Below are 144,179 nucleotides of genomic sequence, written 5' to 3'. Positions count from 1 at the left end.
GAGTACTTAACAACTCATTAGTCGGCATTATGAGATCAAAATCTAAGGGAGTTCAATATAGACCGGCTTAAAAATGCCTTGACTTGCGGCTGGTCTCCCTGTTGAACGTTGCTCTGTCCAAGGAAATAGGTTTTTAAAGTGGCCATATGCCCTACCTACTACTGGGAGCACTCTTGGAAAGTGGCGATGATGTTGCTATGAGAGACTGAACTCTTAGAAGTCTATTTTGTATCTCTCTTTTCTAACATTGTGGACCCAAAAGAACTAAAGGGTACCAAAATCAATTATTTTCAGGGAAACAAGAAAAATGCTCTCCCTAGCATATGGTATCTAGACAGTGGATGTTCTAGACATATGACGGGGAACAAGGATCTTCTTCAATCAATCAAACCAAAGGAGAAGGGGACTGTCACCTTTGGAGACAACAGCAAAGGAGTAATTGAAGGCATCGGCTCAATAGGTATATCTAATTCTTGTCTAATTGATGATGTACTCCTAGTGAAAGGACTTAAACATAATCTACTAAGCATAATTCAATTGTGCGATAGAGGTTATGAAGTCAAATTCACTCCCCAACACTGCACTGTATCATTTATTAGTGACAAATCCATAAATTTCAAAGGATATAGAAGTGAGAACGTTTACAAGGTCTCTTTAAATAATTTATCTTTATCAAATATAAAAAGCCTTGTATCCGTGAATGTTGATGACAACATTCTTTGGCATAGACGATTGGGTCATGTTGGTCCTAGTACCATCGAAAAACTTTTAAAACTTGACTTAGTCGTTGGTATGCCAAAACTTGATTTGAAACTTGATTCTGTTTGTGATGCGTGTCAATTTGGCAAACATACAAGGGAATCTTTTAAAAGCAAAAATTTTGTATCCACTTCTATGCCCCTTGAACTTCTCCACCTAGATCTATGTGGTCCCTCGAGGAACGCTAGTTTAGGAGGAAAGCTTTATGCGTTTGTCATTGTAGATGATTTTTCACGTTACACGTGGACATTGTTTTTAGCTCACAAAAATGATGCCTTTGAGTATTTTAAAACTTTTGCTAAACGAGTTGAGAATGAGAAAAATCTTTCAATAAAACAGATCCGTAGTGACCACGGAACTGAATTTCAAAATGAGAATTTTTCAAACTTTTGTATAGAAAAAGGCATCGGTCACAATTTTTCTTGTCCTAGGACTCCTCAACAAAACGGGGTCGTTGAGAGGAAAAATAGGACACTAGTAGAGATTGCAAGGACCATGTTATGTGAGCATTCTCTACCAAAATATTTTTGGGCTGAAGCAATGAACACTGCCTGTTACATCATCAATCGCGTATCAATAAGGCCAATTCTCAAGAAAACTCCATACGAGTTATGGATGGAGAGAAAGCCTAACATTTCATTCTTTCGGGCTTTTGGTTCTAAGTGCTTCATTCACAACAATGGTAAGGACAACCTTGACAAATTTGATGCCAAATCCGATAAAGGTATTTTTCTTGGGTATTCTACTACAAGTAAGGCTTATAGAGTATTCAATAAGCGCACCTTACTTGTTGAAGAATCAATGCATGTTATATTTGATGAATCTTTGTTAAAAATTTCTCGCACTAACAATGATGATATAGAAATACTTGAAGAAGAGATGGTTTCCTCAAGCTTAAATGATATAGATGCTACAGTTGAGGAAACACCACTTCCTAAGGAATGGACACATCACAAAGATCATCCTAAAGATCTGATAATTGGAAGTCCATCAAAGGGAGTATCTACTCGCTCTTCTCTCAATAATATTTGTAATCATCTTGCTTTTGTTTCTCATGTTGAGCCAAAATGTGTTGATGATGCTTTACTTGATGATTCCTGGATTATTGCTATGCAAGATGAGTTAAATGAATTTAAACGCAATAATGTTTGGGATCTTGTTTCTAGGCCGCATGATAGACCTGTGATAGGTACTAAATGGGTGTTTAGAAATAAACTTGATAAGCATGGCACCATCACTAGAAACAAGGCTAGGCTCGTAGCTAAAGGATATAGTCAAGAAGAAGACATTGATTATGATGAGACTTATGCTCCTGTTGCCCGTCTTGAATCCATTCGTATGTTACTTGCTTTTGCATGCTCTAGAAATTTTAAATTATTTCAGATGGATGTTAAAAGTGCTTTCTTGAATGGTGATTTGAAAGAAGAGGTCTATATTGAACAACCTGATGGCTTTGTTGATAATTTGTTATCTGATCACGTATATAGACTCAACAAAGCTTTGTATGGATTGAAACAAGCTCCTCGAGCTTGGTATGAAAAACTCTCTACTTTCCTTATTACCAATGGCTTTACTAGAGGAATTGTTGATATTACTTTGTTTACCAAACATGACAAAGATGATTTATTAATTGTGCAAATTTATGTTGATGACATAATTTTTGGTTCTACTAATGAAACTCTTTGTCAAGAATTCTCTAAGTTGATACAGGAACACTTCGAGATGAGTATGATGGGGGAACTTAACTATTTCCTCGGATTACAAATCAAACAGTGCAAGGATGGGTTCTTTGTGAACCAAAGCAAATACATCAAGGAGATTCTAAAGAAGTTTGGAATGGAGAACACAAAATCATCATCCACACCGATGAGCACAGCAATCAGACTCGACAAGGATGAAAATGGTAAAACTGTAGATCAATCTTCCTTTCGTAGTATGATTGGCTCCTTATTATATGCTACTGCTAGTAGACCGGACATTATGTTTAGTGTTTGCTTGTGTGCACGATTTCAATCATGTCCAAAGGAATCACATTTGTTCGCCTTAAAACGCATTTTCAAATATCTTTCAAATACTCCAAATCTCGGCTTGTGGTATTCGAAAAATTCTTTTTTTGATTTAAAATCTTATTGCGATGCCAACTTTGGTGGATATAAGGTGGACCGGAAAAGCACTAGTGGAACCTGTTTCTTTTTAGGAAACTGTTTGGTTTCTTGGTTTTCCAAAAAGCAAAACTGTGTTGCGTTATCAACGACCGAAGCCGAATATATGGCTGTCGGTAGTTGTTGTGCGCAAATTCTTTGGATGAAGCATCAATTGCTCGACTATGGCGTCTCTTTTTCAAAAATCCCTATTTTCTGTGACAACACTAGCGCCATATGTCTTACAAAGAATCCGATTCAACATTCGCGCACCAAACATATTGACATTCGTCATCATTTTATTCGTGACCACATCGAACGAAATGAAGTTGAACTTCAATATGTTGACACTAAAAATCAAATTGCCGATATTTTTACAAAACCACTAGATGAAAATACTTTTATTCGTTTGCGTGGTGAACTTGGCATGATTGAGTTGTAATCACTTGTGGACATAAATAAATTTAATGTCATATTAAGGGGGAGCTTAATATAAAATTTGAGCAACTTAATTTTGGATAATACAAATTAATTGTATTTATTCAAAGTTATAAAGCTCACATTTTATGTGAAATTTATGTGTTGCTTTTTAGAAATCATATTTAATTATCATGTTTTGTATTTATTTTTCCAGTCTTTTTGATTATCACAAAAAGGGGGAGAATTAGTTTGGTTAAATACTTTAACTAAGGGGGAGAGTTAGTTTGCTTAAATGCATAGAGAATAAAAAAAATTGGTTATTTGATAAACAAACTCTTCTTAACTAATTGTTTAATTTAGGAGGAGTTTTATTCATGCATTTATATTGTGCAAATTTAAATTATTTATTTAATATTGTACATTTATTTCTCCTATTTAACCAAGTTTTGTGATCATCAAAAAGGGGGAGATTGTTACGCCTTAAACGCATACAAATCTCGTGTTATGAGATTAATGTTTTTAATGCATTAACAAATCTCATATTATTATGTTTTGATGATTACAAAACTCGGTTAATTGTTACTAACCATTTAAAGTGAGACTTTGCAGATTAGATCATATTAACAATCAAATTCTTGGAAGTTACTTTGAAGTTGTAAAAGAAATGGACAAGGACAAGCCAATATTATAAAGCAGAAACTTTCAAAATTCACCGGGCACTTTCCAGTCATCCAAATCAGATCTCCAACAGTGAAAATAAATATCATGATGTTCTCAAGCTTCTCTCCAAATTTCATAGCAATCCAACGGCTGGATATGGAGATATGATTTGTTTTAACAAAGTTGCACAGTACTTACTTCTGCAAGGAATGAACTATGAAGACTCAACTTCAGAAAATACCTGGGAATGCTTCGGTTATTAAAATCCGATCTCCACCGATCACATGGATTTCCATGATGTTTTAAAGTCTGTATCCAAATTTCAAATCAATCCAACGGCTGGATATGGAGTTATGATTTTTTCAAATATGTTGAACAATAGCTATTTCTGCAAGGAGCTAACTGCTGAAGTATCGGATTCAGAAGACTACTGGAATCGATGGAGGCATCCAAATCCAATCTCCACCAATCACTATCAATATCGGGATGTTACAAAGATTGTGTGTTAATTTCAGGCCAATCCAACGGATGGATTGTGAGATTCGAATTTTTGAAAAGTAATGCTCAGAAAAAAAGCGAGAACGTGATTTTGCGACTTCCGAGATTTACTGGAAATGTTTGACTCGTTAGAATCAAATCTCCACCGTTCAGATTGAAGATCCAGATGTTTTAAAGCTTCAGTTAAAATTTCAGATCCATCCAACGGTTAGATTGGAAGATATGATTTTTCCACAAAAGCTGCTCAGTGCTGGAAAAAGAAGGCAGCGGCGCCTACACTTTGTCTCTACTCCTTGGCTTCCCAATAAACGCTCCAAGCACACAAATTCAAATTCAAATCTTTGCCAACTATAAATAGAGGCTTGCCAAGACCATTTAGAGACATCCCAACTCATCTCTTCTCTCCTTTGCAAGCAATTTCTCACTATCAAAGTGTTTGTGTGATATATTTGAGAGTGTTTGTAAAAATAGTTTGTGAGTTGGTTGTGCTATTGTTGTAAACACTTGAGTGTGAAACCAAGTGTGTTGTGCTATCGTTGTAAACACTTGAGTGTGAAGCCAAGTGTGTTGTGCTATCGTTGTAAGCACTTGAGTGTGAAGCCAAGTGTTGTGTTGAGGCTATCCTTGGAGCCCTTAAGGCCAAGAGTGTTGAGTTGTATCGGCGCGGTGATCGTGTCAAGTTGTAAGGCTATCCTTGGAGCCATCAAGGCCAAGACGTTCGAAGTGCTAGTGGATCCTTGGTTAATCGACTTAACCAAGAAGGGGAGACGTAGACGATTTATCGTCGAACTTCCATAAACATCTCTTATCCCTTTTACTGCTTTATTTACATTACGTATTTATTTACCGCACTTATTTATTTGATTGCTTAAGTCTTCCGCTTGCGTACTTGCATAATCACTTTAAATTGCTAAAGTTGCCAATAGAACCTAAATCCCCCCCCATTAGGTTCTAACACCGTGCGTATGTAATGAAGAAGAGATAAGTCATGATTATTGATTGTAAATTTGGTGATGGTTCAAGGGTATATTTGTCTTTCTATGTATATGAGTAGATGATATCCCAAGTTTTAAAAAATGAACCAAATAGTGTTATTATTATATGGTATTATTATATATCCTCTCATATTTTTTATTTATCCATTCTCTTTAATAATCTCATCACGTGTACCAAGCGGACCCTAAAATCATAGAAAAAAATGATTTTCTCTCTCTTTTTTTTAATTAAGGTCAAGTGTAAGAGCAAATTATATGTATTATAAATAAAAAAATGTGTAAAAGACAATTTTGGGATTAGCAAAAAGACTTCACCATTATTTACCAATAAGAGTTCTAGGTCTCTTGATTTACTATATAAAAAATTCATAATAAATATATCTCATTTCCCAAAGGCCACGAATTTACCGTACACAAATATTATTCGAATGGCCATGTTTAACATTTGGTGTGAAATTTTTTAGAGTAATGAAATTAATGTTGTGCGTAAATTTATACATGGAATGCATCATTTGACGAACAATGATATGTCACGCCAGATAATTTCACTTGACGAACTATAGATAATTGATTGAGATCTCACGTACCAATCTAAAGGTCATGACTATAGCGTATGAAATCGAGTTGATGTTGCGTAAAATCCACCCATGATTTGACATCTATGCTATAAATAGAGTCATTAATTGACTAAATTGTTTGGTTTGAATTTTGCAAATTACATTGACTCGAGCTTTGAAGTACGTTTGAAGTATAAAGTATGATAATTGACTTAGTTGTTTGGTTTGAATTTTGCACATTACATTGACTCGTGCTTTGAAGTTTGAAGTATGATATGATGTTAGATTTGAGACACATGGATCTCATGGCAAGGATATATGTACATGTATTTTTTAAAAAAAACTAAAATTTTCGTTATAAATCCTTAGAAGTTACATTCATTTATCCATCAATCAAGATGGGTAAATATTTTCAACCTAATACATAGGTGAAGGATGACACCGTGTTTAAGGGGAGTGATTTTGCTCCTCCTTTGGGTTCGAGAGGGATAATCTTCATGGCCTGCTGGGATCGTAATTTCTTCGTCATCTTAAAAGATTAAATATTCAAATAACATTACTTTAAAGATTAATTTATCAACATGCAATTAATCTCATAACATAGCGATTGATAAAACATATCACTTTCAAACTAAGACAATCTTAAACTATAATTTTATATAAATATGACAAACATCACATAACAAATAATAAAGAAATAAATAGAAGATATGAATTTCCAACTATGACAATCTTAAAGATGGAGAATATTGGTACTTAACTAATGATAGAATGCAAACGTCACATAACATATATAGTAACAAACAACTTTACAACCAAAAAATTTATCTCATCTTATCTTAAAAGCTAAAATATATAAATACCCAACCAATGACAAAATAATAAAAGAGTTAACGTGTTAAGGCACCGCGTCTAAGAGGAGTGATCTTGCTCCCCTTTTGAGGTCCGAGAGGGATAATCTTCATTGTGAGATCTTGGTTTTAAACATTTAATCTTGAATTAAATAATAAATAAGCATACAAGATCCAAGATTAAAAGCAATAAAAGAATTGTTGTTTTAAAAAAAATAAACAGTGTCTCACTCGATCGGTAGAATTCAACCGATCGAGCGAGCAAGTTTTCAAAACTTTCTACCCGGCTGAAATCACCAGCACCGCTTGATCGGTAGAGTTCAACCGATCGAGCGGGAAAGCTTTTTACAAAACAGAGAACAAGGATGCAGCTTCCTCGCTCGATCGGTTAAACTCTACCGATCGAGCGGCCAACTCTGAACAAGAATTTCCAGAAAATAACATGCCAACCTCAAATACAATATCCATTCAATACATAATGAGATATAATAAACATGCAACAACAGCATACAAACCTCAATACTCGCATATTCAATACAACAAAACAACGAAGTTCGATTCTAAACACGTTCCAATATAAACTAGGTAGACATGTTGATACGACTTCTAAACCGAGTCCTACTTCTATCTCTCACTCTTGATGCTAACCAAGTCTTCGCTGACTCGATCCTGCCCACCTGTTGTCAAGCACACATACAAAGACAAGACAACAACCGGATAAATCCGGTGAGAATGATATTCCCAGTAAAAGCAACATAACATGCAATAACAAGTTATATCTCAATAACACGATATAAATAAAAGACAACATATTCAATGCTAAAACGAATGAAATGCATGTCTTTAAAATCGGGATATCAACTCTGATAATCAAGGGATTGCTGATATGCTTTTGGGATTCCGAGGATGAGATCACGTAAACAACTCACCGACTCTCCCGATAGAGGTGGTGCTACGTATCTCCATCCTCTAGACTTTGGTGCAACTATCAGGAGTATGCTGACACTAGGCGAACCTCTATGCCTAGGCCACTCGATTAAAGTCCCCAAAACATCTAAAATAAAAGGGTCATTCTGCCCGCTGAAATCAAGGATTTTGGCTCAAGATGAATGCATAAAGTAAGTGAAATGCATTAAACATAAATCAAATAATAACAAGAGTTAAATCCACAAAATACAAGTTCCACATTCTAGAACAAATATTGATGCAAGTATGTGATTTAAAGGAAACTCAAGAACCAACTGTCTTGAGTGTGCTATCCCGCTAAAACGATGACTGCTTATACCTTTCGATGCAATTAGCTCCAACTCTGGATACGCTACAAAAGAGGTTATATCAAAAACTATACAACCTAAAACAACGAAGGCTCAAGGTAAACTCTTTACCGCTCTTCGTCTAATCTCTTCGACGTTCGACTTTTGCTAACTCTGGCCTCGACAGACTTCAAACGAATTTGTACGGAGGCAAAATAAGATCAACAACGACGAACAAAATCAATGCCAAAGTTTTACGATTCAAACGGTTCAAAATTCCAAAACTCAAACCGATGGCATAACGGCTATAAACTGATCAAACCGGAAACACAGACAACAGTACAACATTGCAAACAACTCAAATCAATGCTAAAAAAACAACAACAAAACAAATCCAACACATCTCAAAATTCCCATTTTCGAAATAGGCTTCCAAAAATCGTAACAATTTCGAACGACGCTCTATTTCAAAACCGACTGAGAATAATCGGTAAGAACTATCTCAATAACGACATAACCAAAACTCAATCGATTCTAACAACATCCAAAAATAGAATTATAACTGATCGGATAAATACTTACGATAGAACAAAGCTCTCGCTGCCGTGATCGCTAATCTGCCTTCGGATTAAAATTCTAACGGACGGATCGAGCAAAAACCGGGATTAGAAAGCTTGAAAGAGGCGTTTCCCAAGCTTCCATGGAGAGAACACGATTTGGAGGGGATGGTGGAATAGGAGAAAAGACTTAGTCAAGTCAAATAATATAACAATTCCAATTTTTGCGCTTTAGTCCCGGAAATTTCCAAAAATTTCAAAATAGACCCTGATCAAAATCAAATCGGCTTTTGAATTCTGTAATCTCCGATTATCTGAAATAAACTCAATTAAGATAAATTTGGGGCGTTACATTCAATGTAAGCTGGGATTGTAATATTTTCGTCATCCTAAAAGTATATACACAAAATTAACATCCAAACTTCATATGCCGACATAAAGATAAAAATCATAAAAAAAGTTTAGCTTTTGTCATGATACTCTTATATTCCTCTTTTGCCAATTCAAACCTACTCTAAAATTATAGCCTTGATATATTCTTCAAACTCGGTCGAAGGCTCCACTTATGCTTAAGAATGTAGCCTCATTTTAGCAACACGTACATAACATAAACCCGGTACTCAATGAATATTCAAGCATTTACTTTAAAACACCACTCCGTTTCATTCCACAACATGGTGACCAGCTCGACGCATATCTATGCTTTTGTCTTCTATATTAAACCCCCTCCATTTCACATCTTACATGTATTGGCTTGGACTTGTGATTGATGAATTCACATAGCTAACATGCAATTAAAAGTTAAAAACAACTAATGAACACCCCCTACTTCGAGAACTAGTAAAATCCAAAGTCAATAATGATCATACTAGGGTTTTATCTAATTTCATTTGGCATCACCCACATATATATCATTAAACATTAATCAAATAAAACAGTCTAGTCTAGGACAAGACAGTACCTTGATCTCACAAAGCAGAACATTATACCCACCCAGCTTGTTAACAGCAGCCCGAAAGAGACGTCGCTCGTTACTTTGTGCCCAAAATGTCAAGTAGCAATTTTCAACTAATCGGTTGACCTTGACAACTTTCTCGAGATGGAAATTCTTTTGCTGTAACCAAACCCAAACGAACAAATTAAAGATCATTACGCACATTTACTAAGCAATTGAAACTATTAATCAAATAATTTGTCTAACATTTTGCTGATTGTAGACGTTTAAGGCTGCTTTGGACAAATCCCTGAACATGCTAATACCGTCAACATCAAACCGTGTTGATCATCCGCCGCATCTACATCTACGTGGGTCTATATAAACATCACATAGCTGACAACAAATTTAAATATCAAATAATAATAATAATAATAATAATAATAATAATAATAATAATGATGATGATGATGATACAGTAAAAGAATTGCTTTTAGGAACCCACAAAACTGGATCCACTTTCGGATTCAATTTCGAATTCCAAATCAAACCACGCATAGCTAATTAGCATAAATTCAAAACAAAAAAAAAAAAGGATTAAACAAATACGAGTGTGATTGCGCGCCATAACCCTAACCCTAACCCTAACCCTAAGTTCTTGCCATTAATTTTCTCGTACATGTATTTATATTGTGTCGGTTTTTTTTTTCTTTTTTGTGAGAAAATGTTACTTATATTTGTGAGATTTATCGTTCCAATTCATAAATAAATTTAAATTTACTATTTTTTTACATAAAATTAATATTTTCTTTTTTAATCGAGTAAGGTATCCGTCACAAGGAATTAATCTTTGTGACACACTCAAAAGAGTTTTTGTGTTATTTAAATTGAGAAAATGGGAAAATAATTTTAGATATTAGAATATGTTAGCACACTGAGAAAGGTTTTTTTAAAAAAAAAAAAAAAAAAAAGGTAATCGTGGTACTTTGATGTCACGGTGCTGTATTTTATTTTATTAATTTTTTAAGTACATATAGTGCTAATTTTTACAAGTACCTAAAAATACCAATACTATAACAATTATTCGCACTAATGAACTATAATCTTAATGAAATTTATAGTGAAATTGATTATCTATCATTTATTCAAAATATTTTATTAATTTTCATACCTAGAAATAAATTATTGTAATTAGTATCATTTTGAATTTTGTTTTATTGGTTACGAAATCATCCACAATGTCATATATATTATTTAATTAATTATTGAAGCTATCATTATAAATTCACAAAATATTTTGAATAAATAAAAAAATATTATATTCGACAGTTTGAATTTAAAATATTATTAATGAATTATATTATTACTTTGATAATTAAAATGACTAGACTAACTGTAGTTATTATAAAAATTTATAAAAGATATATTGCTTATGAAATATTTAGATAATCTATTTATAAAATGGAGAGTGATATTTGTACTCCAATTTTTGTTAAAATACTTTTATCTTTAATTTTTATAGTATATATATTAGAGTAACACTCATGTGAAACTGTTTCACAATGAAACGGGTCAACCCAACAAATAAAATTATCCAATTAGTTTTAATCGGATCTTCTTTGATTTGGTCATATTCTCCGTTTCTCTCTCGAACCCGGGGCTGAGCCAATTTTTGTTCACTCTCGCGAAACTCTTGGTCCGTCAAATTGAAAGCTCAAGGCCGATTATACATTGCTCTCTCGTGAATCTCTTTGCAGCGCATGTGAGTCTCTTTTATTCTCATCCGTTTCTGAATTTTTTTGTCCATTTCTAGTTGTTTTTTTCCATAATTTTGAACACATTCAGGGTTCTTATGTTTCAGGATTCAGATCGATGTAATAGTCGTATTTCTGGTATCTATTTTGTTTGTTTGATCTTTCAAACTCAGGTAGATTTCAATTCTTTCCTTCGTTACCATCCCAAGCTTCTGGTGACTCAGAAGAGCATGAAAAGAGACAGCAGATACAGTCAAATGGAGAAATTAGATCGTGAGACGAGAAAAGGGTCGTGGATAGAAGAAGAAGAAGATGTCCAGCTTGTATTGTACGTCAACTTGTTTGGTGATCGGAGATGGAATTTCATTGCTAATGTTTCAGATTTGAAGGTGGCGGGCGATCCGCTCTTCCGGTAGGCTTGTTTTGGGCATGGATCGGTATTTTTTGGAGAGCCCAAAAAGATTCACTTTGAAAATTGATTTTTGTTGTCTCAGGTTTGAAAAGAAGTTAAAAAAGTTGCAGATTGCGTTGGGGTTGATTACTTGCATCCTGGCCTCAAAAGGGGAAAGTTGTTCCCTCATGAAGAGCGCCTTGTTCTTGAACTCCACTTCAAATGGGAAAACATGTTTGTTTCGCTTTTCTTTTCTTTACAACATATATATGCGTGTGTTTATGTATAAATATATATCTGGTTGATTGTGATTTTCATGATTATAAGAGCCAATGATCATGATTGTTCTTTATGTGTGTGTCTATGATTCATCACGATCAATCCATTTAAACTTTATATATTATATCATTCTTTGATGGATTCTCCGGCTAGTTAATGCTTCGGATCTCTCAATTTTTGTAAGGCCCTGAAAATATGAATATTAATTACGGAATTAGAGATTTAAATTTTGTATTTGGAAAATATTCAATTTGGAATTTATGGAAATTAGAGATTCAATTTCCGAGCCGAAAATATTTAATTTAAGAATTTATGGGTTTTGAGAATTAAATTCCGGGATTCTTAAATTAAAAGAATAAATATTCTAATTAAAATATTTATGAGATTTAAGATTTAAATTCCATGTTCCGAGAATTAAAGGATTTAATTGGAAGAAGAAACTCGAGCAGGGACTGAACTGTAAATATCAAAGTTTCAGGGGCTAAACTGCAAAAATGGGATTTGACTTGTCAACAAGAGATTTATTTTACACTTTGCACGTGTATATCTTCCCTTCAGCAGTAGCAAGACCGAGAGAGATATGAATGAAGGTTCTAAGGACAATTTGCAAATAACCAAGCTCTCATGGACCAAAGTGCAATTTCCCTATTGCAAGTGGATGACACATGTAAGCTAAATGAATATAAACGTGTAACTCCATCAGATTTCAGAAAAGGAAGTCGAGTTTCAGCCAAGGAAGAAGAAGATAAGTCGATTCTTCCATTTCCAAAATTTGTAGAATTTAATCCGGCCGGTATAATTTCAAATTGATCGTATATTTGCGATCACGGCTTCGAGTGCTACACTTTGACGTAAGTTTGGCTAAATTCTATCGTGTTTCAATTTTGTGATATTGTTAGAATTAAGATTTGATTGTATAAATGTGTTCTAGTATATACGACGATAATATATTTAAGTTGAATCGCGAAAAGATCGTCGTTTGGGCATGTTTATCAATTTTTGAATATTTTTGATAATTCTGATTTTTGGGAGCTGCGTATTTCAAAATTTAAGGATGATTTTAAGTATGATGTTGGACTTAGATGATTGATATGATGATATTATTGTATTTGGAAATATCAGTTTCGATCTGTTACGCCGCCGAATTGAAGATTGTGAATTGATATGAAATTCTGAAAATAAGGGGCTGCCATTTTCGAGATTTAGCTGTTAATTTGATGATGATATGTGATTTAGAATGTTGTTTGAATGATGTTTAAATTGTTAGTATAGTTGGTTTCGAATTGATATACCGTCGAAGGGATTTTCGGTTATTGGAACAAGATTTGAAGTTGATGAACTTTGATGAGTAGAAAGGAATTTGAGGAATTAATATTGAGCTATGTTCTATGACATTTCAGAATAAGCTTGAAGGACATCGAAGTCGAGTCGACGAGTCCGAATTGATTGAAGTTGATTCAAAGTTGGATCAACTAACACCTTGGACTAGCAATGGTTGAGTGAGCAGATGTTGAAAAGATTGAGCAGAATTCTGGACAGCTTATGTTTGATCAAGTAGTGCAAGAGTTTCAGAGGTTTGAGTTCAGATTAAAGGTATGATTCGACATTAACCTTGACAGGTAGAATAACTCGAGAACGTGGTGGTTTTCGAGTTTATTAAATCACATACATGCATGATTAGTTGTTTTACTTAATCTTATATGATCTAAATGAATTACTTGACTTAGTTGATTTGGTTGATATTTGAGTTGTTTGATTTAAACATGATTACTTGTTGATATTGATGATTGAATATTTTTTTGAGATTGATGAGTTTAGATTATCCTGAATTGTTGAGTTATGGTAGATTGGTTATAGAATTGAGAGTAAACCTCTTGAGCCATAATTCTTTCGAAACCTTGAAAACAGAATCGAAAAAAAAATATTGGATGTGGTGAACTTGTATATGAGAGGCTAGATATCTGACTTGATTTCTTTTGCCACGATTCTCAGTATATTGTTCACAGTCCAGGAAATACGAGATTGTTACCACCTCGAGCAGGAGTGTAGGTGGGAGGCTTGATTTGTGGCCTTATTATATTCCCGGGATCCCAACTAAATGATTTTTAAAAATATCGATTCTGTGAGACTTGAATCCTTTAACCCTCGACTTGTCTTTGAGTCTTTATGTTATTGAATGAATTTTCTTTGAAATATATTCGACAGGTAAGGTTACAAGAAAATGATGATTGTGATAGTGATTTCTTATTTGAATTATATCTACTGGATTTATATAGATGTCTTTCATACTGAGATTTATTCTCACCGGAGTTATCCGGCTGTTGTTTTGCTTGTATGTGTGCATTGCATCAGGTTGAAGAGTAAGCGAGTCGGACTTGACAGGGAAGCGAGAGATTGAGAGATTAGAGTGGAGACTCGGGTGTTAGAAGAAGTTTATATTTTGTCAAACATGTTAGATTTGGATTCCAATGTCGAGTTGTTGAAACATTGGTTGAGATTTTAATATCTTTTCGTGTTTTGATGTTTGTATTAAAGCTTGAGACTAGACTTTAATCTAGATGTATATGATGTTGCTACTTTGAAATCTAGTTGAGTTACTTTTTGTAGGTTCTACATGTAAAATTGAGATTGTTTATGTGAAGAGTTGGAACTCTACTTGTTGTAGCATCTTATGATATGGTGAACTTAGATAAGATGACATCTCTTTTGTATTTATGAGTTGTGGTAAACAATTGAGATTTAGATCTATATATCAGCAATGTTTCGTGTAAGTCTTCATTATATATCATATTTGGTATTTGTAGATGGATAGACTTGAATAATTTCTTGCTCGATCTGGGCGAGGTAGTTGTGGCGCGACGACGATCGTGGTACGACGGCGATGATAGTGCAACGACAATGGCGCGGCGACGATGAATTCTTTGAGCCGTGAGAGGGATGGATAGATGCATGTATATATACACATGTTATTTGTTGTTGATAATAATTATTTTATTTGTGTTTAAATTCATGGTCTGCTTCACCAAAAAATGGTGAGAATTTTGATTGTCTCACTTTCACAACTTTTGTCTAATATTTTAAAAATATTATGACTTGGTTATTTGCATTGAGTGGTAGTGGAAAATGTGTACTAGATATATATTTTTAATATATATATATATATATATATTTGGTAGGGTGTCCGTTCCATGATAAGGTATTGTCCTTCTTGAGGGTGAAGCGAAATATCAACATGTTTGTTGATCCAGTGGAACCTTATACGTATTAGTTCGAGTCTACATCAGGACCTAGATTCCCAACCTTCGTCCATAGTTAGCCAAATTATATCCCAAAACTTCGAAACAACTCCCAACAACTAAACCAAGTCAACCCAACACTGACCGGCGGCCAACGGCGACAGGCGGCGCGGCTGGAAAATGGGTTTCTGGGAATCGCAATAAAACTTTGCAAAATCGGTATCTATAAATATCTCTTGTCGAGACGATTTCAACGGTATATTTGGTTTTGCATTTCGGCGACCGGAGGCGGCCAAACGACGACAAGAAAGTGACGGATGCCGGAGTCGGGTTCATCGAAATCGCGATTCAAATGGGCAAAATTGGTGTCCGTGGATAGCCCTCATCGCGAGGAGTTTAATGGTATATTTAGTTTTGAGTTTCGGTAACTGATGACGGAGTTGTGGCCGTTTGAAATTCCGATTGAGCAGAGAAAAAATGATACGAGAAATTGAAAGAAATATGAAAGATGATGATGATGAATAGTGATGTGACAGGGCGTGATATACATATGTATATCTCAATGTAATCGTGTACACATGTTTACATGTGTGTGCTCTTTTATTTTTTTCGGGATTAAATCTTTATCCGGTTTTAATTATTTCATTTTTCGTGTGCTATAAAAATCAAATGTGTATTTTAATATCGTTTATCACTTGATAATTAATTATTTTTAATCTTATTTAATCACTTGATTGCGTACTTAGTAACCCTTGAGCATGGTCAATATTTAATTAACTTAAGATTGGGTATGGGTTACTACAATCGCTTTTTTCCATATTTGGAGTTGGACTGCAATTGCTATTCTGGTGGTGTTTTTTTTTTTTTTTTTTTTTTTATAGTGATGGCTTTTTCACGGCCACTGACAAAATTCAGTGATGACTTGTTTAAAGCCCACGACAAAAACGAGTTCCTGTTGGTACTCACTGGAGTTGCGAAAGAAGAAGTCGTAGCCGGATGACGTTCCTGTAGTATTGTGTGTGTTGATTCGGAGGTCATGTGATATGACCAGTCGCACGATGGTTTTTTAGGGAGCAGATGATCCTAACCCATCTTGCCGGTTTAGACCACGACAATACTTCCGAACAATATTTTTTCTAACACTTGTTAGAGAGAAGATGCGTTAGGATCACTACGTATAACATTGTCGATGGTGACGTTTGCTAATGCCTTGTGGATTGTCTTTTATGCAATCTCTTGAGGGAATGCGTCGGCAATCCCTTGGAGTGGTATTTTCGATGAAAACCCTTGAGTTAGTGCATTCCATGTAACCTCTTCGGTTGGTGCATTCGATGTAACCCTTTGGGGCTATGATTATGTATAGTCTTTAGGACTTGGTGAGTTTTTTATGGTCATCATGACTTGATGAAATTGTTTTTATAGTCACTACGACTTGATAAATTTTTTATAGTCGATATGACTTCTTCTGAAAAACTTTTTATAGTTGCTATGATTTTTTCTGAAAATTTTTTTATAGTCGTTATGACTTCTTTTGAAAAAATATTTATGGTTGCTATGATTTTTCTTGAAAATTTTTTATAGTTATTATGACTTCTTCTGAAATTTTTTTTTATAGTCGCTATGACTTCTTTTAATTTTTTTTAATAGTCGCTATGACTTTTTTGATTTGTTTATAGTCGTTATGACTTTTTCCTGAATTTTTTGTAGTCGCTATGACTTTTTCAAATTGTTTATAGTCGATATGACTTTCTCTGAATTGTTTATAGTCGATACGACTTTTTCTGAATTGTTTATAGTCGCTATGACTTTTTTTAAATTGTTTATAGTCGCTATGACTTTTTATGAATTGTTTATAGTCGCTATGATTTTTTTGAATTGTTTATAGTTGATATGACTTTTTCTGAATTGTTTATAGTCGCTATGACTTTTTCTGAATATTTTATAGTCGCTATGACTTTTTTGAATTGTTTATATTCGCTATGACTTTTTCTAAATTGTTTATAGTCGCTATGACTTTTTTGAATTGTTTATAGTCGCTATGACTTTTTATGAATTGTTTATAGTCACTATGATTTTTTTTGAATTGTTTATAGTCGCTATGACTTTTTGTTGCGCTCTAGGAGAAATAATGTAGTGCTTAACATGGAGTACTTAGGAGTGGATCAAGTTCCTAAGATTTTGTCTCATGGGGAAGTCCTAAGCCCACTCTATTTGCTAGGTGGTGAGGTATCCCGAGACTGTATTTTTTTCGTCTTGACCTCTTACAACATCGTGGCTTAGGTAGTCCTACAGGGCTGGCCAAGCCACTATTGGATGGGTAGCCTGAATGATTGCATGGGTCGTGACGTATAAGTTAAGCATTTGTTGATGAAGTTGTGTTCTTTCCTATATAATTAAAAAAAAAAATAAACGTAAGTTTATTATTAAAATAAAAATAAAAGGGAATTAACTAAAAAGTTTTGATCTGTAGATCAAATAAAGTAGCGACAAGCAATTTAATTTAGCTTGCAGGTGTGTTTTCTCCATGAGTATAGAGTTTATTTAGATTGGCATGACTCTTCGTCTTGCGTTATATTTCGTTGTATTTTTCTTCTCGTTTTCTTTTTCGCGAGGAGTGCAACTCATCAGTTTCCTCGATGCGTATGTATTTTTCGGCTCTAGACAATAGCTCCTCCAAGGTATTCGGGGATTTTCCTGCTATAGATTCTTTGAACCTTCCAGGGCGCAAGTTTTGCTGCATTATTCCAGCCAGCAAATCGTGGTTCACGTGTAGGACTTCGTGAACTGCGTGAGTAAATCGTCAAACATATTCTCTCAAGCCCTCTCCTTCTTTCTGAACGATTGTGAACAGATACGCTGCTGTTTTTGGGTATTTCTTGTTAATTGAGAATTGTTGGATGAAACACTCGATAAGTTTCTCCAAGTTGGCAATAGATCCGAACGGCATATTATTGAACCATGTGAGAGCTCGCCCTGATAACGTTGTTCGGAATATCTTGCAATAAGCAGCATCTGTGATGTCATACAAATCTGCTTTTGCGTAGAATTTGTTAATATGATCTTGAGGATCACTAGTTCCATCGAACTCAGGTAGGTTGGGGATTTTGACTCCCTTAGGCAATGCTTCAGATATAATGGCGTTAGTGAACGGGCTCCGACGCATAGGAAAGATTCCTAACAAATTATCTCCAGTTACATATGTTTGAGATCCCTCCCCACGGGTTGGATTAGTGGTTTTGTTTTTGTCAGAGACTTCGTGAACTATGTGAGCACTTGTTTCACCCTCTTTATGATTAGTATTTTTTTTGTTCCCCTCGGGAAATTTGTCATTAAATTTAGACTTAGTTTTTTTGAGTCTTTTTTATCAGGATCACGAGATGATGACCCTATTTTATGAGCTCTCTTGTCGGTGCTTTGGCATTGACGGGATGCCATGAACTGAGCGACTGCTTCAGTTGTTGCACGTGCAGCTGTTCCTTCCATTAAGGCTGTCAATATTTCTTGGGTGAAACTAAATCCAGGCGATGGTTTGGAGATTGGAGGTGAGTCTCCATTGTGATTATTTCTTTGATTTGTTATTGATGGAGTATGCATTCTCAATGATGCACAATGGCGGAACCAAGATTTTTAAACCACCCGGGCTAAAATTTTAATCTTTAGAATTATTTAATATTTTGAATCGAACTACCCGGGCTTCTATCAATTTAATCCAAAATTTTTCAAAATTAATATATATAAAATTTAAAAAAATTTCGGGCCAGCCCGGGTACCACTATATGTGGTTCCGCCCTTGATGATGCAGTGAACAATTTCCCACAGACGGCGCCAAGCTGATGTAGCAAAAAATTGATATTACCCGATTAGAGAAAATCTGGATAACTTGAGGAGATCTGGATAGCCGGATTTATACTCGAACTATTTCAAAGACCGAACTTCGTGGGTTGTTACCTACATCACATAGCAAAGTGAATGGCGTCGGGGGTTACCCGGCGAAGACACTCCGACGCTCAAGCTAGTCAGTATTTGCCCAATAAAAGTTCTAGAGAACTAGAGCATGTGACTATATAGAGTGCGTACCTTTAGAATGAGAGAACTTGAGCTATTTATAGATAGTCAGAAGTTTCATGGGCTTGAGCCTCTTATTGGCTTTTAGGAATTTATGGGCTTGATAAAGTGTCCAAATAAATAATTAAATAATATGGGACCTAAATGGATCGAGTCACTGGGCTTGGGCCCGGGAGAAAGTCAAATTGGGTAATAACCCATCAAGGGTGTTTGGCTAAATTTATTAAAAACAGTTTATAAGCTCTAAGAATTTAAAGTTATAAGTTGTTTTAGAAGTTTATAGCTGTCAGGTTTTATTTTAAAAATAAGCTGTTAAAGTGTTTGTGTGAACTTATTTTAAACAACTTAAAGATATTGATGTGTTTGGTATTAGAAGATTTTTTTACTGTCAAAATTACCAAAGAGGGTATAATAATATGAAAATAATGTAAATAGTAATATATATACAAAAATAGTTTTAAAATTTTCATAAATATTAAAAATATATTAAAAAATTAAAACTATTTTTTATTTTTATTTAGAAAAAATTTGATAAATTATGTACAAAAAATTGGCAGAAGACATGGTGGGAATTTGATAAAACACATAAGGATAATATTGAGAAGTAAAATATCAAACTAATATCTTTTTTAATTAGTTATTCAACTAGTTAATTATTTTTTCAAAGAGTATCTTTCCAACGATAAAGAATAAAAATGTCTAATTATTATATATCAACCTATTTACATTTAATTAAGATCATCCTAATCTATATATTATTAGTTACTGATGAAAAATTAAGAAAAATAAATGTATACCGTTTTATAAAATATGTCGAATGCAATTTCCATATGTAGATATATACGAATTAATTTTTTTAATTTTAGAGTAAAATATATTATAATACAATTAATAATTTTGAATTACGTTAATAATTATTTTGACACAGAATTATTGAAAAAAATTAAAATTTATAAAATTGATTTGTAAACAAATTATAGTAAAAATTTAACTATTATATTAATTGTTAAATTTTTACTAATTTTAATTTCTGAACCCCAAAGAATAACTAAAATAATATGATTCTATTACTTCTTATTAATGTCATATATTTTCTGCTTATTCATATCATAGGTGGAACTTTGAAGCTCGGGTTTTCATGGGTGCACACTATATGAAGAATAATTTCTTGCACCTACTGTCATTTCGAAATCTGGTATTCGAGGTTGAAATTCTCATAAAACTTGTAGATAATTGTGTTTTCTTTGATATGCCACCAGTTATAACTCATCCGGATGTAAAATAAATTTTATATGAATTTTCTACTAAACTTGCTCCAATCTGCGGAAAACAGAATATCCGAGTTTTAGGTGTGTACTTGCAGATAGATTCAAGCCTATTAGATGATTTTATTTGGAAAGTATTTAAGAAGATGAAATGTAGCAAAATCAGTAGCTTTCATTTCCAATTTATAGAACTAGTTTTGAATGAGAAATGAATTAAATATGATTTTTACACTATCGGCTGACGAATCTGGAATTTCGTTTTGACCTTGTTGCATGTACTGTCTATATAAGTCCAATTCGGCAGAACACACAGGCTTCTTTCTCAGCTTCTGCAGAAACTTAGATCAAACATGCAAGTAATCATTTTCATCTGGAGGATTAGAAATCTTGTGATGGTTGTTGGTTATTTCCTTTTCTTTTATGTATAAATTAAGTGTTTGTTTTTTTATTCGACATTAGTATAGATTCCAGATTCTGTTGTTGTTGAGAATTATTCAAGTTTTAGATTTTGTACTGCAATGGATTATTGCCTACAAGATTTGGATAATAACTAATTTTGACTCTCGCAGTAAGATGGTTCTTTCTGTGTTTTTTGTGTTGGCATGCATGTTTTCTTGCACACTAAAAGTATTAACTTTGTGCCTGTTTTCCTCAGGTGTGGAAACATTAATTGGGCAAAGCGCCTAAAATGTTACATCTGCGACACTAACAAACCTGGACATAGCGAGGGGTGTGTGAGGTATATGTATTATGTTTTTTGCCTTTTGGTTGTCTGCTTTTTGTTCTTCTGTAATTTTATACCACTACATGGGCTTTCTGATATTGAAGCAATAGGTTTTTAACTGTAAACTCTAAAATTTCTTGTCGAATTATCTTGTTATAGAGATGAATATATAATTGATTGCTTGTATTGAAATAGAAAAGACCAAACGGCACCGACGAGTGGCCGAAGATGTAGTGAAAACTTTCTCCTAGATATGCAGGGCTATGGGATCGAGGCTATTAATCAAATTGCTTTCCATGATATCAGGATGATGGTGAGATGTACGATGAATTTGGAAATCTTAAAAAAAGTTCTGTTCTAAAACACAACAAACTGAAAATGCTCTAGGAGTTCCTGGTGTTGGTCTTGTTGGATGGGAGGTTGAAGAACTAGGTACTTTATGTTTATGTGAGTTGTGTTCCCTTCTGATTTAATTTGAATACATCTTTTTTCAGTGCGTAATGTTACGTTTTGTGAGACAAATGGACTTGACCAAATATTGTGCATGTCTATTCTGCAATTTGTTAATCGAACGACCATTTTCTTATATTTGAGAGCTTTACTCTTTTGTTCTTACCTAATTCAGTTTTTTTGAGTTCAAAACTTGTTATTTGGATTGCGATTGTTGCAATATTTTTTATTTCATTTTAGGGTAATCTAAAACAAAGTGGTTCTGTTGAATGTGGATTTTGTGTGATGAAGTATATGAAAGAGATAGTTGAATGTGAAAATATACAGTTGGAAAAGATGGTGAGTTTCATTTTCATTTTATGCTTTGGTTTATGTGAAAATCTGTTTACATCCTTATTTGTTGCTTAGTTGCTCAGAAATGAATCTGAAGTTGGCATTTTTGGTAGGCTTCTGTTCTTGCTTTCAAATAAATTATTTCATAGCCAAAATTTTTGTCTTAGCACTGTTAGGGGTGATAGGGTTTTATTTCTTCATCAACTCTTTTTCAGAGATATTGACATATTGTACTTGCTCGTTGGTTTATATCATATTTTCTCATACGAACAAGAGCATTCTTTCATGCTGATAAATGTTGGAATCAAAACTGTCTGAGATTACTTGCAACTGCTCTATGATGTTGGTGATTTAAGTTTCTAGTTTGGTTGGGGTCAATGGTATTTTGTGCGACTGCTCTATGATGTTTGGTGATTTAAGTTTCTAGTTTGGTTGGGTCAATGGTATTTTTGAAGAAAAACTTTCATGCTTGTGATCGTTGATGTCACCCATGCCAAGGAATTTAATGAATAAAATATGGTCTCTTTAGCTTTTTCCACTAATGGACGTTCTAGTGAACTAACATTTGATTTTTTTGGACAAGCTATGGTTCACTGCATTGCTAACATCAACTGAGTGTCATTGTTTTCCCTTGGATTTAGCTAGCTATTGGACTTATTTGTGGAAATTCAAATATATATGTATCCTTGATAGAACGTGTTTTCAATTTGGTAATGTTTTAATTTAATCAGCTGTTGCAACGACATGTGATCAGTACCCGCATATGTCGTTGTTACCCTTATTTGTGAACCGACAAATATGTATCCTTGACCTTGAATTTCAATTTGATCTATTTTATTTTTTACATTTCAATTTCAGGATTCATCATGAAGCAATATTACAACCAAGCTCAATTTGATGAAGTTAGAAGTAAATGGAATGAATTCGTCTACTCATATGTAGGTGCCTAAATTGGTCATGCACGTTGGGAAAAATCTACGTTTTTTCTTAGTGAATTATTGGATATACTTGTTAGAACACTTTTACTTTTGTGGAAATACTCGTGGATTCGTGGATGCATAATTGTGGATTTACGGATGTACTTGCGGATTTATGGATGTTCGTAGTTTTTGGATGGATAATTTATCAATCTAATTAGTATATTTTATGTTTCAGAAATATATATTGTGGTGTTCCTGTATCTAATTAAAATTGTTTCATTTTGATTTATTGAAACATATATTTTTACTTTATCTGTCAATGTAAAAGCTGAAGCCATATATACTTTATTACTTCGACAGTTAACGAAACTGCTGAAGTAATGGGCATGTTTTTACTTCATCAAATTGCATAACATGTGAAGTTAAATAGAACATTTACTTCGTCACATAATGAAAATGTCGAAGTTAAAGACATGATTTTACTTCCTCAGTCAATGTAAATACCGAAGTCATATATTTTCTATTACTTCGTCACTTAATGAAACGGTGGAAGTAAAAGACATGTATTTACTTCACCAGTCAACGTAAATGTCGAAGTCACAGATATTATATTACTTCATCACATAATGAAAATGCCGAAGTAAAAGTCATGCTTTTACTTCGTAACCGGTCAAATCATGAACCGTTTTTTACTCCGTGAATCGACCAAAGACTTCGGTAATTTCATGGCTAAGACTTCGGTTATTAAGCGAAGTAAAACAGTACCCTACAACTTCACGTGCATCTACTTCGCTACTTATCTACCTACAACTTCAGTTAATATGTGAAGTAAAATGCAGAAATTCTACTAGTGTTTTGTTCGTACCATGAGAATATGATTGATCGGATGATAGACGGACAAGTAATTTTTTTCAACATCTATTACTATAAAATTATTTTATAAATTGCTTTAAGATAAGAATGTTAATATTTGTACTTTTATTTCTCGACAATTTAAATGGACCGTCTATGATATGGATTTACCAGAGTTGATTGTGTATCTTGAAGAAAATAGAAATCTCCTATGTCGGTCTGCACGTTCCATGATAAATTTTGATATTGTTGAAATGCACCGACCAGAAAGATGCCTTCGACAGTTTGGAATGCGTCAAGGCATTCCCCCACCCGTCACTAACTACGACGAATTTCATGAATTGACACGACAAGGGCGACCAAATTACGATTGAGCCGTTTTCACAAACAGTTAAATGAACACAATTTAACATATTAACTATTTTATAAATTTTTATTTAGTTTTAAAATATTAATGTCTTTTATAAGATAACATGATTACTTAAAAAAATTATTTTAAAATTGAGAATAAAAATATTATTGTGGAATAAGATATTAAAATGTGAGAATGAGATATAATTTGATTGGAAAACATAAAATAATAAAATACTAAATTACAAAAAGTAACAAATCGTTTAAAAAAAAAGGTAACGATAGTTTAATGAATTATGTAACTTTCTTTCTAAATTTTTAGATATTTTATAAAAATGTTTTAACGGACTTACTTTAGTAATTAAGAGTCATTCATAAATTTACTCAAAATAGAATAATGAATGAAAGGGTATTATTGTTAATATATAGACAAACACTTGTATGAGACTGTCCCACTGGTCATGTTCATGCAACGGATCCGGGTCGGATTAACCCATTTTTAACCCGTGAGATTCAAGTCTGAGTCTTACTCTATTTTCTCCCAATTTTTCGCATTGACCTACTTGTTTTTGAGCTTCCGCATTGGCCTACTTTCAATCGATAGATCGCTGCTATTTTCCCAGCTTCTCAATCGCTTCCATCCATCTGAAATCTCTGGCTACATTGAAGAACGAAGATGGCGAAGATTGCTGCTATATTGAAGTCTAAATTTCCTGTTTTAAAAAATTATGAAATCGACAAGATCCTTGGGAAATTTAATTTCCTCGGTTGTTCTATATCTAAATATGTTGTTATGTGTCTAACTGAAATCTGATTCAAAAATTTTGGCTGTATTTTGTCCATCTTTTTAAATGTCGCGCATGTTCTTCTTGTTTTCTATAAAGTAATTTCTTGTGAGACAGGGAAAAGTAATTGCTTTTGCTTGCTATATTGTGGGTTTGCATCGACTTTCTCAGAATTCTACTGTTTTCTGATTTTTTTTTCATTCCTCTTAGTTGCTGTCAGTTTCAATTTTGGATTAATTGTTTTCCTTTTTCTTATGTTCGTATTCCAATAGTTCTTGATTTCATTGTGAGTTCTTCCAGGAATTCGAGCATCAATCAAAATTAATGTGATGGTTTTCTTAAGTTGGTTGCAACTTTGGTTGACTTGGTGAAATCAATGTTTTATTTTTTTGTGTGATTGGAGGTTTTGGATTGGTGATTGTAATATAGTTAACACTTTCTGGATTTTTTGGTTTATGGTAGCAATAGTTCACGATTTCTCTTTTCGGTTTATTCATCGATTTTCTGCACAATTATTTCTAAAATCTTGCTTTGCTGAAATTTTGATTTATCGAATCGCTGTCATTCCATAAAATTGGGTTTCGCATTTCTCTTGCTATTTTTTTTTATGTTTTGATGTTTATGTGTTCGAGGATTCTGATGTGAACAAGGTCTGTTTTGGTTTTCTAGAATTTGGGAGTAATTGGTTGTGAAGTTCAGTCAATATTTTTGTAGGCTTCTTTATGCGCTTGATTTATAGTTTGTGAAATTCTACTCTTTTTGTAATTGAATAATGCATCAGTCTTCTTTAGGCCAACTCAGGAATCTTCAACTACTGGATCTCGAGAATAATCACCTCAATTCGATCAAATATTCATCTTGGATTTGTGATATACAATAGAATAATTCCACCACTTGTGTGTGCTTGGATTCACCATTGAATTTAGATTAAAGAATACAAGGATTGTCCAGCAAGAAGGCCAAGTAGGCTTCTCAGTAGAAGCAGAATCCTCGAGAGGAAGAGAAGGCAATTCTTGCATCATGTATGTTCTTAGCTGCAATAGTTGAGTTTTGCTATATACATCATTTATGAAGTATGAACACTACTACCGATGATAACTCTCTTTCCTTGTGTCGAATTCGTGCCGGTGCCTAAGCCTGTTTTAATCGAAGTCCTACTACCAAGTGAAAAGTACTAGTACTTTTGAACATCATTGATGTGTATAATTTATGTTTTATCCATTTGATGTTTGCTTGGTGTCGTTAGAAGCCATACGCCCATACCACATGAATCATATAATTGCACACATTTTCAGTGATTTAAATCCAATGTTTTGAAGTTACCATGAGCTAATGAAATAAAGGAGCCAATCACTGGTGAAATCTCATAATTGCATAGTATTTTTTTATTGATCTAATTGGTGTTTTAGTGCTGGATTTTCTTTGATTCTTGTTGTCCTCATATTTGGATGATTCCGAAAGAATTCAAAAATAAGTTGTCTTCCTCAAATATGACAAGAAAATCATAGCTGGCTTTGAAATGGGCATTATGGATTTTCGATGAGAATAGAAGATTTTTGTGACATTATCTTTAACTTCGTATGCATGTCATCCACCTTAAAATATTGTGCATTGACATAGGAACCATTTATGTAGAAATGAAGAATCTGCAAATGGAGCTGTTGAAAAATATGAAAAAGAACACGCAGAAGGAGAAGATACTCGGATGCACTGAGCCAGCGGACTTGTTGATAGAAGAAAACAGTCGAATACGGCATACTATTTGAATCAGAGAGCTTTTTAATTATACATTTTTTTTGGTGTTCTATCGTTGGATGTAATTGCAAGACACGACATAAGATCAATTTTGGATTGAGACGAGTAGATCTTTATGTGTGTTTTATTGTTCTTTTCACAGTTTAAATTTGATCTGCTTCTGTTCCAATTGTGATCTTTATTGATTTTGGAATTTTCACCCATCATACTTGGAATTTCTCCCCTGAAATTGTTGCTGGTTTTAACATTACGAGTCATTAATACTGCATTGAATTCTTGCTGTACAAATTCTTTAAAGGAGGAAAACTATGTAGCTTCTGGATTATGATGTGTAAAATTTGCAAATGCCATCTTATATGAGTTCCATTTATTTCTTTGTATTATATATTTCATTTGTTTTGTCTTTATTTATGGTTATTTTGGTTTGAAGCTTGGGATAATCCAAAGAAGTGGTCTTGCATAAAAACTAATACATTTATCATAAAAACTATTACTTTAGATCAAAGAAATACTTTTTATTTTAAATTACACGTTATAATAATACTTTTAACATAAAACTATTACTTTTAATCAAAGAAATAATACTTTTTACAGAAAAAATAATACTTTTTATGTCAAACTTGCATATGTTAAAAATAATATTTCACATAAAACTAATATTTTTATTATAAAACTAATACGTTTAATATAAAAAGTAATACGTATCACCGAAAATTTAATATTTTTTCTTTCAAATAAAACATGTTAGAAGTAATACTTTTAACATAACAACTAATACTTTTGATCAAAAACATTATATTTTTCAAAGAAAAAATAGTATTTTCTATGTCAAACTTCCATACATTAAATGTAATATTTTTCACATAAAAACTAATATTATTATCATAAATACTAATACTTTTCAGAAAAAAATAATACTTTCAATGTAAATTTAACATACGTTAAAAGTAAAATTTTTCAAATAAAAACTATTACTTTTGACAACAAAAGTAATACTTTTCACAGAATAAATAATATTTTTTAATGTCAAATTAGCATACGTTAAAAATAATATTTTTCAATAAAATAATACTTTTATCATAAAACATAATACTTGTAACATAAAAAGTAATAATTGTTATATCAGATTAATATACATTAAATGTATTAATTTTTATGATAAAAATATTAATTTTTATGTAAAAAGTATTATTTTTATGTTAAAGAATATAATGTTTTTTTTTCATATAAAACGATATATATTTATACCGTATTGAAATTACTTTGGTACGGTTTATACCACCCATATTATTGATCACACTATTCTGTGTCGGGGGCATAGACGTCATTTTCCAGCTTAAGAAATTGACTCTAACCAGCTGCCGTCAACTACTGCTTTGAAACTGTCAACAATTCTTTATGACTTTGATCATATCAAACAACAGTGAAAATAATAACAACAAAATCTCATATATATTTATTTTCGATTACTCAAAGTTGAAAAGCTGTTGTTTTTGCCTAATTCCCACTTGATTTCCATCATTGAATCCCGCAAAAAAAAGCGAATACTTATCCAATCTTGATCTTTCACGCGGAAGTAATTTCGATTTTCGTGATAGAATTCTGCAGAGAAACAGATTTTCATTCACTTCTTAGGTTTGTTTTCTTTTTGAAGTTCTGCAGGAGAAGCTAGATATCGTTGGATACCAAGGTCTAATGGTATCGAAGTTTCGCTATTAAAGATGAAGACGCGGCTACCTTTTCCACCAAAGCTGTGACCAGCTACCACTCGAGGAGTAGTCTCATCTAAACCAAGCTAGTTGAAAGAACATATGAGGATAGTTAGACGAAAGAACAATAAGGAAACCAACTTCAATCCCTATCATCTAGATGGATAAATTAGAGATTCAAATAGTTTATTGAATAACCATACTACATGGAATACTGATGGGTTGATAGGACAAACTATTCTGCTATTGATTATAAGGTGGAGCGGGGAGCCAGATTCAAAGTAACAATAGAAATGGTTGCAATCTTAGTGTCTCTGAAGTTGCATTTAGGCAAAATTTTGCATGCTGCTACTTAATGTGGAAGGCAAAGACAGAAACTTCCTGACATGAGCAATAGTTTGAATTTACATCAGGCAAAGCGTTGCGTACCATTTGGGGAAATTGGAAGCTACCAATGAACAAACAAAAATACATGAGAAAACATTTAAGAAAAATATTTGTGCGCCTACCACAGAAACCAGATTATGTAATAAAAAAGTAAAAGAAGCATCTCTAAACTAATTTTGTTAAATGCATACTACCTTTCTAAAAACTAAACAGCATCACGTAATGTTTGAGACACCAAATGACTGCCATTAGCTATCAAAAACCAGTGAGAGTAAAGAAATTCAACAATCCCAACCAAATAATGTTTAGCATTATCTCGATCCAGAGCTATAAATTGACATTTTATACTATATAATAGCGTCAACATGTTCAGATGGAACAACAGAACTCATACCATGAAAACACTTCAATGTTCAGTCAACCTATCATAATCCATCAAAGTAACCAATAAAAAAAATCAAATTTCCAGCTATAAAGAGCATAATATAACCAAATCCTCTTGTTGTTAGCAATTTCCAATAATATGACAAATCTGATATTTTTTTCTAAAAAAAAATCCTGTAAAAGTGCTAAGCTAACGCTATTTTGGTCAATTTCCAGCTACTGCTCACTAGCAAAAGTCGAAAACAAAAGCATAAAATCTCTTTTAACAAATTAAAAAGACAATACGTAATAGGTTTGAACTTTGAAGCATAATCAAGATACCAAACAACAAGCTTACTGCTTACATGCTGGCAATCCGCTTCTTTAATGGCCATTTTTTGGGAAAAGGCATTTCCAGAAGGCACTACCATTCTTTAAATTGGGATTCGAGTTGGATGATTTCCTGAGAAATAAAATATCTTATTTAAAAATTGTGAGGACTCGGGCACTAATCTCTCAAATCATAATGGTTAATCCAATAATATACAAATTAAGAACAAGCAAGCAAAGGAATTTTTTTTTTTTATTTATTTTTTTAAACCCATGGTGGCTCGCTCGAGCGAGCCTCACCTCTCGCTCGAGCGAGAGCCACTCGGGATGTTACACCCATGGCTCGCTCGAGCAAGCCCAGGCTTCGCTCGAGCGAGCTGTGCTCTGCCCGGCCTGCTGAAAATCTTCTCTTGATAGGTGTAGTTATTAATAATATGTAGAATGCAGTTTTCAAAATGCAAGATATTTTTTTTTTTGTTTTTCACCTATTTTTACCATTTTTTCAATGTAAATATATTAAATTTTAAATAAATAGCAAGGATTAAATGATAAATATATTTTAGTGTCATCAAAACGTACCAAAACGGTTTTTAAAAGTGGCTCAAGTTTTATAAAATAGTAAGATAGTAAGATTAAAAGATTAATGTTAATATTAATATTAATAAATAATTAATAATTATAATAATAAAAATACAAATCGAAATCGAAAATCTTGAGCAAAATATCTCTCTGAAGTTGCAAACCTCACTCTTTTGTACTGTCTAGCTCCGCCTCCGCCGACGCCAAACCTTCTCTGCAGAAGCGGATCCCTCGGTTCTTCTCTGAATCTTTCGTAGCTACTCGTGATTCCGCGCGAGAAAGACAGGTGATTTATTTGGTAAATTCATTGTTTGTTGCGTCAGGAATGTGTTAGGGTTTAGGGTTTTTGTGAATCGAAGATTGTAATTCCCGTGCTATGTTCTTGCTACGATTTTGATGTTTTTAACTGTGTTCTTTGCCATTTTGGCAATGACTTTTCAATTTCTCTCGTCCTCTAATTTAGTTTTTATTTTCTGGTTTATTATTGGGCTCAAGGTTTTGTCACCGATTGCGATGTTCATGTGCTTCTAGATACAGCCATCGCCCTTCGAAAACACCCATTTTTCTTGTTTTTGCCATCAGATTTCCCTTATATTCCTATCTCTTAATTTTGGATGCTGCCAAGATTTTGCATTTTCTCTTCGGCGTTGTGGTTCATGTCAATTATTTTATTCCCGTTCAACTGTTGCTTCAATTATTCTGTTTTGGTAGCTAACAACTCTGAATTATGCATGGAGCTCTTATAATTTGTGATACTATTTAAATGTTTTCCAAGTATAGCAGTATGCAGTGATATTGACTTGCTGATATACGAGGGAAATGCCTATGAAATTTGATTCGATAACATTCATTTTGTCATAGTGTTTTGTGGAGAAACTATGAAGAAAATGGATAATCCACTAGTCTACTTGGATGTATCCATCAATGGAGGCCCTGCAGAAAGAATTGTTATTGAGGTGATTCCTTTGCCATAAGACCTTCAATACCCTTGTAGCTTTGTGTATCATCTTACCTTTTTTCTATTCATTCTTTCTACTTTTTTTGATGAAATGCAGTTGTTTGCCAATGTTGTCCCCAAGACAGCAGAAAATTTTCGGGCGCTTTGCACTGGTATATTACTGATGTGCACTGTCAACATTAAAGCTCATACCTTTTGCTTGGATGATGGCATTAACAGTACCCAGAAATGATCTAAACAATTTTGTATACTGGGGCCTTAATGAATACTAATACTTGAATATCATTCTTCACCAAGCGCATATTTCATGTGCATGTTGGAAGTTGAAAGAAAAGTAATAACTCAATCCTCCACTATCTCTGGTATTTGACACAAAAGAGTGGCACCTTTCTGAAATACACTTCAAAAGTGGATGTTTGGGGGTTAAATTTTGGATTTTATTGTTATATCTAACATCTTATCGAAATCAAATACTGAAGTGAAATGAAATGGGTATGCTATTTTAGCAAGCAATGTCCACGAGTAGCTATATTACATGCTAAATACAGGGAGAGATGAATCTCACATGAAATTTTGTTTCGTGTGCAATAAAATGAAACTTGATCACTGATAGTTATGTGAAATATAATTTCATAATCACAAGTTCTTTGTCTTGTAACATATTTGTGGCTGCAATTTTATATATGATTAGATTTTAAAACATTGCACAACATATCAATTCTCCATCAATCGGTACTCCAAAGGAGATTTTTCTCTCCCTGAAACTTCCAGGAGAATGGGGAGAAAGAATAAAAATGAGCTGTTACTTTAAAAGAAGTAAGGCGCAACAGAACTTCTTATTGTCTAAGATTTGATAGATTCTCCCAATTACGATCTCAAGTGATATAGTAAGTAGTCGATTTCCATCAATCCTTTGGGCTTAATTTTCACTGATGTTGAAATGTGTTTTTCTCTTTGTTCTCTCTCATATCTTCCCTTTCTGTGTTGAGATTTAATTGCAGTTGACATTTACTGGGTTTGGTGAAAGTGCTTTGATTGGTCAATCATACTTATGTCATGCAGGTGAGAAAGGCATTGGAGTCTCAACAGGGAAACCTCTCCACTATAAGGGTTCCACATTTCATAGGATAATTAGAGGATTCATGGCACAAGTATGGTCTCGATGTTCTAAAAAGCACACAGAGAAACATATTCAGTTTTCCATTTTTCTGCCTTCTTTTCGTTATTAATCAGGGATGCATATTATTTTTGTTATGTTTTTGCAGTAGTTAACTCCGATTAATATTAGTTAAGTGTATCTCATTGTCCGAGAGGATTGTCATGTTCTTCTATAGTCCTTATCTTGTCATGCCCGATTCTTCTATTTAAACCTGAAAGGGACCCTCAAGGCTAATTTATGCATTTATTGTCCTGTCTATTTATCACTTTGTTTGATTTTCAAATAGTGTTCATTTCTCGAATTTCTGTTGTTCACATTGGCTGCAACATATTACAATTTTGGGCAGCAATAACAAGTTTTTCACGATTCATGTGTTCCCAATATGTGGTCATAGCAGTAGTTTTTCATTCTCTTTCATACTATTCCACTGGTATTGCAACATCCCTAATTCCCTATGCTTCCTTCCACTACGTCTGCAACCATTCTTTTTCCTTCCCAACAGCCTTATATGGCCTTTATTGCCATTTCTCTGTTTGTTGCAATCTAACACACAAAGGTTACATTGCTTTGTTAACTGACTGCTATTGCTCTTGATCATGACACTCCTTACCTTTCTGGCCTCTTATAATATCATTATCACCATTCACATCCTCTTATTCCATGGATATGATATGAGCCAAAAGAAAGGGGAAAAACAGAGAGAGGGAAGGAGGGAGGGAGGGAAACAGACTGATGGTACAAAAAGGAAGTAGGAAATCCAATTTATTATAGTTTTTTTAAGCTTATTCCATGATCAATGTCACATGTTCTGTGCATCAACTTTTTCTTTTTCTCAGCATTCATGTCATGGAATTCTTGTCATGCAACGAATTTAAAGCAAGCATGTTGGTGATGTTTTGTTTCAAAATTCCTCTTTCATCGTCTCGTTAAGGGAACATGATTGGCGATAGAAGAAAATAATTTCTATTGTTTGCTGGTATCTTGAATATTTTGGAATTGTTAATCTTTTTTTTTGTTGTTTTTACTTTTGTTTAGGGTGGGGATTTTTCCCAAGGAAATGGTACGTTTTTCTTCTCATTTTAGTTTCTCGTATCTTCAATAGAGACAGATGCTTGGTAGTTAGTGTAACTTCGTTCTTCATTCCTAGACTTGTAAGGCACAACCTTTTAGTGGTTTGCAGGCACTGGTGGAGAAAGCATTTATGGAGGGAAATTCTCTGGTAAGTTTTTTTTATGCATGAACGTATTTAGTTGTCCTGTTTTCTCATGACGATTTACACGTTTAATCTTTGCTTGCAGATGAAAACTTTAGGTTGGATCATACTGAGCCTGGCTTCCTGTCCATGGCTAATAGTGGCCCAAACACAAATGGATCTCAATTCTTTATAATATTTAAACGCCAGCCTCATCTGGATGGGTATGTGATTGTGTGCTGATGTGCTTAGTCAAATATGTCAAGTGTTGATTTCCTTCATCCTTAATTTTTGGTCTCGGGGTATACTAACTCCGATGTGATTGCAAAACTGCTTTGTGATTGTTTCCTTACATGTTGCAGGAAACATGTTGTTTTTGGAAAGGTTGTGAAAGGAATGGAAATTGTTAAGAAAGTTGAGCAGATTGGAACAACTGACGGAAAACCATCTGGGTTTGTAAACATTGTGGATTGTGGTGAAACATCTGGGACTGAGAAGCGAAATTCCGCTGGGTCAAAAAAGGTTGAAGTAAAGAAAGGTACCTGTTCAATTTCGCGTTAGCTTTTATCTATTGTTAGATTCTTTGGCATGCTTGTTTTTGAAATGTTAGCTTGTGACACCATGTAGGAAGAGGTAATCAGAAAGTATCTCCCAAAGATCCTAGAAGAAAGAGAAGGCGGCAATACTCATCTGATTCTTCGGATACAGACTCAGATTCCTCTTCATCAGAGACAGATTCCTCTTCAGCATCTGATTCTGATACTGAGTCCGACACGTACTCTTCTAGTTCATCCAGTGATAGAAGACGGAGGAAGAAGAGGAGATTTACGACAAGGGAAAGACACCAACGTGGGAAAAAAAGGAAAGTAGCTGAACGCAATGGAAGATCAAAACGGAATTCCAAAAGGTTTATTTTTAGTATAGTTTTATCCTAATTTTATCAGGCAAGCATGAGGATAATGTTTGTCCCTGATCTTTTGAAATATGATGGGCTAAATTTAAATTCTGGATAATGTAAAGCAAAGGATGTGACTAAAATGCAAAAAAGTAGTTAGAAAAAAGGATGGTCTCTTACATCTCCTTGACAATTTTGAGGGACAATTGAGCCATTAAGATTGTCATTGATATTCTTTCCGTCAAATTCATTCTCAGGAATGTGGAAAGTTCTAGTGATACTGATAGTAGTAGCAGCATGAGCACCAGCAGTAGCAAAAGCGCCAGATCTGATGCAAAAAATACGAGTAGGGCCAAATCTTCAGATAAAACTAAAATGTTGAGCAAAGAAGGGGAGAAGCCAGCAGATCAAAGTCTTGGTATCTTACTTTTTACTGCTGTGACAAATGATTTCATTATTTAAAATCTCTAGATTTATGAAAGAAACAAATTTAGTTTTGGATCAATATATGTAGTATCTGTTTTCTGTTACAAAGTGACTAGATATTTGAAGGCAAAAGAGAAAAATCAGCTCTTCCTCTCTTTGGATTTGCAGTGCAGCTAAATGATGTGAAACAGAAGCACACAAAGGATACATCAACCGATGAAGAGGGACAGTTTTCTCTGAAGAATAATAATCATTTGAATAATGGACACGGGTCAGATCTCAAGAAGAGTGAAATTTCCCTGGAAGTTAATAAAACTGATGGGTCAGTCATATCCAGGTAGCTCGTCAACGCATGCTTTTGTGGCTATTCATAATTCACTGAGTTTTACTATGTTCTAACACTAAAGATAAAAATAAAATGATTAAATTATTGTTGACCTTCTGGGGTATTGATCACAACTACTTTTGATTTTTTGATGATAATGATTCTCAGTCCTGGTGGAAGGCATAGATCTAGTACTCATGGCACTTCGAGCAGAAGTCCTAGACTCCTAAATATCGATGAATTTCCTAGAGCTTCTGATCAGCAAGTTGAGAAAAATCCTTCAAGGAGTCCTGTGGAAAGTCCTTCAAACAAAGGACCTCGACCTTCTGCGTCTAATCAAGGTCGAAATTTGTCTAGAAGCCGCTCTCCGGGTGGAACTCCGAAGCGCATTAAAAAGGGGCGGGGATTTACTGAACGGTACTCCTTTGTGAGAAAATATCGCACACCATCTCCAGAATATAGATCATATGGTTATGGTGGAAGAAACGCTCGAAGGTACCATGACAGGTAATTTTCTGATGCCTAACGAAAATGTAGGTTTGCGATTCTACATTTATAGCCCCTGCTTAGCATGCTATTCAATTTGTGTAGATTTAAATGTTATCTAGATGAACTCAAGTGTTGGCCATAATTATGGATTCAAATCATTGTGAACCTGGCCTCATCATCTCTTCGTGCCTATGTACATACCTAAGTGTTATTTGGTCTCACAATTTCGATATTCTGTTCATTGGAACTGTGACGGTTCTTCAGATATTCAGAACGCTCACCACCAAGAAATTACAGGAGCCCACCAAGAAGGCGCAGGAGCCCGCCCAGGTCTGTCTATCCCTCCCTCCTCTCACCCACTTATTTCACCCACAACACCCTTTCCCCTTTTGTATGCATGGTCGCATGCGCTAGCATGCTGTGTACACTTAAACAGAAGGTAAAATCGGTGTTTTTTTGGCAAAGTTTGGTCTCTCTGAAATGTCATGATATACTGAGGTAGTTTTTGATTTTTAATGTCATTCACATTAGATATGAAAGGAGGAACCGGAGCAGGTCTGTCTCTCGAAGCCCTGTTTCCTATCGTGGTCGTGACAGGAACCATAACAGAAACCGTGTTCGCAGTCCCAGTCCTGCAGATAGGCGCCCTGTAGTCAGTGACAAATTAAAGTCCCGTCTTGGCCCAAAAACGAAGGATGAACCCACACGTGTCAGGGGGAGGTCTCCTTCCAGGAGCCGTAGTTCATCTCGATCTAGATCTTCTGGTGCAGCTGCTCCTAGAAACCGTCGAGTGAAACCATCATCCCCTTCACTTAGCCCAGGTGGACAAAGGGGTTTAGTATCATACGACGATTTGAGTCCACAGGAGGCAGTAAACTAGCAATTCGGTATATGCTCGGATAAACTGTTGTTGACGTTGATACCTTCAGGTTTTTGTTGCGATATCGATGCTTAAGTCATCTTTCATCTCTAAGATCCAATTTGAAATATTGTTGGCATTGTTCTAGATATTATTAGGTTTCTGGCCTGTTGATTTTTTGCGACTGATGTAGGAGATTTCGTGGTATCGGCTATGTTGTTTTTCCTCCCCTAAGTTGTGCGTCCCCTTACAATTATTTTTTTTTTCAGTTTTCCGAACTTATTGCTGTTTTTATGCAACAAATGCCAAATGATGACTAATGTTGAACAAAAATTACATGTAATATGTCAAATATTGAAATAAAATGTCAATGGTTAATTATCAAACGAGCTACTTTAAGAACTGGGAAATGTGTTTACCGCACGTTTCTCTTTATTTGCATTTCGCGAAAGCTTGTCAAAATATCGACAAGTTATATTTTGTATTATGAAAGGGGGGGAAATGGATATAGATATGTTTAATCGGGATTTTAGGTTATTTTATGTCATTATTACACCAATTGAATTTTTAGAAGAACACAAAATTATCTTTTATCAACTCAAAATGTGTATTCTATTCAAATTTATATTATTATAGAAAAAAATATGATAAATTTTTTTTAAAATAAATTTATAACTCATATGCAATGACCACATCCCATCTACTTTCTAATATATATTTTTTTTCAAAAAAATATATATACATTAAGTTCCGTTTGGACATGTATTTATGAAATGTTTTTGTAAAAATGTTTTATAAATTTTTTTTATAAAATGTTTTAAAAATTGTTTTAAGAATAGATGTGTTTGAATAACTGTTATATGAAAACATTTTGGTCCCGTTTGATATCAAAAATCAGACCAAAAAACACTTTTTTTTTAAAAAAAAAGTACTTTCTCAGCTAATATGGTGTTTGGATGACCAAATAAGTGCTTAAAAAAGTACTTTTTTAAGTAAAAGAAAAACGCTTTTTCAAAAGCAAAAAATTATAGCTTAAAAAAACATTTATTTTAAAAAATCTCTACAAAATCCAAACGGGCTCTTTAACATTTCAAAAGTAACGTTCATCTTTGTCTTGTATAGTTTCATTATAAAAACATCTAAAAATATATCTTATATGTACTTTAAAACTATAGTTGGAGAACATTTTTTAAAATATATTTTTCAAAAACATGTTGCAAAAATTTTATTCAAATGCATACTTTAAGTATTTTTTTAATTATAAAACACTAAAAATATTTTTAAAGTCAATATCCAAACAAAACCTAAGATGTTTAGGTTTTAAGCATGATATGTATTATCTAAATTAATAAATTTATAACTCATATGCAATGACCACATCCCATCTACTTTCTAATATATATTTTTTCAAAAAATATATATATACATTAAGTTCCGTTTGGACATGTATTTATGAAATGTTTTTTAAATTTTTTTTATAAAATGTTTTAAAAATTGTTTTAAGAATAGATGAGTTTGAATCACTGTTCTATGAAAATATTTTAACATTTCAAAAGTAACGTTCATCTTTGTTTTGTATAGTTTCATTATAAAAAATATCTAAAAACATATCTTATGTGTACTTTAAAACTATAGTTGGAGAACACTTTTTAAAATATATTTTTCAAAAACATGTTACAAAAATTTTATCCAAATACATAGTTTAAGTTTTTTTTTCAATTATAAAACACTAAAAACAATTTTAAAGTCAATATCCAAACGAAACTTAAGAGGTTTAGGTTTTAAGCATGATATGTATTATCTAAACTAGTAAGTTGCAAGTGGCGCGCACACACCCGTGTCTCTAACATAAATGTAATACACATGTATATGATTTGAACGTAATATAACTATTTTTATAAAAATGATGTCTAATGTTAAGAGTAAATGTACTAAAAATATTATATTTGTGTGAAACTTCTGGAGATAGATGATATCAATATAAAAATATAAAATAGTTATATATATAAATATATATTTTATATTAAATGAGATATAATATTTGATACTTATGATAAATAAAAATGGGACCGCTGATTTTTTTAAAAAATAATATTAATTCAGACGAGTTTTTCTCAACATTTTATTACAGGACTAGTTCTATATTCCGTAAAAAAACTGAAACAACGTTAGTCTACTTGTTGTCTTCATACATGACACCATAAATCCATAAACTTAAAACGAAAACTACCATTATCAGAACTCAAAACAGGTTGTTTTGAGGAAGGAGATAGCAGAAGACTATGATAAGCAGCACCAACACGAGGAAGAAACGCGCACCCTCTTGGGTACACGTCTATATAGGCTGGCCTTTTGGGATAATTTGATCTTTGAGCCACATGTAAATAGGCACCAGTACATGGTATGTAGCAGCGGTGGCGCCAACGAGGAACCGTACTAGAAACATGAATGGTTTTACTGCTTTTGAGATGTCTTCCTCCTTTGGGTACACGGGACCTATTAGGCACGCCTTTCCCCCAAGTTTCAGAACTCTGTAAGCTTCCTTGATCCCACGTTGCGGGTCTTGCCAGTACTCAATACTGGGAGAAGATGCACAAATGTCATTCAACTTCAATAAGATGTTCCAAGAAATGGCTCTTCGTGATGAAAATTTTTTCCAGTTGAAAAAATATTTGCTTGAAATAGTTGCAACTCTATTTCCACATTTTTTGTAGTAACCAGAGACAGAAATTATCCATAGTTGCTCAAATTCAACAAGTCCACGCCCCTCTACTCTTGCTTTGACTTGAAGGTAACTTTTCATTTACAACTTCATAAAAGGAGGGACTTGGAAAGCAGTTGAAATCCATAATCACAGAAAACATTTACAAAAATGCTTCTGCATCAAAATACACTCACCAAATCAGTTGAAATGTTAGTAAACACAATTAAACTAGCACAATAACGTCCACATGCAGTATCTCTGTAAAACAATAAAAAAGCAAGACACCGTTCAAACAAAGTTTTACACAATCAAACAAAACTTGATACATAATAACTAAACCAATCTTTAACCACAAAACATTATCGAACTACATTCCCTCACAGGCTCCTTGTCTTTAGCCTTGGCAAGCTGTTGAGGTGACTGGTCAAAAGAATTGTAACAATCTTAGTGATATGAATCTTGATAAGTAAGATTACGATTATAAATTAAATCGCACCCTCTAACCAATAATTACAAGATCCAAAGAGTTTTTCCTAATATTTGAAACAAGTAAAATTGATAGAATTTTTGGATTTCCACATTTAATCGACGGGACGATTAACAACAGTGCTTATCGCTTTACTAAAATCTATAGTTGGTGAAAATGATGCAACTCAAATCTTTTAAACTGTACAGCAGCCCAAATTCGATCACTCTACCAAGCAGGAACAATTCTCTCACCCAATAATTGCATTCCTTGCAATCAATTGGAATCGAACACATGACCTTGGCTCTGATATCAATTGTAGAACCGAGCGCTTAGTGCTTTACCAAAATCTATAGCTGATAGAAATGGTGCAAATCAAATCTTTTAAACCGCACAGCAGTCAAGCGTCATAGTTCGATCGCTCTACCAAACAGAGACAATTATTGCACCCAACACTTTCTGCTCTCTTTTTCCTAATACATTCAACTCCTGTTTTTGTACACTACCCACGTTCTCCAGCCCACGTTTTCATCCCGTTAATTTCAATTGGGCTTTCCTCTGGGTCTGTTATTCTGCTCTTCTTCCTTGGCTTGGGTTCATTACCTAGGCTTTTATTGTGGGCCAAACACAATCGTGTAAATACAATTATTTTCCTTGAATTTTGCTGATGATTGTTGTTACTATAACACATCAAATTTTTAGACACATATGATTTATAACTCTTGATATATATTATATTATGGTTATATATTTGAATACTATTTACATGTCGACTGCATGTGGGAAAAAGATCCTCTGTTGTGGAGCGAGAAACAGCATAAAGTACTGTGCACTGAAATAACCTTGATTTACAATATTTCATGTGTGTAATTAATTAAACATATTATTTTTTAATCTTGTGATATGAATTAAAGAAGCTATTTCAATGCACAACACCTTGTGCTTTTTCTCTCTCCACAGTAGAAGATACGGATCCCTTCATGTGCCAGTCATTTATGGAAATATTCGCGTATGTATGAACAAAACACAATTAACTTGAATTAAAAATTAATGATACATCCAATCAAAAATTTGAAATTTTGAATTAAAGATGGGTAAATTATTATATATAACATTTAAGAAAATGTTCACACGTACATATATATGAACAAAAATAAATTAATTGAAATTAAAAAATAGTAATAATATCTGATTAAATTTCATTCTTTAAATCAAAAATTGGTACATTACCATGTGTATAATTTATGGAAATAATCACATATATATGGACACAATAAATTAACCAAAATTAAATTAGTAAAACTCCGATCAAATTTCAAATTTTGAATTGAAAATTAGTATATTATCATATATTACATTTATGGAAATGTTCACTATGAACATAAAAAAAAAATTAACTAGAATTAAAAAATAGTGATAACATCCGATCGAATTTCAAAGTTTGAAACGAAAATTGGTACATTATCATATGTGTAATACAACGGGTACAACTAAATTTTTACAATAATTTACACCCTAAAAGTTCAATATAAAAATTTTATTTATCAAATTAATGATACATTGAATACAAAATCTCACGATATAATTGTTATGAATATCATTGTATGATATATATTGTTTGTATATTTAGCATTATTCTTATCATATATATCATTTATGAAAATTTTCACATATATATGTACAAAAAAACAATTGAAATTAGAAAATAGTGATTAACATTCGATCAAATTGCAAATGAAATTAACTGAAATTTTAAAGTAGTAATAATATCCGATCAAATTTCAAATTTTGAATCGAAAATTGGTGCATTATCATATATACTATTATGAAAATGTTCACATATATATATAACACAAAATAATTAATTAAAAAATCAGTATCAACCTTCGAACGAATTTGGAATTTTGAACTAAAAATTGTTACATTATATTATATAACATTTATGAAAATTTTCACACATATATATTTAACTGAAATTAAAAAATAGTTATAATATTCAATTTAATTTCATATTTTGAACATGAAATTGGAACATTATCATATATAACATTTATAAAAATTTGTACATATATATATGATCAATACAAAAAAATAATTGAAATTTAAAAAATAGTGATAACATCCGATAAAATTTAAATCATATATATCAATTATGGAAATATTTACATAAAGAATTAACTGATTTTAAAAAATAGTGATAATATATTACCAAATTTAATATCTTGAATCGGAAAATGGCACATTATCATACATAGAAAGTATGGAATTTTTCACATTTATATTGACACAATAAATTAAAGAGATTTTAAAAAGTGTTTACATCGATCAAATTTCAGTTTTTCACATATATATGGACACAAAAATTAATTGAAATTAAAAATTAGTAAAATATACGATTAAATTTCAAATTTTGGACCAAAAATTGATAAATTATCATATATAGCAATCATAAAAATTTTAACATATATATGAACACAAAAAATTGATTGAATTAAAAGGTAGTGATAACATCTGATCAAATTTCAAATTTGAACTGAAAATTGAGATATTATCATATCGTTAAATGTTTTCTTTTATGGTAATTATTTTTAGCGAGGATTTTTCATATATGACAAAAACTCAATGTATATATATATATATACACTAATTAATAAACCAATATTTTCAGGTATATAAAAAATATGATAAACTATTAAAATATTATTATTTTTAAGTAATACATAATTAAATAAATAAATAAATAAAAAGTAGTCAAATCAAAATTAATAAAATACTTCAATTAATATAGACATTAAAACAATTTCTATTTTAAAAGTATTGGTTTAAATTATTTAATACGGTGGATATATATATATATATATATATATATATATATATATATATTAATGCAGATTAAAATTTTCTTTTTTAGCATATCACTTTTGACCAAAAACTACTATTTTTGGTAAAAGGTCAGCTTCTTTTATTTTTCCAAACTTTAAATACGAACAAAAACCGCAAGTTAATAAATTATGTAATAAATAATTACCTCGAATGACGTGGCAGTAAATTAGGAACTAGGAAGAAGCAGCTACAAATAAAGCAAGTACAAAACCTCGACTGCCATTGCAATTAAATGTCACTTAGCTTTTAGCTTCAACACACACAAGCTTGCATGTTGCCGGAGATATGGAGGACAAACACATGGGTTGCATGACGGGTCTTCTTCAGATATTCGATCGCCACCAGATTTTGGCCGGGAAAAGCCTCCACTCCACCAAGCGCCTCCTTCCTCCGCCGGTTATTTTCTTTTTAATTTCCCCCTTTTCTTCTTCTTCTTCTTCTTCTCAGTGTGAATTAGTTCCAGTGCTTTCTTTCAAGTAATTTCCTTTTTCTTTTCTAGGTTGTTGATACCATTTCGGAGTCTCATGTATCAGCTGAAGCAATATCGCCGCTTCATGCGAGGGAGACGGGTAAGCCGAGCCCGGAGCGGCTGAAACAGTGGTTTCCGCCGCCGGAGTTTCCGACCAAGGGGAGGAGGAACTCATGCAAAGAAACTCCGAGACTTTCTCTCGACAGCAGGGCAACCACCGACGAAAAAGGTGGACTCCATCCCAAGGAAGTTCGATCAAGCGTCACGGTTCAATCGTCCGCCAACATTGATACCCAAGTGTACAGATCGCATACTCTTGTAGCCAAGCTGATGGGCTTGGAGCCATTGCCGAATTCGTACAATACCCCGAAAACCGAAAAGAAACCGGAGCTCCGGCGATCTTCCTCCGAATCAGGTGCTTCCCGCGGTTTTCTACACTCTCGATTCGTCACCGCGGAGAGCAACAACAACTTCCCATCCAACCAGCAAAATCAATCGCATAATCCCATATCCAGCCACGAAGTGATGATCATAAACAATAATAATGGCGTCAACTTATCTCCATGGAAGGCACCTCAGAGCTGCTTCTTCGATTCAGCCGACAATTTCCTGGAGCCAAAGCAGAACGTTTCGGCTCAGGCTGAGATCGACAAAAGATTGAAAATGAGAGGAATCGAAGAGCCCACTAAAGATTTGGAAACCTTGAAAAACATCCTGGAAGCTCTGCAGCTCAAGGGACTCTTGCACTCCACCAAGCCAAATCATCACGCCCACGCCCGCCACCAGAAATTCGTGTACGACGAGTCGCCTATCGTCGTGATGAAGCCTTCTAGATCATCGGGGACTTCTCCGATTCACCGGAGAACGGAAAACGAGTATCCGCCGGCAAATGGTAGAAGCCCGGAAAGGCAATTCCGGCGGAACTACTCTGTTCCGGTCGAAAACTCCCCACCCCCGATCCCGCAACGTGCGAGGCGGGCGAACTCGCTCGCCAAACCAAAGCCTCTGAGCGTGGAAACTCAGAGAAGGGCATCGGAGTTAGCAAACAACCGACGTGTCCTCCCTGCTCTCCAGCCGAAGCTCCGGATAAACGGGTCGGATCCAATGACCCATACCCGACCTCCCCGGAGCAGAAAAGCAACTGGTAAAGATTATCAGACAGCAAACAACTGGGGAGAGGATGAATCTGCCTCCATTTCCGGAAGTACATCCACTGATACTGAGGTGAATTCACCACCACATTCTTGATTTTATAATCATAAATCATGTAATTAATGCCATTGTTTTAATTCTTGATACTGAATTCCAGAGGTCAAGAACAGAGGGGAAGAATTTGCTGGAGAGATGTGATAAGCTGCTTCATAGCATAGCAGAGATGAGTGCCGCAGCAGATATGCAACCCAGCCCGGTCTCTGTTCTTGACTCGTCCCTTTACAGGGACGATTCTTTCGCCGCCTCCCCAGTCGCCACGAAGCGTAGAATTCATTTCAAAGGTAACAAATTTCGTTGAATCTCCTACACTATTTACTGAGCTATGATTAGTTTAGTTCTATGGAAAAGTTTTTAATTTAAATAAAAGCCCAAGAACTTGTCCATCCAATTCCATATTAAGACTTTGATAGAGCGGGAAATGTCGAGTTCTAGTCATCTTCTCCAATAAAAATCTTAAATCTGTGAATTTTTAAATGGACGGTGTGTGACAAGTAACATGGTGTGGACCATGGATCATCTGCAAGTCTGCCACTGTTTTCGGATTATTCTACGATCCACCGGTTGTGCTACACACGGTGGTGTGATCAGGTCCGGTCAAGCGTAGAATATCGTTCTTGGGTTATCAATCAAAGTACCACATTAATAGATCAAGAAAATGATCATGGGTTAATAAATGGAATGGTATCGTCTTTTGGGTGATTCCAAAAGCAAAGTCATGAGGCTTTATGCCTAAAACGAACAATATCATACCAATGTGAAAATATCCAAGTTCCGTCTTCTAACAATCGTGTTATTATCACTATACAATTTAGGTAAAAACGACCGTTTTCTTTGTTTTAGGGATAAAAGGAAGCCCTTTTTGCGAGTCGATTGTCGCTTTCTGCCTTGTTCTGGCTTATCCCTTCACCTAAAGAATGGCTGGCACAATAATTTGATCCCGAGTTTGAATATTTGTCTGGGTAGAGATATTTTAAATGATTGACGTTGATAGTGTTTTTGGAATGTGGAGCCAAAACTGGCTGTCAATAAATGCTCCCATTGTGCATGAATGGGACACACCAGTGACCACAAGTGTTCTTTGTGGTCCTTGCTGATGGGAATTTTTGGTTTGGACTTTATGAAGGCCGTTTTCCCGCCTTTGAAAATAAAAAAATGTTACAATTGTCTCACGTCGAATATTAAACTAACAAACAGTGGTTTATCCGATTCCAATGGATGCTTGCCCTTCGGTTACATAACTAAAATGGAATATCGAAACGTGATGTTCAAACAGTTGAAGACGATAATAGTATGATTCCAAAATCTTGAATATTTCCAGGCTTCTAAATCTGATTTTACTGTTTCATTGATTTGACAAATGTAATTAATATGTTTTGAGGATATTTCAGATCATTATGGTAATACGGAAGAAGAAACTTGGAGCACTGGGGTCTCACCAATTAGCCAAGAAACATCGGAGTCGTCGGATTTTCTCTACATCTCGGATATCATAAGTGCATCCAATCTCTTCCCCGGTGAATCGGACCTTTTTCTTTTCCTAGAAAAGCAACAGTTTCAGAAAGGACGGGGCTCATCCAAGGCCTCCACCAGGCTTGGAAGAAAGTTGGTGTTCGACACGATCACCGAAATTCTTAAATGGATAAGACGATTGCCTCCTTGGAAGAACGTTTCTTGGACAACTTACGACGACGTCTCAAGCCCTTCCCTTGATAAGGTTTGGTTAGAGTTCCAAAGAATTCGGGATCGAGGAGGTGATGCTGAAGACATGTACGACATCGTGTGTGGCATGTTGAAGAAAGACTTCGATGGGGACGAGGTCTCGGGCTGGAGAGATTTCTCGACGGAGATGTCTGAGACGATTTTGGATCTGGAGAGGTTGATTTTCAAGGATCTGATAGGCGAGGCGTTGCGGGATCTAGCAGCATTGGCTTCTGAAAACAGATTGTCAAGGATGATCAGGAAGAAGGTTTTGTGGAAATGAAGAAGTTTTTCAACTTTTCATGGTTTATTTACTCGAGTATACTTGTATGTTTGCCATGTTTTGTTTTGAGTTTCCTTGTTTTTAGCAATGTTTCTTGATGGTCAAGCTTTACCAAACTTCTTGTGTCCCAATTCTTTCGAAATCTATGGTAGATTTCAACCTAATATATGAGTAATACCCTAACGATAGATCTGGAAAATTCGACCTTACCTCATGGGTGTTACCCCATGGGATAGGTGGCATGATTTAATTGGTGCATATTATGTGAGTCTCACATGATTGAGTGGGTCCCACATGATATGCACCATAAAATCTTGCCACCTACCTCATGAGGTAAGGGTCGAATCAACTGATAGATTTAATGTCTCATGATTTGTCACGTCAACAATATATAATTAATTATGTCTATTGTAAAAATACGAACCGTTGGATGCATAGTTTTGGTATTACCCATATGCTAAGATCTCATCTACCACTATGTAATATATATTGAAGAATCTTGATGAGGGTAAGGTCGATACCACCCGCAGGGTAGTATCCTGCGGGTGACGTGGCGGATCATGATTGGGTAAAATCAGTGGATCTCATGTGGGATCCACTAATTTTATCCAATTATGATCCGCCACGTCACCCACAGAGTATCCTGCGGGTGGCATGTACTAAACCCTTGATGAGTGACTCAAAACATGCACAATATAATATAGATCTTTATATCTAATAGGGATGGAAGCAACAATTATTCAAAGAGAAATCACTTGGCTTCGTTCTATAAACTCAAATGATAAGGGAAAATTATATAATTATCTCCACTTTAGTTATATATTTTTTTTTGGACTTTGGTTATTTATGTTGTCGAATTTAGTCTTAATCTGACATTTATTTTATTTTTTTGATAATTTTGATGGTGACATGAATAGTACATATCAACATTCCTGTTGAAAAATTCGCAAAAATGTATGAGGAAGATACATGAGTAGTACCTAAAATATATATAGATAACAAAAACGCACGGATACTAACATACATAACCTAAAATATAATTTTCTCGGATAATAAGATAAAACTATATTAAATCTTGAATTTTCGAAAAATATCAAGAAGGGCCCGCCATCTTACCAATAATTAGTATGCGACCTCTGAATTTTTTCAAGAAACGGGGGCTACCATGTGATGAAGAAACAAATGTGCTTTTCAAAGTGGGGAAGCTGAAAAGCACTTTCCTTGAGCTGTTCTTGAAAGCTGCTGATGTAATAAAAGAACACAACGACCTTATTCAAAAGAGTATGTTTTATGGGGCAAAAAAGATAAAGATTTTGATTAATTAATAAAAATAATTTCCATGTAACGATGATAAAGCATCGAAAATTACTCATAATACCCACTGTTATTAGGAATATTTGGGCACGAACATTAGTTTAAATGAAACATTCAATTAATGTGTTTCAAATGTAACGAAATCGAAGATAATGATATGATTATATGACTTACATATAGATGGATAAATCACTGGCAAATGGAAATGGCACATGCCTAATGCCTTTAAGGTGTACTGATTATTATATTGGATTGACGTTTATATTTTTTACTCGATTGATTTTTGGATTGAAATTTGTGATTTTATTTATTTAAAAAAAAATCGTCCCGAAAGCTTTACCATGTTAATTTGAAGTCACGTTATCTAAAGATGATTATGAATATTTTAATTAGTTTTTTTTTTGTTAGATAGCATGCAATAGCAATATGCATAAGATACTCTTAATCTAATATGTCCCATATTTGAAGACAATACTCTATTTATAACATATGTCAGTTTTGATCATTGTGTGTACGTAGTTCTATCTATTTATTTACCAGCTTATAATTTGATCAAAGGTATCCAATTTTTTTCATGGGCTAGATTGTTTTTGGATGGAATGAATTTGATTTGAGACAGAATTTTAATGGTTTAATTCCAAATGATAAATTGAGCGGAAGTATTTTTAGCAAGACACCAATGACCCATTAAAAAGGTTTTTTTTTAACGTCAGAAGTCGTAGCCGCTATCTTTCGGTGCGTATTGGGTAAACTTCCGGACTAACGCAATAGCCTGCAAACTACGTTAGTCAAATAAATCAAACTAAGTAAGTCATGTGCGACAAGCTAGTCCAATAATAAGTTGTCTTACTAATTAAGAAAAAAAAGTTGATCCTGAAAACCAAGAGCTAGTGGAAAACCAGAAGTTTCCTTCAGCCCCTCTCCTGGAGGAAAAAAGTTTGAATGATTACGGGCTGGGTGCCCGGGTAACTGATCCGGTTGACCGGATTATTGATGAATATGATGAGTCGGCCCCAGTCCCTGGTATGCTTTACTGTTACCATGTATTTGCTTCTCTTACATGTTGTTTCTAATGTACCGATTTTTATCATTTTTGTGCATCATCCCCAGCCCCGCCTAAGAAGAAAAAATCTCGACTGATGAAGCAGGCCTTTGCTCAAAAACGGGCAGCCAAGAAGGCAGCTGCCCGAGAAAAGGAAGAAGCCAGGGCTGCAGAGGCAGCTAGAAAGACCCGAGTCCTTCAACTAGCGGAGGAACGCAGGGCTCAACAAGCCATAGGTAAGGAGGCTGCCCCTGCAGTGGTCACCCCCAAGGTCTCCGCTCCTTCACCTTCTGTTGTTCCCCTGCCAGTTCCATCTGTGGAGGCAGGGTGGACGAATGATCAGACTCCTTCTGCTGCCGGTCCCTCCTCTCCTTTGACGCGGAAGAGGAAAGCCATAGAGGAGCCAGAAATGGTCATTCTTAGTGACCCAGAAGAGGTGGCTCCTTTCTCTTCCTCTTTCCCCCCGTTGGCCCCCTTTTACCAGGCTGCCCAGGGATCTAGTCCCTTCGGTGCGAGGGAAAATATATTCCAAGCCGGGGCCTCTAGCCGGGGAGTGCGGATGCTGAAGGACCTCTTGACTTCTGCGGAGCAGCTCCACCTCTATAACCAAAACCCGAACGTGAAGTATTTCGAGGGCACCAACCGGGTTATATCCGTAAGTTTACTTCTCCTAGTCTCGAACGTGTTCTGTTTTCTATTTCTAATACCTCTGCTTTTAGGGACTGCATATGCTGGTGGACAACTATGAAGATGCGACCAAATTTGGTCGGATTGAGACTGATCGGGCACACGTAGAAGCTGAGAAGTCTCGGGCTGCCGCGGAGTTGATCAAAAAACTGGAACAGGACTTGATGATGGCACAACAAAGTCATGATCAAGTGGCGTCTAGTCTCCGTTCAGCCCTGGAGGCAGCCGAGCAAGGTCTTCACTCTGCTCAGCTAGACCGTGCCCACTCTGAAGCTGATCTAGGGCAGGCTCGAGATGCTCTAGCCACCACTACGGATGAGTTGAGGGCGGCTGAAAACCGAGCTGTAGAGGCTCAAGCTGAAGCGGCCTGTGCGAGGGATAAAGCGGAGAAAGCAGTGTCAGCTCTGGAAACTCGCCTGAAGTCAGAGGAAGAGCTCAAAGCAACTTTCCTATCTTCTACTGAGTTTCAAGAGGCAGTGGTGGATAGATCGTACACCTTTTTCCAGGTCGGATTTTACAAATGCCGAGATCAATTCGAGGAAGCTGGCCTATGGTCTTCTGACAAGAGAGATTTTCCCGACTTGGATAAGGCCATCGATTCCCTCCCCGCCACCCAAGGAGCTGAAAATGCGAAGGCTGCCCCGAGTCAGACAACTGCAGATTCCGGTCCCTCTAATAACCCCGCACTTTGAATTATTATTTGTAATTGGGCCGTAGGAGCCCCTCCTCTCATAATCTGTTGTCAATGTAACTCCTCTGTTCTTGTTATCCATTATTTAATGTCTGATATATATAAATAAAAGAGTAGGTAATGCCAAAGGCTTATATATGTCTTGGGCTTATGATAGTTGTCGGGGCCCGGAACCTCCCGGGCTTATATAATGCCAAGGGCTTATATATGTCTTGGGCTTATGATGGATGCCGGGGCCTGGAACCTCCCGGGATTATATATGCCTTGGGCTTATGATGGGTGCCGGGGCCTGGAACCTCCCGGGCTTATATAATGTCAAGGGCTTATATATGTCTTGGGCTTATGATGGGTGCCGGGGCCTGGAACCTCCCGGGCTTATATATGTCTTGGGCTTATGATGGGTGCCGGGGCCTGGAACCTCCCGCGCTTATATAATGCCAAGGGCTTATATATGCCTTGGGCTTATGATGGGTGTCGGGGCCTGGAACCTCCCGGGCTTATATAATGCCAAGGGCTTATATATGCCTTGGGCTTATGATGGGTGCCGGGGCCTAGAACCTCCCGGGCTTATATAATGCCAAGGGCTTATATATGCCTTGGGCTTATGATGGGTGCCGGGGCCTGGAACCTCCCGGGCTTATATAATGGAAATCCTTCTTTCATGATAAAACTCCTTCATTAATAAAACATTGAATACAAATCATTACACAAAATACTTCTTCAAATGTAAAGCATTCCATGGTCGCTTGAGGGGGCGTCCCTGGCCATCTTGTAGGTACCAAGTATTAGCACCGACTTTTCTGATAAGCTTATATGGTCCCTCCCATCGGGCATCTAGCTTCCCTACTTCCCCTGCTGGATTAACTCTTTTCAACACAAATTCTCCTTCTTGGAATTCCCGAGGCCTGACCTTCTGATTATAGGCTCTCATCACCCGAGCTCTGTAGGCCTCCATCCTACGAGCCGCCTTCTCTCTTCGTTCTTCAATGAGATCCAATTCTTGTGCCCGGGCTCCTTCGTCTGTGTCCTCATATGCTTTAATCCGAGCTGAAGGCTGTTCGATCTCTACTGGCAAAATAGCCTCCGACCCATATACCAGGCTAAAAGGTGATTCTTGTGTTGCAGTGTGTGGAGTGGTGCGATAGGCCCATAACACACTCGGGATCTCTTCAACCCAATCTTTTCCCATTCCATGCAATCGCGCCTGTAAAGATCGAACAATAGTACGATTGGTTACCTCTGTTTGGCCATTACTTTGAGGATAGGCGACCGAGGTGAAAACCTGCTTAATGCCCATCTCGGCACACCAGTCTGCCAATTTTTGGCCCTGAAATTGCCTGCCATTATCCGAGACCAGCTTTCTCGGTAGCCCAAATCGACATACTATGCTTTTCCATAAAAACTTCATCACCTCGGCCTCTGTTATTTTCGCCAAAGGCTCTGCCTCCACCCACTTGGAAAAATAATCAACAGCTACCAACAAGAACTTCTTCTATGCCCGGGCTAGTGGAAAAGGTCCCACTATGTCCAGACCCCATTGATCAAAGGGGCAGGATGCCCATATCGGATTCAAGTTTCTTGCCGGGCTATGTTGTATATTTCCGAACCTCTGACATCCTTCACAAGACCGGGAAATCTTGGATGCGTCTGCCTGCATAGTGGGCCACCAGTATCCTGACAGCAACACCCTTCGGACCAGACTCATAGACCCTCCATGGTTTCCACAACATCCCTCGTGCACTTCCCGCAAGACATATTCGGTTTCTCCTTCCCCCAAACATTTGAGCAAAGGGCCCTGGTAGGAACGCCTATACAGGCTTCCTCCCAAGATAGCAAACCTGGCTGCCTATCTTCGTATGATCCGGGCTCGTCCTTTGTCCTCCGGGAGGTTCCCTTGAGTTAGGTACTTGACAATCCGGGCCTTCCATGTGTTTACTTGGAGGACCGGCTCCCAGGCTTCTATGGCAGCCACCGTTTCCCTTTGCATAAGGTATTCTCTACTATCACCTTCCCCCGCGGCCGCTCTTTTAGCCAAGGCGTCTGCTTCCATATTTTCTTCCCGGGGTATCTGCTCTATACTCCAAGTGTTGAAACTGGCCCCGAGCTCTTCAATCATCTTACAATATTTTATCAATTTCTCCTCTCGAGTACAGAAGGTTTTGTTTACTTGCTGAACAACCAACTGAGAGTCAGAATAAATTATGATATGACTTACCCCAACATCCCGGGCTCGTTGCATCCCAGCTATCACAGCCTCGTATTCAGCTTCGTTGTTGGAGGCCTGGAAGTCTAGCTTCACGGCTATCTCAATCTTCTCTTGGGCAGGTGAGATCAGGATGATCCCCACACCACTGCCTCCAACACCACTTGCTGCATCTACAAAAACCCTCCATACTTCCTCTTGGTCAAAAACGGCCACCTCTGTCAAAAAATCAGATAAAGCCTGGGCTTTGATGGCCTTACGTGGCTGGTACTCAATATCATATTCTCCTAATTCCACCGACCATTTCACGAGTCTCCCCGAGGCATCTGGATGAGATGCACCCCAGGAGGCTATTAGTAAGAACAGTTACCGGGTGAGACAAGAAATAAGGTCTTAATTTCCGGGCCGTTATTACTAAAGCCAAGGCCATCTTCTCAATCTCCGTATATCTAACTTCCGCCCCCTTCAAAGCATGGCTGACGTAGTACACAGGCCTCTGATCTCCCTTTTCCTCTTTTATCAAGACAGTGCTGACCGCCTTTTCTGTAGTGGATAGATATATCCACAATCGTTTCCCTGGTTCCGGCTTAACCAAGATAGGCAAGCTAGCCAGATGCTCCTTCAACTCCTGAAAGGCCTGCTCGCATTGCTCAGTCCAGCCAAACCTCTGGGCTTTACGCAACACTTGGAAAAAATGATAGCTGCGATGAGCTGATCGAGCTATAAACCGAGCCAGGGCTGTAATCCGGCCGGTTAATCGCTGTACCTCCTTAATAGATGTTGGTGAAGGCATTTCCCGCAACAGCTTCACTTTTTCAGGGTTGACTTCTATCCCCCGTTCAGTGACCATGAACCCCAGAAACTTGCCACTTTTCACCCCAAACATACACTTGGCCGGGTTCAATTTGATCCCATATCGCCGAACTGTCGCAAAGGTTTCCTCCAAGTCGGGTAAGAAACTATCCCGGGTCCTGGACTTTACCAATATATCATCCACATATACCTTCACATTTCGACCCACCTATTCCCGGAACACTCTGTCCATCATCCGCTGATACGTAGCTCCTGCATTTTTCAAACCAAATGACATCACTACGTAGCAGAAAGTACCTCCCGAGGTGACAAAGCTGACTTTGTCTTCATCTTCCAGGGCTAAAGGAATTTGATGATAGCCCTGGTATGCATCCATGAAGCTCAGCAACTCACACTCGGATGTGGAGTCCACCAACTGGTCAATTCGGGGCAAAGGGTAGCAATCTTTGGGACAGGCTTTATTTAAATCCCGGAAATCCACACACATTCTCCACTTCCCCGTAGCCTTTGGTACTAGCACTACGTTGGACAACCAAGTAGGAAATTGTATTTCCTTGATGTGCCCGGCCCGCAGTAGCTCTTGAACCTGCTCCACTATCACCTTATCCTTCTCGGCCCCAAAATGCCTCTTCTTTTGTAAGAGAGGTTGGGAACCCGGACTGATGTTTAGTTTGTGTTCTGCCACCCGAGATGAAACTCCCACCAAATCACCCTGAGCCCAGGCGAACACATCCTTATTCTGAATGAGGCAGCCTCTCAATGCTTCAATCAACCATGCGTCTAAATCTCGAGCTATTTTAACAGACTTCCCTGTTTGCCCGGGCTCAATCTCTACCTCTTCATACTCGCTTTTAGATTCCTCCACAGAACAGACTTCTCTTCCCCCCAAGGCTCCTTCCTTTCCATTCTATTTTGCCCTCTTGTAGTCTATCTTCACTGTCTCGGCATAGCATTTTCGAGAGGAAGGCTGATCTCCTCGAACTTCTCCGACCTTATCTCCCACTGGGAATTTGATCTTTTGATGGTAAGATGAGGCTACGACTTTGAAAGAGTTCATAGCCGGCCTACCTAAGATGACATTATAGGAAGAAGGTGTTTCCACTAATGTGAATCTTGTCATGACCGTCCTCTTCTCATCTCCTGATCCCAAGGTGATAGGCAGCAACATTTCCCCTTGGGGTTGGACAGTGTGTCCGGCAAAACCATACAAGGCGGTTTTTACCGGGCTCAACTCATACCCCTGCAAATCCATCTGCTCGAATGCTTCTTGAAAAAGGACATTCACTGAGCTTCCCGAGTCAACGAACACCCTTCGAACATCATAATTGGCAATCCGAGCTTGTATAAGCAAGGCGTCATTATGGGGTAAGTTTACTCCCTCCAGGTCTTGGGGTCCAAATGTGATGATTGGCCCCGCACCCTGCCTTCCTTCCTCCACCCCTAAACTTTCCCTCCGACTCCAGGCCTTCCTAGCCCGGTTGGAATCTCCATCCGTAGATCCTCCCGATATCATGTTAATGATACCTTTGGCTGGCCGTCCCCAGATGTTTTGTCTTTTTTTGCATGATCCATTTCTTGTTTCCCTTTTTCCCGAGAGCTGGTGGCATCCCGGGGAGGAATCGACGTCTGTGACCCCCGAAACCAAGGCACGCTTCGGGGCTTTTTTGGGACCGGTCTACCATCTCTAACATAAGGCAGTTGGTGTCATTGCTGCAGAGTTCGGCACTCACTGGTGTCATGAGTGCACTCTTGATGAAGTGCACAGTACTTCCAGAGATTCTCCTTAGAAACAGGGGCCTGCGTGTCCACCCTTTCTTCACACATATGAACAGCCTTATCTCGGGTCCCTCGGTACGGAGCATACCGGGACAATCTCCCCATGGGATCATGGTTCTCTCTACTTCTTCCTTGTTCCCGGCCTCCCTCCCGCCGGGCCACCTCCTTTTTCTGCCTCTGAGCTTCCTCCATGTTAATGTATTTTTCAGCCCGAGCCAGCAAATCTTCGAAGGTCCGGGGTGCTTTTTTCACTAGTGATTTGAAAAATTTCCCTTCCCGAAGACCTTGAGTGAAAGCCGTGATCTTGGTCTCCTGGGCACAAGTCGGGACCTTCAAAGCAATTTTGTTAAACCTTTTGATATAGGTTCGTAAAGACTCCTCTCCTGACTGCTTTGCTTTAAAAAGGCTATAGGCAGTTTTTCTATACCTCTTGCTACTACCGAAGTGCTGCAAAAACACTTGCTTGAATTCTGCAAATGATTGAACACTCTGGGGCTCCAACTTCTCAAACCATCTTTGGGAAGAATCCACCAAAGTGGTTAGGAAGACTTTGCATTTGATCTTATCTCCATAGCAATGTAACATGGATACATTTTCAAACCGAGCCAGGTGCTCCTCTGGGTCTGTGTTCCCATCGTACTCCCGGATTTTAGCCGACTTGTAATTCAGTGGCAAGGGTTCCTCTATCACCTCCTGTGAAAAAGGGCAACCCGGAATTTTGATAGGGCAAGCCATTTGGGAACCCCCCTCCTCCAACTTCTGTACCTTCCTCCTGAGCTCATGCAACTCATCTGCCATGGACGGCTGTATTGAGTGCATCCAAGAGCTTTCTTCTTCTTCTCCTTCTTGAACCTGGGCAGTAGGGTTTGGATTACCCTGATTCCCTTCTTCCTCCACTGTTATGTCCTTTGATTGTGGCTGCTTTGCAGCTATCAACGACTTTCGTACCACATCTTGGACAAATGATTCTAACTGCTCCAAGGGAATGGTAATATTTCGTCCTGGCTGATGGTCTCCAGGTAATGTTTGATCATGAGAAGCCATATCTACGTCTATAGAACAAGCTTTCCCACAGACGGCGCCAATGATGATGGTTTGTAAAACCAGGGCCCGGGCTATCAGGATAGTGTTGTGGGCCTGACGTGGTGACCGGGCTAATGGAAGTAATATATGAGCTGCCCTTCCTTAATCAAGATGATCTGCACACCAAGGAAGGGAATAAAAAGCACGTTAGTGGGGCGCCGGAGGAGTTTTCGGCGGGGCCACTTCGATGCTTAAGTTAGACTTAGAAATAGAGTGGGTTTTTTTAGAGAAATGAGTATAGTGCTTTGGAAGTTTAGATGAACATACCTCTACAAATATCTGTGACCAGGTATTTAAAGGCCTTGGAGTGAGAGTGTCACTCCGCAATTCCAGGGTAGTGGCCACGATCTGGATCGTGGGTGCGGTAGTTGCCCATGTTTGCCTGTCACGTACGATGAACCCGGAAAGCTCGGGTTGATGATAATCGTGGGATCATGCCCCTAAAACACGGGCTTTATATAAGTCCTGCAGACCTGGTTTCCAGGGCTCCTGAGGCTACTGGACTGCCTTAATACGGCCCTACCACTCCGGGGCATTCGTGGCCCTGCTCCCCTGGCTTACCGGGGCATCAATTGTGTTATAACTCGTGATACACTTTGTTAAGCACGTGAAGCGGATAGCGTACATGTGTAAAGTGAATTACATTTACTATCGCCGACAGGCAGCTCGTATGATTCAGTTTCAGGTGTGATGGAAGATTCCCATTTTCCCTTTCTTGACTAATGCACGAATAAGCTTTTGTATGTCTGTACGAATGCTTTTACTTGTGTATTTTTTTTTAATAGGTAGGTTTCCGTTCTTTATATACTAAGATTTGATCAATTGATTATTTTAGTTTTATCTAATGTTGACTCAAGTATTATAAAAAAGTGTGATGCACAATTATATTATGCTTGTATGTTGATTCTTCATTCGTATATAATGAATCATGCATCATTTCATACACGAGCCGAACAGTGTCATAATGTAGATTAGTACATTAATCTTATTTTTACCAGAATTATTTTTAAATGATATAGATATTACACTTTTATTTTTTATTTTTATTTTTTTTAATTTAGACATTTCAAATTGAAGTTTAGTATCTCGATAATTTTTACAATCATGATATTACTCTTCTACTCTTCTTTGAATATATATGTTAAATTAATTTTAAAAAATATTGTATAAACACACAACGCGTGCACTGATATACTATATATAAAGTTTGATAAGTCCGACTGATCGAATTTTACTAAAAGAGTCATATCAGAAATGTAATATTTTTTTCCATAACAAAAATGTAATATATATAAAACCTGAGATTTTTAATTGGTTATATGAATTTTGTTAAATAAAATTCATTACTTTTTTTCTTAAAAAGATCGTGTTATCCATAAAGTAATTAAAAAAACAACAAAACAACCACAAATATTTTTATATAATTCTTCGTAGTTTTACATAAAAATCAGCCAAACTCAATATATATATATATATATATATATATATAATAAAGGTATATTGCACGTTACAATGACACTGGTGCTAAATAAAGATAATTTTTTTTTAAGGATATTTTGGGAAAAAAAATTATATCCATGAAGAGTGAATAATATTTTCTTCTATGATAGGATTACGAATTTTAGGAAATATGATATAATATAAAATAAAATAGAGTGATATAATTTCGGCTTAAAAATCACAAGGCCCATGTAAGATATTCACCATTGGGCCTCAGTGTCCAAAGAGATGTTTCTTTTTGTTGGTTTTTCTTTTTACAGAATTTTTTTTCCATGTCTAATCCCAACAATATTATTTTTGGGCTATATATAATATGGCCCTGGCATCCCTTCGCAGGGAGCTTCTATGGTTCTTCAGATGCGTACACTAACAGAGCCATTGATTCGGTTTATGATCCACACAACTTAGCAAGGAGCTTCTATGGTCCACCACGTGTACGTATATGGTGGAGCATAGCCGTTGATTAATTGTGTAACCGTCATATATCAAATCAATGATGGATATTACATCGGGTGAAGATAACATATACATTATTCTCTTAATAGTAATTTAATATATCGGGTGAAGATAACATAGACACTATTAGCATAACTCCTCACTCAAATCCAACCTCATCCATTTTGAGTAATTTAATAGACTATGCGGTTTTATGGATAAGCTAGAAAATATTTACACATATCACCATATATCATTTGCCCAAAATTATAATAAACATCTTACTCTTGCTACCAAACAAAGACCTCCACACGCATACAATATTCACATTCATAATAATTTTCAAAAAAAATAAAATCTTTTTTTAATGAAATAATATATTATATTATTAAAATTGTTGATGCGTAGCGTAGCTTGTCCGAACAAAATTATCGTGCTCACGTCTGTATGCCCATGTCAGCGTTGTCTTAATCAATGTCGCGTGATGCAAAATCCAACTACTAAGTCAAGTTCACTAATATTAAGTTATGGTAGAAGAAGTTGGAAGCTTCAATTCCTTATTTATTACAATTTATAACACAATTTTCCTACTTGTAAATTATCAAGTAATTTCTATAAAATAAAAAAAAATTGAAGTAAACAATCTTTACAAAAAGATCAAAACATCAAAGGGTCTTGATTTTTGAATCCCAAAACATAAGAGTTGATCCGAGAAAAATAAAATACAAGTCGTCCACAATATCCGATGAAATCGAAAACCGATTATATACTATTTCTGTAACAATTTTCATATTTAACTTCAATACCGACTTGAAATAAAATAGGAAATGTGTTTGATAAGGAATATATCAATCCCAAAGTCAAAGAAACACAATAAAAGACTTTATTTGGAACAAATCCAAATTGACCACAACTATTCAAAGTCTTTAAATAAGGATTCCCGAGTATATATCCAAATTATACCCCCCAAATTTTACAACTCCAATCACCTAAAAAATGTCCATTTCTTTCGACGACTCGATCCGATTCATAGAGGACGCCCTCTTTTGCACCAGCCCTCTTGCCTTGTCCTACTCCGACCCTGATCAGAAATGGATCATTAGGGAACATTTTATTTCCATATTTCAAGATTTCCCTTCTTTCAAGCCCTCTATAGGCACATTTACTCACAATGATGGCACCGAGGTAACTCTTCTCACTGCTAATGGTGAGTTGTGTGTCTCCAAAAATGCCCCTTTTGTGCCTTTAACCATTTGGATACATGAACTTTACCCTCAAATAGCCCCTATGGTGTATGTAGTAGATTCCGGAAATAGCATGCATCACATCTACCACGATCATCCGTTCGTCAAGTCTTCGGGTGCCACCACCTCCTCTTACCTCGAAAATTGGCTATTCCACAAGTGTAATCTCTCGGATTTGGTACGTAATTTGATCAAACTCTTCTCCTACAACCATCCGTTCTACTACTCCGGCGTCCCCAAATGCGATCATCCGTCCATGGTCTCGAAAACAGAGGCCATGGACCGGTTGACGTGCACAATTTTCTATGACATGGAGGCGATCATGGCCAAGAACGAGGAAGAGATCATGAGTTTATCCACCCTTCACTCCGAATTGGAGAGAAGGGGTGAGGCTATGGAGACGGGGATATCCGAACTCGAGCTCGAAAAGAAGTGTTTGTGTGATAGGACAAAGAAGTTGGATGATGGACGTGATAGGCTTTTGAATTGGTTACAATTTAATGACGAGAAGTATGTTGTGAATTGTGAAATCGACGATATATTTGAAGGTTTGGATAAAAAGTCGAGTCTTTTGATTGATTTGGGTGCGAATGACTTGGCCATTGAGGATTTGATGTATGTGTTGGATAAAGCGGTGGAACAAGGGGTGGTTGGTTTTGAAGTGTATATCAAGCAAGTGAGGATCTTGGCTAGGGAGCAATTTTTTTGTCGGGCAAAGGTTAATAAAATTCAGAGAGAAACAAATTAAGAATTAAGAAAATGCAAAAATTCATTTGAGATGGTATCACGGATCAATTTTGCAAGACGGATCTACTATTTGGGTAATCCATAAAAAAGTATTATTTTTATGTCAAAACGATTACTTCTTACTGTAAATATGGATATGGTTGACATGTTTCACGAATAAAAATCCGTGAGACCGTCTCACAAAAAAACTCATCCAGTAAGAAAAATACCCATTTTTTTACTTTTTGTGAATAAATTTTTTGTTTTGATGTGAGAAGAAATTTTTTTTCCATGGTTTTTTAGTTGATTTTATCGTCTTAAGAAATCATGATTTGGGTATTGCCATCATCTTTGTTCATATTCAAAACTCAAAAGTTTCACCTGTTTCATATATACAAGCCACCGTAGCACACGCGATGCATGTCCCGTAAATATATAATTTGGTAAAGATTTTAACTTGATAAAGTGTAGGTAGAAGAAATTTTAATTTGACAGTGAACAAAAAATGGAAGAGAAAGAAGGAGGTTAGAAGAAAAACCGAAGAGAAAGTGGAAGTAAATGAGATATGATAGATTTTTTTGGGGGTGTGGGGGGTATAATCGGAAAATTTAAAAAAATTGACCATGACACCAAAAGTAGTTTTTTTTAAGGTACGCACACTTAATAATATAGGAAAGATAGTAAATATATATATATATATATATATATAGAGTTTCTTTCAAGTGCCCACCTACCATGCCCATCAATGATGTGGCACTATTTTATTGGACCTACAGTTTATCACATCTTTATCACATCTAATAAAATAATGCCACATCATTGGTGGGTATGGTGGTGGGCATAGTAGGTGGGCACTTGAAAAAAACTATATATATATATATATATATATATATATATATATATATATATATATATAACTGAATCAAATAAATTGAACAAAGAAAATGTTTGAACAAAGAAAATGTTTGATAGATCTTACAAGCTCTATCGTACAAACACATCACATAAATTGTTTTTTTTTAAAACAAAATTTCAGAACTCATGGGAGAACACTATTATTTATATGTCTCTCATATGGTTGGGAAAAAATACCAAATTTTTGGTGCCACATTCACCATACCAAAATATATTGTGTGTATCAATATTAATGATATATTGAAAATTTTGGTACGATGTCGGTATGAATTTTTTAAATTTTTAATATTTTGAAGTTGCTTTTTTTTTTTGGGCTTCCTTTTAGATTTTATACTGGGCCTAAAGAACCACTCCATCGGCAAAAATAATCACCACTAGCCCAACAAGAAAGCCACCCACGATTAAACTATTCCAGTTTCATCTTCATCGTCGATTGGTCTCAACTATCGCGACAAGAAATCCCTATTGCCCAAAGCCTCACTTTTGAATCGAAGAAAATGGAGAATCGAAATCGATACTTGTGAGAGGTAAATCCCCTTTTTAATTTTCACTCTTGTTTTTTGCTCTCTCGTGTTTATTTGCAATGTTGAATACATAAATAATAACTGCTCGATTTACTTGAAATGAAGATTTTATGTTTCCACAACAAATTTTGATTCTGGTTATGGGCGCCACGATGCATATGTAATATGTGTTCTGTCATTTTTGTTTGGAGTTCCTTTCTCAATGCATTATCCTTTTTCGTCCTTTGTTAACATTTATGTTTTGAATATTGTTTTAGTACATATAAAACATCTAACCTGGGGTAGAAATGAGCTAGATATGTATCAGTGCTTGGTGATCCGTAAGTGCCTTGCAAGAGGAGGAAATTTTTTTGTTTTTTCGGTGGTACCATATCAAATTTTCGGTGTACCGAAATTTCGGTATTGGTACTATGTTTTCCGTTTTCGTTGAAAAACTCTGTATGTGGTACCGAACCAGCCGTTCTTATCCACACACTCACCAACGACGTGACGCATAGAGGAAGTGAAATTTGAAAGAATCTGGTATATTTGTGGTCTTCCCTTTCTTTCCGATCAATTTCTCCATTTTTGTTTGCGAGAGTTTCTTTTTAATACAATACTAGTAGGGTGGGTTGTGGAATCTAGTATTGTATTTGTTGTTTCTTTAAGGTGTTTGCGTAAAAGTCTACTTGTATTGGCGTAACAGTTCAAATTTTAAAAAAATGGGTTTGGATTTCTATGAGATTTCTTTTCGTTACGACTCCTGATCATTAAAATGCAAGAAATAAGAGCTTTGATTAATTATGTGGTTAGCTTAAGCATGTGTTCTTCTGATATTTACTTTCGGAAATCAAGTTTCTTACTACATTATTGTGAGTTGGAGCTCAATCACTATTACAGATCGGAACTCTTAAGGAGAAAGTTTGGTCATTTTCATTTCAGAAGAGAAATTGGAGAGCCAGTCTCTGGAAAATGCTTGGAATTTCTTATGGTGAGCTTTTTCTTATTGTGGGAGCTGCGGCTGCTCTTATTGGTAGGCTCTAACTCTTTCTTCTTAAGAGGGTGTTGTGTTCGATTATTGAGATTACTTTTAGCCTTGTTGTTTTTTTGTGGTACATTTCCATATTTTGATCGAGGCATATACGGAATCGTGGCCTTATATGCTACAATATTGTATGTGTTGGTATATATATTTTTATACTGTGTTAAAGCTAGGACAATTGTAATGGAAATTAGGGCCAAAGGATCTACCAATAATATCAAGAACAATGGGGAGATTGGCTGGGCGTGCGATTGGGTATGTTCAAGTGGCACGCGGTCAGTTTGAAAGTGTTATGCAGCAATCCCAAGCTCGCCAGGTCTGTCTTTCTCGCTCTTACACAATTTATGGGTTGTACTGGTCAACCAACATGTCTCTTCATCTATTACTTCCCAGTTCCAAATTCTAATGTTTTGTTTGGATGGATGCTACATTTGCGTACTAGCTGGTTTATGTGAGATTCATTTTTTGTTGTGCCTTTTACTTTTACAATATTGAATAGCAATGTGATTTGGGACTCTCTTAATTCTTGAGTATGATTATCTATTAAAATCTAACAGGTGCATAAAGAACTGCAAGATACGATGGCTCAATTAGAAGCTATACGGCATGAAATTCGCTCCATCTCTTTCATGAATCCTGGTCCATTGACAACGAGACTAGTCGACAATATTGCGAAGCCTAAATCTGGTAACGAGAACAGCATCTTTTTTCTGAATTTTTGTGGTTGTGTAGACCTCTTCTTTTTTGCATGATCTTGTAAAGTTATATTTCTGGAGCACAGCTGACATTGAACCTCCAAAAGCTCATGAAGAGGTTGCCGCAATAATTGAGACCACAGAAACCAGGGCCACGCCCAAGGTAATGTAGTAGTTGTGACTTGTGACGCTTGACGATTGTCGACTTCTCAATGATGTGAGAAAAAGAATAGCTATTAACTCTCCAAAGCCCTAATAATTCTTTCTAGCAGGCAGATGTTATTAGTGAACGACTTGCATGCTGCTTTAAGGATCATAGTTCAACCACTGCATCTCCAATTGACATTCATAGCCAAACAATGACTTATGAAAGGTTGGCCGACTCTTCGTCCTTGAGTGTAAAATCTATGGATGAAGTTCTTAATGAGTTAACCGATGAGTCTGGTCAGTTCACTGTTCTTCCCATTTCAGCTGAAAGTGCTGGATTGTTGCCAAAGCTGACAGGTGACTATCTCTACATTCTGATAGTCTTTGCTCTTTTTTATTAGTACTTTGCCTCCTTGATTATGTCAAAATTATTTGATTCTCTTGTTTCTTATGCTCATTCATTTATATACATGGCACAGAGCGAGACAACTTCAGGGGATCTGACCTATTATTGGAGGCTGTACTTGAAGAGGATGTAGCACGCAACGCCAAGGAATTTTTCGCACAGGCGCAAAAGCAGATGAAAAATGAATGAGATGCTAGCATTTTTCTTCTCTTTATTGAACCTTCCACAAGAAGAATGCTGACCAAATCGCTCTTTTTTCACTGGCATTGCAATGTTCAGAATTGGCATCTTTTACTAAGCTGGAGATCGTTCAAATCCCATGTGTTTTCAAGAGAAACCGTAAGTATAACTCCGAACCCTGCCCGGATCCACCATATCCATAGCTAAAGAGTTAAACCATGTCTCGAGCATGAACAGGAACGCGTGTTTTGATACAAAGTATTTTCACCCAGCCTGAATTCTGCACCATTTTCTTCGCGGTACAGTGTATTGAAATATAATCCCCACCTTACCATTCTTCTTATTGTCTTGATACTTTGCCGGTAGTTTCACAGGAGTTTGTGAAATGAAATAAGTATCAAGATTGAATTTCAGCTTCTTTTCCGACCACATCACTTTTCGATTTCACATCTACCAAATATAATATCGCGTTTAAGTAACTTTTTATCACTTCACAAGAATGTTCAATTATTTTCTTATATTATAACTCAAAATATAATGTTCTATTCGTCTCAAATATATAAATTTGTTTGTTTTTCCTACACATATTAACAAAATCATTGGAAAAACATATTTACGTACAAACTTCTTATTTTTTCTTCTTATATAATTCATTTAAAAAATGGTTGAATGGTTTTTCAAATTTTAGTTAATATTGATATATTAGTAAGAAAAGAAAAAAAAAATGCAACTAAATATAGAAATTGGATTATATATTTTTGGACTATGAAGTTTGTATAATTGGGCATGGGCCCACACAAATGCAACTAATATTATTTATTGGGCATGGGGCCCACACATGCCCAATGAAGAGCCAAGATTCATCGGGTGAAGAACACCCGGTGGAGCATAAAACATCCTTTGGAACGGAGATAGTATTCTTGAAAAGCCTGACATATAATATAGTAATGACAGGAAGACATAATAGGAGCTGTACAGAAAATTTAAAAGACTTAACCGCTTTTGAACGAGAAAGTAGAAGGGGCCACTGAGCTTATGAAAGTAATATTGGGGCTTATGTGCAATTTTTTCTTTCCAACATCCAAGTTCCAAGGCACTTCCCCGGGAAAGTCTATGCTACCCCAAGGGCACTGCCCTTGGGGTGGCGTGGTAATCCGTAATTGACATTGTCCAAGTTGGGGTAGCATAGATTTTCCTCTGCCTTGTGTTACTTGTCGTCTCATGTGCATCGACTATCTATCCAACAGTTTTTATGTTACATCGAACGTGTTACATTCGGTGTGATGCATAATGATAATTGGATCAATCCAACAGCGTTATTCGAATTTATATAGAGCTTCAATTTGTTTGATGATCATCCGATGTTGCTATAACCATTGGATGTGGGGTCCAAATTCCGATTCTCTTTCATCGTCATTCAATAATTTCATCATCTATTTGGAACTCTCTAGTTTCTGCTTTCACTTGAAATCGATGGTTCCACCTCTTTGCTTTTTGTAAAGCCATTGTAATATTGTTTACGCAAAGGTGTCATAATACTTGACCAGCACATGAAAATGATGGAAAAAAAGTACTCTTCATACCAATTCTAGATAGATTCAAATGGAGAAAGAAAATTCCAAGCTTATCTTGATATGATAGTGGTCTTTGTCTCAATGGTGGGTCATTTGCAATTTGCATATAGAGCCACCAAGTTTTGAGAAAATATACTTTATTATTATTTTTTAGTACAAATTGCATCGAATATCGAAATTACATCATATTGCAACATTAAAGAGTGAAATTTGCCCGCACAACCGACGGGACTTGAGCATGAACTCGAGACGTGCTTGTCTCGAGCTAAGAAAGTACCTAAATCTACCTAAATAAATTAAGAAATCTACTCGCAGTCAGCGAGAATCGAACTTGAGACCTCGTGGTCTCAGGGCCTCAGTCTTGACCACTAGGCCAAGACCTCATTGGCAAAATATACTTTATTATTATGCAATTTGGTGATGAAATTTTCTTTTCTTCTTTGAAAACCCTTTTAAACGAGAATTAGTTTATAACCTCTCTATGTATGTACACGTAATGAAGGACATCAGTGGCAAGTTAGTTGATTTTTAATTTTTTTATGGTGGTCGTTATTTTTCAATGTACATTGGAAATATTCTCTTTATTTCCTAATTTAATCAATAATAACATAATTATATTTAATTACTCATAATTCTAGTAACAAGAAATCACGTACACAATCTCTTTACAACATAATTGGTATTGGAATCGGGGATCCTTGATAGGGACGATGGAATGCGTGTGTTTTCCAAATTGTTGAGTTGTTTTCATTTAAAACGATAAATTAAGGTGTCGATCGAGTTTAGTGATCCATTTACTCATATTTATTCAAAATATGAAAACAATAATATTATATGGTAATATATATCATAAACAGCCAAAGCGCTGGCCTCTGGAAATCGGAATGATACATTAGCTAAAACACTAAAACTTCCAAGCTCATGTGAGACAATTTCATAGGCCGATTTCATGATACGAATCTTCTATTGATCATTCATAAAAAAATATTATTATTCTTTTTATGTCAAATATATTCTTTTACATTATTAATGTGGACACGGTTGACCCGTAACCGACCCGTCTCACAATGACGACCTAATACTCTATCTAAATGTGTAAAGTACTCCGCGGGCGTCTCTGGCCATCGATTGTTCACTTTGATTTACCGATTACCTGGATATATCGATTTCGGGTAGTATTATTTATGTAGCTAATTCTTGAATTTTGATTCTACTGTCAAAGACTCAACATACATATATCCAAAGAAAATAATTAACAATAAAATGAAATGACTCATTGGGAATAATATATCTCAAGTTCTGCCATTGATTCCAAGTTCCCGAATGACATGTTTTTTTCTACTAAAATATAATAAATACATCGTACGTAGTACCCTACTAGCTAGCTATATACATGCAGTTTGGGTTGCATATATGCCACAAATTAATTAAGCTAGCTAGCTTAAAAAGAAAGACTAGAGAACAAAACATAGCCATTTAATTCCCAGCAGCTAGCTGAATTTCATGGATGAAAAAGAAGCCTGTTTTTTGGAGTACTATGGTTTTTCATGCATGAAATCCATGATCATAAAAGTAGCTAGGTACTTAATTGTCACTATATAGTATACTATAATGAAAGTACTAGCTAGCTTAGCTAGTGGGCTGATCCCAAGCCTTTAGCCTCAGATGCCTTCATAATCCTCATCCTTTTGCAACAAGTAACAAACATTTCCCATGGAACATCCCCCACCAACATCCAGTCCCCATCCTTGTCTTCATATGTGGGAGCGAATTCAGATCCATTAATGTACCCTGAATTAAAAAAAAAAAAAAAAGGTTACCAAAATCATGAATAAAGAGTAAGATTTGAAGACCAATAATTAGGATGAATTGTTGATTTTGTGAGTATATATTATATATAGATTATACCTATAGTGCAGTTGAACATGGTCTCCAATGCGTTGAGGAGATGGAGGTAGTTGGTGTAAGCATGGAGATGGATCTTCCTGAGATATGGAGCCCCATCCATGCTCACCTTCACCAATGTAATCCCATGATCGGACTCCAGTTTCTTCTTCCGGTAGGATCCCACCGGCGGCCACCCCACAACTTGAGCCCTAAAGATGAACATCGATGATATTAATATCATGTTGAATGTAATAATTAATACCAGTTATATGTGATCGTTAAGGTTGTGATCTAGTACGTACTGGGCTTACTTACTTGGGAGATATTGGAGGTGTGAATATTTCTTGCTGTTTTTTATCCATTAATTCCGATGAAGATCTCTTCTTGGGTGGGTGGTTGTCGGATTCTTGGGATCCCGGCAGGCCCAGGCGGAGCTCCGTGGCTTGCAGATTGAGATGGCTACTACTGGCGGCCATTTTTTGTTTGAGTTGAGATGAATTTGAGTGGAAATGGCTTTTTTAATTTTATAGGAGTAGTTGAGATTATTATTTGCTTTTTTGGGTGGAGACAGTAATACGACTGTACGTGGGCACCGGACAGCAGGGATTATGGTCCCCACGCGCTATCCTCTCTGCGCAGGGTGTTAAAAAGGCTAGTATTTATTTATAAAATAATCCAGATTGATATTTTTACCCCGATATCTGAATTTATTTAAAAATAATAATGATATATTAGCTTCTTGTATTTTTTAATACTGATCATATACGTTTTTATGTTTTAAAATTTTGAGCAAACAAACCCCTGTTCATACGTGTTTTCAGGGGTATGTGTGCTCAAAACTTGAACAACACAAGGATTTAAGAGTTATAGGGGGGTTTTCAGCAATCCTTTCACAGGGATAGTACATGCAATTATCCCGTTAATTTTGTGAGATGAATCTCACAGAAATAAAAAAAAAATTATACCAAATTAGTATTCAATTTAATTTTTGGATGAATAAAAGTATGAATTTTACTTGAGAATTATTGTATCAAAAAACTTTTATAAAACAGTCTCACGAGTTAATTTTGTGAGACGAATCTTCGACCATAATCAATTAACGAAAAAATAAATTTTTCATGTCAAAATTATTACTTTTCGATGGTTGCTGCATATATGGATCGGATCGATCGATAACATCTCATAGAATACATACCCTTATTATATATATATATATATAGGAAAGGAATTGCTTTTATTTCTATGTTGGTGTAGATGTCTTAAATTATAATATAAAATTATATATTGGTTTTTTTTTTTAATGGGCCGGATATATTGGATTTTTGGACATACATATTATTATGTTGGATTAAGTTTGTTCACTTAATATTATGTTTGTTAGTTTGGGAAATGGTTTGTTATAACTGAATATATGATATTAGTGTCAGATAAAATATATGTCATCAACTATTTAATATCGTGTTTCATTTTCCCTTTTGCTAAATTTTTTTCACGATAATAAGACTTGATTGAGAAAATATATTTTAAAGATAAAGAATAAGTTAATTTATATTTTCCAATCCTGATATAGATACAAACTATTTAATTTTTTTAAAAAAAATAAAATATATGATGAATGATTTGGTAAAGGCATGTTATCCTTGTGGGGACACAAGAGATATGGATGTTGGTACAATCAGTGACAAATCCCACGACTCCTTACATGCAATCAGGGAACCACACCAACGGTGGGGATCACTTCTTCTGCTGTTGGTAAAACTAATTAATAACCATTGGATCATCCATAAGAAAAATATTATATAAGTCAACTTTTTGGGCATTTAACATAATTATGGGGACCAAAAGTAATATTTAAAATTTAGATTTAGTTATTTTTTAATTGAGAAACGTTTTTTACATTATATTTTTTAATTACTATTAGAAATTTTTTAATATTTATGTGGACGGATGAGTTCTTGGGGTGTTGGTAAAATTAATTATAGCCACTGGATCATCCATTTGAAATATCATATTACTAAAATAAAATAAAAATTAAAAATTTAAGTCAACTATTTATGCATTGGATGAAATTACGGCGACGAAAAGTGATACTTAAAAAAGTAGGGTTAAGTATTTCATGTGATTTTTTAAAAAAAAAATTAAGAACTTATTCAACATTATATGGTTTATAATAATCATAAAAATCTTGAAAGATGTCCTACTTATTGAATAAACATAGTTAAATTTTAAATATAATCAATATTGGAAATTTTTTTTTTGAGTTGGATAAAAAATTTTGTTATAATTGAGCTTCAAACATGAATCGATGCAATAAGATAACAGACGGATCAGAAATAGAAGTTTTTATTGCTCTTTTTACGACAAAAATAGTAGTTGTCATCAAAGGATTAGTGTTATTTATGTTTCAAACAAATGTTAATAACACTTTAATTTATTTATTTTAAATTATCAAGATTATCCTATGAATGATTTCTCCTATATAAAATTCATTTCATCTTTTATAAACTCCTAGAAATTTCTTTTGAATATTAATTGCTTAGTGATTTTATCTTTACAAATTTAATCATATTCTTAATTATATAGACTCGTAATAATAATTGTGAAATTGCATATTGGTTTCATTCTTTAATTAATATATGGCTTTATATCCTTCTCAAATCCTTATTAGGGGAGCCCCTATGATGGTTTAATCACATCAATCGATGGAGTCAATTTAAGTCAATAACGTATGTAGCCTTTTATTTTTATAAATTTGTCACAAAATTTAACAATATGGGTCACTTTATTTTTCAATATTATAAGTAATATAAATATTACCAAAAAAATTGTAACATTTTTCATATTATCTTTAGAAAAATATAATACCATGAGTCCATGATTGTAATTTGTAAAATACAAAGCATGAGAATTGAGATTGACCGATCCATATGCTTCAACAAATTATTTAATAAATATTTTTCTAATATAAATCTAATTATCTAAAAATTTATTTAATTGCATAATTTAATTAAATATAAAAAACTGAATGGCGTAATTTTTTGGGAAAAAAATAGGAAATTGAAAATTATTTTAAATCTCCCTTTGGATGAGGGGCAAATAGGACCATCAGCCCATGTGTGGTGGGCCCAGAGCTCGTCGGTAGATGGGCTTCACAAAGCACATGTAGGTATTGATTGATGGGCCCTGTTCTGTATGGGAGTTAGGTGCGGTGCATTGTACACGTGACATGTTATAAAAATTGAAATTTAATCTTATATTAAATAAAAAAATTCTGATAAAAAAATAAAATTATTTGAATTTGTTCTTAATATTAATTTTTTTTACTTGAACATTTTTGGGCCTTTGGCTTCAATTAATGAAATTTTTTAATTTTCTTATGAAATACTAATAAAATTTTAGTCTCCAACCATTTATGATCAAATAAACAAAATAACTTGGGTTCAAAGTATATTTACGTGTGTAAATTAAGTTATTGCTCAATTCAATCATTTGTGATTTGTGAACCAACTAATTCATAACTCAAATGTTTGTCGATATAGTATATTATGAAAACGATGATCGTGTTTGTCTAGAAAGTGAGACATTTAGGCTTCGTTTGGTTTCAAAAGCCAAATTAGAAAAATACTTTTTTAATAAATAAAAAAAAGTGCTTTTTTGGTTGACAAAGTGTTTGTGTGGCCATTTAAGTGCTTAAAAAAACATTTTTTAAGTCAAAACTAGAGCTTTTTCAAAAGTTAAAAATTTTAGCTTAAAAAAGAACTTTTTTAAAAAAATATCTATCAAATTCAAACGGGCACTTAATCATAATGTTTCATGTTGGATGTCGATTAAGATTTTGCGGTGTTCATGTTTATATCACTATCCAAAATAATAGCTTTTTAACAATCTCACTTTCAATAATGTTCTCAATAATCAAACACGTGATCTCATCTCTAATATCAATTCAATTATATAAACAATATAACTCTAATACTTTAAACTATATAACATCTCAAATATCATGTTTCGATCGTTCTCTCAACATTTGTAAGTTGAAATATCACCAAAGCATAGGAAAAAGAGGTCTTGTTTAAAAAAAAAATGTGCACATGCACCTTTGGTTTAATATAATATTCTATACGCAATCAACTTCCCAAACTTTTAAAATTAATTTCCTAAATAGAACCAACCCGTGAGGTTCTATATGTGCCAAAAACAAATTTCCCCCATCATATATCCATATAAAAAAATAAAAAAAAAACAAAAAAAAAAAAAAAAAAAAACAACTAAAAATGGCTGAAAGTACAATGCAAGTGGCATTGGATAAAAATAAACTAAATGTCACATTAAGCATGCTGGCATCCTAACAAAAAGGTCCACTTCTTAAATTGATCGTATTATGATGTTTTTTTTATTTTAAAAAAAAAATTGAATTTTGTAATACATTGGCGCTACACGTTTCAATATATTTTGGTCGTTGTCGAATGAAATGTTTATCGCTGGATGTATTTTTCGGTATAATTAGTTGTAATGATCTTTTCAATCTTTTAAACTTTAGGGCTACGGCAGAGCCACCCATAATGACTAATCTACTTGGACGAGAATTTTAAACGCTGAAATTCTTTACTTTTTTAATTGAGTTACACGCACAAATATTAAAATTTCCAAAATTAATGTTATAAAAATAAAAATAAAAATTTGAGTCACCTGAGCTTTATGTGCGACTCTGGCACTCCGCCTCTTATTCAAACAGTTTAAACGTCCCGTTTTAATCAATATATGTGGGGTCCACTAAAAAATAATTAACACCACATTTATTGATAAATATACACCGTTAGATCTATGTCAATGCAGTGTCTGTATAGGTAGGATCTAACTTACCGCCTATGCCTTCATATTTCAAAACTAATTGGTTTATACCACATCCATTCCACATCCTCAAGCACATTAAATAATTTAATGTGAAAAAAATTTATTATTCTTTAATATTGGATTTTATATATATATTTTGCTAGATGCTATGCATGAATTGATAGGTTCAAAGAATAAAGCCAATCGTGTTGACTGTTGTGTACGTGCAAGACATTAACGGTGATGTCGATATGTGGGCCACCACACGTGGACATAGGTATGGGCTTTCGTTTTTGGGCCCAACTGTGGCCCATTCCATAAAATAGAGGCCCTACTTTCATTCCTTACTGTCAGTTTGGGCCACACCACCATCGTGGGCTTTGTACACCCACTCATTTATTTTTATGTTTATTATTTTCTTTCGATTTTTTTTTTTTTAATGAATTTTCTTTTGAGTTTTGGTCGGACATTTTCGCACAATAATTCGATGATACGTCTTCGCAATTCGCATAATATAACTAGTGTGTTGTAAAGAGCGCGGGTTAAGATAGAATTGTTACAATTTTTTTCTTTGTTTTTTTTTTAAATTCATTTTTTTTGCGATTAAGAGACAAAAATTATGTTTCACACAATTTACGATTTTGAAACTTATGTTTTGGATAACTCGAAAATTTAAATATTTATTCTTAAAAGTTAACCTATTAATCAAGTTAATACAAGTAAAATAATAATAATAACTCAAAACACATTTTCATGATTAATTTTGTTATAAACCTACATAAGTTTGTAAAATTTGAAACTTGGTTGTAACGTTTATGTTTCGTCAGACTTTGTACTTGTTAAACCTTATATAAGAATGTGTGTAAATTCAAGAAAATATTAGAACTGTTGTGAAAAAGTAAAAAATTATGGTAAAAAGTACAAAACTCAAAATATATCAAACTCTACACTTTATAATATTTTTCTCTCAACTCAATTGTTTTTTTCATCACAAATGAAGACCTATTTATAGATCCACATTTGAGATTAGTCCAAAAATAAATACATCATCATCTACATTATCACACACTAATTTTCCACATTTTACAACTCAATATTCAATATTCAACATAATATTAATAATAATAATATTTTTCAACACTCCCCCTTGTGATGATGATCGTGATATGATGACTGTCTTCATTACGTATTTTATACTGCCTCGTTAAAAACCTTACTAGGAAAAACCCAGTGGGATAAAAACCATAGTAAGGGAAAAAGAGTGCAGCCACGTAAACTCCCCCTCATGTTAACATTAGTGATTCTTCACATATTCCGAAGATTGCGCATCACAATGTTGTATATATGCTTTTTGAATATCGTCGTGGGAAGTGACTTTGTGAAGAAATCTGATGAGTTCTCACTTGATTGAATATAACAGATATCAATATCTTTATTCTTCTCAAGCTCAGTGTAGGCAAAGAACTTTGGGGGTATATGTTTTGTTCTGTCACTTTTGATGTATCCTTCTTTCATTTGAGCAATACATGCAGCATTGTCTTCATACAACGTCACAGGCTTCTTGTCTACTGATAATCCACAAGAAGTTTGGATATGTTGTGCCATTGATTTTAGCCAAACACATTCACGGCTTGCTTCATGTAGCGCAATAATCTCAGCGTGATTTGATGAAGTTGTTACGAGTGTTTGTTTCTGTGAACGCCAAGAAATTGCGGTGCCTCCACGAGTAAATACATATCCGGTTTGAGAACGTGTCTTATGTGGATCAGATAAATATCCAGCATCAGCATAACCAATGATACTTTGATTGGTGTCTTTTGAGTACAAAAGTCCCAAATCTGTTGTTCCTCGTAGATAAAGAAATATATGTTTAATTCCGTTCCAGTGCCTCTTTGTTGGATATGAACTGAATCTTGCCAATAAATTTACAGCAAAAGATATATCAGGTCTAGTGCAATTTGCAAGATACATAAGGACACCAATGACACTTAGATATGGTACTTCTGGACCAAGAATAACTTCATCATCTCCACATGAACGGAATGGATCCTTTTCTATGTTTAATGATCTTACAACCATTGGAGTACTTAATGGATTTGATTTATCCATATTAAAACGTTTAAGGATCTTTTCTGTATAATTTGCCTGGTGAACAAAAATTCCACATTCTTTTTGTTCGATTTGCAAATTCAGACAATACTTGGTTTTTCCAAGATCCTTCATTTCGAATTCTTCCTTCAAGTATATCATAACTTCTTGAATTTCTTTATTCGTTCCAATGATGTTTAAATCATCAACATATACAGCAATAATTACACATCCGGATGTTGTTTTCTTGATGAAAACACAAGGGCATATTGGATCATTTACATATCCCTTTTTCATCAAGTGCTCACTTAGCCGATTATACCACATTCGGCCAGATTGCTTTAACCCATATAATGATCTTTGCAATTTTACAGAATAAAATTCTCTGGGTTTTGAACTTTGTGCTTCAGGCATCTTAAATCCTTCAGGGATTTTCATGTATATATCACTATCAAGTAATCCGTATAAGTAAGCTGTAACAACATCCATAAGACACATTTCCAAATTTTCAGACACTGCCAAACTAATCAAATATCGAAACGTAATTGCATCCATAACAGGAGAATACGTTTCTTCATAATCAATTCCAGGCATTTGAGAAAAACCTTGTGCAACAAGTCTAGCTTTATATCTGACTATTTTATTTTTTTCATTTCGCTTTTGAATAAAAACTCATTTGTATCCAACAGGTTTTACACCTTTAGGTGTGAGGACTATAGGTCCAAAAACATTGCGTTTATTCAGCGAATCCAATTCAACCTGAATGGCATCTTTCCATTTGACCCAATCATGACGAGTTTTACATTCACCAAAAGATTTTGGTTCATGATCCTCATTTTCATTTACGATGTCACAAGCCACATTATAAGAAAATATCTCATCAATATCTTCTATGTCTTTTCGGTTCCATATTTTTCCAGTATTAATATAATTGATAGAGATTTCACGATTCTCGTCAGTTTGTGGTTCTGACAGAATATTTTCATCATCAGGTGATTCTTCTGGAACACCATTTTTTATTTTATGATCGTCGTGTTTCTCTATGCCTTTTCTTTTCCGAGGATTTTTATTCTTGGAACCGACTGGTCTTCCACGCTTCAAGCGTTTTATGACATCATGAGTGTCTTCAATTTGTTTCTTTGGAATTCAATTCGAGCAGGGGCATTTACAGCATGTATATATGATTTTGTTACCCCTTTTGTGTCTGCAAATGCATCTGGAATTTGATTTGCAATTCTTTGCATGTGCACAATTTGCTGTACATCTTTCTCACATTATTTGGTCCTTGGATCCAAATGTAACAATGATGGTACATACCATGTGATTTCTTTTTCGATGTGTTTCTTTTCTCTCCCTAACACTGGGAAGATTTCTTCATTAAAATGACAATCAGCAAAGCGTGCTGTAAACACATCGCCTGTCTAAGGCTCAAGATATCGAATGATTGATGGACTATCATAACCGATATAAATACCGATTTTTTTTGTGGACCCATTTTTTATCGTTGAGGTGGTGCAATAGGCACATACACCATACATCCAAAAATTCTCAGATGAGAGATATTTGGTTCTTTACCAAATGCAAGTTGCAATGGGGAGAATTTATGATATACACTTGGTCTGATGCGAATTAATGCCGCAGCATGTAAAATTGCATGTCCCCATATAGAAATAAGGAGTTTTGTTTTCATAATCATTTGTCTAGCAATCAGTTGTAGACGTTTAATCAATGATTCAGCTAATCCATTTTGCGTATGAACATGAGCTACAGGATGTTCAACAGTGATTTCCATTGAAATACAATAATCATTGAAAGTCTGGGATGTAAATTCTCCAGCATTATCAAGTCTTATTTTTTTGATTGTATAATCGGGAAATTGATTTCGTACTTTTATTATTTGAGCCATCAATCTTACAAATGCCACATTCCTAGTTGACAATAAGCATACATATGATCATCTACTAGAGGCATCGATCAATATCATAAAGTATCGAAATGGTCCACATGGTGGATGAATTGGCCCACAAATATCACCCTGAATACGTTCAAGAAATATGGGTGATTCAGTTTGGATTTTAGCTGGCGATGGTCTTATAATAAGTTTTCCAAGAGAACATGCTTTATATTGAAAAAGATCTTCTGGTCTTTCAATGGATGACCATGCGTATTTTCAATAATTCTTCGCATCATTATTGAACCAGGATGTCCCAATCGATCATGCCAATTTGTTAATATTGAAGAACTATTAATCACCATATTTGATTCGATTGGCCTTATATGTGTATAATGCAATCCAGTAGGAAGCATTGATAATTTTTCAACCACATATTTCTTTCCTGATTTATATGTGGTAAGACACATATATTTCTGATTTTCATCAGTTATCGTCTCAGTATCATACCCATGAGAGTATATGTCATTAAAACTCAACAAATTTCTTTTCGATTGTGGTGAATATAAGACATCATTTATCAAAAATTTTGTACCATTAGGTAACAAAAAATGTGCTTTTTCACAACCTTCAATCAAGTCTACAAGACCTGATATGGTATTCACCATTATTTTTGTTGGTTTTATTTCCAAGAAATATCTTTCATCTCGCAGAATAGTGTGTGTTGTACCACTATCTGGTATGCAAATTTTCATGATATTATTTCCATGTTTGCTCATAGCATTTTCCATATCAAACTTCACAAAAAATATAATAAAGAAAAATCAAGGATAATATATATATGCAAAATATATCATGTTTCATAAGAATGCATGAAAAATATAGCATGTTACATTCTAGTCCCACCAATATATTAATCAATGTTCTCGAAATCATTTGAAAAAATCGGCAGCATTGAAATAAGTTGAACCACTTAAATGGTTACTGATTTCAACAAAATTGGTATCTTTTTCTTTCTCCTTTATCGATACTTTAAAGAGCTTACATAAGTGCTCAGGGGTACATGACCAATTTCTTGGAGTGCCACATTTATAATAAGCACTCTCATATCTTTTTGAATGATTTTTATTTTTACTCATATTTTCATGCTGCCCTTTTGGGTGGTTCGTGACGTTCTTTTGAGATTAGTTATTGAAGTAACTATCTCGATTATTTTCATATCCACGGCCGTAACCACGACTGCGATCATTTTTATATCCACGTTCATGACCACATCCACTTCCTCGACCACGACCAAAATCTTGTTTATGCCTTTGATTTTGGTTTTCATTTTTCATTACGACATTTGCTTCAGGAAATGTCGTTGATCCAGTGGGTCGGGATTGATGATTTCTTATTAACAATTCGTTGTTCTTTTCTAGTGATATCGAGAGCAACGAATTTAAGTTTTGCCAAATTTGACATGATGGTACTAGAAAAACAACAATGCATTTTATTAGTTAATTTCCATTAATATGACAATACAAAATAATGGATAAACGACGAGTACAAGTATGTTTAAAAATAGATAAAATGTGTGCGGTGAAAAATCGCTGGTGAGTACAAGACTCGTGAGCATGATGATCATAGCCGTTATGAAAAATAGCCTTATAAATGCCATCATCTTCATCTTCGAAAAATCGAGAAAATATTTTGAGAGAAAGAATAAATTTTGGTGTGATTGAAAATGAGTTTGAGTGAACATATTTATAGGCAAAAAACTAGCCGTTTTGTGACCGTTGGGGGTAAGGAAAAAATTGAGTATGTGTTGAATATTTGTGATAATGATGCAATGCATATAATGATAATCATAATTAAATAATTATGTATATCATATCACATTATTATAAGATTGGTGTCGTAGACAATCTTTTATATAATATTGTGAAATTATACCAATATAGTTAGTATAAAGTCAGGTATAGTATATCATATCACATTATTATAAGATCGGTGTCGTAGACAACCTTTTATATAATAACATGAGATTATACGAATATGGTTAGTATATAAATACACAATAATTTATATCATATCACGTTATTATAAGGTCAGTGTCATAGACAACCTTTTATATAATAACATGAAATTATATATTGATACAGTTAATATATATACATAATAAATATATATCATGTTATTGTTTAAAAACCTTAGAGGCTTTTATACTTGTCGTATCTCTTATCGGGAGTGTGGGATGTCGTCTTAACATCCTCCCAGGATTTATAACAAGTTTTGAAAAAAAACTTATTTTTTTCATAACATGATATTATATATTAATATATACACAATAAAAATATATAAACAGTAAAATTAAAATTCTTACTTGTTGAATATTTTTGACTTCTTCTTGTATTTTGGAGCGTCGAAAAATATAGAGAACCTTCGAGCGATCGTGCTGATAACGTGTTGTGAAAAAGTAAAAATTTATGGTAAAAAGTAAAAACTCCAAAACTCAAAATATATCAAACTCTACACTTTATAATATTTTTCTCTCAACTCAATTGTTTTTTTCATCACAAATGAAGACCTATTTATAGATCCACATTTGAGATTAGTCCAAAAATAAATACATCATCATCTACATCATCACACACTAATTTTCCACATTTTACAACTCAATATTCAACATTCAACATTCAATATTCAACATAATATTAATAATAATAATATTTTCAACAAGAACTAATAATAAAATATAAAACACATCAACTCTATTTTGCTTTTATGTTGTTATTGAAGTTCAATAGCAGGAAAACATAACTTTTATTTAAAATTCATTTATCATGGAAAGATTACTCGATATTTATCGACCAATATGATAATGTATTAAATATTGTAAGCTAAAAGTACTCATTAATCAGAAGTTTGACAGCTTGAAAATTATATATCCAAGAAAAGTAACTTTTTATGTTACACCGCATGTTCTTCATATCAATTTCTTTAGTTGTTTGCGTGAACATTACGTTAAAAAACTAACAAAAGTATGATGGATCCACATGTTTTTTTCAGTGAGATATTCGCGCGAACATCTGATGTGTTTTGCGTGATGTTTGCACGAACATCTGAAAAATACATTGAAAGATAAGTATTTCTCTCGTTGTAGCGTAGAATTTCTCCAAGAAAATATATTCACAATCATTGGCTTCAAAAAAATAATACACAATCATTTATGCAATTACTTATAAAATTCAGTTTACATATTATTGTTTTCTGTATTGAGCACTTCTAAAACAGAATGGTAATATTGTAAGCGAAGTCAAGAAAAGAACCGAGTTCTTTTTTCGTAAAACGAAATTTCTCAGAATAAAGTGATAATGTAGCAATCATCATTAAGATATAACGACTTTTATTGACGAATTGCATCGCAACAATGTTCTTGAATATCAACGAACAAAATATGACAAGAACTCCCAAGCAAGAAGTCAATGACGAAAATGTAGAGAGAAGGAAAAAGGAATTCTAAAGTGAGTACGTATGCAGGCAGAGGAACATTTGTGTTGTTCGGTTGCAAAGAAGGTAGATGCTCGCGTTTATTTCCTGAGACCCAGTCTAATTGGGTCTTCCTTTTCAAATATTTCTGGTGTCCTATGAGCCCAATATCATAATCCAAACTTAAAACTAACAATAAAAAACAAATCAAGCTCGTTTTTTTTCTTGAGACCCAACCTAATAACGTTTTCCCTTCCAAACACTTATGATGTCCTAAAAACCCAATCCTATAATCCAAACTTGGAACTTACAACGAAGAGAAGAATGAGTTTGACTTACATTATGAAACTTCAAATCCCATTTCATTCACAAATTTCCAACATTTATTTCCCATCACTATACTGACTTGAGCATCAATGGTCATTTTTCTTTGATATACAAACATATAATGGAAATGATTCAATTTGGTTTTGTCGAAAATATTGGTCCACGACATATGCTATATGAAAATGTTGGAAATATTAAGGTAATGATTATTCTTTTAGAAGAAATTGTACATAAAATTTTGAACTTTTTGATTACAGAATAGCTTCTATCCCTTAAAGGGAGAATACAACATTGTTGTTGCAGAGTAAATAACTTAATTTATCTTATTAGAGTCTACTCTATTGATCCTTTATTGAAACAGAAACATTGTATTCAAATTTTTATACCACATACCAAGGCATAACAAGCCTCAATGAATTGCATGAACAAATCCAGATAAAATCCTTCTGAGTTAAACAATAGATAGGCAAATGCTGTCACCGCATTCGACTAACTTGCAACCACTAGACACGGGCGTTTTACGCCCCTTCTTCGTTCCTTGTCGTCATCAGAATGCTGCAAAGGTGGACCAGAAGTGAGGCACATTGGGAAATGATGATCAAAAGATCGTAACATGCACAATTATTCAAGAAAATGTGACCGAGTCACTTGAAAGTGTGCTAGATTGTTGCTTGTCAAAGACCATTTCAAGATCATAAGATGGAAGGATTGGAATAGTACCTGAGGGCTGTAAAAATATGGGACTTGTACTCGTTTCGAACCATCGGGCATTCGTTTGGATGGGAAATGTTTTTCTGTAGCAGGAAAGCTATTGTTGACCTACATGAAAGACAGAGATCAACAAGCAAAACACACAACAGTAACGTCTATGTACTCCCATAATAAAGCTCTGTATATTCTTCTTCTTTTTCACACTTTGATGATTTATCAATTCAATTTACAAGCTAATAACTTGTGTGCCTCGTTAGCCTATAAAAACAAAGGTCGATTTTTCATGGATTGTGTACAACTAAAATTTGTAAGATAAGAGATAAAAAGATTTTTTTTTCTTTTTTATATTTGAAATGGATACATTTGAGTGAGTGAAACAGTTAAAATTCATAAAGACTGTAGTATAAGCACATCATTGGAGAATAAGTGATTTTCACCAATAAATTAAAAAATACGTGAATTTTTACTCCCAATCATTTCTCATCTATTTTCCAGCCGCTTTTGAAATCAGTCAGAGACAAATAGATTTTACCCTCAACTCATACTGCGCTGAAAAAATATTTGAAACTGAAATATTATGACCCACAATGGAGAAATTAAGGTAGTTAGGCTGCTACCTGATTTTCAATTGTTTTGACCAGCAAATCTTGGCAATCAGATGCATGAACACTTTCTAAATCAGGGCATTGAAGTAGCAATCTCTCTGGTGTCAAGTGCAAATTGTTATAACATGAGAAAAGAAAAACCCCGGCACCATAATCATAGCTTGTTCAAATGAATTGAGATGAACTACCTGGATGTAGGTTTCTACAAGAATTGAGGTTCAAATCTTTAAGATGAGGACAGTTCAAATACAAGGCCTGCAGTTTTAAAAGTAGCATGCTTACTCTAGAATGAAATCCATGCAAAATTCAGCAAGAGGCAAAAATAAAGTGCACTTGCAAGCAAAAGAATCTTACATCCAATCCAGAACAACCCCATAAGCTTAACTTCTTCAACCGATTATGTTTGATAATTAACTTCTGGTATACAAGATGCAGCTTGCTGTTGGGTGTTTCATGTAACCTGGAGTCATAATCCTCTTCATCAGTACAGTTTTGCGAACTGGGATCACATATTGTCATTCCACAGTCCAAGAGTTCCAGACGGGGCAATTGAGCAGCAGCAAATTGAATCCCACCTACAGAGGATGCATCCACACAGACGTTTAACTTAGAAGATAAAAAATGTATCATCTTTATCGACAATAATTTTATCACAGGAATCGAGGATTACTTGAAGTGATGTTGGGACAAAGAGCAAGTAGAAGTTTCGACAATGTTTCAGGAAAGACATTGCAAATCATTCCAATGCCACTGTCGGTGATGCTCGACCTATATAAAGAAAATAGAAACAAGAAAATTTATAATTTATCCATCGAAGCAAAACAAATTAGCATCAGTGGAGATATTTGTCCAGTTAGTAAGAAGTTCATGCACATTTCTACATTTCAAGCCTGGGGAGAAAAATACAGCTAGGACTGGAAACATACCCACTCAGATCAAGCAATTCGAGATTTGGGTAGCTTGAACAAATTGATGCTACCGATCCATCAGTTATCGCTGATCCAAGTAAGAGAGACAGCATCCGCAATCCCCTATAATTTAAAGGGATGACACATTGTTCATTGAACTCAGTCAGAAGCATTCATTGAAACAAATTGTTCATCATATCTAAACAAAACCAACCTCAAATTCGCAGCTGTTAGAGCTAGCACGGCAGCATGTGAAAGCCGGACTGAAGCCATGTGGATGTTTTGCAGCTTTGGGCAGCTTCTTCCAAGAGCATCCATAACGGCTGTGAGATCTGTGTTATCGTTTTCTTGTTGGGAGAAGCCCAGAGATATCTCCTTCAAATTTGGTAAATTGAAGGCCTATGCAAGATTTTGAACAAAATCACAATGGTTAGAACAAACAGATAACGGAAGCAGACATGATCACAAGCACACACTGAATCTGAAGAGTAAGTACCGTCTTTGACAGCGAGTGAAGATCTGAGAGCCAAAGAATAGATAAAGTGTTTGAAAAAAATACAAAGCTCCCAAGATTACTGCACCCTTCCATCTTGAGACTGGTGATGCATCTTTTATCAGCAATAAATCGACTTAATTCCTCCCTGAATTGAGTCATATGATCATGTTGGATTTTTAGTTACTTCAAATAAAGAAAACTCCACAACTTCTTGTGAAGAATAAGCTATTATTATTAACAAACACGGAGACATAGAAATAAATATAACTTCAATAGTTATCTATACCAGGCAAATATCCAAGCAAGAGTGTATAGCAGTTAGCTTAGCACCTAAACCAGAAAACTAATAAGATCAACCTTTTGTCAACTCAGGAATCTGAAGTTGAAATCTACCAAATAAAAAAACACACATTATAGATACCTAGATCATTGTTTTCTTAGATAAAATCAACTGCAACCAACGTATAACAATCTAGACTCAAGCCAACTAGATATATCTATAGTTATTTTATAGGTTCAAGATTTTTCTATGCATCTACATGTCCATATATGCCATGTAATTTTGGTAAATCGCATATTCACAAGGCAGACCGACAACTTTGAGCCGATGAATAATTGAATCGGGTAAATTCAAGTAGAGATCATATTGGAGAGAAGGTCGGATCCAGGTCTCAAGCAGCCATCTTTTTCCTTCTTTTACCATTTGGGTTGTGAGTTTTGAAAAAATTACAAGTATTTTCTATGTTTAGATCTAAGATCAAAACCAAGTCTATTACCTAGAAACATTTCCATTGCACGACATAATAGACGAAGAAAAGACTTGATCTATGTCAACCAAGAAAAGATTGTGAGATTCATAGATCAAGAAGGAAGGATAGAAATCAATACCCAGAGATCCGATTGACAGAGTTATCAGCTGTGAAAATCTGCATCGACTGCAAGTTAGGACATGAGAAGGCAATGCACGCCAGCATTGTTGCATCAAAATCACTGGAAACCAAGAACAACACATAATCAGATCAAGAATCAGTCATTTGGTCAAATATTGCATGGATCACAACTCGTCAGCCATTATAATTGTTCCAATGAAACATCATTCAAAAAATTTCCCCTATATCAAGAAGTTTCTAATAAAATTTTAAGATCCAATGGCTCCTCGTTGAGTATATTAATTAGCTTATAAATTTTACTGAATTATGCATTTTTAGCTTTGCATTTCTGTGATCAGATTATTTTTAGTATTCTCATATCAAATCTGTACGTAAAAGATTAGATCTGATCATCAGCCACCGTGATTCCGACCTTTCGATTCTAAGAGTAAGTTTCAAGAGTCCACTGCATTTCTGCATCACGGATCCAAGAAATCCTATCTGGGCTTTCGCCGGAACCCCAAGTCGTAGCTCCTCCGTCCCCCTCCAAATCCTCCGAGTAGTATCCCTCCACCCCTTACACACCCCCGCCGCAGACATCAACCCCAACGGCGGCAACCTCCGCAGCACCTCCCACAAACAACTCATAGGCAAAAACCCACAAGCGTTTGGATCCGGATCATCAACCCACTCCGTCTCCGACTCCTCAGCCGACACAGCTACACTAACATCGTCAAACGACAGAGCCCGGCGACGCATCGGCGGAGGCAGCGACCGGACCATGGACAGAGGAGAACTGTCGTCCAGTTTCGAAGACACCACCGCAGAGGCGGAGGTGGAAGACGCATCAGCGCCCGGAGTGCAAACAGAGAGGACTTCATCCTCGTTTCTGGGCAGCTGACACGAGTGTCCCTTCTTGGGCATCCCGCACCGACCGCAGCTATAATTCCCACGTTTCTTGCCACGTTTAACGGCAAGAACAGCGTCGGAGATGGGGGTGGCGGGATGGGGAAGGTGGGAGCGCATTTTGTGTATGTGGGAGAAGGGAGAGAGGAGCGAGCGGGGAGGAAGAGTGGAATGTGGGAGAGAGATAAAGGGCGGGGAAGCGGCGGAGAAAGGCGCGGGAGGGAAATAGCAAACTTGGCGCCTCTGTTTGAAAAATTATGGACCAACCCTACTATCATATTACAATTACACTAGTTGGTGTCCAAATCAAATTCTCTATTTTAGGATTTTGATATTTTGTACGATATTTACGTTAACCTCGGCTGATATGGTATTTTGTATATTTAATAGATGAATAACATGTCGATAAAATTGATTCGTAAAATCATCTCAAAAAGTTTTTGTTTGTGTGTATATAAGTTTCATGATTTGAATATAGTTATTGTTGAGACCTATTGTTGAACTCAGATATATTTATTCAAGCTCGAATTCGAAATTTAAAATTTTATTTATATTTTTAATTTAGAACAATAAGATTTATTGGATGATAATAGCCAAGGTAATATTTATTCATCAAAGTAACAATATCGAATTATACAATCAATACTCGATAAATATTTAAAATTTTCAGAGCAAATTTCAATGACAAAGTCCAAAGACTCGTGTGAAATCATTTTATGTGTAAACTTTGTGAAATGGATATACGTGACTACTTGACCAACCCTACTATCATATTACCATTACACTAGTTGGTGTCCAAATTTCTCTATTTTAGGATGTTTGATATTTTGAACGATATTTACGTTAATCTCAGCTGAGATGATATTTTGTACATTTAATAGATGAATAATACGTCGATAAAATTGACCCGTGACTGGTCCGTTAACACATGTCCAGGGCGTTCCTATGTAGAGTCCAAAGAGTCAATGGACTCGTGCCCATAATTTTTGGAAGCCCATAATTTTTTTAAAAACCTATTATATAGATATAGTAGTATTTAATTTATATTTATTATACATCAATATTTTCCAAAACAAAAGTAATACGACTCGCATAACAGATTTGTTTTGAAGGATTTATTTTCTCTTACGATATGTATTTTTATCAATTATTTTTGCCTATTTCATATTTGAAATCTAGATGTAATTGTTTTTTTAATGACTTTTTTGTTCTTCACGTGAGTTGCATTGGCTATCTTCATGTTTTTGATTTTATTTATTTTTTTGAATTGTGATTTTCATGTCTTTGTTTTGTCTCTATTATCTATTGAGTTTGTTGATTATGGTAATAGTCAGAGACAAAATTTTGTCAATTTTGATTTCATAGGATGAGAATAATTCATAATCATTTAATTATTTTTTTTATTATTCTTGATATGCTAATTTATCCATTTAAGCGGTCGATTCCATTATTATATTTCATTCTATAGGTGATAACTTTATGCATTTATTCATCTTCTTTTGTTTGTGATGCTTATCCAGACTAAACTCAAGGCCTCAATGAATATAGCTATTGTTTTCAAACTTAATTTGGGGTTTACCGAATTTTTTGCTTGTAATTTTAATTATCTTATTTTTAATATTTTCATTCAATTTACATACACATCATTAGGGGGCAAATGTTAAATCTAATCATGTTATTTGGAGAATTAATTTTAAGTCAAAATGTTGAATTTTAGGTCAATCGTGTCTCCCAAGTATATGTCTGGTCTTAAAAGAAGAAAATAAAGTTAAAAATTGAAGAACTAATTCAAAGTCAAGCCGAGAATATCAATAAGTAATTTGTTTTTAGTGATCATTTTGGACATGTTTGATCTTATTATTTAATTGCAATAGAAATATTTTGAATGTCGCGTATTTAGTTTTTTTATATTGTCTTTAATATATTGATTTAATTCGAAAAAACTGATATGAAACTAAAAAAATATGAACATACATTATGAATTAAGAGCCTTTTTAAAAGATGGATTCAGACCCAAAAATTGTTAGGATCGGCCTACACATGCCTAAATGATACCTACTCAATTTTGGTCTAATATACAAAGAAAATGACTTCTTTTATTTTAAAGAAAATGAGTTTTTTTGTTTAAGGTAAAGGTGATGAAATATAATTTTAGATTCTAATCATTTTGAGGTAAAAGACACGAGCCATTGACAAAATTGGAAATCCAACGAAAGAAATTTCTTATTTTCAGATCATATCTTGTTTTTGAAGAAAACATAATATTATATATCAAATTAAGTCTTGACGGATTACATCGGAAATATTAGAAGGCGAAAGAACTACTAAACCTTTTAGACCACAAAGAACTGGCTCCCCGAGCTAATAAATGAGCAGCATGATTCATTGATGTACGAATAAAAACAAAAGAATGAGATTGAATATCCAAAGCAAGAATCTTACAGTCTTCGATAATTAATTCCACAAACGATGAGTCTGTTGATGTAGAATTTAAAGCTTCAATAATCAATAGAGCATCAGACTCGATGGTAATATGTGAGAGTTGCATATCTTTTATCCAGTTGAGAGCTTCCCTGATTCCCAGTGCTTCGGCGATGGATGTATCGGTGATTTCGGGCAGACTTCCTTTTAGTGGTTGCTACTGCTGCTCCTTGATGATTCCTGATAATGCATCCATATCCTGCTTGACCATTATTTGTAAACATCGTGTCATCCGTGTTATATTTCAGATAATCAGTAGGTGGTGGTGTCCAATGATCAACAACTTCTGTTCTCTGATGACGAAGTGTAGATTGCAGATGCAGAGGCACATGACGAGCTTCTTTCCACTGAGAAAGGATGTCAATTAATCGTTGTTGCTGGGCTGTCCTTCGCATTCCAAACCACTACATTTTGATTCTGCCACAAGCTACATAACGGGATGAGCTATGCTCCATCGGGTGAAGATCACCCGGTGGATCCTGACCATTCATGGCCCGGGCCCCACACAATTTTGTGTGAAACCCGGGCCCCATGAATGGTGGATGCTGCACCTGGTGAACTTCATCCGGTGTAGCATAATCCTGGCCTTACATAACACCACTACTGCAATCTCAACAGTACTATGTGATTTCGTTGCAACTAAATGGTTCCATCATCTTTCAAAAGATCCCCTTGAACCAATGTAGCTGCCTATGGACGTTAGACACCAAACCCTGTGTGCCGATGGGCAAGAGATAAGAACATGGAAGTTGTCTTCTGGCGTTTTGACAAAGAGGGCACCAATCAGGAACCTCAATTCTTATTTGTTGTCCACAAGAATATCGAATTTTAGCGGGAATACCAAGTTAACTTCCAGATGATAATCAGATCACATCTTATTATATCTTTATAGTAAAATCTTCTCATATACTCCCATTAAAATCATGTATCAATTTTATTTGCATAATTTGAAAAACAAGTAAACAACTACTAGTTTTCTATCATTTATTTAGATAGATATGTGAAAGATTGAAAAACCATGTGTGCGATTGTCATAATCAATTTACCTTGCAAAACGAATTTCTTCGGTTTATTAGGAAATCCGTTACTTTTTGCCTTCTTCTTTTTTTGTCCATTTTATTTATTTATTTTTTATATCCATAATAAACAAATTAGCGATATTTTAAAGTACTCTGCCGTAGGGCAATTCTTAATGCGTGCAACGCGCAACAATTAATGTTCCATATTATGTTTCCATTGTTTTTTTGTGCACATAAATATTTGCACTGGAATCTTACAATTCGAATATTCAATATATTAGAACAAAATATAATATAAAGCATTATCCCGACTTCAAAAAATTATTGCATTGTCCTCTGGTTACTGGAAATTACAGTCATTTCCATTGATTGAAACAATTCAATATATGGCTTGGACTGGAAAAATAATCAAGAAAACTCGAGTCGCGCAAGTAGCAACATATAAACACGCCTCTTACAGTCTATCCTAGCCTAATCTTCGCCAACCTAAGCCATATAACTAACCGTATTTTGTGCTTTGACAGGGATAGAGCAGACATTTTTGTGAGATCAAAGAATACCAACCACCTTGGTGGCTTCGATGTAGACGATCATCTAATATAACCATCACACCCACCATGATATGGGACCTAAACCATCGCCATCAAGTGATCCCTGCCAGAAAATGTAAAGACAATTCATCATCTTTAGTTGTTCTGAAGTCAATCATAGTCGAGTATGTAACTCCAACGACAAGCAAAATTGAGAGTTAATAAACACACAACGCGGTCGCGGACTGCGACTTGCATGTGCCCTAGAATGTAGACCCAAGGAACAAGCTGAGATGTGTGCTTACTGAAGTAAGGCACATTGAGCCATAAGATTTTAAAATTTAGACATCCTAAAAAAATTGCCATACAGAATTTAATATATATATACACACACAAGGAATTGGACAAAAATAAGAAGAAATATTTTCTAGAGCACTAGCAAATATGAACCATTAGTTCATTGGATTTCATAAAATTTACACAATCAACGCAATCCTTTCTATCCGAGGTGCATAGTTTTATGTCCAGGGCACATGCCAAGAGCATTTATTTGGCATGTCCTTAGGTGAAAAGGTTAGGTCCCACAGCGCCTTGAGCCTGGGCGCAGACATTATGAGCTCTTAATAACAATGTGCCAAATGATCTTTAGAATGTCAATGAACAAAGACTAATCGAACTTTGTTCAATGTCTGATAGTATTTAGGAAGCCAGAATCAGGAATATATTATAAAGATATTACAAAAAACAAGCTTACAGTGATCACCATAGGGGCGAACGGCTTCATCACTTCTAGCTCTTTTTCACCAGATTTTGTCACTTCATCTACAGGTATAGGTGGATAACTTATTTTGTGAACTCTGAACCTTACCTGCAGTCAAATGCAACAGTTGTTCAATGAAATTACACCATGAAATTTTTCAAAAATAAATAAATAAATAAACAAACAATAATAGTTTACACAAGTGTCAAGACTGTTGAAATGAATTAACCGAAAAACTTAAAATGGACGACACAAACCTCATCCGTCCCATCTAAGGGGTAATTTTCCCCCCCATACTCCCAGATCCACCTGATACCATCCCTGCAAATGGAAATGAAAATATATTTAAAGCATGACTGTGGATGTGATATGAAGAATCATTTTAGAGATGGCATGAGCTGACATTTTAAAGATATAATCTCCATAAAACTTTCGAAATAATAGAGACGCTCACTTCTGCACTGGATCAGGTTCGGAGCGATTCGGGATGGGCAATAATGGGACAGGTACATAAATGTCATCGAAAAATCCAAGAGACACTGCCAAGGACATTATTTAGTAGTTAATAATCCAGATACATAACAACTAATAATGGTCACACAAAGCATTTGTCGGCAAGGTATTCAACTTCAGAACCCCTTCTTCAAATCTCCCCTTTTATGTTTGCCTTACATTCAAATGAGATACTGCATTGCACATGGCAATGGAATGTAAGGTCTAACCAAAAGTTTCCTTAGCTATCAAATCACGCAAGAAACTTCTCTCTTCAGCCAACTAAAGCCATTCATACATGAACACCAACATAGCCTTTGATTGAATTATTGAAATCTTATAACATGGATTAGTTTCAATTTGCCTCCTTCAAATAATGTCAGTGCCAGCTTAACTCGGCAAATTATGAAGTGAATAATTTTGCCATACAACTATAAATTGTGCCCACTACCTCCTTAACAATAATTTTTGCATCACTTTGTTCCCGTGGAGGCGTGGACCTATTAAACATAGCATGTATTCGACATTTTACAAAATTAACCAAATTCAGATGAATATTTTGACAAAATCTGTACTTTTGCTTGTGGCACCATTGTCGTGATACAACTATGTTGTCTGAGTACAAAAAAATGGCCCTTGACATAAACAACTGAAATAAAACTAAATAGAGAATTTGAACAGTTGTGAGCCTTACATCGTAGGCCGTCTTTATTAGACTCTTTCAGCCTGGCAGATATCACTTCTCCCACAAATGGCCGAAACATCACTAATCTGAACCTAACCTGCAGAACCTCACTAAATTAAACCATAAAAAGTATCTTCTCTAAAGTGGAAACCTATAGATCAGAAGATTCAAAACATGTTTCAAGAGAAGACATCAAAAGGATCAAGAAAAGGGAGGCGCGAGCCAAGTTCAAAACTGTAATTAACATAGTTGCATACAGTTTTGAAAAACTCACAGTTTCTCCTTCAAGTTTCATTTGGTAAATATTAGAGCATAAAACAGAAGCAGCCTGTCCCGAATTCAGTTAATGTGAGTACACAAAGCTTCAATTTTGGCATTAATTTTTACAAAAATGCAAATTCAACACCAAAATACATCAACTCCTGAGTCCTGACCCATTCGTGGAACATATAGAACAAGGTATGGCCTTTTCAAGAATAAAGTCGCTCTTTTCATGAGAATTTTGAATTCACGTAATTACAGCAATTTTTACGCCACAAAAGAAGAAAAACAATTCAACAAACAGTGCGTAACACACACAATGCAGCAGTGATCAACACGAAATAAAAGAAAGGCCCGATAAAAAAGACAAGATTTACACACCTTATAAGTAGAAGCACCCTCTCCTGGAGGGATAAATCCTCCGTCGATGGAATGAATATCGTACACGCTTATGCACAAGCCAAGGTTTTCAATAATCTACATTCATAAAAACAACGTGGGAGCAGTAAATAATATGAAAAGAAGGTCAAAAAACGAAAGTTCCATACAGATGTACCTTGTCCAAGAAGAGAGAATCGAGCTCTCCTTTGATTGCTTCATTGAGAGGTCGACTGAGGAGATGAGGTGGTACTCTTAGAGTGTGCTCTATTTCACTCAACAGAAACATTGCTTCCTCGTGATCGTTTGGAGAAAATCAATCATCAATGAATTTCAGGAATAAGCTCGATTAGGGTTCGGAGACCAGCCGCCGGAGGTAGCATAATAGGAGTAGTTGCGGCGGCGGAGGTTTTAGGAGTTGCGAGTAAAAATTTAGGTTGCGTTTGGACGTAGTTGAAAAAAGTTTTGAAAGTTTTATTATTAAAAAAAAAATTAAAATATGTGATTGGATAAATTTTTTGAAAAATATTTTTAGAAAAGTGTTCCAAATATTTTTTTGATGTTTTTAGAATGTAGCCATGGAAAATAAAAATGAACAACATTATTTTTTAAATGTTAAAATGTTTTTTATAGAATAGTTTTCCAAACACATTATTTATTCTTAAAATAATTTTTAAAATATTTATAAAAAAATTTAAAAAAATATTTTTATAAAAACGTTTTTATAAGCACATGTCTAAATACAATGATCTACTTTAAAAAATTATTTTTCTCCGTGTGCTTATTTCCAAATAGTTAATAATTAAAATTAAATTAACGTATATATATTTACTCCTTTTCTACACTCAAAGTACCTGTTTTTATTTCCAACTTGCATAAAAACTAAACTCACCTTATACGTTATCACGAGTTAATTTTATGAAATGATTCGACTCATAATAAATTATTATTTTAAAGAGAAATACATGTGTTTTCAATTTTCATGCCGTGTGCGAAACATATATAACACTTGTCCACATGCTTACCAAACATACGTTATGTTTTTATCACTTTTTTTTCATGTCTAGTTTATAATCTCTTTCGATTTAAATTCGGCACACAGTCAAAAAGTGAAATCAATTGCTTACAAATTTCTTATTCCCTTTGCTTATCGATGTCACGTCTCTATCAATTATCGCATTGATTCCAAGTTAGCTAGTGATTTCTAATCTTGAACTTCAAAATTTGTAGGTGCTTTTCGTGGTTGCAGGTAATTTATAATTTGTAACTGATTCAATGTTTGCATGTGATTTCTAATCTTGAATTTAATAATTCATTGCTTTTTCGGTGAATCGAAGCGATTTTATTTTTATTAGGTTTTTAGATCGGTAATTTTTTCGACGAATCTGATTTGTTTGAGTTTTTTCATTTTTGTTTGTCTCGAATACATAATGGAGAAGATGTCTATTGAGATATGAGAGGAAATTTTTTTGGATTTCTTATGTTATTTCTTCCACATTTATTCATTAATTGATATTTGATTTAATTTTTTGTATTTTAATTAATAATATTTTTATCATTTTATTGTTGATTTCTTTTCTTTTCTTTTTGTAAATAGTCTTCATCTCGAAGATTAGGGTTTTTTCTTTTTTCTTTTTAAAAAGAGTTGACCAGATCTATTTTTTCAATTGAAAAGATGCATAGTTTGCATCTTTAATCCATTTCCGGCTCTTTTGAATCGAGTCCGGAAAACTCTTGATTAAGGATTTTGCAATTATTGGAGTAGATAAAGCCTTGTTTAGGTCCTTAATAACATATAAAATTTATCATTTACCCAATCACTGTATTTTGGTAAAAAAAAAAACACATGTTTTGTAAGAAAATCTCATAAATCAATTTTCGTAAGACGAGTTGATCCAATTTTTATTTACAATAAAAAGTATTATATTTCATATAAAAAAATAAATTATTTTCATCGGTCGAATCATTCATCTCACAAATTTAATACATTAGATCATCTTACAAGTGTTTGCATATAACACAATAATTATACTATCTAAGTTATATATATATATATATATATAGTTTAGTCCACACAAGTAGAGGGTGTTTGGCTAAACTTATTAAAAAAAACTTATAAGCTTTTAGAGCTTAAAAGATGTTTTAAGAGCTTATAAGCTGTTAGAACTTATTTTAAAAATAAGTTGTTAAAGTGTTTGGATAAACTTATTTTAAATAACTTAAAGATGTTGATGTGTTTGGTATTATAAGATCTTTTTATCGTCGAAATTACCAAAAAATGTATAATTATATGAAAATAATGTTTCGAGTTATACATATATGAAAATAGTTTTAGAATAAACATATATAAAAAAATAAAATTGTTATAATATTTTATTTTAGAAAAAATTATGTGATTTGGAATTTTTTTTAAAAAATAATATTTAATATTTAATAGGTGCAGGATATGATGGAGATTTATTAAAATATTTAAGGTTATTTTAGAGAAATAAAATGTTAAAATAAGATCTTTTGAAAAAAGTACCTCCCCTTACTTTTTAAAAAACAGCTTATACTATCAAACAGCTTATTTTGACAGCTTATAAGTTGTTTTTAAAAAAATTTACCAAAGATCCGAAGAGCTTTTAAGCTCTCCCAAACATCCTCTAAATTCTTTATTAAATTCACATGCAGTTATTTTTAATTTGAATATGGGCATAAATGGGGTGAGTTTGAGGGCAAAATCGTCAGACAACCGATTCTAGCATGCCCCATAACTCCCAATCTCCCGACAAACATGTTAACTGGCGCATCGGCGGGTGTTATTTTCGACCCCATAAATTAGGGTAATTACATTTTCTTGCCACAGTGTCAGCATCCCTTTGAAAAAATATTTATAAAATTTTTAATTAAAATTAGAAATTTTTATTTTTAAAAATAAAATAAAATAAAAAATCAGATATAATCTATTCTATGTATATATACATGCGTGTGTGTATATATATAACTACATGTTCTTAATTTGTTCTTACTCTCCTTTCTCGATTTCGACTCACACCCCAGCTATGGAGCCAGACCCAGTTCTCGGATCATCCACGAGAGTCAATCCCACGAACCCACGTCCAGCTTTCCCCCAAATCAACTGTTTATGCTCAGATTTGTTGGTCAATTGATGTTGCAATAATCATTCGCACAATAATTCCCCTTGTGTGTGCGTGGTTGTTGTTACGGTGCTTGTCGTTTGCTTTTGCTGCAATAATCTTGCTTTGGTTTATTGGGGTTGATGCAGATGTTATAGAGCCAGCGGAGATGTACGTAAATCCCACGCCTCATGCGTTGGCGGTGGCGGTAGCATGCACTGCGTAGGATACGTGGCGGCTTCCGTTCGGGGATATTCTTGTGTTGATTTCCGGGGAATTTGATCGTGCGATGCCGAATCAGGTTTCTAAAGCGAATAGAGGGTCGGTGGCGTCATGCATGACGTGTCCTCTCTGCCACAAGCTGTTTTGTGATGCTACTACGATTATCGAATGTCTTCATACGTGTGAGTGGCTTTCTCTTTTGTTATAATTGTTTGGATTCATGGATTTCTCGTGTGATTTGGTGCGGGTTCTTTGAATTATGACTTGTTTTGGGGTGTGATGGTGGTTGTGTCATCTGGGTTTTTTTTTTCTCTGTGGCGTTGAGTTTGTGATATTATTCGATTTCGATTTTTGGTTTTGTGGCATCGGGTGCCAGCGATCTGGGAGTGAGAGCTGCACGTTTTCATGGGTTGTTTGTGTGGAATTTTGTGCTTGGTGGACATATGTTATTGTCTGCTTGGTGGGAAATTTATTTTTCTGTGGATAAATGATTTGATGTATACATATGTGAGCTGAATCGGGGTTGCAATAAGGTGAGCTTCCTGTTTCATTGATCTTGTTCGTATAGTGTTGAAGTGTACTCGATTTCCATCAACTCGTTACGCCTATATATTTGACAGATCTGCTGATTAATATTCTTCTGGTTTCTTGTTTAATGGTGACGAAACTGAGAATCTTTTTAACTTTTAAGATTATCCAGTTTGCAGGAAATGCATATTCAAGAAGCTACTGGATGAGGAAATGGAGTGCTGTCCAGTTTGCGATATTGATCTGGGATGTGCTCCTTTAGAGAAATTGAGGTAGCTTGTCTCTCGCATGCTAGCTCGCACTTAATTATATTGGCTTCTCTGCATGCTCTTTCTCTCTTTTCATTAGCGTACAATACAGGATTTTTGTTGCATGTTCTTGTAAATTTTCCTACGTAAATGGTGAATATATAGCACATGTACCTCTTTTTGTTTTAATTCAGATTTAGTGCAGTAAAATTGAAATAATTAATAACCTTGATCATCTGTGCACTTGTTATGCACTTTTTGTGCACATATTGTGCACATTTCATTTCTTCATTTGATCGTTGGCTACAACAGTCTTATCATCTGACTCATGATTGTGTATCAGAGCTGATCATAATTTGCAAGATATAAGGGCAAAAATATTCCCTTACAAGAGGATACAGGTGAAGGCTCCGGAGGTGGTGACTCCTATCACCTTTCCAGCCAAAAGAAAGGAAAGGTCTCTCTCATCACTGGTGGTTAGCACTCCAAGAGTTTCGACGCAGAGTGGAATGACTGGAAGAAGATCAAAATCTGTTGCTAGAAAAGCTTCAAGAGGTTCAAGTTTCATCGTAGAGAAACATTTTAGAAAAGAGGAAGATTCGAGTGATCACCCTGAGAGCTCTACTAGCTCACGGGAGATTTTGGCAAATTTTACTCAGAATGCACGACAGGTGACGTATAGAGTTATAATTAGTTTTACTATGAATTAAATTGTGGACTATGTAGAGTTTTGCATTTGCTAAAACTATGCTTCCTTATGCTGCAGAACCCTACTGCTGCTGAGCCGTCTAATCGTCCTAATTCTGATAAAGGAAGGGGGAATGGTTCTGAACGTTGGGAGGGGAGACATGATCTTTGGAAACCATTAACTTGTTTGGTGGAAGCAGCCAGTAGCAGCAAATCTTCAAAGTTTACGACTCAAGGATCTGTTGCTAAATCAGAATTCCATGACAATGAGAGAGATCTTGCAAAGACCAAACATAAGGAAAACAGGCTGAAATCGAAGGTTCAAGCTGAGAGCTGTACTGTTCACGCCCCACAAGAATCAGAAAGACCTAAAAAATCGCGGAGAGGTCGCCAGAAAAAGGGTGAAAACGTCGGAGAATTCAAGGTCCCACCTCAGGTTGTGCTGGATGCTACCCCTGCTAAATTTGACCGAAAGAATCATCCGATATGGTTTTCGTTAGTGGCTTCGGATGAGCAGTAAGCAGCCACCTATATCTTTAGAAGAATGTGAAATAAAAATTTCATTTTGAAGCCAACCGTCTGCCTGCTGTAATTTTCTGTATTTTATCTTCAGGGATGGAGATGCACCCTTGCCTCAGATCGCTTCTAGTTACCTGAGAATAAAGTAAGTGCTCGATGACTGTTATTACTCTAACTTTTGAACGAGAATTACTTTTTTAAAATGAAAATGTGTTCCTTTTGAGATGTTTTAGTCCTTACATTCTCCACCAGAATCGCACTACATTATTAGTGGCTTATAACTTCAATCATCTAGATGCATGTCAACAAAAATGTCAGTCGATGGTGCATGAGAAAAATGCTACTTAACACATATACAAGCCATTGCTCGAGCTATCCAATTTATTTAAATCTCATGCCTCATGGTATTGGGGATTTGACATTCATCATGGTTCTATGACGGTTGTCACTCTTGAAAATTTATTACGGAAATCGGGACATGTGTTGTAGACCTGTAGATTTTACTGCAGATAGTTCTTTCTATTCTCTTTTGGAGACTCTGGTATGCAAGCTTTGTCTTCTTGTTTGAATCGGCATGTACTAATTTGAAGAATAAATCAGAAACTGATTATATACGTTCGATTTTCACAGGGATGGGAGCATACCTGTTTCTCTGATTCAAAAATACCTGAAAGGGAAGTTGGACCTTGCGAGCGAAAATGAGGTAACTTGATCCATCCCATTTTCATCAAGTAACTGTGGTTTCTGCCATCAACCTAGCAAATATAAAATCACTTTCGGATATCAGTAACTTTTTTTGAATTTTCACTTTCTTTTAGTAGCGGCCTTAGTTCTGAGGCATCGATTCTGATACCTACAAAGTCATATTTACTGCAACATTCATGTTTCTGCTAATCTAACTTTGTAGGTCGAAATAAAATGCATGGGACAGACAGTGATCCCCTCATTAACATTGAACAATCTTGTTGAACTCTGGCTTCAAACGACTGGCACAGAAAGAGCATCAGCCACCATCGGCTCGTCTGCGAAGGACTTCGTGATGGTATTATGCTATGCCCGCAAATGTCCAGCCGCCAGTTGACTCTGTCTGGCTCACATTCTTTTCTCGTGTCCTAAGAATCTCGTGTTACGTCGTTGTACTTCTGAGCGATTTGAGCTGCAGGCTCTAAACAACTTTGTTATCTAAGTTGGGAGAGGTTGATTCTTGCTGTCTTGCGAGTTTCTTATGTTGATGACTTTATCTAAGCATGCAGGGGATGCCTCTTGTACGGAACTATTTATGCTGTTGTGTCTAAATACCATCTTGTCGGGATTATATTGTTATTAACTCCCACGTGCTTCACAGGTGTGTTCACCGCTCGTTTCTCACGTGCTTTACACGTATTTTTTCCAACACCTGTTTTTTCCACGTGCTTTCCACGTTCGTTTACCGTTCATTTTCCACGTGCTTTACACGTGCGTTCATAGTTCGTTTTCCCACGTGTGTATCACGTGCTCTATATCTAGTTGAAATTAAAATATGAGTGAATGTAGGCATAGTTTTAAATAAAATAAACTAAAAACACATGAATGCGTAATAAAACTATATGAAATTCTGGGGAAATTCGTTTTTAGTTATTTAGCCTTCATTTAACCGATTTTTGAATGAACGCTCAAATAAATAATAAGTTGATATTTCGTTTTTAGAAGGGGGAAAAAAATAGAATCACAAAGCAAGAACAATTCCCATTTTGCAATATGGGATAGTAGTGTATTGTCGAACTTTATTTTTCTTCAATTTTTTCATTGCAAAGAAATAAATATAAAAAATAATGTTTAAATAAAAAAAGTAGCAAAAATATTCAGAAAATTGGTGTAAATCCGCCGGAGATTAATCCGATATTAATTGATTTTTGTATTTTTTTTTTCAATTATTTTAAAAAATTAAACTCGTGTGAGTTGTAATTATTAATTGGGATGTAAAATGGTAAATAAAGGTTTTATGATTTTTGAAACAAGAAGCTTTGATTTTCTGCATTTTTTTCAACTTTTGTCAATCAATTAATGATCCACATTACGTGATGATTAATACATATAGAGTTGTCAGACGGGCCAACCCATAACGGGGCGGGTTGGCCCACCAAAACCCACCTTTCGGCGGGTCAAGGGCGGGCCGGCCCTGTCACGACTCGGGCCCAGGCCCGCGTCTGCGCGATTGCATAATGGGCCCCTATAGCAACAACTTCGTATTCGTCCTCGTTTTACGAAAATGATTAAGCCAAGTTGTTATAGAAGTTCATTGTAGCCCATTTTAAACTCATTTTAAAGCTTTTATTTTTCCCATGTGGGACAGGGGTCTGACAATCACCCCTCCTTCAGAACGCGACGAATACCTGAACTATCGATCCACCAGCACCGGGAACCTAGAGGTGGCTCCTACGAGTTCAAGAGGTGGCTCCCGTCGTGTAGGACTTTGCCCCGCAGATTCAAGAGGTGGCTCCCACACACGTAGCACTTTGCTCCGCATAGAACTTATTTCCCGGGGTCTGCCGGCTGGTGACCGGTCTCTGATAACATTCTGTCACGCCCCGGGCCCAGGCCCGCGTCTGCGCGACTGCCCAATGAGCCCCTATAGCAACTACTTCGTATTCGTCTTCGCTTTACGAAAATGATTAACCCAAGTTGCTATAGAAGTTCATTGTAGCCCATTTTAAACTCATTTTAAAGCTTTCATTTTTCCCATGTGGGACAGGGGTCTCACAGGCCCACTATCCCAGTGGGCTGAAAATTCTCAACCCAACCCAACCCAAGGTGAGTTGCGGGTTAGGCGGGCCGGCCCGCGAGTTGACTCACTACAAATAAAAATAAATAAAAATTATTATAATTAATTAAACTTCATAAATAACTAAATATTAATAGAAACATATTAATAAAAAAATTAATTATTGATTTCATATGTGTAAATTTTATATAAAACAATTAATATAAAAAAAATCACAACTTTCTTTAAAAAATACATATATCACAATAAAAATAAAAATAAAATAATAATTCTTCAGGCCCGCGGGCTAACCCAGGCCCGCGGGCCAACCCAGGCTCGCAGTGGGCCAACCCAGGCTCGCGGTGGGCCAACCCATGCGGGTCGCGGGTCTAGGCGGGTTGGCCCACGTAGGCCCATCTTTAGTCGGGTTGAAAAAATTTCATCCCAAACCCACTTAAATTGTGTGGCGGGGCAGGCCGACCCAAATTGACGGCTCTAAATACATATGATTTGTCAGTATTCATACATTTAATCTTGTAATTTAAGATATGAATATGATATCAATAAAGTCAGGGACGGAACCAGGATTTTCTTCTTGGGAGAGCTAAAAATTTACTTGATAAAAATCGACGTGTCAAAATATCTATATATATATATATATATATATAAGTTTTAAGTTGCCCAACAATTTCTAACCCATCTCGTCCCCAACCACTAAAACTTGGTACCGGGGTTTAGTTTTTTTTTTTCGCATCACTAAATCACGGTACCGATTTTAGTGGCAGAGAATGAGTTGAACATCATTGGTTGGGCCGCTAAAAATTTATATATATATATATATATATAATATGAAAGTCTAAAATGATACCTATATAGTCAGATAATATGATAATTAATTAAAACTACATATTGTATATATTATCATTTGAGCTAAATTATTAATTATACATATTCAACACCTTAAATAAAGTATCACTTTAACTAAGAAATAAGTCGATTTCATTTTATTGAGATGAATTTTAATATGTTTAAAATAACATCATGCCAAAAAAAACATTTGTTTAAAGATTTGAAGTTCAAATATTTTTTGAATTGAACCATATATATTAATTTCTAGTCTAATTAAAATTTAAATTGGGACAACTCAATTTCAATATATATATATATATGTTATATTATATATATAATATTATATAAATAATATTATATATATATATATATATGGCCCGTTTGGTACAAGGGATAGAAGTATGACAATGATTGGAGTCAAGCGTTTGTCTCGTTTTTTTGTCAAAACAAAGATAACAACGAGCCCGTGATATTGCACTGTTCAATCTTGAAAATGGGTGAAATAAATCCCTCTACAAAGCATGGTATTGTCAGTCCTCCTTTCCACAGTACTCGGGAGAAGAGGTTTATTTACCCAATTTACCCCTTGCCCTAGATCTACATCCTCTCGTCTCATCTCAAAAAAGCGATAATGTCTGATCATTTCGCTATTTTGCTCTGAAATCTGCATTTCACGGTCAAGTTCTTTTCATAAAAAATGTAGGTAGTATATATTGATAACCATTACCGATGATAAGTTATTGGTTGTTTAGATAATAAAATCCTTATTTATTAGGGTGTTAATTGCTTATTCTTTGAATAATTATTTACCAGTCGTACCACTAAAAATAGTGGGTTGTTATTTTCCTTTCAATTTTGTAATGGCTATTTAAGCCAAGATTCAGTCATTGAATAAAGATCATTCATCCAGGTCTCATACTTCTTGTTCTATTCCTTACAATCTGGTATCAGAGCCCCGTACAAGGGCCTGAGAAAAAAAAAACACAGTGGTTTTGAGTGATTTCCAAACACAAGAAGAGAAAAAGAAAGGATGAGTGAAGATAAGAATTTTTTTCAGCCTGTTTTTCCACGTTTTGATGGTCATTACGACCATTGGAGCTTGCTCATGGAAAATCTCTTGTGATCCAAAAGGGTATTGGAGCATGATTGAGACTGGTCACAAAGAACCAGTGGCAGGAGTATTATTGTCTGAAGCACAGAAGAAGGAACACGATGAGTTGATGATAAAGGATCTCAAAATCAAGAATTATCTTTTCCAGACCATTGACAGAACAATTCTTGAGACAATATTGGAGAAACGTACTGCAAAGCAGATATGGGATTCGATGAAAGCAAAGTTCGAAGGAAATGCTCAGGTAAAACGCTCAATTCTTCAAGCTTTGAGGAGAGATTTTGAAATCCTGGAAATGAAAAATTCTGAAACGATTACAGAATATTTCGCTCGTGTCATGAGTATAGCAACTAAAATGAGGAGAAATGGTGAGCAGATAAAGGACGTCACTATTGTAGAAAAAATTCTTCAAACTCTAACTTAGAAATTCAACTACATAGTGGTCTCAATCGAGGAATCAAAGGATATTGATGCACTCACAATTGATGAGCTGCAAAGTTCACTCATTGTGCATGAAAGAAGTTTCAGAAGAGCAATGATGATGAGCAGGCTTTGAAGGTGACTGTAGATGATCAAAATGGAGGCAGGGGTCAAGGAAGAGGTAGCTACAGAGGCAGGGGTCGAGGCAGAGGTCGACAAACATTCAACAAGGCTATAGTTGAATGTTACAAGTGCCACAAATTGGCCATTTTCAGTACGAGTGCCCAACTTGGGCAACGGAGGAAACTATGCAGAATTAAATGATCACGAAGAGATTCTCTTGATGTCCTATGTTGAGGTAAATCATGCATTACGTGAAGATATTTGGTTCCTTGATTCATGTTGCTCAAATCATATGATCGAAAACAAGGCTGCATTTTGTAAGCTGAATGAGATGTTCAAGAAAACAGTAAAATTGGGCAATGACACCACAATGAGTGTACTTGGAAAAGGAAATGTGAGGCTTCACATCAATGGCAGCAGTCATGTGATCACTGATGTGTTTTACGTCCCAGAACTAAAGAACAATATCTTAAGCATTGGTCAGCTTCAAGAGCGTGATCTTGCAATTCTAATACAATCTGGAAAATGTAGTATATATCATCCGGAGAGAGGGCTTATTGTTCGATGCGAGATGACAGCCAGCCGAATGTTCATTTTACTGGCTAAGTCTCAGGTTGAAAAGAAGGCCACATGCTTTCACACAACTACCTCAGATTTAACTCATCTTTGGCACTGCAGGTATGGTCATTTAAGCCAAAAATGCTTAAAAATAATACAAACAAAAGAAAATGGTTCATGGCCTTCCACTACTTCCTACATCAGATATAACTTGTATCGATTGCATGGTTGGGAAACAACATAGAGACCCTATTTCCAAAAAGAGAACATGGAGAGCTACAGAGAAGTTACAGCTAACCCACACAGACATTTGCGGTCCAATCTCTCCAACATCAAATGACAAGAAAAGGTACTCACTATGCTTCATAGATGATTTCAGTAGGAAAGCATGGACATATTTCTTGAATGAGAAGTTTAAAGCATTCAACATGTTCAAATGTTTTAAGAAACTTGTTGAAAAAGAAACTGGTTCATTCATTAAATGTTTACGTATCGATCGAGGTGGTGAATTTAATTCTAAAGTATTCAATGAGTTTTGCAATGAGAATGGTATTAAGAGGCAATTGACAACAACATATACTCCTCAACAGAATGGAGTAGCAGAATGGAAAAATCAAACGACGATGAACTTGGTGAGAAGCATGCTGTTTGAGAAGAAGATGCCAAAAATCTTTTGGCCTGAAGCTGTAAATTGGGCTATTTATGTGCTAAATAGAAGCCTTATGTTAGTAGTAAAAGATGTTACACCACAGGAAGCTTGGAGTGGAATAAAACCTTCTGTAGGTTATTTTTGAATTTTTGGATGCGTATCCCATGTGCATATTCCTGATGAAAGAAGGACAAAGTTGGCCAGCAAGAGTTGTTTCTTGTGTTCTACTAGGTGTCAGTGAAGAATTAAAGGCATATCGACTATGTGATCCTACCTTAAAAAGTATTATAGTGAGTCGAGATGTCATTTTCAAAGAGGAGAAACAATGGGACTGGGATATGGAGTTTGATGAACACATCTCGGTGAATTTGGAAAGGGGAGATGAGGACAATTGTTCTATAGAAGATAATGTTGAAGGCGTCAGTGTTGGAGAAAATGATGCATCGAGTTCAACCACTACAATTGCAGCAATAGAAACTAATTTAAATGAAAGAAGAGGAAGCATTCGACAAGCTCCAGCTTACTTGAGAGATTATGTCACTGATGAGGGGTTTTCAGATAAAGATATCGAGGTTAACATGGTTCAAATAATGTCTAATGATCCCACTACCTTTGACGAAGCCCAAAAAATTCCTAACTGGAGGCTAGCAATGGATGCTGAAATGGAAGCGATTGAGAGGAATCAAATGGACACTAACTGATTTGCCTGCAGGTACTAAGAAAATTGGAGTCAAATGGATTTTTAAAACAAAATTCAATGAACTTGGAGAGGTGAAAAAATACAAAGCAAGATTGGTGGTCAAGAGCTATTCCCAACAACAAGGAGTTGATTACACCAAAGTTTATGCACCAGTGGTAAGGATGGATACTGTTCACATGATTATTGCTTTGGCAACTCAAAGAGGATGGAAGATTTTCCAGCTTGACGTAAAATCTGCTTTTCTCCATGGAGAAACAAGTGAAGAGGTATATGTAGAACAACCAAAGGGATATGTGAAGAAAACAAATGAGCAGAAGGTGTATAAGCTGCAAAAAGCCCTGTATGGATTAGAACAAGCTCCGAGAGCTTGGTTTAGTCGACTTGAAGCACATTTTTCAAGTGAGGGATTTCAGAGGTGTCACAGTGTGAAAGAGTGGGTGCCCGGTGAGCCAACTTGTGGCTAAGAGCTTTGATGACTCTTTGTATAAACAATCTTTTGTTTAATATAATTTACACTTTTATTAATGGCAATGACTTTGTCTTTCTTCATATTGTGATATAGTGATATACTATTGTTGTTTTGATAAAGACCTTGAATATACTATAGTGTATGTAAGATGTGGTAGAACATGGAGATGTCTATCATGAAACACATCTTATAGTCACTGTATATTCTAAACTGTTCCTAGTCGATTGAGCCGTCCGATAATAAGGATAAGGATCGCTTGAGCTTGAGACTAGCATTTGCGATGCAGAGTACCACGTTTCATTGGTAGGGAACATAGAGATGTTCAAAGCATGCAAATGGATATTCATATGATGAATGATCGAACTACCCTATCCGGACTTTCCAAGTGGTTATCACTTATCGAGTGGATATAGTCCGCGGTTTTGGTTGTACACCATTAGTCCTTACTACTTGAGACATCATTGAGACTCTATATGCTAGTACTGTGCTTTGACTCGTTTACCGACTCTATTGGGGTCATCAGGTGTCGGGATTGGGTACAGTTACAACACATATAGGAGTCGATGTTTTGTTGTCAAAGATTCACCACATACTTGCGAGTGTGGATATCCTATGCGATTTGAGGAGATATTAGTGTGACGAATCTTTGGCCAGAGTACATGATGTGATTTAAGAAATGGTTTCTTAGTAGAACATGCGATGTCACTATTTGATCTTCAAGATGTATTGCATAGTTATCGAATCTCGAGCGACTCTCGATATACCAATGGTTGTTGATTCGATCGGGATATATGGATGAAGGGACCGTACTGTACGCTAACCAAAATCTACTGGTTCTTGTAGGCACTATCAGTGATACCTAGGGAATCATGGGGCGATGTTGCTAGGCGCTCATACCATGATTCGATGGGCAAGTCGGAAATTGTTGTTCCGAGTCACAAGGAGTTGTGAGCCCACGGCTAGCTGTATCCCTGAACCATTGAGGGTCACACAGTGTAATGGATTTTTAATCCCCGTTGAGATAGTTAAATTTAAAGAGTTAAATTTAATGAACGAAGAAGTTGGACTTCTTATTTAAGAGTAGAGGAGTAAGATTTCCTAAAATGACATAGGGATGGCCATTTTTGGAAATCACTGAATTCGGATTCAGAAAAATTTATCTTGACTTTAAAAGGTGCAGAAATGGTTTCTGTGCACATTGGTGAAATCGGTTTATCAATCGGAGTCACGATGAATTTTATATTAATTTCTGAACATGCGGGCTTTGCTTGTCGGGCTTGAACTTATGACTAATGGGCCCTAAGTTGTTAGTGGCCTACATTATAAATAAGTTATTGCAGTACAGAAATTACACACAACAAGGTCACAATTTCAAAAACCTAAGTATTTTTCTAACAAGAGTGGCCGCCCCCCTCCCTGTCTACTCGAGAAAAATCCAGCCTGTGATTTTGAATTACAGTCTGGTTTAACGGATCAAATTCGTTAATCTCTTCGTAGAAACTTCTGATAGATTTTCTAGTGCAATCTATCAGAGGGATTAAATATCTATTCGTGGACCTGATTGAAGAACAGTTCGTCCATCAGTTCCAGGGATATACAACAAGAGCAGAGAAATCTGTTGGTGTCCAAAATCTCGATTCGAGATTAAAGGTAAAAATTTTATAATTGTTATTTAATTTTTACACACACACAATTTAATCGTAAGGTTGATACCCATTATGGAATCGTTCCATACAAAATTTTAAACTTCCGCTGCACCGGGTATCAATCATAATTGATCTGATCGCCACGTTCTCCAACAGTGGTATCAAAGCCAGGTTGCTCAGATCAAGCGATTAAATTAATCGATTGTACAAAAAATTTTTAGGCCTCGGTTTTTGAAACAAAATAAATATTTTAAAAATAAAAATATTTTTTCGGGCAAAAACCCGGGCAGCGATTGGATCGCTGCCCGGGGCAGGGGCAGCGATCGTCGCCGCCCTGTGCGGCGCTGGGCGCTGCACAGGGCGGCGTACGGCGCTGCCCGGCGCAGGGCAGCGCTCGGCGCTGCCCATGGGCAGCGATGTGATCGCTGCCCAGGGCAGCGATCGTCGCTGCCCGGCCCGGGAATGTCCCGGGCGGCCCGCGGGAAAAATTATTTTTAATTTTTTAAATTAAATTTTAATATGTTAAAATTCTATTTTTGGTCCGATCGAAAATTGTTTTGATTGGTCCACGAGGCGTCGGATCGAATTGTTCGAGTCCGAAAATTTTAATATTGATTTTTTGGATAAATTTGAATTTTTGGAAAATTTTAATATTTTATCCGTTAAATTGAATTTTGAAATTAATTATTTTTGGTAATTAATGATAAGATATGATCTTATGGATATATTGAGTAAAATATGATTTTATGTATAAAATTGGATTTTATAGATAAAATATGATTTTATTTGATAAAAAGATAAAATATGATTTTGTATGTAAAATAAGATTTTATGTATGAAATATGATTTTATCCTTTTAAATTTAAATTGCCATTGCATGTTATCCAATAAATTAATTTTGAATTAAATGTTATTGGATAAGGATGATCGATTGCCATGACCAATTTTGTAGGTGTATGTTAGGAATTTACATTTGTTTTATTGTTGTTGGTTTTATTAATGGGCCTGGTTTATGGCCCAATATGAATGTCATATGTAATAAAAGTGGGCTTGGTTTATGGCCCGTTCCCACCCCTTAAAAATGTATCCCCTACTTGTCATTGTTATTTATTGTAAATACATTAGATTTAGTGGGAGATCAAGATTTGAAGATGGAGGTGGGCCCAGCAGACAATAAAGACAGAAGAAATGTAAATTGGAAGCAAATGTAATAGGATTGCATTGCATACTGCATATTACCTAGGATTGGACTAAGACTCGTGATTGGCAACCACGGGTCGATTAGAAATGGAATCGATCATCCTATATAATATGTGATATTATAGTTGTATGCATGTTTTAGACATAATTGTGTGAATCCGGCAAGCATACATAAATTTTAAAAATGATGAGACAAATTTTTATAATTAAAAATCCCTCATTTTAAATATGATTTAAAATTGATATCAAGATAAATAAAGGAAATTTAAATTTGTTTAAATGTTCCTACCTTCCATCAACGATCAATGTATGAGATGCTACCCACGGATACGGTCCGGCTCATATTATTGGGGGGCCCGTTCGTCGGAAAGCTGTACATTGGATCGACACATGTTGTAAGTTGGGTGGAACTCCCATGGGATCGGCTCATATTATTGGGGGATCCACATGGCGACCGTCCATCACAACTTAATATTGATGGGTCATCTTGACATGTCACAATAATCGGCGTCATATTATTGGGCCCTTATTGGACATGAGGTAAAAACGTGGAGGTTGCTTTGGAAGCAATTGGGCTCTACCTTTTGAAAATTATGGTTGGCTGATATTATTCGGGACTATAAGTTTGTCAATTGGACTCCATGTTCTCACTAAGGAAAACAGTTTCCCGTTTTCACTAGAGGGTAGTGAAATCGTTAAAATAGTGGGAGTGAGATTCATAAAATAAATTTCGCCTATTTTATGTCTTAGTAAATTGCTTAAACAATCACTGATATTTGTCTGTTTCTTTTCAGTATTTCATACGATGAATTCGCGTAATCCACTTTTCTCGATCCTCGAACAAAATAAGTTGACTGGCGCAAACTATACGAAATGGTTCCGTAAGTTGAAGATTGTCTTGACTTCGGAGAAGATGCTCTACGTGTTAGAAAAATCTCCTCCGAAGGAAGCACCAGCTGACGTAAGTCCGGAGGAGTTAGCCAAGCTTGATACATGGTGGGACCATGATATCAAGACCAAATGCTATATGCAAGCCTCGATGTCTGATGAACTCCAGAGGCGATTTGAGGACACCGTGAATGCTGCTGACATTCACGTTCAACTCAAGGAACTTTTTGGGGCTCAATCGAGGGCTGAAAGGTTCGCTACTGTAAAGGAGCTAATGACGTGTCGCATGCGTGAAGGGACTTCGGTCCGTGATCATGGGGTACGAGTGATTTGGCTCATACAGAAGTTGGTAACCCTTGATTTGGTGTTGGAGCATGAACTCAACGTGGACTTACTACTTCTGTCTCTTCCTTCTTCGTTTGACGGATTTGTGGTAAATTTCAATATGAACAAGATAGAGGCCTCCCTTGAAGAGATGGTCAATATGCTTGTGACATATGAATCCACATTAAAGAAGGATAAACCGGCTTTCTTGGTGGGCTCCTCTTCTTCTGCTAAGAAGGGGCCAAGTACAAAGGGTAAGAAACGTTCTGCCCCACCCAAGAAAATCGAACCCGAGAAGAAGTACAAGACAAAGGCTTCAAACATGGAAAAATCCAAGGATGTTTGCCATTACTGCAAGAAGCCCGGTCATTGGAAGCGTAACTGCAAGGAATATCTAGAGCAGTTGCGAACTGCGAAGGGTATGTTCTGTATTGAAATAAATGTTTCACTTAATACTACTTCTTGGGTATTGGATACCGGATGTGGATCTCACATTTGCAATGATTTGCAGGTGATGACAAGAAGTCGCAGGCTTAGGATGGGTGAGACCCAGCTGAGGCTCGGAAATGGTTCCAGAGTTGAAGCAAAAGCCGTGGGAGATGTTTATTTAATTTTGCAGAACGGTTTTAAGTTACTTTTAAGAGATGTTTTATTTGTTCCGGATTTGATTAAAAACATTATTTCTGTTTCTATGCTTGATAGAGATGGTTATTCTTGCAATTTTGTGAATGATATTTGCAATATTTACAAGAATGAATGTTTAATTGGAAAAGGACAACTTGAAAACGATCTATACAACTTAAAACTAAAAGACGTTCCAATAAATTATGTTGATAAACCGACAACAACAAACAAAAGGAAAATCGATAACCAAAACCCGGCAAACCTTTGGCACGCTAGGCTAGGTCATATTTCCTCAAGGAGGATGAACAAGCTAGTGGGAGAGGGCATGTTTGATATGTCTGATATTAACTCTCTACCTACTTGTGAATCCTGCCTAAAAGGAAAAATGACTAAATCTCCTTTTAAGGGGAAACCTGAACGTAGTCAAAATCTGTTGGATTTGATCCATACAGATGTTTGTGGTCCATTTAGAGTTGGGACTCAATATGGCCACACCTACTTCATTACCTTTACTGATGATTATTCAAGGTATGGGTATTTATATTTAATGAAATATAAGTCTGAAGCATTTGAAAAGTTCAAAGAATTCAAGGCTGAAGTAGAAAACAAGCTAGGTAAAAGTATTACAGCACTTCGATCGGATCGAGGTGGAGAATACTTGAGTATCGAGTTTTTGGACTATCTAAAAGAGAATGGGATTCTCTCTCAGTGGACTCCTCCTATGACACCACAGCTTAATGGTGTATCGGAGCGTCATAATCGAACTTTGTTGGACATGGTTCGATCCATGATGAGCTTCACTGAGCTTCCACCTTCGTTTTGGGGCTATGCGCTTGAAACGGCGGTATTGTTGTTGAACAACGTCCACACTAAAGCAGTGGACAAAACACCATACGAGTTATGGAATGTCAAAGCTCCTAAGTATTCGTACTTGAGGATTTGGGGATGTCCTGCTTACGTGAAGCGGACAGTGGGAGATAAGTTGGATAGTCGATCCAGCTTATGTTATTTTGTAGGGTATCCGAAGAATTCAATCGGATATTATTTCTATTATCCTGCTGAAACAAAGGTGTTTGTTTCAAGGAATGCCACCTTCTTGGAGAAGGAGTTCTTATTGGATAAGAAAGGCGAGATGATGGAAATCGAAGAAATTCGAGAAGAACCCGAAATACAAAATAATGATCCTACACCTCAGGAACCATTGCTAGACACGCCTGTACCTAGAAGATCCGAGAGGACTTCTAGACCTCCTATTCGATATGGTCTTCTTCTTGAAGGGGATCAAGATGAACTAGATGTTGGATGTGATCCAAGAAACTTCAAGGAAGCAATTTCTGATGCGGATTCAAATTTATGGCTTGAAGCTATGCAGTCGGAAATAGATTCGATGCATACAAATCAAGTTTGGTCTTTAGTAGATCCTCCCGATGGAATTGTTCCAATAGGGTGTAAATAGATCTACAAGAGAAAGCTTGGGCCTGATGGTAAGGTATTGACCTACAAGGCGCGATTGGTGGCAAAAGGTTATACTCAAAGACAAGGAGTTGACTATGATGAAATTTTTTCACCAGTTGCAATGTTCAAGTCCATAAGAATCCTTATTGCCATAGCTACATGGTATGACTATGAGATATGACAAATGGATGTGAAGACTGCTTTTCTTAATGGAGACATTAAGGAAGAGATCTATATGAAGCAGCCTGAGGGTACACATCCATGGGAAGCGAGCATAAGGTATGCAAGCTTCAGAGATCAATTTATGGTCTAAAACAAGCATCAAGAAGTTGGAACCAGAAATTTGATGAAACAATAAAAGATTTTGGTTTCATCAAAAATCCGGAGGAACCATGCGTGTACAAGAAAGTAGTTAAGGATGCTGTGACATTCTTAGTAATTTATGTTGATGACATCCTACTCATTGGGAATGATGTAGGGATGTTGCAGTCAACAAAGATATGGTTATCAGGTAGATTCTCGATGAAGGATTTGGGTGAGGCATCCTATATTCTTGGGATACAGATCTATAGAGATAGATCTAAGAGAATGATAGGACTCACTCAATCAACCTACATCGACACCATATTGAAACGGTTTTCAATGGATGGGTCCAAGAGAGGACATATACCCATGTGTCATGGAGTTTCTCTATCCAAGTCTATGTGTCCCAAGACTGATGAAGAGATAGAGAAAATGACACATGTACCATATGCGTCAGCCATAGGTAGTATCATGTATGGGATGATATCTACCAGACCGGATGTAGCATTTGCTCTGAGTGTCACGAGCAGATATCAAGCTAATCCCGGTCAAATGCATTGGAAAGCCGTGAAGGACATTCTTAAGTACTTACGAAGGACTAAGAATATGTTCGTGGTATATGGAGGAAGAGAACTAAAATTGGAAGGCTATACCGACTCTAGCTTCCAAAGTGACGTGGATGACTCGAAGTCAACCTCTGGATTTGTGTTCATGCTCAATGGCGGTGCTGTCTCTTGGAAGAGTTCCAAGCAGGACACCACAACGAATTCCACCACTGAAGCAGAATACATTGCAGCATCAGCTGCTGCTAAAGAGGCCGTTTGGATGAGGAATTTCGTCCAAGAGTTGGGCGTCATTCCTGAAGTTGTTGGTCCAGTCCCGGTGTACTGTGACAACACGGGTGCCGTTGCTCAGGCAAAGGAACCAAGGTCTCATCAAAGATCCAAACACGTACTGAGGAAATACCACATCATCCGGGAGATCGTGGAAAGAGGAGACATCACTGTCGAAAGAGTGGCCTCTGCAGACAATATCGCTGATCCACTTACTAAGCTCTTGCCAGGACCATTATTTGACAAACATCGCGAAGCAATGGGTCTACGTAGTATGACTAGTTGGCTATAGGGCAAGTGGGAGATTGAAAGAGTGGGTGCCCGGTGAGCCAACTTGTGGCTAAGGGCTTTGATGACTCTTTGTATAAACAATCTTTTGTTTAATATAATTTACACTTTTATTAATGGCAATGACTTTGTCTTTCTTCATATTGTGATATAGTGATATACTATTGTTGTTTTGGTAAAGACCTTGAATATACTATAGTGTATGTAAGATGTGGTAGAACATGGAGATGTCTATCATGAAACACATCTTATAGTCACTGTATATTCTAAACTGTTCCTAGTTGATTGAGCCGTCCGATAATAAGGATAAGGATCGCTCGAGCTTGAGACTAGCATTTGCAATGCAGAGTACCACGTTTCATTGGTAGAGAACATAGAGATGTTCAAAGCATGCAAATGGATATTCATATGATGAATGATCGAACTACCCTATCCGGACTTTCCAAGTGGTTATCACTTATTGAGTGGATATAGTCCGCGGTTTTGGTTGTACACCATTAGTCCTTACTACTTGAGACATCATTGAGACTCTATATGCTAGTACTGTGCTTTGACTCGTTTACCGACTCTATTGGGGTCATCAGGTGTCGGGATTGGGTACAGTTACAACACATATAGGAGTCGATGTTTTGTTGTCAAGGATTCACCACATACTTGCGAGTGTGGATATCCTATGCGATCTGAGGAGATATTAGTGTGACGAATCTCTGGCCAGAGTACATGATATGATTTAAGAAATGGTTTCTTAGTAGCACATGCGATGTCACTATTTGATCTTCAAGATGTATTGCATAGTTATCGAATCTCGAGCGACTCTCGATATACCAATGGTTGTTGATTCGATCAGGATATATGGATGAAGGGACCGTACTGTACGCTAACCAAAATCTACTGGTTCTTGTAGGCACTATCAGTGATACCTATGGAATCATGGGGCGATGCTGCTAGGCGCTCATACCATGATTCGATGGGCAAGTCGGAAATTGTTGTTCCGAGTCACAAGGAGTTGTGAGCCCACGGCTAGCTGTATCCCTGAACCATTGAGGGTCACACAGTGTAATGGATTTTTAATCCCCGTTGAGATAGTTAAATTTAAAGAGTTAAATTTAATGAACGAAGAAGTTGGACTTCTTATTTAAGAGTAGAGGAGTAAGATTTCCTAAAATGACATAGGGATGACCATTTTTGGAAATCACTGAATTCGGATTCAGAAAAATTTATCTTGACTTTAAAAGGTGCAGAAATGGTTTCTGTGCACATTGGTGAAATCGGTTTATCAATCGGAGTCACGATAAATTTTATATTAATTTCTGAACATGCGGGCTTTGCTTGTCGGGCTTGAACTTATGACTAATGGGCCCTAAGTTGTTAGTGGCCTACATTATAAATAAGTTATTGCAGTACAGAAATTACACACAACAAGGTCACAATTTCGAAAACCTAAGTATTTTTCTAACAAGAGTGGCCGCCCCCCTCCCTGTCTACTCGAGAAAAATCCAGCCTGTGATTTTGAATTACAGTCTGGTTTAACGGATCAAATTCGTTAATCTCTTCGTATAAACTTCTGATAGATTTTCTAGTGCAATCTATCAGAGGGATTAAATATCTATTCGTGGACCTGATTGAAGAACAGTTCGTCCATCAGTTCCAGGGATATACAACAAGAGCAGAGAAATCTGTTGGTGTCCAAAATCTCGATTCGAGATTAAAGGTAAAAATTTTATAATTGTTATTTAATTTTTACACACACACAATTTAATCGTAAGGTTGATACCCATTATGGAATCGTTCCATACAAAATTTTAAACTTCCGCTGCACCGGGTATCAATCATAATTGATCTGATCGCCACGTTCTCCAACACAGTGAACAAACCTTGTTAATTAAAAGGAGTGGTGGAGGTAAGTTTCTTATTGTAAGAGTTTATGTAGATGACTTGCTATATACTGGTGATGATGAAGTATGATGAAAGATTTCAAAGAATCCATGTTAAGAGATTTTTATATGACTGATTTAGGGGGTATGAGGTTTTTTCTTGGAATAGAGGTTTTGCAATGTACCAGGGGTATATATATTTTTCAAAAGAAATATTTTTTGAATGTGCTAAAACGATTCGGTATGGAGGATAGAAATGCTGTTTGTAGCCCCATTGTTCCAGGATCGAAGTTGCATCTAGATGAAGAAGGAGTCAAAGTGAATGACACATATTTTAAGCAAATAGTTGGTAGTTTGATGTACATCACTAACACGAGGCCTGATATGATATTTTTTGTGAGTTTAATCAGTCTTTTCATGTCTAAGCCTACAGAGTTACATTTGAAAGCTGCCAAAAGGGCTCTCCGATACTTGAAATGGACAATAAACTACGAGATACTATACAAAAGGGGTGAAGCGGAAGAACTTCTTGCATTTACTGATAGTGACTATGCAGGAGATGTTGGTGATCGCAAAAGCACCTCTGGGTATGTATTCTTGATGAATTCAGGAGCTGTTTCATGGTCTCGAGGAAGCAACCACTGGTCACCCTATCAACCAATGAGGCTGAATTTTTTGTTGCTGCTGGTTGTGCTTGTCAAGCTGTGTGGATGAGAAGGATACTGGAAAAGATGGGGCACAAGCAGAATGGAAGCACCACAACCATGTGTGACAGCAGCTCAGCTATTAAACTCTCAAAAAATCCAGTCGTGCATGACAAAAGTAAGCACATAGATGTACTTTTCCATTTCCTGAAAGATTTAGTTAAAGATTGTGTTATAAGATGAAATTTTGTGGCACAAAAGACCAAGTTGCTGACATGATGACTAAGCCTTTGGAGTTGGAAGACTTTATGAGATTGCGACAGATGCTAGGAGTTTGTGAGGTGATAAATTAAATACTTACTTGGAAGTATTTAGTTTAAGGGAGCAAATGATAAGTTATTGATTGTTTAGAGAATAAAATCCCTATTTATTAGGGTGTTAGTTGCTTATTCTTTGAAGAATTATTTATTACCACTAAAATAATGAGTTGTTATTTTCCTTTCAATTTTGTAATGGCTATTTAAGCCAAGATTCAATCATTGAATAAAGATCATTCATCCAGGTCTCATGCTTCTTGTTCTATTCCTTACAACCGAAACTTTGATGCCAAAAAAAAATTTATTCATCTCCATTCGCGACACAGTTTTTTTTTTTTTGATTTTGAAGCATCTACCTGCAATTGATGATACATATCTGAAATTTTAACAATCGCAACCATAAAAATTTCTACAGATGTACCACCTTCGTCCAGCGTCTTCAACAAATCTGCTACGTATAAATTTCAGATGTGGAAATCTGAAACTTTCCAAGAAGATGCATCGTTATGTGAGAGAGGACTTGTAATATTGATCAAAGCCATTTTTATTATTTGAAGGGGAAGAAAAAACATATTGGATTGCAAGTTATGATGATAACATATTTTGTTTCCCAAATGTTCTTACTAATTTTATCACACTAAGGTTAATTGTGTACACCATTAATATAAAATTTCGAGGTTGTTAAAACTCGCTCACGAAAAAATTATATAACTTATCGTGTTTTAAAATTTTGAGCATTAGATATCTTAATGTTATTAAATTTGAACTTACTTTTGTTCGTGAGTGCTTTTCAGGAGCATGCATGTGAAATTTGAAAACATGAAGGTTAATAGTCATATAAAATTTTCAGCAATATCGTAATTTCACAGATGTAATATATGCAATAAACCTTTATTATGATATACTAGCGACCCTTACACGCAGTGCATGTATATACATAATTTTTTTATATTAATTATTTTTCATGTTATATTTAAAACTTACATGATGAATTAGATATTCAAATATTTTAAGAGTGATAACTATTTAATCTATAAATTTTAAAATACAACAAATACAACGAGTGCCATTTTGATAAATAATGTAAAATCTAATGGCTAAAAAAAGAGGTGACCATATAAAATGACTAATTTTTTAAATAATTTTGGTTTTGCTGAGATTTAAGTTATGATATAATCATATTTTCTTCTCAAAATTCACCAATTAATTGAAAGTTAGTTAATTAAAGACTCTTTATTATGATAATATATTAATATATATATATATATGTATGTATGTATGTATGTATAAACACCCCTCCACGTGTATAGGAAATCAATTAACAGGGAGAAAACTATTTTTTAAAAAAATTAAGTTTGAAATCTCTAAGAGCACCTCCAATCATGAACCCAAAAAATGGGTTCATTTATGCCACTGTACTGCCACATCAAAAGTTTAAAACTCATTATTTTTTAAACCTTTCATTACCAATCATAAACAAAAAAAAACACAACTGTTGAGGGTCCCTATTTAGTTTAAGGGAGCAAATGATAAGTTATTGATTGTTTAGAGAATAAAATCCCTATTTATTAGGGTGTTAGTTGCTTATTCTTTGAAGAATTATTTATTACCACTAAAATAATGAGTTGTTATTTTCCTTTCAATTTTGTAATGACTATTTAAGCCAAGATTCAGTCATTGAATAAAGATCATTCATCCAGGTCTCATGCTTCTTGTTCTATTCCTTACAACCGAAACTTTGATGCCAAAAAAAAATTTATTCATCTCCATTCGCGACAGTTTTTTTTTTTTTTTTTTTTGATTTTGAAGCATCTACCTGCAATTGATGATACATATCTGAAATTTTAACAATCGCAACCATAAAAATTTCTACAGATGTACCACCTTCGTCCAGCGTCTTCAACAAATCTGCTACGTATAAATTTCAGATGTGGAAATCTGAAACTTTCCAAGAAGATGCATCGTTATGTGAGAGAGGACTTGTAATATTGATCAAAGCCATTTTTATTATTTGAAGGGGAAGAAAAAACATATTGGATTGCAAGTTATGATGATAACATATTTTGTTTCCCAAATGTTCTTACTAATTTCATCACACTAAGGTTAATTGTGTACACCATTAATATAAAATTTCGAGGTTGTTAAAACTCGCTCACGAAAAAATTATATAACTTATCGTGTTTTAAAATTTTGAGCATTAGATATCTTAATGTTATTAAATTTGAACTTACTTTTGTTCGTGAGTGCTTTTCAGGAGCATGCATGTGAAATTTGAAAACATGAAGGTTAATAGTCATATAAAATTTTCAGCAATATCGTAATTTCACAGATGTAATATATGCAATAAACCTTTATTATGATATACTAGCGACCCTTACACGCAGTGCATGTATATACATAATTTTTTTATATTAATTATTTTTCATGTTATATTTAAAACTTACATGATGAATTAGATATTCAAATATTTTAAGAGTGATAACTATTTAATCTATAAATTTTAAAATACAACAAATACAACGAGTGCCATTTTGATAAATAATGTAAAATCTAATGGCTAAAAAAAGAGGTGACCATATAAAATGACTAATTTTTTAAATAATTTTGGTTTTGCTGAGATTTAAGTTATGATATAATCATATTTTCTTCTCAAAATTCACCAATTAATTGAAAGTTAGTTAATTAAAGACTCTCTACTATGATAATATAGTAATATATATATATATATATATATATATATATATATATATGTATATATATGTATGTATGTATGTATAAACACCCCTCCACGTGTATAGGAAATCAATTAACAGGGAGAAAACTATTTTTAAAAAAAATTAAGTTTGAAATCTCTAAGAGCACCTCCAATCATGAACCCAAAAAATGGGTTCATTTATGCCACTGTACTGCCACATCAAAAGTTTAAAACTCATTATTTTTTAAACCTTTCATTACCAATCATAAACAAAAAAAAACACAACTGTTGAGGGTCCCGCTATTAAATCACACATAAATTCCTTCACATTTACAGTTGTCAATTTAATTATGTTATTTTATTTTATAAAAAAATTATTAGATTATATAATGAAACCCATTACCAACTTCAAGTTTAAAGTTACAAAATTAATATTTTAGATTAATAAAAAATAATCTTTAAACTAAATGTTAATTTAAATATTTTAAATTTGATATAGAGTATTATGTTATATTTTAAAATTTTAATTTTTTTTAAAAAAACTAAAATGTAGGTGCATGCACATATAACAAAATACACTAAAAAATTCAAATTACAAGTTTAAAATATCGTAATTTTTATGAATAAAATAATCTTTACACTAGATGTTAATTAAAATATTTTAAATTTCATATAAAGTATTATTTTATATTTTTAAAAAAATTAATTTTTTTTAAAAACTACTTAAATGAAAAGGGCATGTTAAACATAGTAGGACACACACATTGTAAAATACAAAATAAGTTTCAAATTTTAATTTAATTTTTAAAAATAAAAAAATAAAAAAATAATTAATTGTGACTGCGGGACCCACGCATGAGTTATTCCACTTTAGCGTGGGTACCACGCACCCAAAATGCTCGGATTTTTGAGAGATTGTCAGCACTCTCCCCAACTACTCCCCACCCCCTACCACTTGCAGGAGACGATAAACATGGTTCAAGATTTCAAACCATGTTTATTTTTTAGACCATGAACCCACCCCTCCCAATGGTTGTGGGTTCATTTTTTGTGGTTTATTTTTTGAACTTCAATTTGTAAACCTTCCATTGGAGATGCTCTTATAAGGCATGCACACCACTAAAGTAAAAGAGGTAATAGAATCACAGCCCTGGCTGAAATTTGCAAACAAATGACACTAGACTTTTATCGGATCCAATTAATCACGGGTATGCTAATGAGCAGATATGATGACTTTTCAGCCACGACAAACTTACAGCTAGAACATATAAGAGTTAATTGCCAATTACTCCCTAAACCACTTTATAACTTATTTATAAATCCCTACATAAATAAAACTTACTTTCAACTCCCTGGAGAGAGAAACTTTTGTTTCTAAATACCAATTTTACCCTTATTTCTTAAAACTCTAAACAAAAAAATGAGAGAATGGATAATAAAAACAAAACTAATCCAAATAGTATATATATAAAAATTCAAATTAAAATCAAAGAACATAAACCATATCATATACATGCTTATGTTGATACAGGAGCAAGTATGTGTTTAGGAAGCAAACATATACTTCCAAATCATTATTGGAAGAAATACGATAAAGGATTAAAAGTTCGAATAGGAGATGGATCAATAATAATGCTTGATACAGTAGCAGAAAAATTAAAAATAGAAATTGAGGAAACAAAATTTGTAATACCCATTATATACCAAATAGAATCAGGAATGAACATTATAATAGAAAATAACTTTTTAAGAGAATATCTCCCTTTTACACAATTTGAAAATCACGTAATGTTAAACAAATGATCATCAATGATTTACATTCCTAAAATACGAACAGCATTTCGTGTAGGAAATGAAGGATTTACAAAGAATTTTCATAAACGAAATACAAATCCAATAGAACTAAAAATAGAAAATATTTTAACGATTAATCCTGAAAAAAAATCATGAAGAAATTTCATGATATTTGTTCTGAAAATCCTCAAGACAAAATTAAGAAAAGAAAACAATTCATTGCTTCAATAAAACTCAAAGACCCTAAATATCACAATCCGTGAAGCACCAAGGAGATGTAACATGGATGATGTAAAAATATTTGAAAAAAAAGTTCAAGAATTATTAAAACTAATCATCCCTAGTAAGAGTCCACACTCTTCACCAGTCTTTTATGTCAGTAAGAAAGACACTGATAAGAAAAGAATGGTAATTGATCATCGAAAAATGAATAATGCAACAATTATGGATGGATATTACATCCCAAACAAGAATGATTTACTATCTTATATAGGAGGAATAAAATATTTTTCCAGTCTAGATTGTAAATTAGGATTCTGGCAAATCCAGCTAGAATCACAAACACAATTACTTACAGCATTCAGTTGTCCAAAAGGACAATATCAATGGACTGTATTACCTTCGGACTTAAACAAGCACCAGATATTTTCCAAAGATATATGGATGAATCTTTTAAACCATATGTAGATTTTTGTTGTGTTTACATAGATGACATATTAATTTATTCAAAAACATTAAATCAACATTATAAAGACCTCATAACAGTATTAGATATTTGTCATAAAGATGGAATTATACTTTCTGAAAAGAAAGCACAATTATTCAAAACAAAAATAAATTATTTAGGATTACAAATAGAAGATGAAAAACATTGTTTACAACCGCATATACTTAAGAAAATTCATGATTTTCCTAGTGAAATCAAGGATAAAGATCAATTAAGAAGATTTTTAGGATTATTAACTTATTTTGGAAATTACATTAAGAAACTTACAGAAATCAGAAAACCTCTTCAGGTAAAACTTAAACAGAACTATAAGTGGAAATGGTCGAAAGAAGATACTAATTACATAGACACTATTAAAAAGAAAATAATTAGTAATCTTCCTGAGTTATATTTTCCTTCAAATAAAAATATAATAATAATTGAAACAGACGCTTCAAATGAATACTGGGGAGCATGTTTAAAAGCTTATACTGGAGAAAGAAATTTAGAAAAACTTACTAAAATATTTACTAGAAATAATGAAGAATTATGCAAATATATATCAGGAACTTTTCAAGATGCACAATTAAATTATCATTCGAATGAAAAAAAATTATTAGCTTTAATATTCACAATTAGGACTTATGAAATTTATCTTATTTCTAAACCGTTTTTAGTAAGAACAGATAATATGAATTTAACATATTTCAAGACAAGGAAAATATCAAGAAATGCAGGGAGAAATGCAGCAAGGCTAATTAGATGTCAATTGGAATTGAACCATTATCAGTTCGAGATCCAACATGTCAAAGGAAGGGATAATTCATTACCCGACGCATTAACAAGAGAACTTCATCCAAACTATACTATCCGTAGTAACGGAACAACAAAAGAGATCCTAAGTGATCCAGAAAATGACCACGAGTCATCCGAACATGCCTTAGAAAGCATGGAGAATATAAATTGATGAAATGAGATTTATATTCAGAAACATGAATTATTTTATGACTTTCAGTCATCCGAACATGCCTCAGAAAGCATGAGGAATATAAATTAATAAAATGAGATTTATATTCAGAAACATAAATTACTCTTTGAGTAAAATAATCAATTTAAGATTGATTCAATTCTTGTAAATCTGTATACACATAAGATAATGAAATAACGGAAAATAGAATAAGAACTCACATCAATGAAACAACTCTGGAAATCTCTGTTTCATATCCGACTCAGTCTCCTAAGTCGCTTCTTCTGTGCCATGTCGACTCCACTGAACTTTTTAGAGAGGGTGCCAATAAGGCCAACTGTTGGCAGGACATTATTAACTCTATGTAAAAAAAAAAAAACAATCTTTATTTAATTCAATTTATTTTCTATTTATATGGCAATCTTTATTTCTATACACATGCAAGCTGCATTGATAAAGACCTTGAATATACTATAGTGCATGAAAGATGAGACATCATTGGATGGTAGTCATGAAACACATCTTTATTCCACTGTATATTCTAAACATAGTTCATAGTCGATTAAGCCGCCCAAAAGAAGGATAATGGTCGCTTGAGATTGAGACTATCATTTGTGATGTGGAGTACCACGTTTCATTGGTAATGAACATAGGATGTCCGAATCATACAGATGGTGACACATAGGATGTGTTCATAGAACTACCCTTTTAGGACTTTCCAAGTGGTTATCAGTTTTCGAGTGGATGAAGTCCTGATTATGGTTGTACACCATTAGTTCTTATGACCCGAGACAACACTAGGCTCTATGTACTAAAAATACGCTTTGATCAGCTTACTGGCTCCGAGAGAGCACCACAGTGGCATGGTTGGGTGTAGCTATAACATACATGAGAGTCAGTGGTTGTAGTCGGAGATTCACCACACATTTGCGAAATGTGGATATCCTATATGATCTAAGGAAATGATAAAGTATTTAGTCTCTGGCCAGAGCATGATATATGCTTTAGGGAAATTGTTTCTCTAGTTGCATATACGATACCATTGTGCATTATCCAAAATGATATCATATAACTATTGAATCATAGGCAACTCTCGATATACCAATGGTTGCCGATTCGATTGGGATATATGAGATGAAGGGACCGTACTGTACGCTAATTATAATCAAAGGTTCTTGCAGGCACTATCAGTGATACCTAGGGGATCATGGGGCGATGTTGCTAGACGCTCTTACCATGATTCGATGGGCTTAATCGGAATGGTTCCGATATTCAATGATCAATGGTTGATGCATTGAATAGGGAAATAGGGTATTCCCATATAAAGAATAAATGTTATTCCAAATCACAAAGGTTGTGAGTCCACGGCTAGTTATATTCCTGAACCATTGAGGGTCACACAATTACTAAGATCTGAGGATCCCGTTGAGATAGTTAAATTCAATGGTTGGATTTAACGAATCGAAGTTTGATTGGATCAAACGTTCAATATTTTCAAGTATTGAAAATTTGAGAACATTTATATTAATCGAATCGTTCGATTTATTTAACGAACCATGCTACCATTGGACATAAATGGTTCAAGCCCAATTAAAAGGTTAATGGATTTGAAATGTTCAATCCATTTATTTTTTGTTCTTGGACCTTGTATGACATTGGCCCAAAAATAATTTTGGAATGACAACCTAATACACATATAAGAATTACCATTTAACATGTGATGTTAAAAATCAAAAGATTCTTTCACCTAAGGTAACTATACAACACATGCATGTGTCATTGTTTTTGGACCATTTGGAGACAAACTTGCCCCATCCCATTAACAACTCATGAATGATAGTAGGTGGTGCATTGAAGTGTATTTGAGTGATTGATTGAGTGCATGTGATGCATATACAATGCCATTCACGAAATACATAGGATTCCAAGCTATAACCTTCTTGAGCCTTTTAAATTTGAAAGTGCAGAATTTTGTTCTTGCTTGGTTCAACTTGTTCTCATTTCTCCTTGCTAAAATCTATTGATTTTCTAGTGAAAATCAATAGAGGAGCCTCTCATCTAGTAGTGGACTTGATTTGAAGCATAACCCTAGTGAATCAAGCAAAGAACGAAACCAAACAACTCAACATAGCTGCTGGAAATTCTAGTGCAGAAAATTTCAGATTGTGTTGCTGTTTTGCTTGAGGATTAGGAGCCACTTCAAGAGCTTATTCTTTTGAGAGTAAGTTGGTGTCCATCACAAGTGATTGTCACTTGTAGGTATAATCTTAATCTCTTCTCTTTTAAGTTTATGAGTTGCACAAACCATACACATGTTCAAGTAAGCTTCAACTATGAATACAGAAAACGTTTCTGAAAGTTTTTGTTTCTTCCGCTGCCTTTGCTTGATCTTGAGCATACAAGGACTTGTTGGGAGTGTCCTAACATGTATATACTTCAGTGGTATCAGAGATATAAGGATCCCTTGGTGTATGGTTTGTGGAATCAAGCTAAACATCACTCACTTGCACAAGCATGCATTCTGAAATTCTGCTGTCAAAATGAACCTACTGTCATGTTTTTCCTTTTTGATTTCGGTTTTATGGTGTTGGACACCTAAGGACCACTTTGATGACTTTTTATACCACCTAACATGCTTTTAAGAAGTTAAGAAGCAAGCCTAGGTCATGGAGGAGTCATGAAAACAACCTAAACTTTCAAACAAAAATCTGTTTTTGTTGTGCAGAAAAATCTGTGCACTTCCTTGCACTTGATTTCGGTTTTATGGTTATGTGGGTGTGTTGGATTGACTCTCCACATGCTAAAACACCATTTAACATGTCTATGGAACACTTGAGTGTTCAACCAACAGATCCATTTGGATTGAAATTCAATCAAACGAAATGAATAGCCATAGAAGCACATGAATGTCATTTGCTGAATATTTGAGTTGTTAAGAAATGAATGAGGTTGTGAACTTCATAATTCATGAACAACTCTAATCTATGGTAGATCTAATGTCCAAGAGTGATGTTTACACTATAATGGGTTGGTTGATAGATATGCAAAAGAAAATAATGAAATACAACAAGCCAAAACACAACAACAAGCAAATTAAAGTTGCTGAATTTTTTCCAAATTTTTTAAAAAATAGTTGTTGCCTTGTTTATGCTTGGTTGATATATTATTGTTCTTTTGATGATGTATTTGGTAGATAATTATTTTTGAATGGTTCAACAAGTCATTGAAGCAATGGATAAAATGATACGGTTTGGGCTAAAATGTTTATGCCCGTGGAACTTGACATCAAATGTTTGGAAAATATGATTTTTCAAAATTAATCACATATAAATCAATTTGAAATTAATTAAATTGTTTAATTAATTTTTGATTTGATATGTGATGGTTAATCAAATTAGATTTGATTAAAAATAATAGTTTGTGCAAAATTTTTTGTGAAATGGTTTCACATGAGTGATATTATACTTGATTCATATAATTAAATTTGATTTAATTATTCGGTAATAATATATGATAATATTATTATTCCGTGGATGATCGAGAGCCATGACCAATATGCTGGGTGAATGCTAGGATTTATTTTTCATTCGGTTTTTGTAATAATCAATTATCATTGCATAATGAGCTTGTTCTATGGCTCAATCCCCACCCCTTGTGTTGTATCCCTTTATGTGCCATGGATTTTTAATGTAAGACATTAGAAATAGTGGGAGCTCGAAGGCGATGGAAATGATGATCAAGATTGAAGACCGAAGATATGTAAAATAAATTAAACAATGTAATAGGATTGCATTGCATACTTGCATTACCTAGGGTATGACCTAGATCCTTGTCTCGGTAAAACAAGGATCGACATAGCTCTCGGTGATCGATCATCCTAAATATTTAAGATATATATATATATATGCGATATATATAGTAAATTAGTATGTATGTTATACAATAACAAATTTGTATGAATCTGGCAAACATACTACAAACATGACACGATTTTGAAATGTTCAAAAGATGAGATAAATTTCAAAATTAAAATCCCTTATTTTGAATACGATTCAAAATTAATATCAAGACCGTTAAAGGGAAAATTAAATTGTTTAATAATTCCTGCCTTCCATCAACAGTGGTTGCATGATGAACGCTACCCATGGTCAGGTCTGGCTCATATTATTGGGGAGATCTGGACATCGGAAAGCTGTGATCTCCACTGACATACGTGATGTGAGTTAATTGGAACTCCCATGACTTCGGCTCATATTATTGGGGGATCTTATGGGACCGTCCATTGTAGCTCGACATTGATGGGTTGGTTTGACATGAAATTTATATGAGGCGTCATATTATTGGGATCATATATAATCATGAGGCAAATAACATGAAGGTTACATTGGATGTAATTTAAAACTACCTTTGGGAATTGAGATCGGCTGATATTATTCAGGGATCGAAATTAGCCAATTGAACTTCATGTTCTCACTGAGGAAATACGATTTCTCGTTTTCATTAAAGGGTGGTGAAAATGTCAAAACAGTGGGAGGGTAATTCATAAAATAAAAGACCATATTTTATGTCTTATTAAATTGATTAAATAATCAGTAACATTTTATCTGTTTCCATTTTTAGTTAAAATTTCGAATATGGCTCATCGCAATCCATTATCTGCTATCCTCGATACAAACAAACTTACTGGACCAAATTACTCCGATTGGCTAAAAAACCTTAAAATCATACTCGCGTCAGAGAAGTTAACATATGTACTAATAAAAGCACCTCCAAAAGAGGCAGCTAAGGATATCAGCCCTGAAGAGCTGATGAAGCTTGAGACGTGGTGGGACCATGATCTTAAAGCAAAGTGCTATATGTTGGCTTTGATGTCAAATGAATTACAAAGGCGATTTGAGGAAGCTGTGAGTGCTGCTAGCATTCACTTACACCTACAAGAGTTGTATGGTGCACAAACAAGAGCTAAAAGGTTCACAACCGTAAAAGCACTCATGACTACACGTATGCAAGAAGGGACTTCAGTTCATGAGCATGGTGTCCGCATGATTGGGTACATTGAGCGGTTGGTAAGCCTAGACATGGTACTTACCCATGAGCTTTTAGTTGACGTCCTGCTATTGTCTTTACCAGATTCATTTGATGGGTTTGTGGTAAACTTCAACATGAATAAGATTGAGGCCACCCTTGAAGAGTTGGTCAATATGCTTACTTCATATGAAGCAACCATGAAAAAGGAGAAACCAGTTCTCCTAGTTGGCTCTTCATCTCGTGCGAAGAAATGGACTAAAGGAAAGGGCAAGAAGCATTCTTCTCCAACCACAAAAAACAAACCAAACAAGAAGCGCCGGTTGAACGCTCCAAAAACCGACAAGAAAGACGATGTCTGTTTTCACTGCAAACAACCTGGGCATTGGATGCGCAATTGCATGGATTACCTCGCTCAGAAACGTTCTGAAAAGGGTATGTTCTACATTGAAATAAATGTCTCAATTAATACTTCTTCTTGGGTATTGGATACCGGTTGTGGTTCTCATCTATGCAATTATTTGCAGGTGATGACAAGAAGCAAGCAACTCAGGAAAAGTGAGACTTTCTTGAGGATGGGCAATGGAGCAAGAGTTGCTGCAAAAGCTAAAGGGGATGTTTATTTAGTGTTGAATAATAACTTTAAGTTGTATCTTAAAGATGTTTTGTATGTTCCTGATCTTTTGAAAAACATTATATCCATTCCTATGTTAGATAGAGATGGATTTGCTTGTACATTTGCAAAAGGATTTTGCAATATTTACAAAAATGAATGTTTGATTGCAAATGGGGAATTAGAAAATAATCTTTATAACTTGATAGTTAAATATATCCCAATAAATAATATGCAATTACATGAATCAACGACATCAAAACAAAAGGTTGATAGTCTCAACCCAGCACACTTATGGCATGCTAGACTAGGTCATATTTTCCCAGCCAGGATGTCAAAGCTAGTGGGAGTTGGCATGTATGACATGTCAAATATAAACTCCTTACAAACTTGTGAATCATGTCTGAAAGAAAAAATGACTAAGTTACCATTTAATGGTAAAGTTGAACGTGCATGTGATCTATTGGATTTGATTCATACAGATGTGTGTGGTCCACTTAGTATTGGTACTAAGTATGGACATACTTACTTCATTACCTTTACCGATGATTACTCAAGGTATGGATATATGTGTATTTGATGAAATACAAGTCTGAATCATTTGAAAAGTTCAAAGAATTCAGAAATGAAGTAGAGAAGCAACTTGGTAAAAATATTAAAACTCTTCTCAGTTGACTCCTCCTGGGACACCACAACTTAATGGTGTTGCAGAACGACAAAATAGAACATTGATGGACATGGTCCGATCAATGATGAGTTTCACTGAGTTACCTTCTTTGTTTTGGGGCTATGCACTTGAAACAGCTGTGATGTTATTGAACAATGTACATACTAAAGCAGTGAATAAGACACCATATGAAATATGGAAAGAAAATGTTCCTAAATATTCATACCTAAAGGTATGGGGGTGTCCTGCTTATGTAAAGCAGGAAGTGGGGAATAAATTGGATAGTCGATCCATTTTATGCTACTTCATAGGGTATCCAAAGAATTTTATTGGATATTATTTCTATTATCCTAAAGAAACAAATGTGTTTGTTTCTAGGAATGCCACCTTCCTGGAGAAGAAATTTCTATTAGATAGAAAGGGCAATATAGTAGAGCTTGAAGAGGTTCAAGCACAACCCACTGAAGATCTTACACCCCAGCAGCCAATACCTGAGATACACATACCTAGAAGATCCGAAAGGACTTCAAGACCACCTAATAGATATGGTCTTCTTCTTGAAGATGATCAGGTTGGACCTGAAGTTGGATGTGATCCAAGAACTTTCAAGGAAGCTATTTCTGATGTCGATGCATCCCAATGGCTTGAAGCTATGCAATCAGAGTTTGACTCGATGCATTCCAACCAAGTTTGGACTTTAGTAGATCCTCCTGATGGAATCGTTCCTATAGGTTGCAAATGAATTTACAAAAGGAAACTTGGAGCGGATAGGAAGGTGCAAACCTTCAAAGCTCGCTTGGTGGCAAAAGGGTTTACTCAAAGGCCAGACATTGACTATGAGGAAACTTTTTCACCAGTAGCAATGTTCAAGTCCATTAGGATACTACTTGCCATAGCAGCATGGTATGACTATGAAATATGGCAGATGGATGTGAAGACGACATTTCTTAATGGCAACATTAAGGAAGAGATTTACATGTCTCAACCTGAAGGCTTCACAACTATAGGAAGTGAGCATAAGGTATGCAAACTTCAAAGATCTATTTATGGTCTCAAACAGGCATCTAGAAGTTAGAACTTAAGATTTGATGACACAATCAAAGAGTTTGGTTTTGTTAAAAATCCTGAAGAACCATGTGTGTATAAAAAGGTTAACGGGAATGCAGTGACATTTTTAGTACTTTATGTTGATGACATTCTACTCATTGGGAATGATGTAGGAATATTGCAATCAACTAAAGTGTGGTTATCCAGTAAATTCTTGATGAAAGATATAGGTGAAGCATCCTATATATTGGGCATACAGATCTATAGGGATAGATCAAAGAGGATATTGGGTATGACCCAAACCACCTATATTGATACCATACTAAGTAGGTTCTCTATGGAGGAATCCAAGAGAGGCAATCTACCAATGTGTCATGGAGTTTCTCTATCTAAGTCGATGTGCCCTAAAAATGACGAGGAGATAGAGATGATGACACGCGTACCGTACGCATCAGCCATTGGTAGTATTATGTATGGTATGATTTCAACAAGGCCTGATGTTGCATTTGCTCTGAGTGTCACGAGTAGATATCAGGCAAACCCTGGTCCAATGCATTGGAAAGCTGTGAAAGATATTCTTAAATACTTAAGAAGGACTAAGAATATGTTCATGGTATACGGGGGAGGAGAATTAAAATTGGAAGGTTATACTGACTATAGCTTCCAAACAGATGTGGATGATTTGAAATCAACCTCTGGTTTTGTATTTATTCTCAATGGTGGCACTGTCTCTTGGAAGAGTTCCAAGCAAGACACCGTGACGGATTCCACTACTGAGGCAGAATACATAGCAGCATCGGATGCAGCAAAGGAGGCAGTTTGGATGAGGAATTTTGTTCAAGAGTTGGGCGTCATTCCTTGTGTTGTTGATCTAGTCCCGGTTTACTGCGACAACACTGGTGCCGTTGCACAAGCAAAGGAACCCAGATATCATCACAGATCCAAACATATTCTGAGGAAGTTCCACATAATACGGGAAATTGTGGGAAAAGGAGACATCAATGTCGAGAGGGTAGCCTCTATAGATAACGTTGCCGATCCGCTTACTAAGCCCCTGCCAGGACCATTGTTTGAAAAGCATCGCGAAGCAATGAGTTTAAAACTAATGAGTAGTTGGCATTAGGGCAAGTGGGAGATTGTTAGAGAGGGTGCCCATAAGGCCAACTGTTGGCAGGACATTATTAACTCTATATATAAAAAAAAACAATCTTTATTTAATTCAATTTATTTTATATTTATATGACAATCTTTATTTCTATACCCATGCAAGCTGCATTGATAAAGACTTTGAATATACTATATTGCATGAAAGATGAGACATCATTGGATGGTAGTCATGAAACACATCTTTATTCCACTGTATATTCTAAACATAGTTCATAGTCGATTAAGCCGCCCAAAAGAAGGATAAGGGTCACTTGAGATTGAGACTATCATCTGTGATGTGGAGTACCACGTTTCATTGGTAATGGACATAGGATGTCCGAAGCATACAGATGGTGACACATAGGATGTGTTCATAGAACTAACCTTTTAGGACTTTCCAAGTGGTTATCAGTTTTCGAGTGGATGAAGTCCTGATTATGATTGTACACCATTAGTCCTTATGACCCGGGACAACACTAGGCTCTATGTACTAATAATACGCTTTGATCAGCTTACTGGCTCCGAGAGAGCACCACAGTGGCATGGTTGGGTGTAGCTATAACATACATGAGAGTCAGTGGTTGTAGTCGGAGATTCACCACACATTTGCGAAATGTGGATATCCTATATGATCTAAGGAAATGATAAAGTATTTAGTCTCTGGCCAGAGCATGATATATGCTTTAGGAAAATTGTTTCTCTAGTTGCATATACGATACCATTGTGCATTATCCAAAATGATATCATATAACTATTGAATCATAGGCAACTCTCGATATACCAATGGTTGCCGATTCGATTTGGATATATGAGATGAAGGGACCGTACTGTACACTAATTATAATCAAAGGTTATTGCAGGCACTATCAGTGATACCTAGGGGATCATGGGGCGATGTTGCTAGACGCTCTTACCATGATTCGATGGGCTTAATCGGAATGGTTCCGATATTCAATGATCAATGGTTGATGCATTGAATAGGGAAATAGGGTATTCCCATATAAAGAATAAATGTTATTCCAAATCACAAAGGTCGTGAGTCCACGGCTAGTTGTATCCCTGAATCATTGAGGGTCACACAATTACTAAGATCTGAGGATCCCGTTGAGATAGTTAAATTCAATGGTTGGATTTAACGAATCGAAGTTTGATTGGATCAAACGTTCAATATTTTCAAGTATTGAAAATTTGAGAACATTTATATTAATCGAATCGTTCGATTTATTTAACGAACCATGCTACAATTGGACATAAATGGTTCAAGCCCAATTAAAAGGTTAATGGATTTGAAATGTTCAATCCATTTATTTTTTGTTCTTGGACCTTGTATGACATTGGCCCAAAAACAATTTTGGAATGTCAACCCAATACACATATAAGAATTACCATTTAACATGTGATGTTAAAAATCAAAAGATTCTTTCACCTAAGGTAACTATACAACACATGCATGTGTCATTGTTTTTGGACCATTTGGAGACAAACTTGCCCCATCCCATTAACAACTCATAAATGATAGTAGGTGGTGTATTGAAGTGTATTTGAGTGATTGATTGAGTGCATGTGATGCATATACAATGCCATTCACGAAATACATAGGATTCCAAGATATAACCTTCTTGAACCTTTTAAATTTGAAAGTGCAGAATTTTGTTCTTGCTTGGTTCAACTTGTTCTCATTTCTCCTTGCTAAAATCTATTGATTTTCTAGTGAAAATCAATAGAGGAGCCTCTCATCTAGTAGTGGACTTGATTTGAAGCATAACTCTAGTGAATCAAGCAAAGAACGAAACCAAACAACTCAACATAGCTGCTGGAAATTCTAGTGCAAAAAATTTCAGATTGTGTTGCTGTTTTGCTTGAGGATTAGGAGCCACTTCAAGAGCTTATTCTTTTGAGAGTAAGTTGGTGTCCATCACAAGTGATTGTCACTTGTAGGTATAAGCTTAATCTCTTCTCTTTTAAGTTTATGAGTTGCACAAACCATACACATGTTCAAGTAAGCTTCAACTATGAATACAGAAAACGTTTCTGAAAGTTTTGTTTCTTCCGCTGCCTTTGCTTGATCTTGAGCATACAAGGACTTGTTGGGAGTGTCCTAACATGTATATCCTTCAGAACTTTGACCAGCTTAATCATCTTGTTTCTGAGCTGTTTATCTTTGCGATCAAGAATCTGAATAGGCCGCTCAAAATAACTGAGAGTCTCGTCAAGTTCCACTTCATCAGGTTGAAGAATATGGGAAGAATCAGGCTGATACTTCCACAACATAGAGACATGGAATACATCATGAATACCAGACAATGATGGAGGAAGAGCTAGTCGATAAGCAAGATCGCCTATCTTCTCGATAATCTCATACGTACCGATAAAACGCGAAGATAATTTTCCTCTCTTGCCAAATCTGACTGTACCTCTGAATGGAGAAATTTTCAAGAAAACTCTGTCTCCCTGATCAAAAGATAGAGGTCGTCGTCTGATATTCGCATATTTTGTTTGTCTGACTTGAGCTGTTTTCATTCTTTTCTGTATAAGCTTCACTTTTTCAGTCATTTCTCGGATCATATCAGGCCCAACATCTGGTACATCTGAGATATCATCCCAATATAATGGTGATCTGCATTTCTTTCCGTTCAGTGCTTCAAAAGGAGCCATTTCAATTCTAGTCTGATAGCTATTATTATAAGAAAATTCTGCAAGTGATAATGAATCTTGCCAACTAGTACCAAAATCTAGTACTACAGCTCTCAACATATCCTCAAGTATCTGGATAGTCCGCTCTGACTTTCCGTCTGTTTGAGGATGATATGCTGTACTCAGATGCAATTGAGTACCAAGAGCTTGTTGCAAGATATGCCAAAAGTGTGAGGTAAATCTAGGGTCTTGATCTGAAACGATAGATTTAGGCACACCATGTAATGTTACCACTTCTCTGACGTAGATCTCTGCCATTTAATCATGTCTGTACATCATCTTGTACGAAATGAAACATGCTGATTTCATCAAACGATCGATAATCACCCAAATGGCATCGCACCCTCTGGATGAACGTGGTAGATGTGTGACAAAATTCATGGAAATGTGATCCCATTTCCACTCTGGAACTGATAAACTCTGTAATAGACCACCTGGCTTTTTTCGTTCAGCTTTCACCTGTTGGCAATTCAAAAATTTAGACACAAAATCTGTGACATTTGCTTTCATCTGTTTCCACCAATGCTGTGTCTTCAGATCATTATACATTTTCCTGCCACTAGGATGGATACTGAATCTACTGTTGTGAGCCTCTTTCAAAATCTGCTCTTTCAAGTCTAAAACATCTGGAACAACAAGTCTGTTATTCACATATAACACATCATCAGCATTGACCTGATATTCAGATTGATGTCCTGATCTGACCATAGCAATAGAATTCTGAATATTCGGATCCACTTTCTGTGCTTCTTTGATTTGTATCAAAAGTTCTGGCTCGGTTTTAATAGCATAAACACGGATAGGCTGTATATCTGTTTCAAATACTAATCCAAAAATGCAAAAATCTTCCACTAAATGAGATACACCTATCGTAGATAAGGATAATGAACATACCTTTCTACTTAAGGCATCAACAGCTGCATTGGATTTTCCTGGATAATATTTGATTTCGCAATCGAAATCTTTCAGTAAATCTAGCCATCTACGCTGTCTCATATTCAATTCTGACTGCGAAAACAGATATTTTAAGCTTTTGTGATCAGAAAAGATATCAAACTTCTCACCGTAAAGATAATGTCGCCATATCTTCAATGTAAAGACAATTGCGGCAAGCTCCAAATCATGGATAGGATACCGAGTCTCGTGTGGCTTTAACTGTCTCGAAGCATAAGCGATAACATGCCCTTGCTGCATGAGCACACAACCCAGACCCCTGTGAGAAGCATCACAATATACAACAAAGTCACCCGTACCTGATGGAATCGTCAAGACAGGTGCACTGGTAAGCCTTTTCTTCAATTCCAAGAAACTAACTTCACAAGCTTCAGTCCATACATATGGAATATTTTTCTGAGTCAATTGCATAATAGGCTTCGCAATGCTGGAAAAATCTTTGATAAAACATCTATAATAACCTGCCAAGCCCATAAAACTCCGTATTTCTGGTACTGATGTAGGTCTCGGCCAATTCAGTACAGCCTCTACCTTGCTTGGATCCACTGAAATCCCATCACCTGAAATAATATGCCCAAGAAACACAACTTTCTGCAACCAAAACTCACATTTCTATAACTTGGCATATAATTTCTCATTTCTTAAATTATGTAAAATGATTTTGAGATGTTCAGCATGATCATGTACATTCTTGGAATATATCAAGATATCATCGATGAAAATAATGACAAAGTCATCCAAGTATTTCTGAAATACCCGATTCATCAATCCCATAAATACTGCAGGAGCATTGGTTAAACCAAAAGGCATGACAATAAATTCATAATGTCCATACCTTGTTCTGAAAGCATTTTTAGGAATATCTTCATCTCGTACCCTCAGTTGATGATATCCAGATCGCAAATCAATCTTAGAATAGATAACTGAACCCTGTAGCTGATCAAACAAATCATCTATTCTAGGCAGTGGATATTTATTCTTTATTGTCATCTTGTTCAATTGACGATAATCGATGCATAATTTCATTGAACCGTCTTTCTTTCGTACAAAAAGTACCAGAGCGCCCCAAGGTGAAACGCTCGGCCTAATGTACCCTTTGACCAATAAATCTTCCAGCTGATCCTTCAACTCCTTCAATTCAATAGGTGCCATTCTGTAAGGAGCTTTGGATATTGGTTGTGTACCTGGCATTAAATCAATAATGAAATTTATCTCTCGGACTGGAGGTAAACCAGGAATTTCTTCAGGGAATACATCAGCGAATTCATGCACAACTGAAATATCTGTTATTGCTGGACTTGATTTCAATACATCAATTGCATAAATCAAAAATCCTTCTGCCCCTCTCTGCAATAAACGGGTCATAGATAACATAGATATCAAAGGGATCTTGGCTCGAGAACCCTTACCATAGAATTTCCATTCAATTTCCATGTCTGGTTTAAATCTGACCACTTTTTGGAAACAATCTATAGTCGCTCTGTACTTGGTTAACATGTCTATACCGATAATACAATCGAAATCTGATAATCCAAGTATTATACAATCTATATCAATCACATTCCCGTCATATTGTAAAGAACAATTTCGAATAATTCGAACAGATACAATACCTTCACCCAAAGATGAAGAAATAGAAACAACAGTAGGCAATGGCTCAGACGATAAAGAATGCATCATAGAAAATTTTTCAGATATGAATGTATGTGATGCACCTGTATCTATCAAAACATAGGCAGTATAACCAAAGATAAAGCAGTTACCTGCTATAACATCATCAGGTGCTGCCTGAGCCTGCTCCTCCATCAATGCAAACACTCGTAACTGTTGTCTAGGAGGTTGAGTCACAGTCTGGCTTTCCCCTACTCTAGTTTGTTGCTGAGGCTGAAATGAATGCACTGATTGCCTTTCTGTCTGAGGTGCTGGTCGAGAAGAACTTACACCAGTTGCTCGTTGAGGACACACCTTGGCATAATGACCTGGTTGGCGACAAATATTGCAATTACCTGACACACCTCTGCACTGATCAGTAGCATGTCGTCCACCACACTTACCACAAAACACTCCTGACTCACTAGTTCTCTGCCCTGTACCAAACTGCCTCTATCCACTAGAACTGGAAGAACTACTGCCTGCCCTCTTGAATTGCTTCCCTTTAGGCCTGAATCTAGAATCCTTTCTGCCACTACTTCCTGCCTCAAATCTGAGAGATGGTTGCTGAAACTGTGGCGGACTCTGTGGAACTGATGCTGATACAGGCTGTGGAGATGGCTGTGGAATAAAGGGTGTTCCTCTTTGTCGCAATATACCCGCTTCTGCTCCCTTAGCTTTGTTCAAAGCATCAGCAAAGGTAGTGGGTCGTCCATTGTTCACCAGAGTAAACACATCTAGATTAAGGCCATTAATAAACTGATCTGCCATTGCTTCATCAGTCGCTGCTATATGTGGAGCAAACTTCAAAAGACATGAAAATTTGGCCACATATTCTTCAATATTCAAGTTGCCTTGCCTCAGATTGGAAAATTCAGCACTCTTATCTTTCCTGTAGGAGGCTGGAAAGAAACGTTGACGGAATTCAGTTTTAAAGACAGTCCAAGTGATAGTCGTACCTCGCTGTTCCAATGCCCGTTTGGTAGTAATCCACCAACTCTTGGCAACTTCGTGAAGTTGATGTATTACTAGTCTGATACGACGATAATCAGAATAGTCAAGCGATTCAAACAGTTGTTCAATATCTTCTAACCAGTTCTCACAGTCTACTGAATTTTCTGTTCCTTTCAATTTTGGCGGTTTGAACGACTGAAATCGTTTCAGCAATGTCTCCATCGGAGTAGCAGTAACATCCATAGAATCAGCAGATGTACTACCCTGTGCATTCTGAGGTTCAGCAACTGGCGGTGGTACTGGTGCTGGTTCAGCCTGAGGAACCGCTAATGGCTATCTAATGCCGGTGCTTTACGGGGAGGCATATCTGATTGTCAAATAGATTAGTGCATAAACAATATCATATGCAACAATTTATTCTATCCTTCTCTGATAGGCATTCTCATGCATTCTCATGAGAATTCAGGTTATGACTGAGGATACTCTGGAATACAATTGCATATATAGCATGCAGTAGCAATAAAAGCACATAATCATGCAATCACATAATTATTGCAATATATAGCATATAATGCACATAATCAGATACAACATGTAATCTCATGCAATATCAAACAATCAGACAGACTCAATCTTCCCCGCTCATCAACTTCTATCTAAATCCAGAAACTTACTCTCTGATACCACCTATTATGGGGACCCGGGTTGCTAATCTTATCTTAGGGCAATTTATTCTTAATAACAATTAATCAAGTACTCAAAGGAATTTAAAAACCAAGAGCTAAAAAAAAAATTTAAAACTACAGTACCTCGCTCGATCGGGTAAACTTGCCCGATTGAGCGAGCTCAAAATAAAAGCTCTCGGGTCCAAGAAATATTTGGCCTCGCTCGATCGGATGAACTCGTCCGATCGAGCGAGCCCAAAATCTCAAACTCCCTGTTCAACATTTAAAGGCCTCGCTCGATCGGGTGAAATCGTCCGATCGAGCGGGCTCCAAATTCTGGAAATTCTGCTGCAAACATTTTGCTGTCAAAGTTGGAACATAAAACCATCTAGTCATGTACAAGCTAAGAAATAATATACATTCTATCTAATAACATCTTCTAAGTGCACATACACATGATACACAAGCTAATATGTATTCAACAACATAATACAACGTTCTTGTATCATTTCTAACATGTTCATCAACTTAAAGTACAAGGTGTTCTGCTACAACCCGCATCCACACATGCTAAGACTCTATCTCGAGCTATCCTTGTCTTTTCTGACTGGCTCCTACCCCACCTATTGCCATGCACACATACAAAACAAAGCAATAGTCGGATACCTCCGGTGAGAATAAAATCCCAGTATAAACAACGTAAAGATCAAGATATTAAACGTGAATGCAATGCACATGTCAAACGAGGCTATCAATCTGATATCAATAGGATATTGGTTCTTGGGATCCCGAGGAAATAAAATCTTCAACGAACACCCACTCACCCAATCGATGTGAAGTCAAATACTTTATTTCCTCTGACTTTGGTGCAACTATAGTAAGTATTCTGGCTCTGGAAGTAAGTCTACATTCCGTGCCACTCAACTACAGTCCTCCAAATGTCATATGCACTCTAGGATTTTCAACCCTCTGTGCTTTACAGGCTGGAGTTCAAGATGAATGCAACATGATCTGTATTCATTAAATACTATAAAACGTCTTGAACATCTAATAAAATAAGCACTCATAGCAATACAATCATTTAAGCACATAAAGGCACATAATCAAACAAGTATGTGATTGACAAGGGAATACTCGAAATAATAGCTATTTCGAGTGTTCTATCCCATCTGGATTTGCTGTCATTTATACCTTTCGATGTCAAGTCTGAATGTACTTCAAATCTGCAAGTACATCAATAAGAATTCATATCAAAAGGCTGCACAACTTTCAACTCAAACTTCAATTGCAAAAGGCTTCAAACCTTCTTGACTTCTTTGCCGATTCAATTCCGGATTCTCGAATTCGAATATGTCAAGAACAAAGCTGTAATGAAGTGTTTGAAAGCATAAACATCAACTTCCAACATAGCTAGGTAAACAAGGTTAAACTTGTACAAATTCTGAAACCGACGGCGTAACGACTAAAAACCGGCAACCGAATTAATATCACAATCAATCCAATAATCAATATAACTCATAATCTATAACATATCATCTCAAGAACATAAAAATCAGTCTCATTCAGACATGGTAGTGTTCGAATTGTTCTTTCCAAATTCATATAAAATCCGAACGACAGTCTTTTTCCAAACCGTCTACGAATACGTAATCGGTACAGCTCATAGATGCATATTCTTAAAATCATGAATTTCCATCTTCAACATAAACATAAAATCTGAGGAAAGTGAATGAAACTTGTACCAAAACGTAGCTCTCGGAGCGGTGATCACAGATATATATTTCTTTCGAATTTCTGACGGCCGAAACGCAAGTTATCGGAGCTTTTTCGGAGCAAAAATGGCGTGGGAAGGGTTGAGGTCGAGTTTCTGCCTTTATTCTCTGATTTTCACGTGTAAAATGGTTGAATCATGTATAAGTGTAGATAAATATTAGCCAAATTTTAGTTTAGTCCCTGAACTTTTGGCTATTTGCAATTCAGTCCCCAAAAAAGCGATTTAATTCAATTTCAATCCTTCTTCATTTAAGAATATTAGAATTTAATTCTAAACTCTAAATATTCTCAAATTAAATATTCTCGGATTAAAATTAAATAATCCCGGGCCTTACAACAGCTTTAAGCATATCCTCAAGAGTCTATAGTTCGTTCAGATTGTCTGTTAGTTTGATGATGATAAGCAATACTCAAATTTAAGCGTGTACCCAGAGCTTCCTGTAGGCTATGCCAAAAGTGCGAAGTAAATCTAGGATCCCAATCAGATACAATCGACTTTGGCACACCGTGCAGTCTTACCACTTATTGAATATAGAGATCTGCTATTTGATCATGACGAAAACTCATTCGGTAGGGAATAAAACATGCAGATTTCGTCAACCTATCAATGATCACCCAAATAGCATCGCACCCTCGAGATGATCGTGGCAATTTCGTCACAAAGTCCATGTAAATATGATCTCATTTCCATTTAGGAATAGACAAACTCTGTAATAGTCCACCTGGTTTCTTTCTTTCTTTCAGCCTTCACCTGTTGGCAATTCAAACATTTTGATACAAATTCATTCACATCGGACTTCATTTTCTTCCACCAGTACTGATTTTTCAAATCGTTGTACATTTTTCTGCCTCCAGGGTAAATACTGAATCGACTACAATGAGCTTCCTTCAAAATATTCTGTCTCAAGTCTGAAAATCAAGAACAACAATTCAGTTATTCACATACAAGATATCATCATCACTAACCTTGTACTCAGACTGATGTCCTGATCTGATCATTGCAATCGATTTTTGTACATTCAAATCAAATTTTTGCGCTTCTTTGATTTGAATCAGCAGTTCTGGCTCAGCACTGATAGCAAAAATTCTCATCGGTCTCCTATCTGTCTCAAATATATATCCATAAATACAACAATCTTCAATCAAGTTAGATATACCTATAGTAGACAAGGATAAAGCACATACATTTCTACTTAGGGCATCTGCTGCTGCATTCGACTTTCCTGGATAATATTTGATTTCACAATCGAAATCTTTCAATAAATCGATCCATCTTCTTTGTCTCATATTCAATTTAGATTGTGAAAACAGATACTTCAAACTCTTATGATCAGAAAAGATTTCATATTTTTCACCATACAGGTAATGTCGCCAGATCTTCAGTGCAAAGACAATGGCTGTCAATTCAAGATCATGAATTGGATATCTGACTTCATGTGGTTTCAGTTGTCGAGAAGCATAAGCGACAACATGTCCTTTCTACATCAAAACACATCCCAAACCTTGGTGAGAAGCATCGCAATAAACAACAAAATCCCCAGTACCTGAAGGGATTGTCAAAACTGGTGTTGTAGTCAATCTTTTCTTCAGCTCTAGAAAACTAGATTCACATGCTTCAGACCACACAAACGGTGCATTCTTCTGTGTAAGCTGTGTAATAGGCTTTGCAATAGATGAAAAGTCTCGAATAAATCGACGATAATATCCTGCCAAGCTCATAAAACTTCTGATTTTAGGCACAGATGTCGGTCTCTGCCAACTGATCACAGCTTCAACTTTACTTGGATCGACAGAAATACCATCGCCTGAAATGATATGACCCAGAACTACCACCTGTTTCAACCAAAACTCACATTTGGATAGTTAGCATACAATTTCTCCTCTCTCAGCGTCTTCAAAACTGTTCTCAAGTGGTCAGCATGATCACACAAATTCTTAGAGTATATCAAAATATCATCGATAAATATGATCACGAAATCATCTAGATACTTTTAAAATACTCTATTCATCAATCCCATAAACATTGTTGGTGCATTCGTCAGACCAAAAGGCATGACTATAAATTCATAATGGGCATACCCGGTTCTAAACGCATTCTTAGGGATATCCTCATCTGTAAGGCCCTGAAAGATTAAATTATTAATTATGAAATTTGAGATTTAAATTCTATAATTTGGGAAAATATAAATTGGATAATTGATGAAAATTAGAGATGTCATTTCCGAGCTGGAAATGTTTAATTTGAGAATTTACGGATTTTGAGATTTAAATTCCGGGATTCTTAAATTAAAATATGGAAATAGATGAATAAAATATTTATGGAATTTAAGAATTAAATTCCGAGTTTCGAGAATGAAAGAGAATGCAATGAGATAGTGAAATTCGAGAAAGGACCAATTTGCAAATATAAAGAAGTTCAAGGACTAAAATGTGATAAGTTCGAAATTATTTCATTTTGATCCGAGATTACTTAATTTGAGAATATTTAAAGTTTTGAATTAACTTCTTATATTCTTAAGTTATTTATGATTGAGATTGAATTAAAAAGATTGGCCGGGGACTGATTTGCAATTACTGAAAACTTCAGGGACTAAATTGCAAATTAGTTTGTATTTATATATTTTGCACTTAATTCCATACCATTTCCACGTGAAAGCAGCAGCTAGGATTCAGAATTTCAGAACAACCGAGAGCATCATCTTCTTTCTTGAATTTGATCATCCATTTCTCATATCTTTTGATCTGGTTACCCGAATTTAATTTCGAGCATAGTTCCGAACTCCTTGCAATGAAAGCTATGATTTGATGTAAATTTTAATTTTCTTTCCAGCATTTTTTGAAATTTGGAAGTTGTAGAAATCAGAATCGAAGCATGAATATGTGTTTTGAGTTTATATTCCTTACCGTATTGAAGTTGGATCAAAGAACGGAAGTCGTATGCAATTGTTATGAATTCCAGCAATAATTCGAACCCTTGAACATCAAATATACTGAGATTTTGGATGTATACTTGCTGGTTTTATGTGATATATGCTGATATGAGATTGATATTTGAATTCGATATTGTTTCGGTTACCGATTTTATACCGTTATGTCGTCGGTTCAAGACTTTGATCATGTTTGAGTTATGAATGCTTGAGCTGAGTTAGTTATGAGTTGTTTACTGATATATGCAGCATATTTACACTTCATATCAGATTGTATATGAATATTTCGAGTTCGAGAAGTTATATTTCGAATCGGCCACGAATTGAGCAAAGTTGCAACTAGTTTTGCCTTGAAGTTGAGATGTGATTAAGCAGATTTTTATGTGAGTTCGTAGCTGATATAAATAGCTTGATATTCTATATTTCAAATTGTAAAGAAGAGATTCGGACTCGATACTTTAGCGTTTGAGAAACGAGATCGAATAGCTCAAGGTTGAAGTTATGCTACCTTGAAGATGAGATGATAAACTTGAGCAAGTGTGATTGCTATTCTTTGATGTAGGTTGTTCAGATTTGAAGCAACTACGACTCAACGAAACAAAAGGTATAAGATGACATCGAGAGTCAGGGATTTGATACTCGAGAATGATTCTTCTTGAGTTATCCCGAAAAAATCACATACTTGTTTATTCACTTGTTCTTGAGGTAGAACTTATGTTATTGTCGATCCATCACAGGTAGTGGATCTTTATTGCTTTTGATATGATATGATATGATATTGAATTGATTCTAATGCCAAGGTCATATGAACCTTATTTTCGAGTATGATTAGACAATGATAGATGGATATCCATGTCAAGATCGGATACGAATATTGATGACAATGATTTGAGATGAATCAATTCTTATTAGCGCGCTATATAAATATTTTGATTTGAAGTCTTGATTTAGATATGCGTTATATTATTCTATTATTGAATTGGAATGGTTAGAATTGACATGTTTATATTTTAACGCATGTATATGTCTATTATACTGGGAATTATATTCTCACCGGAGTTTATCCGGCTGTTGTCTTGTTTTGTATGTGTGCATGACAACAGGTGGGGCAGGAGCTAGTCTGAGATGACAAGGGTAGCTTGGGAGAGAAATTTAGCATGTGTGGACTCGGGTTTTAGATGTTGAATTGCTGTCACATATTGAGTTGGAATCAAGTATAGCATGTTTATATACTTGTAGAAGTTGTTGTATAGCTAGTTCTTTTGATAGCTTTTGCATCACTTGTTAATGTATAAATGCATGACATGGTTATTAGACTTGATTTACATATGTATACATGTTTTAGACTTGAAATAACATGTATTGGATTGATGAGTTGTAGTTAAGAATGAAAGAGTGGGTGCCCGGTGAGCCAACTTGTGGCTAAGGGCTTTTATGACTCTATGTATAAACAATCTTTTGTTTAATATAATTTACACTTTTATAATGGACTTTATTTTATCTTTTATCATATTATTATGTTGTGACATACTATAAGATGTTTAGATGAAGACCTCAAATATACTATAGTGTATGTAAGATGTGGTGGCACATGGGGATGGCTATCATGAAACACATCTTATAGTCACTGTATATTCTAAACAGTTCCTAGTCGATTGAGCCGTCCGTTAATAAGGATAAGGATCGCTCGAGATTGAGACTAGCATTTGCGATGCCGAGTACCACGTTTCATTGGTATGGAACATAGAGATGTTCAAAGCATGCAAATGGATATTCATACGATGAATGATCGAACTACCCTATCCGGACTTTCCAAGTGGTTATCATTTATCGAGTGGATAAAGTCCGCGGTTTTGGTTGTACACCATTAGTCCTTACTACTTGAAACATCATTGAGACTCTATATGCTAGTACTGTACTTTGACTCGTTTACCGACTCTATTGGGGTCATCAGGTGTGGATTGGGTACAGTTACGACACATATAGGAGTCGATGCTTTGTTGTCAAGGATTCACCACATACTTGCTAGTGTGGATATCCTATGCAATCTGAGGAGATATTAGTGTGACGAATCTCTGGCCAGAGTACATGATGTGTTTTAAGAAATGGTTTCTTAGTAGCACATGCGATGTCACTATTTGATCTTCAAGATGCATTGCATAGTTATCGAATCTCGAACGACTCTCGATTTACCAATGGTTGTTGATTCGATCGGGATATATGGATGAAGGGACCGTATTGTACGCTAACCAAAATCTATTGGTTCTTGCAGGCACTATCAGTGATACCTAGGGAATCATGGGGCGATGTTGCTAGGCGCTCTTACCATGATTCGATGGGCAAGTCGGAAATTGTTGTTACGAGTCACAAGGAGTTGTGAGCCCACGGCTAGCTGTATCCCTGAACCATTAAGGGTCACACAAGTAATGGATTTTTAATCCCCGTTGAGATAATTAAATTTAAAGAGTTAAATTTAGTGAATAAAGAAGTGGGACTTCTTATATCAGAGTAGAAGAGTAAGATTACCTAAAATGACATAGGGATGGACATTTTTGGAAACCACTGAATTCGGATTCAGAAAATTTATCTTGACTTTAAAAGATGCAGAAATGGTTTCTGTACACATTGGTGAAATTGGTTTATCAATCTAAGTCACGATGAATTTTATATTAATTTTTGAACATGCGGGCTTTGCTTGTTAGGCTTGAACTTATGACTAATGGGCCCTAAGCTATTAGCAGCCCACATTATAAATAAGTTATTGCAGTACAGAAAATACACAACACAAGGCTCATAATTTTCGAACACTAGGGTTTTGAGACCTAGAGTGGCCGCCCCCCTCTCTGTGTTTTTCTCTCTGAAATCCAGTCTGTGAATTTTGAATTTGCAGTCTGGTTTAACGGATCAAATTCGTTAATTCTCTTCGTAGAAACTTCTGATAGATTTTCTAGTGCAATCTATCAGAGGGATTAAACTTCTGTTCGTGGACCTGATTGAAGAATTGTTCGTCCATCAGTTCCTGGGATATACAACAAGAGCAGAGTTATCTGTTGGTGTCCATAATCTCGTTTCGAGATTCAAGGTAAAAATTTAATTGTTATTTAATTTTTATACGCACAATTTAATCGTAAAGTTTTGATACCCATGATATGGAATCGTTCCATATAAATTTTTTTTTTAAACTTCCGCTGCACCGGGTATCAATTCTGATTGATCTGATCACCGTTTTCCAACAGTGGTATCAGAGACAGGTTGCTCAGATCAAGCGATTAAATTAATCGATTGTACAAAATTTTTAAGCCTCGGTTTTTGAAACAAAACAAATTTTTAAAATTAAATTTTTGACGGGCAAAAACACGGGCAGCGATTGGATCGCTGCCCAAGGGCAGCGCACGGCGCTGCCCGGCTCGAGCCCCTTTTGGGGCGCGGGCTGCCCGGGATCGTCCCGGGCGGCCCGGGAAAATTTATTTTTATTTTTTAATTAAAATTTTAATATGTTAAAATTCTATTTTTGGTCCGATCGAAAATTATTTTTGATTGGTCCACGAGGCGTCGGATCGAATTGTTCGAGTCCGAAAATTTTAAAATTGATTTTTGGATAAATTTGAATTTTTGGAAAATTTATAGATTTTATCCGTTAAATCAGATTTTATGAAATTAATTATTTTTGGTACAATTGATGATAAGATATGATCTTATGGAAATATTGAGTAAAATATGATTTTATGTATAAAATTGGATTTTATATGTAAAATATGATTTTATTTGATAAAAAGATAAAATATGATTTTGTATGTAAAATAAGATTTTATATATGGAATA

The 144,179-nt window shown here is 35.3% G+C and overlaps 8 protein-coding genes and 2 long non-coding RNA genes across 16 annotated transcripts; 6 read left to right on the top strand and 4 right to left on the bottom strand.

The window, feature by feature from the left end:
• Window positions 1–8,724: 8,724 nt before the first annotated feature.
• LOC140874254 (uncharacterized) lies at window positions 8,725–10,023 on the bottom strand. Its single transcript, XR_012148122.1, has 3 exons — window positions 9,893–10,023; window positions 9,653–9,805; window positions 8,725–9,005 (listed from the first exon to the last, which is right to left on the bottom strand). It is a non-coding gene; the product is annotated as an uncharacterized lncRNA (long non-coding RNA).
• A 2,746-nt stretch (window positions 10,024–12,769) lies between these two features.
• On the top strand, window positions 12,770–14,655 carry LOC140876326 (uncharacterized). Its single transcript, XR_012148744.1, has 3 exons — window positions 12,770–12,900; window positions 13,450–13,642; window positions 14,402–14,655. It is a non-coding gene; the product is annotated as an uncharacterized lncRNA (long non-coding RNA).
• Window positions 14,656–30,294: 15,639 nt separating this feature from the next.
• LOC140875485 (uncharacterized) lies at window positions 30,295–36,728 on the top strand. 3 transcript variants are annotated; one of them, XM_073279174.1, is made up of 14 exons: window positions 30,295–30,439; window positions 31,015–31,109; window positions 31,209–31,263; window positions 32,174–32,262; window positions 33,306–33,330; window positions 33,451–33,489; window positions 33,569–33,686; window positions 33,825–34,000; window positions 34,090–34,369; window positions 34,615–34,775; window positions 34,952–35,120; window positions 35,277–35,615; window positions 35,862–35,927; window positions 36,129–36,728. In XM_073279174.1, the coding sequence occupies exons 2-14, from the start codon at window positions 31,032–31,034 to the stop codon at window positions 36,475–36,477; spliced, it is 1,944 nt and encodes a 647-aa protein (XP_073135275.1). In that variant the 5' UTR covers window positions 30,295–30,439; window positions 31,015–31,031; the 3' UTR covers window positions 36,478–36,728. The 3 variants fall into 3 exon arrangements, with proteins under 3 accessions (XP_073135275.1, XP_073135289.1, XP_073135282.1); XM_073279188.1 differs by lacking the exons at window positions 35,862–35,927; window positions 36,129–36,728 and adding an exon at window positions 35,700–35,841; XM_073279181.1 differs by lacking the exons at window positions 30,295–30,439; window positions 31,015–31,109; window positions 31,209–31,263; window positions 32,174–32,262 and having other exon boundaries at window positions 32,340–33,330; window positions 33,418–33,489; window positions 36,129–36,727.
• A 5,967-nt stretch (window positions 36,729–42,695) lies between these two features.
• LOC140860757 (uncharacterized) lies at window positions 42,696–46,328 on the top strand. The gene is made up of 4 exons (XM_073263761.1): window positions 42,696–42,905; window positions 43,009–44,202; window positions 44,288–44,471; window positions 45,579–46,328. The coding sequence occupies exons 1-4, from the start codon at window positions 42,795–42,797 to the stop codon at window positions 46,169–46,171; spliced, it is 2,082 nt and encodes a 693-aa protein (XP_073119862.1). The 5' UTR covers window positions 42,696–42,794; the 3' UTR covers window positions 46,172–46,328.
• A 12,216-nt stretch (window positions 46,329–58,544) lies between these two features.
• LOC140876007 (protein ELC-like) lies at window positions 58,545–59,897 on the top strand. Its single transcript, XM_073279845.1, has one exon. It carries the CDS (start codon window positions 58,712–58,714, stop codon window positions 59,705–59,707), a length of 996 nt encoding a protein of 331 aa, XP_073135946.1. The 5' UTR covers window positions 58,545–58,711; the 3' UTR covers window positions 59,708–59,897.
• A 1,093-nt stretch (window positions 59,898–60,990) lies between these two features.
• LOC140874757 (uncharacterized) lies at window positions 60,991–64,156 on the top strand. 4 transcript variants are annotated; one of them, XM_073278139.1, is made up of 7 exons: window positions 60,991–61,127; window positions 62,046–62,136; window positions 62,340–62,461; window positions 62,703–62,832; window positions 62,927–63,003; window positions 63,113–63,344; window positions 63,467–64,156. In XM_073278139.1, exons 2-7 carry the CDS (start codon window positions 62,076–62,078, stop codon window positions 63,580–63,582), a joined length of 738 nt encoding a protein of 245 aa, XP_073134240.1. In that variant the 5' UTR covers window positions 60,991–61,127; window positions 62,046–62,075; the 3' UTR covers window positions 63,583–64,156. The 4 variants fall into 4 exon arrangements, with proteins under 4 accessions (XP_073134240.1, XP_073134238.1, XP_073134237.1 ...); XM_073278137.1 differs by having other exon boundaries at window positions 62,004–62,136; XM_073278136.1 differs by lacking the exon at window positions 60,991–61,127 and adding an exon at window positions 61,737–61,911 and having other exon boundaries at window positions 62,004–62,136; window positions 63,152–63,344.
• A 2,272-nt stretch (window positions 64,157–66,428) lies between these two features.
• LOC140893014 (auxin-induced protein 22D-like) lies at window positions 66,429–67,546 on the bottom strand. Its single transcript, XM_073302093.1, has 3 exons — window positions 67,350–67,546; window positions 67,056–67,243; window positions 66,429–66,938 (listed from the first exon to the last, which is right to left on the bottom strand). The coding sequence occupies exons 1-3, from the start codon at window positions 67,508–67,510 to the stop codon at window positions 66,781–66,783; spliced, it is 507 nt and encodes a 168-aa protein (XP_073158194.1). The 5' UTR covers window positions 67,511–67,546; the 3' UTR covers window positions 66,429–66,780.
• Window positions 67,547–79,939: 12,393 nt separating this feature from the next.
• LOC140875539 (F-box/LRR-repeat protein 17) lies at window positions 79,940–84,360 on the bottom strand. The gene is made up of 11 exons (XM_073279249.1): window positions 83,664–84,360; window positions 83,250–83,351; window positions 82,362–82,506; window positions 82,080–82,264; window positions 81,884–81,988; window positions 81,628–81,725; window positions 81,312–81,532; window positions 81,146–81,212; window positions 80,970–81,055; window positions 80,362–80,460; window positions 79,940–80,196 (listed from the first exon to the last, which is right to left on the bottom strand). The coding sequence occupies exons 1-11, from the start codon at window positions 84,254–84,256 to the stop codon at window positions 80,131–80,133; spliced, it is 1,767 nt and encodes a 588-aa protein (XP_073135350.1). The 5' UTR covers window positions 84,257–84,360; the 3' UTR covers window positions 79,940–80,130.
• Window positions 84,361–87,911: 3,551 nt separating this feature from the next.
• On the bottom strand, window positions 87,912–91,177 carry LOC140875113 (uncharacterized). The gene is made up of 7 exons (XM_073278658.1): window positions 90,921–91,177; window positions 90,746–90,841; window positions 90,113–90,200; window positions 89,381–89,465; window positions 89,184–89,247; window positions 88,921–89,034; window positions 87,912–88,290 (listed from the first exon to the last, which is right to left on the bottom strand). Exons 1-7 carry the CDS (start codon window positions 91,029–91,031, stop codon window positions 88,243–88,245), a joined length of 606 nt encoding a protein of 201 aa, XP_073134759.1. The 5' UTR covers window positions 91,032–91,177; the 3' UTR covers window positions 87,912–88,242.
• Window positions 91,178–93,746: 2,569 nt separating this feature from the next.
• On the top strand, window positions 93,747–97,415 carry LOC140890375 (E3 ubiquitin protein ligase DRIP2-like). 2 transcript variants are annotated; one of them, XM_073298143.1, is made up of 8 exons: window positions 93,747–93,932; window positions 94,011–94,265; window positions 94,784–94,883; window positions 95,203–95,530; window positions 95,626–96,062; window positions 96,160–96,210; window positions 96,696–96,768; window positions 96,973–97,415. In XM_073298143.1, exons 2-8 carry the CDS (start codon window positions 94,151–94,153, stop codon window positions 97,144–97,146), a joined length of 1,278 nt encoding a protein of 425 aa, XP_073154244.1. In that variant the 5' UTR covers window positions 93,747–93,932; window positions 94,011–94,150; the 3' UTR covers window positions 97,147–97,415. The 2 variants fall into 2 exon arrangements, with proteins under 2 accessions (XP_073154244.1, XP_073154235.1); XM_073298134.1 differs by having other exon boundaries at window positions 93,747–94,265.
• The last annotated feature ends 46,764 nt before the right edge of the window (window positions 97,416–144,179 follow it).

Source organism: Henckelia pumila, chromosome 1, assembly GCF_033568475.1.
Source record: "Henckelia pumila isolate YLH828 chromosome 1, ASM3356847v2, whole genome shotgun sequence".
NCBI lineage: Eukaryota > Viridiplantae > Streptophyta > Magnoliopsida > Lamiales > Gesneriaceae > Henckelia > Henckelia pumila.
This window is presented reverse-complemented; position numbering and strand designations above follow the sequence as displayed.

Excerpts from the sequence above, each read along its gene's own strand:
- LOC140875485 (XM_073279174.1), top strand. The coding sequence starts at position 31,032 with ATGAAGAAAATGGATAATCCACTAGTCTACTTGGATGTATCCATCAAT. Across the intron at positions 33,490-33,568 it reads TTATGGAGGGAAATTCTCTG|ATGAAAACTTTAGGTTGGAT; the intron begins GTAAGTTTTTTT and ends CTTTGCTTGCAG. Across the intron at positions 35,121-35,276 it reads GATGGGTCAGTCATATCCAG|TCCTGGTGGAAGGCATAGAT; the intron begins GTAGCTCGTCAA and ends AATGATTCTCAG.
- LOC140860757 (XM_073263761.1), top strand. The coding sequence starts at position 42,795 with ATGGAGGACAAACACATGGGTTGCATGACGGGTCTTCTTCAGATATTC. Across the intron at positions 42,906-43,008 it reads AGCGCCTCCTTCCTCCGCCG|GTTGTTGATACCATTTCGGA; the intron begins GTTATTTTCTTT and ends TTTCTTTTCTAG. Across the intron at positions 44,203-44,287 it reads GTACATCCACTGATACTGAG|AGGTCAAGAACAGAGGGGAA; the intron begins GTGAATTCACCA and ends ACTGAATTCCAG.
- LOC140876007 (XM_073279845.1), top strand. The coding sequence starts at position 58,712 with ATGTCCATTTCTTTCGACGACTCGATCCGATTCATAGAGGACGCCCTC.
- LOC140874757 (XM_073278135.1), top strand. The coding sequence starts at position 61,879 with ATGCAAGAAATAAGAGCTTTGATTAATTATGTG. Across the intron at positions 62,462-62,702 it reads AGCAATCCCAAGCTCGCCAG|GTGCATAAAGAACTGCAAGA; the intron begins GTCTGTCTTTCT and ends AAAATCTAACAG. Across the intron at positions 63,345-63,466 it reads ATTGTTGCCAAAGCTGACAG|AGCGAGACAACTTCAGGGGA; the intron begins GTGACTATCTCT and ends TACATGGCACAG.
- LOC140893014 (XM_073302093.1), bottom strand. The coding sequence starts at position 67,510 with ATGGCCGCCAGTAGTAGCCATCTCAATCTGCAAGCCACGGAGCTCCGC. Across the intron at positions 67,244-67,349 it reads ACACCTCCAATATCTCCCAA|GGCTCAAGTTGTGGGGTGGC; the intron begins GTAAGTAAGCCC and ends GTTCATCTTTAG. Across the intron at positions 66,939-67,055 it reads CATGTTCAACTGCACTATAG|GGTACATTAATGGATCTGAA; the intron begins GTATAATCTATA and ends TTTTTAATTCAG.
- LOC140875539 (XM_073279249.1), bottom strand. The coding sequence starts at position 84,256 with ATGCGCTCCCACCTTCCCCATCCCGCCACCCCCATCTCCGACGCTGTT. Across the intron at positions 81,213-81,311 it reads GGGGTTGTTCTGGATTGGAT|GCCTTGTATTTGAACTGTCC; the intron begins GTAAGATTCTTT and ends TTAAAACTGCAG. Across the intron at positions 80,461-80,969 it reads TCAAAACAATTGAAAATCAG|GTCAACAATAGCTTTCCTGC; the intron begins GTAGCAGCCTAA and ends TCTTTCATGTAG.
- LOC140875113 (XM_073278658.1), bottom strand. The coding sequence starts at position 91,031 with ATGTTTCTGTTGAGTGAAATAGAGCACACTCTAAGAGTACCACCTCAT. Across the intron at positions 90,842-90,920 it reads ATTCTCTCTTCTTGGACAAG|ATTATTGAAAACCTTGGCTT; the intron begins GTACATCTGTAT and ends TTATGAATGTAG. Across the intron at positions 90,201-90,745 it reads AGGGTGCTTCTACTTATAAG|GTTAGGTTCAGATTAGTGAT; the intron begins GTGTGTAAATCT and ends GAGGTTCTGCAG.
- LOC140890375 (XM_073298143.1), top strand. The coding sequence starts at position 94,151 with ATGCCGAATCAGGTTTCTAAAGCGAATAGAGGGTCGGTGGCGTCATGC. Across the intron at positions 94,884-95,202 it reads GCTCCTTTAGAGAAATTGAG|AGCTGATCATAATTTGCAAG; the intron begins GTAGCTTGTCTC and ends ATTGTGTATCAG. Across the intron at positions 95,531-95,625 it reads TTACTCAGAATGCACGACAG|AACCCTACTGCTGCTGAGCC; the intron begins GTGACGTATAGA and ends CTTATGCTGCAG.